At 41.4% G+C, this 126,259-nt stretch overlaps 2 protein-coding genes across 2 annotated transcripts in view; one reads left to right on the top strand and one right to left on the bottom strand.

Annotated features, from left to right (window-relative positions):
* The first annotated feature begins 14,911 nt into the window (after positions 1 to 14,911).
* On the top strand, positions 14,912 to 82,753 carry ELMOD1 (ELMO domain containing 1). Its single transcript, XM_054512324.2, has 11 exons — positions 14,912 to 14,975; positions 37,448 to 37,549; positions 50,204 to 50,349; positions 50,489 to 50,517; positions 51,352 to 51,449; positions 55,024 to 55,153; positions 62,323 to 62,456; positions 66,060 to 66,128; positions 69,514 to 69,564; positions 71,481 to 71,614; positions 81,363 to 82,753. The coding sequence occupies exons 2-11, from the start codon at positions 37,533 to 37,535 to the stop codon at positions 81,533 to 81,535; spliced, it is 981 nt and encodes a 326-aa protein (XP_054368299.1). The 5' UTR covers positions 14,912 to 14,975; positions 37,448 to 37,532; the 3' UTR covers positions 81,536 to 82,753.
* A 40,462-nt stretch (positions 82,754 to 123,215) lies between these two features.
* Positions 123,216 to 126,259, bottom strand: part of SLN (sarcolipin) — a 4,358-nt gene continuing 1,314 nt past the window's right edge. Inside the window, exon 2 of the mRNA XM_045895124.3 lies at positions 123,216 to 123,837. Coding sequence (XP_045751080.1) covers positions 123,669 to 123,764 — 96 coding nt within the window. The 5' untranslated portion in view covers positions 123,765 to 123,837 and the 3' untranslated portion in view covers positions 123,216 to 123,668. The remainder of the gene's footprint in view (positions 123,838 to 126,259) is intronic.

Below are 126,259 nucleotides of genomic sequence, written 5' to 3'. Positions count from 1 at the left end.
GGACTCGATCCCAGGACTCCGGGATCACGACCGGAGCCGAAGGCAGCCGCTTAACCAACTGAGCCACCCAGGCGCCCGGTCATTAGTTCTTCTAGCCAAGTCTATGACAGAGGTGATGGCTGGAGCCTTACACCGTAGAAACACTAACATTAGAGAAATGGGGTCAAACCACAAATTGAAGAAGAGCTGAAAACCTTTGTTTGGTGTTCTAAACAAAACACTTAGATTTCAGCAATCATTTCTATTTCCTGAGGGAAGATGTGCATCAGGAACACTCCTTCCTTTAGTCATAATTTTCGGTTCAAGCAGCATCATATCAGGTTGTCTGTCTGGCCCAGAGCCCAGGATGAAGCAAGACATCAGTCACCCATCCTTCTTTTAAGGAACAGGGCCTGTTGCTCAGCCTCAGATACATAGCACAGCTCCTGCTAAGTCCTAAACACTCTTCTCAACCCTCTCCCCTTTCACTTCAAGACCCAAGGTTATACTTTCCTGGTGAGTCAGGTTTGGAACAGGTGCTGCTTGGCAGAGCTAGCCCCCAGGTAAAGGATGGCAAGCAAGCAAAACCAGAGTACTCCACAGTCAGAGTACTCTTGCTTTGTTTCTTATACAAACAGGGCAGGGGAGCCTCCAAGGAAATATGATATGTAGAAATGCCTAAGGAATTTGAGATTCAGACTTTGATCACCATGATCCAGGCCCCTTGCACCATAAAACACAGGGAGAACCCCGCCTTGCTCCCAAAAATACTGTGGGGGAGACTGAGGATGCCATCCATTAGCTGAGGTCCTATATGACCTAGAGACTGAGGCTCCAGCCACTAGTCTCTCACTAAAGATGTAGCCACGGTTGACAAAGGTCCAGCCCTATTAGAAGGGGGTAAATGTAACCCCTACCCCTCCAAACAAGGCAGTTTTCATACCAACCATTGGCCAGGAAGCCAGAGTCCCAAGTCATACACAAATGCCAGAAGTGGACAACATAAAGCAGCCCACACAGAAGAGAGCTGTCAGGCCTTTAATACGGAGCTGAGTGGTCTCCACCCTCGCTCTACACGGGACATACAGCTGGAAAATGCTCAGACTCCCACGGCTGATGTAGGTCTCCTATCAACAGTTGGGGCTTGAGCTCTTCTCTGCCATGATGCACTTCAATTGGAGAAAGACTTTGAAGCTTTGAATTTAAAAGCTGGGTTACTGCTTCTCTCTCACACCAGCATTGTTTTTCTCCCCCCAGATTTGTGAGGGCTTTTCCATAAATGCTGTCCAGGGGGCTGTTACTCACACAGCAGGTTGCTTACCTCTTGAGGCTAATGATCTTCAGCCTGATTTTCATGTGATCAGGAGAAGAGTCCATGACTAGATTCTAGGACCTAGAAAAATAGAAAAAGGTAGGTCAACACCAAATAACTAGCCAGGACTTCTGTAACTCCTCCACTGGGTCAGACTGTCAGTGAGGTGGGCCGCACTATGATGAGATGTCCTGTGTGCTGGGTCTTTAAGAGGTGGTGCTCCTCACTGAGGAAGGAGATATAAGGCCTCTGAGCAGCATTCTCCCATAGTAACTGCTGGTCTAGACGCCACAGAGCCTGTGTTATGGGGGGAGGTGGGGGTGGGTGGGTCAGGGCCTAGAAGGGACAGGTAAGGCTGCTAGTTCACTCATGCTCTTATTTGCAGATTAGGTTATAAAAAACAACTCTCCATCCCTTAGTGACATAAAGGCCCAAAAGATACATATGCACTCAGGAGCACATTCAGTTAGACTGACTGCAGCTAAGACCAGGAAAAGCCATTAGCAAGAAGAGACAGGACTTCGTCGGGCACCACTGGCAAGGTCTGTTTCCCCAAAGGGAAGATGCAGAACTACCCATCCATCCTCCAGGGTGGCCAGAAGACGGTCCATCCAGAAAGCATGGCAGACTTATCAGGGACATGCAAGCAACCCAAGGTAGCAGAGTCATCCCAAAACAAGGACAAGGAAGAGATCCAGGAGCAGACAATCACTGAAACTCCCAGCAAACCATCTTCAAGGAAGTCTACCAGCCGGGAAAAGCCCTCTGTCACCAGAGTTTAAGTCGACTCAGAAGAAAAAGAAGCGACGGGCAGGAAACACTTCTGAAGAGCTCATAGATTAAACCAGACACTGAGCAGCAGGGGAAGCAGCTGGGGCAGGTTTGATCCGACAAGTGAGAGGTCAAAGACTCCAGGTGTTTTCAGAAGGCTCCCACTGTGGGGACAGCCCAAGCCCTCATCGAGCAGAGATGGATAGTGTCTGATTAAATCACTCCTGGTAGCTCTCGCCCCCTGGTCTCTTTCAACTATTCAACTTCTAGGTTATTAATTCAATTTTCCCCAATTAGGCTATGAACTTTTTGAAGGCCATAGCTTATACTTTTATATCTTACACTATTGCCTCCAGGATCAAGTACTGCACGTAAATAGTGCTAATATATATTTGTGGATCTATTCTGTTCAAGTACTGCACGTAAATAGTGCTAATATATATTTGTGGATCTATTCTGTTCACGGGTTGAAAGGCAGCAAGGTACATCCGAGAACATACTGCTGGGGGCACAAGTGAGGAGTATTTCATTCCTGCAAGTCTCATCACCTTTCCGCACCTCAAATGCTTCTCTGTGAAATGGGGCCTTCAGACCTAACTATTGATTTTTCAGTTGGGTTTCTGTGAGCCTCGGGGTTTCTCAGAGATGCGTCAGGTAGTCACCAAGCACAGCGGGAGGGGAGAGCGGGGAGGGACACTGGTTCAGGCCCACTTTATGGACAGCACATCTGCTTCTGTCGGTCTTACATCGTGGGGTTCACAGTAGAAGGCCATTTATCCGAGTTCCATGACTAAAATTTTTTAAAACGTTACCTGACTCGAATATTTCAAAGGTCCCTTTCACTCTAACATAGGGTTTTGCAATTTCATTGACATTTACACGGGACAAGAGGCTTACTAGTAACAGTCCATCCCTGTCCAAGGACTGGGTTTCCCTTTCCCGCCCCGGCCGCCAGCCTGCAGCCTCCACTGCAGCCCTCCATGTCTGCAGAGATGAAACAGACCCGGGCTGTGTTTGCATCAAACTGCATCCCTGATCTGCACTCCTCAGCTCACTCATTTCAGACGCGAACCCCCCTCCCTCTCCTCCAGCTTCTCAGGAACCTAATAGGTGTCCTGACAGGTGGGAAAGGCCCCTGGGCACCCCTCCCTCCACTCCGCATGGACACATCCCTGCTTCTCTCAGCTTTTGCCATCCGTGTAGGGTTCTCACCTCTGCCTCCTCTGCCTGGCATAACACTTGGCTTCCTTCTCCCACTCTATCTATACCCGAGGGTTCCCAAGAACACTAAGAATTTATGCAGGTAATGTCTCTAGACTGACAGCCTGAGCAGTGGAAAAGGAAAAGTGATGGCAGGAAGAAAGGGAAAGGACAAAGGGGAGGAGGAGAGGGAGAGCAGTAGAAGGAGGTGTGCGTGGCCTCAGCAAATGGCGCTACGCACTCTTCCTCGTCGTCCTCTAAAACTCACCCCAAGTTGCCACTAGGCGTGGGGCTGCTTCTGACTAACAATTAGTAAAGAGACAAACCCGAATAAAATATGCACTCCATTCCTTACACCAAATTAGAGTCAACGCCAGGACTTTGAGAGACAATATCACCTGGTCGTTCAAACGCACATAGACTGCCTAGAATCTTGCTAGCTTCGTGACCTTGACCTCTCCGTGTCTCAGGTTCCTCATTTATTGTGTTGGGTTTTTTTTAAGATTTTATTTATTTGACAGAGAGACATCGAGAGAGGGAACACAAGCAGTGGGAGGGGGAGAGGGAGAAGCAGGCTTCCCGCGGAGAAGGGAGCCCGATGTGGGGCGCAATCCCAGGACCCTGGGATCATGACCTGAGCCGAAGGCAGACGCGTAACGACTGAGCCACCCAGGCGCCCCTAAAGAAATGTTTTGCTTTAAGACTTTTCCCCCATCCCCGTCTGCTACACCATGTTCCTTTGTAAATGAATTGGCTCAGTCTCGGGTGGCCTTACCATGCCGACCAGAGCCTAATAAATGTTAATGGTAAGTGACGGCAAACGTTGCTTCTCTCTCTGGAGTGCCTATTAAATGCCCTTGCTGTCATTCTAGTTAAGGACTAGTTCCACTTAGGCAAAAAAAGGAAATAACCACATTACAGTCTATTCACAATAGGCCTGTTCAGAAGTTTCAGCCTGGGGAAGCACACAGATTTTATGATTTTATTGCAAGAATATAATAAAATGTGAAACAAATGAGCTCCTGTTCATGCTTTTACAGAACTTGGCTTATCTCCTAAGTGTGTGGTCCTTAATCAGCTGTGTGCATTAGAGTCACCTGGGAGAGTTTTCAAACACATACATGCCTGGGCCCCACACCCCAAGGATTCGGATTCCCTAGGCCTAGGTGATGTTCTGGCATGTTTATTTGGGAACTATTTACCCAAGCGATTCTGATGCAAAACTAGTGTTCCAAGTATCCCTGGCCCCTTTCCTCCCATTCAACAAAAGCCAATTTCAACGAGAATGAAAATATCACCCACAGTTTTGATGGCGCTCTCCACATAACTAGGTGTACTGGGCATTTCTTAGCAAATTCTCAGATCACAGAAGAAAATGTCTGTAGTTCAATTTCATCACAGAACCATGGAATCATGTTCCATGAGGACTGAGCTACTAGGAACTCTTCTAGAGGGTTGTTCTGCCATTTTAAAGAGAACAACAACAAAACAGAGCCTTTGTGGATAATTTTGCAGCTCACTCCTTCACCTGATGTTTTGAGCATGATGGCCTCACTGTTGCCCCTTTGATTCTTCCGTTGGGGGCTTCTCCCCCTACTTTCTTATTTTTGGGTGCTTGTTTACATTCGTATCTGAGGCACCCAGTCACACAGAACTTTGATCGAGAAACAACAGTGGAACAGGGAACAGGAAAAATACAATGAATTTTATTCTATGTAACTGTTTAACTTTGATCTAGACACAAGAGTGGAACAGGGATCAGGAAAAATGTAATGAATTCTCCTCTACTTAACTAATGCATGTGTTTTACTTTCATAAAAGGATAGATGTTATAAATAAAAAAGACATATTGGTTCACCTACTTGTAGCTCCTCAGCATTGAAAGTCCTCCGAATTACCATTGGCTGCTGCTCTGCCTTTAAGAAGTGTTGATAATCTGGCCATCTGTAGCTGCTCCTTCCATACCAGCTCTAAGGAAACACTGGCTCAAGTGATCTAGCAAACAAAACAGGGATTTTAAAAGAGGGCTCTATTTCCTCGCATAGTCAATCACAAATTTCTCATCTCCTTTATTCCCAAATGCACAGAAATCTATTAAATCAGAGACGTGAGAGCCCCCCGTCATTTTAGTTGAGTTAGTATGTCAAGTGCTTACAACAGTGCCTGGCACATCATGAGAGCAACGTGGAGATGTCAGTTATTTTTATTATTTTGTGTTACCTTCGGGTATTATTATTATCCTGGGGCTACAACTAATTTTTGGGACCCAACGATGTGGACTCTCCCTAGAAATGTGTCTCATTTATAGTAGGCACTCAAGAAATGGTTGTCAAATTTATAATGAATCTGTAAGTAACGTATTTGAACTTCAGAGACGCTTCACAGAGGAAATGCCCTTTCTACAATAACAAAAGAACAGGTACGCTAAGCCTGGCTGTCATGTGGGATTTCAAGAGCTGCAAAGTCAAACCTTCAGAGGCACATCACTGCAGACTGCTCTACATTGTGACTAATACACTTAAATACGAAATGTAAAGACAGCCTTTTCCACAAGCAGCACACCCACACGGCATGAGTCACAGGGCAATGTCGTGACATGCCACTGAGCTATGCGGAGACACGCTCGTGGACAGAAAAGTTTCCTTGTGTGTAGGAAACTGCTGGACGTCACCAAAGAGGGATATACTCAGACGCTCCTTCCGGCGGGCTCCCCTCAGGAATCGGTCCATATCGCCAGTCCACCACTTACTCTTTTGCATTAAATATGTCTAGGGGTGCTTGGGTGGCTCAGTCGGTTGAGCGTCTGCCTTTGGCTCGGGTCATGATCCCAGGGTCCTGGGATCGAGATCCCCACGTCCAGCTCCCTGCTCGGCGGGGAGCACGCTTCTCCCTCTCCCTCTGCCTGCCGCTCCCCCTGCTTGTGCTCGCTCTCTGCCTCTCTCTGTGTGTCAGATAAATAAATAAAATCTGAAAAAATATATAAAATAAATAAATAAGTCTGTTTCCATGACTCTTTTTTTGCTACTAGACTGCTACTATTTTTGAGGCTGGTCCCCACAGTATTTATCTTCACGTCCCCATTGCCCACCAGAACCTAGCACACAGCACTCAATAAATCCAGCATGAAGATAGGATGTCATGGTAATCTTTTTTTTTTTAGTGTGCGTATTAAATAAGTAGGAGAAATGTCTCCATGTATATGGTAACACGGCTTCTGAACCAAAAATTGAGATTCATCATCTGAAACACAATCTGACAGTGAGAGAAAATATTTGAAATCTGGAGTCTCAGAAAATTCTGGACAGGAGAATGGTATTCACTTACCCACCCTTCCCTCCTTCCCTCCTCTCCATTTATCCACCCATCTGTCCACTTATCCATCCATCCATCCCTTAATTACTCAAAGTACATTACTAACTCATACTTCCAAAATGGGTTGGGGAGAGGGGTATATGTTGCTTTTGACATTAAATAAATACATAGTCACAAAGATTGCTTTTTTTGTTTGTTAGTACATAATTTTTTGCTAATAGGTCACATAATATAGGATTTAAATTAGTGAACATGTTTTATTTTATTTTTTAAAGATTTTAGTTATTTGAGAGAGAGAGAGAGAGCACGAGCAGGGGGGCAGAGACAGAGACAGAGGGAGAAGCAGACTCCCCGCACTGAGCAGGGAGCCTGACTCAGGGCTCGATCCCAGGATCCCGAGATCATGACCTGAGCCGAAGGCAGATTCTTAACTTTCTGAGCCATCCAGGCACCTCTCTAGTGAACACATTTTAAAACCTTCACCAAAACTTAAAACTTAAACCAAATTCTTCTCCACCACATAGATAAATATCACGGAAAAAGCCACACTTTATTATATTATTCCCTCTTACAACAACAAGCTGGTAAATTCTGAAGAAAAAATAAATTTAAAACACCAATGTCTATAACAAATTTGATCTTCAGTATTGCCTCACTTGAAGATGAATGAATTACATCAATTTTCAGAAGAATCAGAATTATTCAGTTATGAAATAAAAACATTTCTGCTCCACAGACACAAAAAAAAGCCTTTAGGTTTGATGTTGATTGTGAGGTAAATAGTATATTCAAGGTTAAGGCAAATGGTACAATACATATGTGGGGTAAACATGTGGATACTTTATTGGAAAATAGTTTGGAATAAAACAACCCCATAAATTCCCAATATGGGTTGGAATGAAAAGCTTGCAATGATGTTATATTGTGTAATAGCTAATTGTTAGAATGTTTCAGTTGTAGCCTTTCAATAATTTAACATGACCAAGCCATCTATTTTAAATATAATTTTGCCAGAGATTTTTTATCTCTATGTTTTAATCATTATTTTAGGCTATACATCCAGCAGAATTCTTTTTTTTTTTTTGAAGAGAAAGAGAGAGAGCAAAGGGGGGAGGGGCAGAGGGAGAGAAACCCAAGCAGACTCCCCACTGAGCGCGAAGCCCCACTCCAGGCTGGATCTCACAGTCCTGAGATCACGACCCAAGCCGAAACCAAGAGTCCGTCCCTTAACGAACTGAACCAGTCAGGGGTCCCTAGAATTCTTTTAAATAAACTAGGTCCTAATTCAAAAATTTTCACTGTATTCACGAAGAGTGCTCCCAGAAGTCAGCGAAATGCTGCCCACTGGTAGTTTTACCATGTAAAGAACATAACATGAAAAATTATTTTGATGAAAACTATATGTGAAATTAATTGTTAAGAAAGTACAAATTTAAGATTTTCCATATGCCACCTGACCTTCACTCACTTCTTTTTTTTCCCGAGTGGAAAACTATGTTCTTTCTAGTGATGAGAACTTCCCTTTTCTTCTAGGAATGGAGACTTCTATCCCCAGTGAATGAGGAACAAGGAGCCACTTCTTGCCGTGTTGGCCACAGCCTTCTTGAATGTGCCCTCCTAGCCAAGGCCAGAAGTAGCAGGGAGCTGGACACAGCCGCACACGTGCTGAGACCCCTGCTGATTCCTTCAAGTCCGACCACCGGAGCCATGAGTTCTAGCTCTGAGCGGTCTTTGAAGAGGCCATAAGCAATATAGCCGATTTCACTATTCCACCTACAACCATCTTGAACATGGTTCCAACCCTGAGATCAGCAATGAGCAATTTAAAAATTTAATATGCCTGAGCCTCCCTTCCACCACTACTGAGATCCTAGAAGTTGGCTGGGTTTTGACCAGCAAAGGAAATGATGTCATCCAGAACCATGTCTAGCCCAGCACCATCCACAAAGCAAATGATATTCCCATTTATTTTTACATATTCTAGGTCATGTCGTTTTCAACAGATGCATTTTTTAATTTGTTGTCCATGGAAAATGTGTGTTTTTGTAGGTGTCTTGAATTGTCCTGGAAGTTTATTGTGGCATCCAAACAGATGACTTGTCTTTCCACAGTTTCATCAAAGGGCTTCCGTGCAACTAAGTAGCATAAATTTTCAGGAAGAAATTACACAGGCTCTTATTGTATCGCAGCCTGGTTTTCACAGACCCACAGAAGCAAATTTTCTCCCACCCACTAAACGTGACTGTCCTCCAAAAAAAAAAAACCTTCAAAAATGTTAATTTGCTCCTTACATATATATATTCTAGTATAGAAGCGGCCACCTATTAAACATCAATGCCCCAGGTCGAGGCTGACCATCAGTAAAGGCCACTGTAGGTTGGGCCTATTAAAGTTTCCAGGTAGGAGCATCATCCACAGTGTCAGTCACAAAATAGTCCAACTTTTACCTTGCTATCTGACATGAGTTTCTTGCTCTTGGATTCCTGCAGGATCTGCCACCTTTCAGAGATTAACTAAACTCCCCTGGACTTGGCTGACAAGAGTGGGGGCCTGAGCACCAGGACTCACAGATGTTTTCGGCCTGCGTGTCACGGGGCAATGACATCTTAAACAAAAACCAGGCCCAGAGGAGTCTGACGGGGTGACTGAAAGGGGAGGAGAAGGAGGTTTAGTAGAGATCTAATCCTATATTAGCAAAAACCTGGAGAAAAGGCCCACACTGTGCGTGTGTGCGCACACAGGTGTTTATGCCTCTGTGGATATGAGTTCCTCAAGATCACAGACAGGGTTTTATCCATCTTTGTCTCCCCAGTATCTAGCATAACATATTATATACACTAGGTGTTCAATAAATGATTATTAAGCGGACTGCATTTTGAAGCAGGGTTTAGGCCCTGGAAAGCCCTTTCTGTACCGCATCCTAAGACTCCTGCCATAGCAGCATGTCTCAGAGCCTTAGTGTATTTGGTTTCAAGCACTCTCCAGCATGAAGATTACCTCTCACACAATCCCGGGCACAATTTTATCCACATAGATAAGGCATATACTCCACATAAGTTGGAGGCACAGTGGGTCCAACGGCCACGTCGGTTTTGTACCCAGAACTCCATAGGCTTATAAAATCCATTCTATTAGGAAACAGAATAGCCTTATATTGATTTCTAAACTTTACCCAACAATTAAGCAAAATGAGACAAGGCCTAACACTTTTTAAGCCCAGAGGTTGCCTTTCCGGTCTCATGATGAAGCCAATATATACACCACGTACATCTCCTACTACCAGTTCTTCAAGTCACAACATGAAGACCAGAGCTAGATTAAAAATAAATAAATGGGCCATGACTTCCACTCCACCCACAAAATGGTCCAGGTGGGAGACTCCTACTGGCGCGTTGCTCAATCGAGCCTTGCTGAAGATAGAAACCTCTGGGTGGGGAGGTTTTTATTCAAATAAATACCTAAGGATGATGTTACATGAGAGATCTCCTGAGCAAGATAGCAAGATAGACACCCACCTGCCTGGGAAAGACAGGAAAGACTGTGTGTCACCTGTAATGAGCTGAGGTGGAACCCCACAGATGAGAGAGCGCAGCATCCGCTCCCTCCTCAACTCCACTGTGGTAACCAGGGCAGGCCTTAGTGGTACAAATCTCTCCTCTGTGGACCCTCCCCGCTCATTACACCCAAATGCTACCTCAGATGGTCTCAGTTCCTTCAGCTGCCACCCCCATTGATCCTATGGTAATCTGTTCAATACGATTTTTATCCAAAAGTAATGGAGCTACAGTCATGACTAACATTTATTGAGCACTATGGGCTAGCCACGATGCCAAGCACTTTACAGATCACCCATGTAATCCCACCAGCAACACTATGAGGTAGACGTTCTTACTGTCATCCTCACTTTACACAGGAGACTGAAAACAGCGAAGCCTAGACCCCTGAATTTCCAGGCTGGTGCTTTATCATCATGTAATATCGCTGCAGCAGGTATCACCAAATACTTTACTGCCTTTGTTGCAACAATTAATTGCTGCCAGACTACCTGAGCAAGGATGCCCATGGTTTGGAAGCCCGTAAGGACTTCCTGGATCAATCCAAACAAGGTTATTACCTGAAATTCTATACACTGCTCTCAGCATCCTACTATGCTATTAGTCAGAGTCCTCCGGTGTTGATTAACTGACGAGAAATGCTTCATGTGCCTGTGACAAAGCTGCATCTCAGAGCAGTTTTCCTTGAGCAGTGCCTAGCTGGTACTCTACTAAAAGATGACAGATGTCTGATGATGGAGATATTTAGAAGCAGAGCATGAGGTCACACATCTTGGTGTACTTACAAGCTTGGCAGTTGTAACTGTAACCATGATGAAGCACAAAGGAAATGCCTGGAGATGGGAGAGAGCCGATGAGGCTTCTTTAAAGAACCCCTGAGAGTGTCACATCAGACAGTCATTTTTAGACACCTTAAAGGGGCATGGGTGTCCAATCAGGCTTCCCAAAAAACTCTGGGTATGTTCATCAGAAGATGGAAGGTGGTTGAGAGAGAGAAGGGAAAGAGAGAAAAGTTGGGGATAGCTGGGAGAGAGTGAATAAAGATGGAAGAAAATAGTCTACTGATACAGATTAGCATCAAGAACAAAGATATTTACTCTGCCGAGATTGAAGAGGAAGAGCTGGGGGTGGTGGCGTGGAGGACATAGTCACGGTAATGAGCTAATTCCTAGGGTGATGACCCTTGATGGTCTCTCTTCTCTGGGGCAGTGGGGAGAGCCAGAGGTACATTGTTCAACACACGGCTGGTGGGGAAGATGGGAAAGGGAAAGAAGTTTAAAAAACAGTTGCGGTGGACCAGAGGAAACAAGAATGATACCGATTTACAGAGAATACGTTGTGGCTTTCGTTATAACACACAAATTATTTCATGAATTAAGGTTTTCTTCAGAATGCTCTGTGGACCCTGAAGGGAAGAGATCTGTGGATTTGTGGCAGGAGGGGAAATTAGTAGAATAGAAAAGGGTGAAACTGAGCCAAATTGTAGGGTTAGTAGAAAGAGTAATTAGAAAAGAACTATAGTCTGAGGAAGCAAGAAGAGTTGAGAATCTGTACACATTCATTCATTCATTTCACAATCTTTTATTGAGGATCTATTGGATAATGGTCATCTGCTAAGTGCTATCTACATAAGGATAAGTGAGATCCTGCCCCGGAGTTAAACCTTAAACAGTGGCAGGGCTGTCACTAACGACTATGGAATACATGTATACGCATATGCTTTGGAAAAGTTGGTTCTAAGTGGTGCCAAGTCTGTCTCACACTCAGACAATAAGAAGATCAGAGGAAAAAAGCTTGAGTCATTCAGAGAGCAGATAGATCCAAACAATCAAATGACGTCCAACAGAGAATAACTATTGACATAAACAGAGGCCAAAGATCAAGAGAAGGGAGGGACTGGGAGTGCTGCGTGATCCTGGAAGAGAGGCCTGGGACTCAGGAGAGCTGGGAATCCGGGTTGAATCCAGCCACTGGAAATGCCGTTCCTTGAATTTACAGTCTTTTTTTTTTTTTTTTAAGATTTTATTTATTTATTTGACAGAGAGAGACACAGCGAGAGAGGGAACACAAGCAGGGGGAGTGGGAGAGGGAGAAGCAGGCTTCCCACTGAGCAGGGAGCCCGATGTGGGGCTTGATCCCAGGACCCTGGGATCATGACCTGAGCCGAAGGCAGACGCTTAACAACTGAGCCACTCAGGCGCCCCCATTCCTTGAATTTAGAGAAAGGATATAATTTGGTGTGGGGGCTAAACTCTCTGGCTTTCCCCCATCCTCTTCCACTCTTCATACGGGATTGTAGGAACGTACCTAGAATTGTCTGGGATTAGGACTGTTTTAGCTGAGGGAGTCAAATGAAAGGAGTAAAAATCATTGCTTCCGCAACAACCAGTCAGGGATCCATGTCCATGTAGTCTGGTCGGCCCAGGGCCAATATTAATATTTTTATTGATGTTTTTGGAAAGATGAATCTAGACTGTATACATTAATCTGACGAATAACACAAAGACGAAAATATACATGGCCTGTGTCCTTGGTGATTATTTATCATTTAGGTGTTTATTGCCTATCTTCTTCAAGCGAGACTATAAGTTCCATGAGGGCAGGCACCCTGTCTGTCCTGTGCGTTGCTATCTTCCTGGTGCCTGGAACGGGGCCTGGACCTAACAGTCACCGGGGAGGTTGTTTTAGATGGCTTTGAAAATGCCACTAGACGGTGGCACATGCAGACAGCAGGATGACAGCCGAGGATTAACTCCGCCGTGGGGTTTGGGGAAGTCTTTGGAAAGAAGGTGGCATTTGAACTTGAAGAGTGGGTAGGACTCTGTGAAGTGGAATGGAAAGGGAAGAGTATTCCAGAAAGGGTGGGATACCATAAGTAAAGGCACAGTGTCATGAAGAAAATGATATGTTTTGGAGATAATGTTTACTTTTTTTTTTTGACAGAGAGACACAGCGAGAGAGGGAACACAAGCAGGGGGAGGGGGAGAGGGAGAAGCAGGCTTCCCACTGAGCAGGGAGCCCGATGCGGGGCTCGATCCCAGAGATGCAGAGGGAGAGGGAAAGAGAATCTTAAGGAGACTCCAGGCCCAGCACAGAGCCCAACTTGGGGCTTGATGCCACCATCCTGAGGTCACGACCTGAGCTGAAATCAAGAGTTAGATGCCTAACCGACTGAGCCACCCAGGCACCTCTGAAAAGCTTACTTTTTGAACATCAGTACTTTTAAGAGCGGACAGTATTATGCAGAGTAAACCTCCTTCCATACCTTACTTTGTGCAATAGTTGTGAAACAAGGACCACAGGGGAATGCAAGTCAATTAAACACTTTTAGAAGACTATGGAGTGAAATTCTTATGTGGATAATCCTGCCCCTAGTGAATCACCCCTATATATGGCCTTGGTCTAGCTTTTTTCTTAGAGGTTTATTCAAGGAAGTAGGAAGAAACTGGACAGTTGAGAGAAAAGGTAACAGTGGCTAATGTTTTTTAACAAAAAGTTGGAAAGATCCAAGTTTAAGGTTATTTAATGTGAAGAGGCAACACCACAAATGTTCACCATTTCAAGATTAGCACTAGCCCGCCCAACCTGTCATGAAAACAGACCAGCAGATGTGGAACCTTCAGAGACGCATTTGGTGAACACCTACTGCACAGCAAGAGCTCTGCCTACTTGCCTCACCCAATCCTCACAACAATCCAGAGAGGTCAGGATCACCACCCTTCAGGCTACAGAGGCCCGGAACGGTTAGGGAACCGGGGTGGTAGGTGACACTGAAATCGAGGCCGACCTCGGGGCTCACCCTCTTTCCTGACCCCAGGCTGCCTTTAACGTAGGCAGCGTTTTGCTTGCAGTATAGAGAAAACGTTCTTCACTCAACATGAAGCACCACACCACAGAAAGGCACAGGTTTCGGCGAGGGTCAGGTGGGTCATCCTGGGCCACTCCTGTTGCACTGTGAAGCAGTGCTCCCTAAATGGCCCCAGGCCACGGTGTGTGTCATCCACCCATTGCAGTTAACCCCGGGGTGAAGATATTGTTTCGAAGCCCTGGTTGAAACGCAGATATGGGACCTGGGAGGACTGACAGCATCTCTCAATTACACCTAATTAAAGAGCTGGCTCTTGGAGAACTTGACCCGACTGTCCAGGTGTCGGAAAAGGCGGGTGCTACCCGCGCACCCCGGAGGGCTGGTCCCCAGGCACAGGAAGGCAGGCAGGTGGGACGTGCGCGCCAGGATTGCGGGAATCACCCGGTGAGGCCGCAAGGGCCGGAGCTGAGCTAAAGCGAACTTTGCCTTCTGGACAATTTGGGGAGCAAGCGAGCAGCACACCTTGCCTCACTGCAGGGCTCTCTGCAGGACACGCCGACAGGTGTCCGGGTCCCGCGCCTCCCGCGGCTCAGCCCGGCACGACCCAACCGGGCCACCGCGGCCGCGTCCCCGCTCTGGGCGCCAGGGGCGGCCCCTCCCCGGGCCCGCGCCCCCGCGGCCCCGCGCCCCCGGCTGGGGACTGGGCATGCTCAGTCGCCGCCCGCGTCGCGCTCCCGGGGAAGCCTCCGCACGCCCTCCGCGGGCCGCTCTCGGTCGCCTCCCCGCCGCCGGCCGCCCGGGTGCCTCCCGGCTCGCTCCGCTCCCCGCGACCCAGATTCCTGGCCCGCCCCCGCCCCGCCCGCGCCCGCCGCCGGTGCGGCAGCCGCGGCCACCCCGTGCAGCCGCGGCGCGGGGGACGCACGGACCGCGTCCAGCGCCGCCTCCGAGCGCGCAGCCCGAGCGCCCGCGGAGGGCGGGGATGGAGACCCGGCCGCCGCGCGCCGGGACCTGCTGAGCTTCCCGCCGCCGCCGGGTCCGGGTGAGTGGCCGCGCCTGGGGCCGACCCCGAGGGGCGAGGGGCGAGGGGCGAGTGCCCCTGGAGAGCAGGGGGCTGGTGACGAGGACGCGGCACCGTGCGAGCTGCGTTGCGTCTGGGGCGCAGCCGAGAGGTCAGGGTTGTGGCTGGAGAGGGGCTGGGATGAGAGTGCGCCCTGTCTCGGTGCAGGGGCCTCGGGGGGCAACCAGGACCAGGTACCCAGGGTCATCCTTTCCCCCTCCGGCCCCCAGAACTAACACCCGCGGGGCCGCGGGGCCGCGGGGCCGCGCGGGGGGCCGTTTGCGTCTCGGCCCGGACGCGGGTCACCTCGCGACCGAACGGGGGCTCTGGAGGAGTCATCCCTGGCAGAGGCCAACACGGGAGGCGGGGGCACCGAGGGCGGCCTGGCCCCGGCGAGGGGCCGACCCGGGTCCCGCCCCCCCCCCCCCCCGCGCCGCGGCCTTGGGCCCCAGGGGCGGTGCGGGCCTGCGGGGCGGGGGGTCTTCCGCGCTGCGGCCCCCGAGGGGCCGTCTGAGGGGCTCCTGCAACTGCCGGGAAACTGCTCACTTCGAGAGCCTCTCTCCTTCCCGGGCAGGGAGAATGAACAGGCGACGGGGAGCGACGGGCGGCGGGGCGGCGGGCGGCGGGGCGGCGGACCGCGGGGCGCGGAGCGGGGCGGCGGGCTGCCGTCGCGAGCGCCTTCGGCCCCCGAGCGTGGCCGCGCGCCGCTCCTGCTCGGCGTGCTCCTGCCCCAGCTCTAAGCGGCGAGTCCGGGAACACGCCTTCTGAATATTTCAGGAGCGACCTCGCAGGCTCGCTTGCTCCAGCTCAAGTTTACCGAGGTGTCCGTCCGCCCTGCTGCACAGCCGGCTGGAAACCCCGTGCCTTAAGCTTTCCACATGCCCTCCCTTCCTCGCACCAACCAGGGAAATGCCGCTCCTGACCCCCGTGAGCGTCGGCATGGCCCCATAAATTGAGTGTGTCATTTGCAGAGCCCGGTTTGGGGCAGGCATCCAGGCATTGTTCTGCATCTCTGCAGTGTGTGCGTGTTGTGCCGGCAGCTCGCTTGACAACCGTCCTTAGCCCGAGCTGCCAAAATGGTGGAAAGCAGGTACCGCGCCGGTGTCGGGATAAACGTCTTAATTCATTATCCCCCGTGACACCGGCAGGTACGGCGGACTCAGTCATTCTCTCCCTAGAAGCTGGAGCCTAGATCAGTCCAGCTGAAAGTCTGAGGAAGGTGCACTCCGGTATCCCTCTCCTTAGGGAGGTATCGCTCTCTCCTTGTTGCTTTCGTGGGAATAAGCAACGAGCAGTCACTGTCACGAACACTGAAAGCGGAACGCATTAATGTGGGAAACTTTCAGGATTGGAACACGCCGTCCCCTTCACTCCCATCGCACCGTCACCGTCGGTAAACCCGCGCACCAGCAGTTAGTACTCTCCCAGGGTACTCCTTTGCAGAAGAAACCTGCTTTTCTTTCCTCTCTGAGACAGGTACGTCCTTCAACGACCTGGGAGGAATTCTTCTGCTGACCAAGGTTTCAAGCCTCCAAGATTTACAGGAGACTAAAAGAGGCAACTCTTTCCGCTTTCCAGCCCATTCACACTGACGCTGAAGCGCTTGGGTTTACAGACGTCTCCCATTTAGGGGCGCCTTCTCCAACAAAGACCCACTGCAGTTACATCACAGCCCCGGCTCCGCCTGCCGGGCTGCTTCTCCCCAGCCTCTGAGTGAGGACAGTATGTCTCACTGTGCTTGATTAATGAAGAAAAGAAAGCCCCAAAATGAAAGACTTACTTATTTCCAATATTGTGTTTTGCTGGCTTAATTGAAAATATTAAATTTTTAAAAATTATTAATTATTAACACATGTAGATAGGACTTGACTCAGGCCTAGTAATAACTGAATATCAGCTTTGTAAGAGATTTTGAGCAACGTACAGTGTTCTTTCTGCTAAAATTATTAACAGATATTGGAAAGGAGTTATATAAATTAGTAAAATAAATGGAAATTATATAAACAGCATTTCCTAAAGCGTGTTACTGAGATGTTCAGAAAGAAACCCAGCTGCAATAAAAGACAAAATCTGCCCAACTGAGAAGTTTGCAGAGCTGGGACACAAACCTCCAAGTGCTCTAAAGAAGCATCTTTAGAATTTTTAAGGAGTCACTGGTTGAACTGTCAGACTTAGCAAGTAAAAATACAGGCTGCCCCGTTAAATTTGAATTTCAGATAAACTATGAATAATTGATATTAGTTTAAGTATGCCCCATGCACTTCTTGCGACATACTTATACTTAAAAAAATATTTGTTGTTTATCTGAAACTCAGTTTTGATGGAGCAGCTCGTATTTTATCTAGCAACTCTAGTCACTGGAAATTTCTCACTCCTCGTTTCTGGGTCACTTATGGGTTGAAAATAAAGTGGAGCAGGAATCATATGCTGTTCTGCAGACAATCTGGGACAAGCTCATTTCTGGTTCAAGCTATTGAAAATAACTCATGCTTAAAAGTTCGTAGTTTCAGTTCAACACATATTTGTTGAGTACCTCTGCTTGCTAGGCTTAGTGAGAGGTGCCAAAGCTGTGAAGATGAGTAGGGACAGTGTGTGGTGGGGGGGGGGGGGGGGAGATCTACGTCATGAGACATGAAACTTGCTACGCCAAGTGGGTCTAGGAGCCGGGGAGCAACACTGAATTCTGCTGGGCAGCTCCAGTCGGGGAGTGAGATGACCAGCACTTTTGAGGGGCCTTGAATAAGAGAGTGAGATCTTATCCTTATTCTGGGAGGAAAACAATCCCTGGGTTTATAGCTAGTGGAGGAGAGCCAGAAGTTGAAGGGTTTTACTTGAAGGCTTCAGTTAGAGGACAGAATGGCCTGCTGAGGAGGGAAGTGAGAAAGAGATTCAGAAAGAGACTTTAAAGAGTTGCTGATGGGAGGGAGCAGAGATGGGACAAGTGCAGGGCTCGCTAATGGGTGAATGCATCTCATTGCATTTAAAAAAGCAGTTGGTCTGCCCTTTGCCTAATACCCTAAGTCCTGCTTCACTCTTCCGCTACCGTTCTGGTTTCCTCAGGTAAACAGTCATAAAGTAACACTGGAGTATAGCATTTTATAGTGTTTTGTATGAAAGTAGATGTTTAAGTATAATATTGAAATGTCTATCAATATTCAGTTGCTTCTGGCATGAACTTCTGAAAAAGGATTACCAGATGTTTTGGTTTTAGCAGATCTACTGCCTCAAGTAGGAAAAGATACTAACTTGCAATCATTTTCTGATGTTGTCCAGCTACCTTTAAGGAAGCATATTCTGATGGTGGAAAGAATGTAGATTTTACAGAAATAGCACTGTGTGAAAATGACCGACCATATGCTTGTAGTACCAGAGAGTACCTACTCAGAATATTCCAAATGCAACTAATTCCAAAAAATAGCACACCACTTACATTCGTGTCTGAAAACGCTGTGGGTGCCTTCACTATTAATCAGCACAGGAAGTTTCCAGAGAAGTTGAAGATCAAACCAGTACAGCCATGTAGAGAACTCAAAGATTCCGATTTGTCAATCTCAAGCAAAGGACACAGAGTGCCATTCTAGATAGCACTTCTGTCAACAAATCTAGTTATCTGAGGGACCATCTTCAGAAGAGGCTCATATGTTTGAGTATCCAGATGGTTAAATTTCCACTTCATATTTTATAGTAAGTCTTAAAAATCATAAAAATTACTCTATGCTAAAATGCATAATGAAGTAGTTAATTAGGGTCTTTCTTATCAAAGGATTATCCTTTAAAATAGAGCAAAAAAAAAAGTTCCATTTCAGGTATTTGTACCACTCCTCTTTGTAAGTGTCTGCCAAACGTGTCTTGCCTTATAATTCTGATAGATGAGAAAAAAAGTGATCTAGGACATACTGAACTTACTAAAATTTCCAGGCAATTAGACCACAGGTTTTATTTTCAGCAAGATTTCCCATGGATATGGCTTATTAAAGAAAGGCTTACTGCAATGGTCTCTAATGACCGCTTATGTGCACTATCACCCCGAGAGAGCTTTAACTGAAATTGTGTGCTCGGTTCACATTCTAAGTCCTCAGTAAATACTCTGAATTTAAAGAATCTGAAGACAGTGTGTTCTTGCATCCCAGGAGCTTTGAACACTCCAGCACACTTACGCTGACCACAAGCAAGTCTTATTTTACATCAGTTTCTGTGCTATAAAATGAAAGATAGGTGCATTTAAAAAAGAAAATTATGCCAACTCCAATCCTCTATGTCTATAAAATAAATGTTAGCTTTTACTACTGTTTTAAGGGATAAATAACTTCATTTTCAGACTTCATTGTCTAACTTCATTAGACAATTTGTATATTGTCTGTGTACCCTCTGCTGTTTTAGACACCATTGAAATAATTGACAATTTGCTCTGTTTCATTTTTTGCTTTTTCGGTACAAAGCAAGATGATTGTGGTAAATGCTTAAGAAGAGCTCATTAAACCCCTTTAAAAAATCAGTCTCAAACAAGCTAATAACTGCAGAACTCAAAGGTCTTTACATAGTTTTTAAATGTAGTTTCCATTTTAACTATTGATATTAGGACTTGGTTAATGAGAATGCTTCGTATAAGAGCTTATTTCAGCTGCTATAACTCTCCCTCCTATTTCCCTTGTACAACTAGATGGCAAAAAGCTGCTATGTGTTTTGAAGGTTTCATTCATGGTGAAACTAACAATTTATTTATCCCACAGCTGCTTTTTGGCTTAGCAAATATCAATGACATCATAAACTCTGTCCCCCCCCCCTTTTTTTTACATCACCAGTTGGCATTATAAATATTTTAGGTGTAAATCGATCCCTGCAATGAATTTACTATACAAGTACATTTCTTCCTTTTTCCTTCAGAAGAAGAATAAGAATGTTCCACGCTTCAGAATTTAGAAGCCAGATTTTCTAAAGATTCTACATTCCAGTAGAACACTTTAATTTTAATTAGATTTTCTTTGGTCTTAGAATCCATTTAAGTTAGCAAAAAAACTTAAAACAATTGTTTTAAAAAAAAGTTAAATCATACATTCTCTTAAAACGGTAAGCATTTATCAAAGTTGTTTTAATTAAAATGTGCATTATGCTCATCATTAATTTTTAAAGCCTATATTAAAATGCCTAATGTAGAATTTTGACTTTCATATTGACTCATATACAATGTCTACGTAGCCCAATAGTAAACCCAGCATATGAAAATCAAGACTTACAAAAGGACTGGGTTATAGTTTTTGCTTCACTGAAGAGTTCTGTGTTGAATCAGAAATTTCTCCTACTGCTCTTTTAAATTGTAGATAACCAAGAGTATTTAAAATAGAGCCAGACCATCAGATTTTTAAATCCTCACAGTCCTTTTGGGACATATCTGTAAACGAGGCTCTCAAGTAATCTTTGTGGATGAGATACAGAAATGAGGTCTAGGATGTGGTCTAATAGCTGGGTTGATCAGCTGTACCCAAAGAACGTTCATAGGTGTGGAAGCCAACATAGAGGGTGGTTTGTGTTGGCCTGCTTCAGAGCTCTTGCCTTGACCCTGACATTTCTACAATTTTATCAGTGACTCACGTATACTTAGACTTTATGTATATTAGGTTTGCTGATGATGCAAAGCTCAAAGCACTAGTGAATTTGAATGACAATCCCTATTAAACTTGATATCCCTGAGCCCAGAGCAAGGGCTGAAACTAAGACTGTTTAAAAAGAATAGATGTTGGCTTCATTTAGGTTCTAAAATCAGTTGCCCAAGGACATGGAATGGAATTCCTAGCTTAACAGCAGTTTGGGTTGTAAAAAATAGTTCTGGTCACTTGAGTATTAACCAACAAGACAAAAGAAATTAATGCTACCTTTGGTGAGATGCATAGATGAATAGAGTCCATATCAGAAACAAACAATGTAATACACTATACTCAAAATGATGCATTGTGGACCACCTGTCAGGGATGTAACAAGGGGGACTGCCTTTGTTGGTATGGACGCTGGCTCACATGACCTTAAAAGCACCTCTTAAATCTGATTATGCAGTTTAAATTGAGCTCCCAGTCACCTATATGTGAGTCTGCCAATGTCTAACTCAGCCTGATTCAGTAATATTTATGTAACATGTAACTATTATACATCCTTTTGTTGATTTATAGTGAATATCTATCCTTATTCTTTTCTACTTAATGATTATTCCCTAGGTAATTAATCAGTCATCACTTAAAGTAAGTGCATCTATTCTGTGACCACCACTGGGTTAAATTTAAAAGGCTATTTCCAAGTATTCTTTCATTATCTAAGATCATAATTAAAATTCCTAGTTCAAAATGATATGTATTTTGAATAGCCATAAAATAGGCATGTGTCCAGGTTTTAATATAAAATTGCACAGTACACCTAATCAACTTAGACAAAGATGGAAGGCAAACGTGTTCACTCCGTGTACTCGCTGTGCACTCCACTACTCTACATTGTGTTTTGGCTTTCAAAAGTATTTATAGGGTCAAGTGGACACTTGTTCCTTTTTTTTTTTTTAATGTTTATTTATTTATTCATAAGAGTCAGAGAGAGAGAGAGAGGCAGAGGGAGAAGCAGGCTCCCCGCCTAGCAGGGAGCCCAATGCGGGATTCGATCCCAGGACCCTGGGATCATGACCTGAGCCGAAGGCAGACGCTCAACCATCTGAGCCACCCAGGCGCCCCAACACTTGTTCCTTTTGAATGCTGTCATCTGAACGCCTTTCCCATGTTGGGGGCTCTCCCACATTATGAGGCAGAGCCCAATCCCCACCATAGGAGCTAAAATGCTAGATACATCAGGCTTGCATCCTGGACCCATGACCTAGACTCTGCCCCAGTGGCAGGTGCTCCAGACAGCAACACCCCTTGCCCCGTGCTGGGGGATCAGCGGGGCTTGCTCCAGAGTCTGGACCCGGTGGCAGCAGGAGAGGTGTCTTCACTGGACCCGCTCCATGCCATCATTTTAAGGGTTATTTTTGGCTACATAACCTCTAAACCTAGTTCTCTGGCCCTCCTGGAGAGTCTATAGTTTACCTTCAGAACATATTCCTTTTCAACTAAAATAGGCAGAGCTAGTTTCTGTTCCTTGTGATAAGAAATCCTGACTGTTAGAGGGTGGAAGTCTGTGCTGATGCGGGCATGTTAGTCGGTCACTAGGACCTACTGAACATGATGCACTCCGAAAAGCACAAAAGGAAATGTTTATTCATTTTCTGAGTATTTTCTTGCTTGGCATTGGACAGAAGAGGCACACGAAGCTGGTGTTTTCAAATTATTGCTGTGGGGACAAGTAGGAGGAGGTTGTCAAACAAGATGGAGACAGATATTATTTTGTGGGTTTACTGATTCTGAAGATTGATTTAGCGTGGGGATAAAGGGTCAGAATAAGAAAGGATGCTCTTTAGAAAAATACTGTGTTTCATCAATTCTAAGAGGCCATTTTTTTTTTCATCTCAACATTTATGAAATTAGGAAACATTGTTAGAGTGTGTCATATTTTAATTGCCACTTTTTTCTCCTAAACCCATCTACTATATTTCACCAAATAAAAGATGTTATTGAGGGCGCCTGGGTGGCTCAGTTGGTTAAGCGACTGCCTTCGGCTCAGGTCATGATCCTGGAGTCCCGGGATCGAGTCCCGCATGGGGCTCCCTGCTTGGCAGGGAGCCTGCTTCTGCCTCTGACCCTCCCCCCTCTCATGGGCTTGCTCTCATTCTCTCTCTCTCAAATAAATAAATAAAATCTTTAAAAAAATAAAAAATAAAAAATAAATAAAAGATGTTATTGATATACACTATTACATGTTTTAACCACTAAGAAACAAGCTCCATAAATATTTTAATTTTTTTTTTGAGAGAGAGAGAGAGAATGTGAGCAGGGGAGGGGCAGAGGGAGAGGGAGAGAATCTCAAGCAGGATCCATGCTTAGCGCGGAGCCCTACGTGGGGCTCCATCTCATGACCCTGAGATCATGACTTGAGCTGAAATCAAGAGTCAGACGCTTAACCAACTGAGCCACCCAGGCACCCCCTCAGTAAATATTTTTAAATGGCGACACCTAACACCAGATGGAGGCTCTAGAGCATTTATAGTTCTTAAGAGAACTAAGTCAGTCATGGAAGTGGTATGGGTTAGATACCAAATTCCTGTTCATTTTTGTTGTAGTCTCAAGCTGTTAAAGAGTAATAAATTTGCCTCTAACTTCTGTTATGAACAAAGTCAGGTGCTAATCATCTTTGCTTGGCTGTAAAAAAATGCGTCTTATGGTTACAGTGATTCTCAATTTTGTTGAAGGCACCTTTTTTTTTTTTTGGTAAGCTTTTATTTGGAAAATGTCAAATATATACAGAAGTAGACAGAATAGTATAATGGATCCCAATATTCAAAAATCATCAACTCATGACCAGTACTGTTTGATTTTTAACCTATTGTCTGCCCACCCCATTTTATTTTGAAGCATATCCTAGACACATATCATACCATTTGTAAATATTTGTGTGTGTTCTGTGAACTATGAATGACTTTTCAAAAATACATAATCACAATATCATTATTACATTCCTGAAAAATATATCTATAATTCGTGACATCTTTTTTTTAATAACAAATTTTGTATTCATTAATTAGGTTTTAAGGTGCTTTGATCTGGAGGTTTTTAAAAAGAAAACCAAATTAGGTCCACTTCCATTTCTACTGGTTTCTTTTTAAGAAATTAATATGATGCTGTAGGTTGTACTGCAGCTTTGGAGTAGTATTGATCTTGACTTTCCATTCTGTAGCTTTCTTATTATTGTGTTTTCCAGTTGAGAATTTGTATAAATATACTGCTATTCTTGCCATTTCCAAAGCAACCTTCAGAAAACTCATATCTATCCCCTTTTTATTTTCATTCCCAAAAGGAGGATTCATAATTACTGTATCAAATGACTTGGACATTCTATTAGATAGTGGGCACACCTACAACGTACCATGTCAGCATGTGTTAACACAAACTCTGCAACTCCCCTGTTGAAGATTTCCAGTGCATCTTCATCTGTGTCACATCCAGCACTCAACCTGCAGCTTATGGCCTAGTCAGATACTGTTCTAGAAGTAGGGTGGGCTTTTTTAATTCGCCCACTTGTTGCAGGCAGTGCTCTGGTTCCTTAAGCCTTAGTTTCTCTTTCATTCTTTCTCTCTTTTCTGTCTTTCTTTCTGTATGGATTCACAGAGTTTAGGGCACTGGACCTCGGGAGGCTGGAAGCACCATCCTCTGTATGTCTTCTTTAAATTTAAGTTTTTGTTTTTATCAGAGTAATATCCACCACTTAAAACATCATATAATTATCTGTCAAGTAATCTGTCAGTTCATTTTTTTCATGAAGACATCCTTTGTTAAGCCCCCATTCACCATCCTCCTGAGAATTCCTTTCCTTTCTCAAATATGGATCTTCTGATTCCTGGGTCCAATGTCTTCTCATTCTCTACCTTCATTTCAGTGGAATACTTCCTTCAGAAACTCCTAAAAAGGCATGCTTGGGAGGTACATGAAAGGCTTGTGTGTCCAAAATTGTCTTCATTCTCACCTCATACTTAATATTTTGGATGGGTATAGAAATCTACATGGGAAGGAATTTTTTCTCATAATTTTTATTCTTGCTTCCATTTTCCTATTGACAAACTGGATGCTCTGATTCTTAGCCCTTTGTATGTGAACTGTCTGTTTTTATTCCCCCACTGGAAACATTTATGTTGTGAAATTTCATCATGATATGCGTTGGTGAGGGTCTTTTGTTACTTAAGGAGCTGGGTATCCTGTGGGCCCTTTTGATCTGGAGGCTCGGATTCCTCAGTTCTTGGAATTTCTTGTATTATTTCTTCAATAATTTTTTCACATACTTTTTCACTTTTCTTTCTCTCTGGAGTATCTGTTGTTTGAATGTTGAATCTTTTCCTCCCATTTTTCATCTTTTTGTCAATTTCTTCTTAGCAGATTCCCTCAAATCTGGGACATTTCTTCAACTTTCATTTCTATCATTTAAAAAAAATTTTCTAAGAACATTTTCTTATTCTCTTAATGTGGATTTTTATTATTTCTCATGTCTCTTTCATGAGTGTAATATTTTTCTAATATCTATGAAAATTAATTATGATGTATTGTTTTCTTCCCTTTGCATTGCTTCTGTTTCTTCCAAATTCCCCCTTTTCTCACCTTTCATTGAGTCTCTGTAATTCAGTCAAGTTAGAAACTTTTCTTTCTTTTTTTTTTTTTTTAAAGATTTTATTTATTTATATGACAGAGAGAGACAGAACAGGAACACAAGCAGGGGGAGTGGGAGAGGGAGAAGCAGGCTTCCCGCTGAGCAGAGAGCCCAATGTGGGACTTGATCCCAGGACACTGGGATCATGACCTGAGCCGAAGGCAGACGCTTAACGACTGAGCCACCCAGGCGCCCTAGAAACTTTTCTTAATTCTCTGATAATCCCTGGCTGTCTATTCACATTTAAGACTGAGGCACTAAAACACTGATTGGAAGCTTTCTATGCATAATTGGGGCTCGTTGACCAGTAGGGGGCTGGTGCTTCACTGGGGGAGATCCACATGTGTGTTGGGTAATTTCCTGAGGGATAAATCCCCAGTAGCCTGAGGAGTAGCATTATGGCTGCCTCTGTTCTGAGAGCTGAATGGAAGAAGCAGCCTGAATAAATCTCACATTTACCATGTAGTCTTTCACTTAAGCTTCTTGTATTCAGTATGAACCAAAAATTCAGAACCTCTCTAGTTCAACCTCTTCAAGAGTAAATCTCACCTATTCTGATAGAATGGTGAATACTTGCTTTCAAAGAATGGGGAAAGAGATCTAACTATTCCTTATGGAAAATGTCAGCCAAGCCTCCTGTGTTGATTTCATCCTACACTACCACTTGTAGAGGAACTGGGCATCACTAACTCCTGAATATAACCAAGATTCTGTATTCTACATTGTATTGCCTTTGGGTCACTTCCTTCACTGCAGGCTTCATCAGTTAGGCTAAGTAAATTACCACTTGTCCATCCTTTTCAAGCTCTACAAATCTGCTGACACCTCATGTATGCCCCTGTTGCCCTCAACCTTATGGATTTATGCCTTTTTGATTTCTTTACTCTCATGTTGGTGGGATTTCATGTGTTTTATTTGCCATGTTTAAATGGAAGTTCATGACACAAGTTTTAAGGGCACACTTAAAAGGAATTAATGTAAAATACTGTTACATACACCAGCAATAATTACAGTGAGAGAATTATTATGCAGTACAGACCTCATATTGCCTATGTAAACTCGCACAACTGCCATACTTGTTTTGCTTACTCCTCTTATCTCCTAATGCACAGTAAAATTTAATACTCTCTTAACCTACTCATACCATCTTCTTAGCAAAATATTCCACCTAACACATACTACTATAAATAATATGTACTCCCCCCTAAAAAGAGAGAGGATTTCATATAATCACTGATCAAAATCTTGTCACACATCCATGAAGAGTCCATGATACTGACAGATTGCTTAGGAAGCCTTGCCTAAGAGGATAGTCTGGTTTAGTCTGACATGGCTGAAATGTATTTTTGTTTGAGACAGCTCAGAGCTTCTGTACTGACTTCAGAAAGGCCCTAGACTCCATGTGTGAGATCTACTAGATTTTCCACTCCTGGAGGGCAAAATCTGTGTCCTGTTTATTTTGTGTCTCTTAGTGCCTACAAAGAACTGAACATAATAAGTAAATATGTTTATTGACTAAAAATAGGAGCTGAGGTCTTTTCCTACCAACTGGTTGTCTGGTCTTGGACAAGTCATTTGTTGGATCTGATTAAGGCCAAAAGAGCAGGTCACTTAGAAGAGGTGAAGGGGAAGAAAAGGGTCAAGAGTGGAACGCTAGGGAACACTTAGGCTTAAAGGGCAGGCCGAAGAAGAATGTGAAATAGATGGAACCAGGAGAAGAAGGATCACGGAAGCCAAAAAAGGCCCTTAGAGACGCAGCATCACATGAAATCATATCAACTAAGAACAAGAAAATGGAGCTTGGATTAGACAGTGCTCTGTCTTCAACCAAGCATTTTCATACTCACTCATTCACTCTTTGTGTAGATAAGGCATGCTCATCACTCCTGAGATGTTTATGGTGAGAGCATAAGACGGTAGCATAAGGGAGTTGTGCTGAGCCCCATGTATGTGTGAGAACATTATGTGTGTGATTTGTGTTTGCTGTGTGTATACTGGAGGGACTGTGATATGGAAGAGAACCAGACCCTAGAGACTATGTAGTAAGGGGTTAGGAGGATCTCCAGTGAGTTAAGAAGGACATGAGTTGCTCATATGTAATCAACCTATAACATATCATGGAATTTACTCAGTTAGCCTGGTGTAACCTGAACAGAAATGTTTGAGTCGGGGAATAAGAATCCCCTAGTGTGATTTGCTGCAGGCCATTAGTGCTCTTTGTCATCAACCAATGGATTCTTCTGCAAAAACATCATAGCCTGGAATTTGGAAATAAGTAGTAGGCTTCAGTCTTACTCTATTTCATTGATTCTAAGATTTTTTTTCCCCACACCACTGAGATTAGGTTGTACCACAGTTTAATTAGCAGCATTTTATTCTTCCTTAAGGACACATGACATAATGGTGTATTTTACCCTTGATGGCCCTGATGAAATACCATTGGAGAGAATAAAATAATATTCACTCAGCAAACATTTATCAAGTCATGTATATCAAGTCATAGCTCTAACGTGAGCTTAAAACTGTTTTTTTTTTCCATTTGTTTTACAGTACAAATTGTTGCAGAAGCCTAACCTAAAAGATCTACTTGTCCTCAGTGAATGCTATTATCTCATCTGTGTGCTGTGGGTTTGCCGCCAGGTCCCTGGAAACACTCTGATTGGCTTCCCTGTCCAATGTTTCTAGCAGATGCCCTCACTCTATTTCATTATATGAAAGAGAAAATTTTACAAAAAGTATCAGTTTAGATTGGCAAAATCATAATCCATTTAATTTTTATGCAGACATAAGTTTACCATTCTTTATGATTTTATTTAGAAATTTAACTTTTAAAACTCATATAATTGAGAATGTATAAAATCTACATTGAGTATTTTTGTGTTAAAATGGATTAATACTTAGATTTTGAAATTTCCTTACTTTTTTTTTTTAAGATTTTATTTATTTGACAGAGAGAGAGAGAGAGAGAGGGACAGCGAGAGAGGGAACACAAGCAGGGGGGAGTAGGAGAGGGAGAAGCAGGTTTCCCGCGGAGCAGGGAACCCGATGCGGGGCTCCATCCCAGGACCCTGGGATCATGACCTGAGCCGAAGGCAGACGCTTAACAACTGAGCCACCCAGGTGCCCTGAAATTCCTTACTCTTTTAAAGATGAAAGACAAATCTGATCAATTCTGCTTTCCCCACCCTTCACTCCCTCCATGAAAACAGTACAGACATGTAGGCAACCACAGTGAGAGCCAGAAAATCACTGTACCTTTAAAGCAGATCATAAATACATTTGCAGGCAGCACTGAATTCTGTGGCTGGCATGGGCCCCCGTTGCTATAAATCACAAAAATAAACCCTGGGTGAGTGTTTTATTCCCAAAGAGGGGGAAAAAAACCTTCTTAATTGTCATATTAGTGAGTGTCAGCAGAGCATTTTTCAGGCTAATCGCCAGAGAAGGAAAGTTCTGGAATGTGGCCTCAGGGAGAATGTTATACATGAACATTATACTCTAATGTGGTATGCAGGCCAGCATGTTTTACATGTAAATGCAAAATCGGAAAGATTTTTCATTTCTCCAGGATGGTGAATTTTCATATTGCTTGCTCTCTCCCTCATCTGCATACCTGTAATAAAGTCAAAAGTGGCATTGTATACATGTTTCAAATGCTCAAAAATAGCCTTAGAAATGTTTCTTTCCCTTCTCTTTCCTCCTGTGCTCTGCCCACCCCTCCCTTCTTATCTCACGTGGTGAGTGACTGCGTTATATCCTTTCAAGACTGAGTTCCTCATCTGTCTAGGGCTCCCTGACACAGTGCTTCTTAGGACTTGACAAAATAGGAAGCATGATGCAAGCTTAGCTATTCCCTAAACTTCCTAATCTGGACCTATTTGTTCACCTAATTTGAGTCTGATGCTTGGCCCACCAGATTTAAAAGACTGACCTCCACCTTCTTGTGTTGCTTTGCGGGTCGGTCCAGCCAGAGCCCAGCCCCTCACATGGCAGGTGGCTTACCAGCCACTCCTCAGCCACATCCATCTGTACCCCTGCCTCTGTTCCCACAGACACGTGCTCGTTTGGGAGCGATTCTCTAAGTAATCACATCCTAAAACGATCTTCGCTTCAAACATCTGTAAGGTTTGGCCTTCATCAGAATAGCTGCCTTCTCTCTGTTTTAACTACCCCTCCCCACAGACATATAGCTATGGCTGAAGAAAGGGTGGAAAAGAGGAGCCTGTATCTGTTTCTGCAAAAGTCCCAAATCTCTCCTTGACTGATCGAGGATGTCACCACTGTGACTTCACTGGATGCTAGCAGGACACTAGGAACACCCCCTGAGACTATTCCAGAGGGAAACTGAAATTGCCCCACAGGTGAAGGTCATTGACTTGGGTTTATTATGTCTCAAATACTTTTAAGAAATATTTAAAGTGACAGAGTATAATAAAGACAGAATAAATGGAGAATTGAACCAAATTAGCCATAGGCTTTCTTCTGATACCCAAAGCAGCTTTTGATCAAATGTATTTTTAGGGGAGAAAGCTATAAAAGTTATTATTTCTGGACCTTATGGTTCAATGTGTCATTGTTTTCTTCTTTCAAGTGAAATGAGAAGAAAAGCTTAAAGTGAGGAAAGTAAATCAGTGGCAAATCATTTTGCTACTGCTGACCTTGACTTTATCACCTGCAGAGTTAAGTTGTAGGTGTGTCCCCCCTCAACTGCTAAGTGGACGTTTTTTTCACTACTGCTAAAAACTGTTGCCCAAACTTTGTCTTTTGAATCCAGACTCAGGGGAGGGGGAGTGGAATGTGTTTTCATCTCCAGATTATAATTACACATTTTGAGATTGACCCATTTGATTTTTTTCTCCTTAGTTGTGCTGTAGCGTGAAAAGAAAACAACAGAAGCAGTTAGGGAAATCTAAAGAATGGAACTTACTTTGCTTTTCAATGACTTCAAGAAAACTCATTCAAGTTAATATATATCTCCTAGGTAAATGTGGAATATTTTACCAGCCATTATATATATTTTATGTACAGTAAAAAAAAAAAGGTAAATATTTTCATTTGCAAAGGAAAAGGTGTAACGTATTATGAAAACAAAAACATACAGAGGTGGACTGAAAGCAAACCCAGAGAAAATGCTGATTTGAAGACCCTGTCACACTGATCAATGACTCAAAGAGTAATTTGGGGAGAATGAAATCACCACACAAACAGCACTATGAACCTAGAGCTTGAATTTCATGGGATTTCCCCTAAGGGAGCACTAGATTTACATTGAGGGGAGGGGAACTTTTACTATTAGTTATTTCAGAATTATACTACCAAGGATTCATATGTCCTTGGCAATGTGGTCTCAAGAGAGGATATAAAACCCACCCATTGGGGCTCTGTTGTGTAAGTCCCCATAAAATGTTCTTGTTTGGAAACTTTCATATCTGCAGTGCATTTGCTTCAGGAAAGGAAAGAGGTTAACAGTGGAATAGTAACCCTTATTATGCAAGAGTCCCCTAGCTAGCTAGCTCCCAGAGGAACACGAAGTTTTCAAGTGCAGATGTATATCCAGGCCTCGATTATCCCCAGCTCTGCAGTTTAGTTTGAATTGAATACACTGTTCATTTCTTTCACTCTTTTGTCAGTCCAGAATTTTATTCCAGTGGTTTCCAGAGGCAGCACAGGAGAGTGCAAAGCCTCAGGAGCCAGGCTGCACGGCTCTGAATCCCAGCTCTGCCAGCAGTAGCTGCATAACCATGGGAAGGTTGCTTCACCTCTCTGTGCCTCAATTTTCCCAGCTGTAAAATGGAGATAATAATTATTATTCACTTCATAGGATGACTGTTAAGTAAGTTACTATAAACAAAGCTCATAGAATATTGCCTGGCATATGGGAAGCACTTTGTGAATATCCGCTATTATTCACAAACCTTTAGGCTGAGGCTATATATGTAAATTAAATTTTATTTTTTAAATGTGTTCCATATAACTTTTTTTTAAAAAAACTAGGATAATCCCAAATTAGGCAAGTTGTGAGAGTAGAACACTGTTCACTTTGTAGATTGTGTTTTATTTACATATAAACATTATGAGTCCACAAGCATTTTGGTTGTTATAGGGGATTTAGTCAGAATTTGAAGGGCTACATACAACATCAATTTTTTAGTCTCACATAGGGATTATGATTTTATTGAAAGGATTTCTCTTTCCTCTAGCTGAGTGTCTAATTCATTCCCTGGGATGCTCAATAGATAGATTGGTTTCTAAGAGGCAGGGTCACCCTGAGGGACTCTACAAAGAGCCTTAGGGGGCTTCTCACTCAAAGGAGGCAGGGCAGGTTCCCTGATACCAGGTGAGAGGATGAGTTCTCAAAGGCGCAGACCACGCCTGCTGCCCCTTTCTTCCCAGCTGGAAAAAAAAAAAGTACAAAGGGGACATAACCCCACACACAGCACTGAAGTGTCAACTGATCTCGGAGGTGTTTGATGCATCCAACACAGTCATTTGATACTTCCCTTTGGAACAGGTCCAGGTAGTGGACTCATACATGTGGAGAGGAATCACTGCAGATAAACTGGAAGGATCAGGAAACCCACGATCATGATCATATTCTTTGTTTTGGTTTAAAAGAAATCTACAGGGTTTTCTTTTTCTTCCAGTGGGGAGATTTTTCATTTGTTTTATTGGTGCTCTTATGGAATAGCGCCATTAAAGAAGTGCATTGCTCTAGAAGGGTGCTGAGTTCATTCCAACAAACCCATTCTGAGCCCCCAATGTACCTGGCATTGTATCAGGCCCTGGGGCTTCCCTGGTGCCCTAAAAGAGCATGTAGTCTAGAGGAGAAAGAAACAGGAAGCACATCACTTCAGAACAACAGGAGAGATTTTAAACAACAGGGATTTCTGATGTCCACCTGGTTAAAAACCCCTCCAGAGAGGAAGTTACAGGGAAGAGGCAGCACAAGAGTGGTTCCCACATTGTCCTTGCATGCTGCGAAGCAGGGGCATTAGAGTTCCTGTCTGACCAAAAAAGGGCGAACTTGATATAAATAATACCTGAATAAATCTGAATTAAACAAGAAGTTCATATCAGTGTTTTTCAAGTAGTGAGACAGATACAAACAAGGCCAAGTGACTTAATTGAGTTAAGGTCAACAGGCTGGTGTGTAAAATACTTGAGAATCTACCCGGCCTACCCTTTTGTTAAAATGTTGTGCAGACCAGAAGCAGCTGCAAATTCTCCCTGAACTCTGGCCCTGCCCAGCACTTGAAAAATGCTGCTTTGGCCACAAAGGAATAGATTAACTCAGCACCACTCAAGGGAAAAGCAACTCAAAAGACATTTTTTTTAAATCATAGTGGCTTGGAGTATCATACTTTGCACACTATTTGTTGCATGTTCCTACCTTTACACAAATTGTCTAGTTAATAGCAACTAGGACATTGACAAATGTGCCTCCTTTAAAACAAAGCCAGATTTTAAAAACTTAGTAAGCAGTAACTTTTTTCTTATAGAAAACATTTAAAGAAGCTATTGAGTGAATACCCAGTGAGCACTGAGTTAAACAGCATTTACACAGGCTTTCCACCCAAAGCCATTTTTGGTGTCTCCTCTTTGGGGGACAGATAATTAGAACTAATTGCTATCTTTGTCTCCTGTTTGGGGGACAGATATTTGGAACTAATTGTTATTTTCCATCCCTCCACTTTTCCCACCCAACAGGAAGTCCAGCTGATGCTACCTTCTCGGTATTTTCCATGTCCGTTCACTTCTCTCCACCATCTCACTGTCAGTGTCCCAGCTCAGGTCACAACTTGCCAGGATTTATCTAAACTACCTCCTCAGTGATTCTTCACTTGACAAAATGGCCTTTCATTTTAGAAGAGTCTTTAGTAAGAATGATAAAGTGTTGACAAAGACGAGTGCCAACTCATTTAGTGCATACTGTACACCTGTCACTAGCACTTTACATGCTTTAGCTCATTCAGTCCTTAGTACAATCCTACAAGGCAGTTTTAATTTCTTTCCCCATCCACCAGGGAGAAAACTAAACCCTAGAGAGGTTAAACACCTTGTCTAAAGCTACTTGGCAAGTGGCAGATCCCAGATATGAACTCTCTGTCTCTAAAACTTATGCTCTTAACTACCATGCACTCACTGCCATGTTTGCTGAATTTTCCCTTAAATAGTAAAGCTCCCTTGCAGTATTAAACTATGTTATATTACCCAGCACGATGCTAGCATTAAGAATTCAAAAAGTGGGGCGCCTGGGTGGCTCAGTTGGTTAAGCGACTGCCTTCGGCTCAGGTCATGATCCTGGAGTCCCGGGATCGAGTCCCACATTGGGCTCCCTGCTCGGCGGGGAGCCTGCTTCTCCCTCTGACCCTCCCCCATCTCGTGCTCTCTCTCTCTGTCTCATTCTCTCTCTCAAGTAAATAAATAAAATCTTTAAAAAAAAAAAAAGAATTCAAAGTTTTTTTTTTTAATGGATAGATTCAGGAATACTTACGTAGATGACAAGAAGCTGAAGTATTATTTCACTTATCCCACATCATTATGAAAATTTTTTAGATAAACCAGTTTTCTAGATAACAAATTAAACCATTTAAGGATATAATTATGTTTATTTTGATAAAATCTCTCTGAAATGTATTTCATTCTTTATTGCCTTAGTAATACAACTCTAATTTATTACCCTAATCACAAAGAACTATTGTTATGAGCAACAAATGTTGTATACACTATTTAGTATTTCCTTCTGGATTGTGATTTTATTTTTTTTTAAGACTTTGTTTATTCATTTGACAGGGAGAGAGACAGCGAGAGAGGGAACACAAGCAGGGGGAGTGGGAGAGGGAGAAGCAGGCTTTCCGCTGAGCAGGGAGCCCGATGCGGGGCTCGATCCCAGGACCCTGGGATCATGACCTGAGCTGAAGGCAGACACTTAATGACTGAGCCACCCAGGCGCCCCTGGATTGTAATTTTAATTACCATCTATATGCTGAAGAAGCCCAGATCTTTGTCTCCAACCGGATTTCTCTCCTGACTTTCAGATCCATGTATATCCACACTACCACTTGACCCTGCAAGTTCAGAATGACCCAAAGACCTCCAAATACACCTAGACCCTTAGATCTGCATCTCCAGAATTCCATTTCTTAGTGTAAGTTTCTACTGTCTAGCCATAGGGATAGGCATAATGTTTGACGACTCCTTTTCCTCCACTAATGTTCCCTAATCAGTAAATTAACAAAAGTCCATTTGATTTTACCTTCTAAGTATCTCTCAAATCCATCACACTTCTTTCTCTGTCCATTGCCCTCTCTGGCCACTAGTATCTCTGCCTGGATTGTTGTAACAATCTAAATGGTGCCCCTACCTACAATTCTAACACAATCTAACTAATTCTTCATACCACAATCAGAGTATATTTTTAAAACTAGAAGTCTGGTCATGTCACATCTCAGTTTGAAAACTTTCAGTAGTTCCCCATTGCTCAGGGGATGAGGTTCAAATGTCTTCAATATTGCTTACAAAGCCTTCTGAGACTTCTTGCCTTTCCATATCTTGCCATCCCTTTTAACCTGTCCCTCTCACCGAGCACAACTAGGTCATAGAGAACATTTCCTCTCTACACGCTGTGTATTCTCTTCCTTCTAGGATTTTGCATGTGCTGTCTGGGGAGCCCCTGACCCCTACATCTAAAGTATGCGTCTCTCATGCTCACGATCACAGCAGCTGTTTCCACTTGTAATATTGTGGTTAAGTACCCATTTGTTTCTATCATCTTCTCTTCTCTCTCCCTCAAGGAGACGGATGGAACCCATGCCCACCTGTTCAACCTGTATCCCTAGCACCTAACTTTGTGTCTAGAGCAGAGTAGGCACTAACATTTCTTTTATATTTTAGTATAGTTTTAGATTTAGAGAAAAGTTACAAAGACAACACAAAGAGTTCCCTCACACTGGCACCCAGTTTTCCCTATTGTCAACATCTTACATTAATGTGATACATTTGTCACAACGAATGGACCAAAGTTAATACCTAATTATTAACTAAAGCCAGGCTATTCAGATTTCCTTAGTTTTGTTTTTTTTTTTTTTAAGTTTACTTATTTTTTAGTAAACTCTACACCCGGTGTGGGGCTTGAACTCATAATCTCTAAGATCAAGCATCACATGCTCCTCCAACTTAGCCAGCCAGGTGCCCCCAGATTTCCTTAGTTTTTAACCTAATGTCCTTTTTCTGTTTCAGGATCCCTTCCAGGATACCACATTCTATTTAGTATCCGTGTCTCCTTAGGTACCTCTTGGCCTTGACAGTTTCTCAGACTTCCCTTCTTTTTGATGATCTTGAGAGTTATAAGGAGTACTGATTGAGTATTTTGTGGAGTATTCCTCAATAAGAATTTGTCTGATGTTTTTCTCATGATTAGACCAGGTTATGAGTTTGGAGGAGGAAGACCGCAGAGGTTAAGTGCCATTTAGATCACCTCATATCAAGGGTACAGAGTGTCAACATGACTTACCACTGTGATGTTAACTTGATCACCTAGCTGAGGTAGTATTTGCCAGGTTTCTCTAGTGCAGGGGTACTAATTTCCCCCCTTTCCATTTTGTACTCAGGAAGTCACTACACTATGTCCAGTCCACATTCAAGGGGTTAGGAGTTAAGCTCCACCTCCTTGAGGGCAGAGTATCCACATAAATTATTTGGAATTCATTTGTACTAGAGACTTATATATTCTTTATTTATTTATATCAATATGCAATCATGGATATTTATTTTCTACTTTGGGCAATAATCCAATACTACTTTATTTTGTTACTTAAATAGTTCCAGCTTTGTCCATTGGGAACTTTTTCTGTTGGCTCATGTGTTTATTTGACATATCCTTGATTGTCTGTCTTTCAAGCACTCCCTTACCTTCTGGCACAAGACACTTCAGGCTCACCTTGTGTACTCCCTGCCCCTGCCCTAGAATCAGCCATTTCTCCAAGGAGCGCTGGTTCCCTTAATTGTAAACTGTATTCAAAACCACGATCTGGGCTCTGGGTAGGTACTAACACTTTTTAATACAAAACCAGATTCATTTTTAAAAGCCACAAAAGCACAAATACTAATGTATCTTCCCACCACCCAAAATAAGTAGATGTTTTTTCCCTTTGTTTTGCTTCAGATATATGTTAAGAAATAAAACACGAAATCAAAGGCCAGTTTTCCCCAGTGGCCTTTTCCCCAGTCCTAACCCCTTCCCTCGCCACCCAGAAGCAACCACAATCTTAAGTTGAGGTGTAGATCTCTTTTTCAAGCATTCATGGAACAGTTACAGAAGCATATGTATTAAAGGAAAAACCTGGCTTTTATTTGGGCTGAGCTGCCCACCTTCTTGGGCTGTTCTGGTTGGTAGTGGTGAGTGTGCGCCGAGTCACGTGTCCGCACTTACAGCCCTCGCCCCGCTCTTACATGCTGGGGCTGCGTTCATCTCTTCTCTCAGTCACCTCCAGCCACTCTCTCTTCTCTGGTCTGTATACCTTTCCATCTCGCCCCAACTTGCTGCTTTATAGGCAGCTTCTGGCAACCTCCCTGTCAGGAGGAAGAAGACCAATAGCCCGTAGACTTTGCGGAAGCAAACTATAAACCAGAAAGTGCTAGGCAAATGGAAAATTTTACTGTTTTGTTCAAAGTGCCAAAAGGGGAGGGGAGTGGGGGCATAACATTCATTTGTATGAAGTACTTGGCTCTTTAACATCTAATTTTTAGCTTAAAGACATTACCAGTTGCTTCTAGTTACTTTTGAGCTGTAATTCTGTAAAGTTGAGGCTGCCAGATCTAAGGCCACCAGATATCTAGAAATTAGGACAGTTAATTTCATGATTCTCCATTTCTATTTTTCTTACAAATACTGTTCTTCAAAATATAGGAATAATACCCAAAACAGAGAAAACCCTTACTATTGAAGAGGTTGCTTATGAAACGAATTCTTTCTCCAGCAAGGGACCTACAATGAAAGACTAATTATGTAACTATAAAGTGAAAGCCTTTGGCTCTAATCTCCATCCACCGAATTGCAGTGCTATGTGAGCAGTTTAGTTGATCATGTTCTGGGTGCATAGCACATTATCTGCTTATTAAGGTAAGCAGTAATCTTGGGTTTGGGATTTCTAGCCCCATTAATAGTAAATATATTAAATTTCTTCCCACAGCTTACACTTACTCTGACAAAGGCAAGTTTGGAAGCAATTACTTGGGGACAGTTTGGATAACACCTAGATAATCAAAACGGGCACAATGAAGCACTTCCTGAGGTAAGTATTTATGGCCTGCTTGAGCCCTCTAAAATGGAGACACTTCCTTCCAAATTAGGAAAATAGTTCTCTGTTCACCATTTGTAATCCTATAACCAGATCTCTTAGGATTGCATAAAATAGCATTTTACTTTAGCTAAGAATAATTTGGTCACAAGTTTCCTCTGCTGCCCTATCTGAATACTGATGCTAAGAGAGCACTTACCTGTAGGAGATTATAAGAGAGCACAGGCACAAAAGCAAGGAGCAGGTGTACTTTGGACAACCTGGATGCCATGTGTCTCTAAAGCCTTAAGGCTGAGGTTTGAGGAATCAGTAAGTAGTTAAGGAATCAGTATAACTGTGTGGAATCATTTTCCTGAAAAAAGTAATTTTAAATATTCCTTAATTTAGATTTTGGTTAGCTGGCTATTCATACAGGCATTTTCAAACATTCCTTCTTGCTAAAAAAATATATATATATATGCATATAAAACATACATATATACACATATATATATAATATACGCATTCTAAGCTTTTGCTCTTCCTGCCTCCTTGATGCGTCTGAACTCTGCATTGTTGGTTCCCTCAAGATTGTGCTGTATAGAGTAACATATATGCTGGTGTGTTCCGTAGTGATATTGTACTGTTCTGAAAGCCATTTGGCTAGACCTATAATTATAATTATTTTTAAGAGTATTTAACAGCCATTCACAATCCATTAATGAAATTCCCAGAGAAATTTTACATCATATTAAAATACGACAAAATAGAGTTATTCTGGTCCCGAAAGTTAGAAAATAATACGTACTTTCCAGAATATTAAGTTTCTTTTCCTCAAGATAGCCTACCTCTATTACACATTCCTGCCCCTTGCTCTGGCTGTTTTCTCTAAGCAAATAATTAGTGGGCTCACTTCTTTTAGGAAATGATTTCGTTCTTTTAGTGGCTTCCATTTAAGATTTTCTTTCCCTCACTGATTTTGATTGCATCACTGTGTCTGGAACACCTAGATCAGTTTGTGTGGGATTCACTGTGTTTTGGTGGGGCTACTGGTCTTAGAATTATGGAAACCTCTCAGGAGGTCACTGTTAAACCGTTTACAGGCATTAGCTTTGGTTTTATTGTACAGAATACTCCTCAGCCTGTTTATCTCAGCTGTGTAAAAGGGTAGTATTTGAAAAATCACTAGGACATATGCCAGCAAAGTACTGACCTGACATGACTGTGGTTGCCATGGTAATTAACCCATCTACTTACACATTCTATTTATGAATCCCTCCTGAACGTAAACATGGTGTCTTTTAGTTGCAGAAGGTTTTAGTGTTAGATGAAGCTTAGAGGTCAGGAGCTCCTTTTGAAAAGGGGGAGATGGTAGTGGTGAAGTCTGGAGCAAGATTCGTCTACTGGATTTCTTCTTCAGAGTCTTCATGTAGAAAAACTTGAGCAGCCTTACAACCAGCCATTTTAGGAGAAATAGTAGCATTTGTTTCTGTTAGTCTTCTGGTAAGCTGAATAGCTACAACACTGTGTCTAGTACAGATGAGAACATTTTTGGAATTAATTTGTATTTGGGACTGAGAACTAGTCTGGTAAAAACCTGCTGTGACTTCACACAGGCTAGCACCAAGAAGAACAGAACCAGCATATCCCAGTCAGTTCCATGTTCTGATACAAATCCTTCTCTTTCAACTCGAGACATATGTTTTATAAATATTACTTGACATTGATCATTTATATGAAATGGAAGCTAGGGTAACAGATTACATATCAAGAAAGAAACTTGAGGATTTTCATTGACCACTGGTTTTGAAATAATAAAAGGAAACTCAATCACTGCCCCAAGCTGATTATTGCTTTGGCTTTAGTTTGTGTTTTTAATGCTTTTTTATTGTTATAATGTGTGTGTATTCATTATATGTTGGTGTTTTAATGCTTTTTATTAAGTTATAATGTACGTATTCACTATATGTTGGGGTTTATGGAATCGGAAGGATAAGAGGGCAAGGAGAATTACCCTGAATTACAAGCTCTATCGGGTTATTTAAGATTACCTTTTTTCCCCTGTAGTCCCTTTGCACAGATGTGGGACAATTTCGGCAATCTTTTGATTGAATCAAATCTTTTGATTGATTTGAACCAAAGAGGAGGCTATGTAAACACAGCCTGAACAAATTAGGTGTTTATTCCTGAGCTCAGCAAATACATTATGCAGAAAAAGGAGTTGATTCTGAGAAGAATTCAGTATTATTTAAAAGCCCACAGAGTGGTTAAAATCGGTCAGCCTCTGAGTTGCTCTAGAATGAAGTGCTTCATGTATAGCTCCAGCAGAAATGAGGTTAATCTTAAACCAAGTTGGGGTAAAGAATGGATTTTTTTTTATAAAGATTTTATTTATTTATTTGAGACAGAGAGAATGAGAGAGACAGAGAGCACATGAGAGGGGGGAGGGTCAGAGGGAGAAGGAGGCTCCTTGCCGAGCAGGGAGCCCGATGCGGGACTCGATCCAGGGACTCCAGGATCATGACCTGAGCCGAAGGCAGTCGCTTAACCAACTGAGCCACCCAGGCGCCCCTAAAGAATGGATTTTAATCCACAGTTAAGTGACATGATACCCACACTCCACTCTTTCTAGCTCACTGCTGCCATCAGTGTGACTGTCACCAAGTGTATCAATGGTGTAACTGTTCAGAGCATAGCAGGGTAGAGAAAATATTTGATTAAAAAAACATTACATGAAATATTAGAAATAACTGCCACAGGATTAGTACACCTAGCTGATGGGTATATTTGAAATGGAGAGTAGATATAAGATACTGGATAAGTAACCTGTAGTCATTCAATGACTTTAGCCATGGTCTGCATTAAGGGAATACAAAGATAAAATGCAGAAGAAAGTGAATTTATGGGGGCGCCTGGGTGGCTCAGTTGGTTGAGCGACTGCCTTCGGCTCAGGTCATGATCCTGGAGTCCCAGGATCGAGTCCCGCATCGGGCTCCCTGCTCGGCAGGGAGTCTGCTTCTCCCTCTGACCCTCCTCCCTCTCATTCTCTCTGTCTCAAATAAATAAATAAAAATCTTTAAAAAAAGAAAGTGAATTTATGTAGATGATCAGAAAAAGAGGGGGAACTTTTTGAGCCCCAAATAGAACTGAGGCTTAGGGTTTAGTTTATATATTTTATTAATTTTAATTAAGTTGATGTATATAATAGGGATGGCTTAAAACTTGTACTAAGATCTTTTCCCATGCTAGGATTTTTTATTGAAATTGTATTTTTTACAGTTATCAGTACATTATGAAATTTTCTAATAAAGGGAATCTTTTAAGTCACTCCATGTAAATAATTGCTTCCAACTGTCCTAGTCTTGGGATCTCACTTTCTTGGCCATGGACTTCACTGCATACCTTTTTCCCTTAGGCAGAAGAGCAGGAAGGAAAGCATCTGTCACACTCACACCTCCTTGGGAGAAATTTTGAGAAATAGAACAAATTTATACCCAAGTGCTGGCTATAAAGCAGTGAAGGCGGGGGAGAAAGTATTTTACTGCTATCATTAGATAAATAAAGGCTTCCAACTAACAAAAATATCTGTAAATTGGTTTTTTAAAACATTCACACTTGATTAATATCTCGGTCCACTGATTCATTTAGTAGGCACTTACTGCTAATAATTCTAGTAGTATCCCACATTCTTAATTTTTATTTTCTCTTTATAACAATTGTAACAAAGTAGGGATTACTATCCCTTTGTACAGAGCAAAGCAAGAAGGCTTAGCAAAGTTAAATAACTCATCCAGGGGCACACAGATATTTGAAGGCAGGCCTGTCTGCCTTCAGAGATGTTTCTCATCATTTCTGCACCATGTTACCTCCTCACTCTGTGCCTGTTGTGAGGTGTTGTAGGTGACACAAAAGCGAGTATGTGGGGACCTCTGCTCCAAACCTACCACGTGCTACAGAGATGAGGCACACACATATAAAACTCTGATATAAGTAGGAATGTGCTCACTAATGTGCCACAGGCATTTTGTGGCAGGAATTTTCAGGGAAGGCTTCACTGAGGTGAGGCTGAGGGAAAGGAAGGACTAGAAGTTAGTATTTTTAATGAAGGACAGAGGGTGTGGGAGGTGGAGCAGACGCTGGGAAGGAAAAAGGGCTGAGAAAGTGTGACCAGCTGCCACAAGCAGCAGGTGGTCCAGGTTTATTGGCTGTAGACCCTTTTTAGGGTGAGTAGAAGAGAAGCGGCAAAGATAAACTTGGGGCAGTTCTCGGAGACCTTTGCAGGCCGGGCGTAACACAGCCCAGGAGCATGGTAACCTTTTCAGCCAGACCTACAGTGGGACTTGAAGAGAAGGGAGAGTCCGATGAAAACTCTTTTTGCCTTGCGACACATGTCTAGCCTTCTCTCAGAGCCAGAAAGCTAGCCCATTCCCTTCACCTGACGAATGAGAGGGCAGAGACCCAGAGAAGCAAAGTATCTTGTCCGAAGTCACATAGTTCAATAGTGGCAAATCGAGGCTAGAATGGAAGTCAGGCTTCCAGACACTTCCCTACTTAATCAAGCGGTATTTCCACTCAGCACCAACCCATTCCCACTACTTGTAAAGGGCAGAAGGTGTGTACAGTCATGCATGTAGTTGTTCCAGAATTTGGTTAACTTTGCTTGAAACAATGACTGAGCTTAGGAAATACAGAGGCGGAGTCCTGAAAAGGGGAAGGTTTATGGCCTGAGCATCCAAATACCTCTCTCACTGGAGACCGGTACTTTTAGCCATAGTTTTCTCTTTCTTAGGACACACACACACACGTGCATGTTGATCATATATGTATATACATACATGTGCACACACACGTACACATGTATGTATATCTACACATACATATATTTTAAATCATCTTGTTCCCTGCATTCAAATAAAACAACAACAAAAAACTGTTTCCGTATCCTTGTTGAAATATGTTAACCTAAAAAGTTTTCTAGGCAGTTTCCTGTGGGTGGCCTCACCATCTAGCTGTGTTAGAGCTCCACTGTCGGCAGCCCTGCTCTCCTGCCCCTTTGTTTTCCCTCAGCTTTTCAAGACTGACTCTTGGCCACTTCACTGTTCGGGAAGCTCTTCCTCCAGAGCATGAGCAAGATAAATGAAAGCCAGGGACACTCAATAAGTGTTGGTTTGCATTTCATTCATTGAACTATTGCATGTTTCACTTTTGTTCTGAAGGGAGGAAGGCATACTGATTTTCCATGTTGTTTCTGCCTCCTTGTCAGGAAAATCAGTCGCCAAGAGCTGGCTTTCCTGTCCAATCTCAGAGGAAGGTACTTTCTCTCCTCTGCCTCTCTAACACTCTGGACCATTTCTTTTATAGAATTATCACACTGTTTCTGTTTTTACTGTCATTTTCTTTACTAGACTAGAAGTTCTTTGTGGATAAGGGATGGGCATGGGATTTGCAGTGACATTAAGTTCTTAACTCCTATCCACCTCTTCCCTCTGCCATATCCCCACCCCCTGTTCTGTACTACACAACTTCTCATTTTGTATTTGTTCAGTTCCGAGAAGGAACTTTCAATGATCATTTTTAATTTTTCTCCCCAAGTCATCTCAAATCTCTTTCCTTCAGGTACTCCAGGTCTTTAACTCAACAGATATTAATATATTCATAATACTGAGAACATCCTCTATGTAGTGAATCTGTAAGAGTAACAAGCCAACTCCTTATGCCCTCTAGAAGATTTTGAGGCCTATTATGGACGATGACTTTTTAAAATTTTTATTTTATATTATTTTATTCTATATTTATTTATTTTTTATATATTTTTAAAAATATTTTTATTTATAATAAAACTTTATATTTGAGATTATGTTTAAATACTTTAGTTTCTTTTTTATTTTTATTTTTCACTTTTATTTTATTATGTTAGTCACCATACATCACCAGTTTTTGATGCAGTAATCCACGATTCATTGTTTTCGTACAACACCCAGTGCTCCATGCAGTACATGCCCTCCTTAATACCCATCACTGGGCTAACCCATCCCCCCACCCACCCCAGAACTCTCAGTTTGTTTCCTCAGAGTCCATAGTCTCTTATGTTCATCTCTCCTTCCAATTTCCCCCCTTCATTTTTCTCTTCCTTCTCCTAATGTCCTCCATGCTATTCCTTATGTTCCACAAATAAGTGAAACCATATGATAATTGACTTTCTCTGCTTGACTTATTTCACTTAGCATAATCTCCTCCAGTCCCATCCATGTTGATGTAAAAGTTGGGTATTTATCCTTTCTGATGGCTGAGTAACATTCCATTGTATATATGGACCACATCTTCTTTACCCCTTCATCCGTTGAAGGGCATCTCAGCTCTTTCCACTGTTTGGCTATTGCAGACATTGCTGCTATGAACATTGGGGTGCATGTGGCCCTTCTTTTCACTACATCTGTGTCTTTGGGGTAAATACCCAGTAGTGCAATTGCTGGGTCATAGGGTAGCTCTATTTTTAATTTTTGAGGAACCTCCACAATGTTTTCCAAAGTGGCTGTACCAACTTGCATTCCCAACAACAGTGTTAGAGGGTTCCCCTTTCTCCACAACCTCTCCAACATTTGTTGTTTCTTGCCTTGTCAATTTTTGCCATTCTAACTGGTGTAAGGTGGTATCTCAATGTGGTTTTGATTTGAATTTCCCTGATGGCTAATGATGTTGAACATTTGTCTGTTAGTCATTTGTATGTCTTCTTTGGAGAAGTGTCTGTTCATGTCTTCTGCCTATTTTTTGACTTGATTATTTGTTTTTTGGGTGTTGAGTTTGAGAAGTTCTTTATAGATTTTGGATACCAGCCCTTTATCTGTAGTGTCATTTGCAAATATCTTCTCCCATTCTGTGGGTTGCCTCTTTGTTTTGTTGACTGTTTCCTTTGCTGTGCAGAAGCTTTTTATCTTGATGAAGTCCCAAAAGTTCATTTTTGCTTTTGTTTCACTAGCCTTTGGAGATGTGTCTTGAAAGAAGTTGCTGTGGCTGATGTCGAAGAGGTTACTGCCTATGTTCTCCTCTAGGATTTTGATGGATTCCTGTCTCACATTGAGCTCTTTCATCCACTTTGAGTTTATCTTTGTGAATGGTGTTAGAGAATGGTCGAGTTTCATTCTTCTATATATAGCTGTCCAATTTTCCCAGCACCATTTATTGAAGAGACTGTCTTTTTTCCATTGCATATTTTTTCCTGCTTTGTCGAAGACTATTTGACCACAGAGTTGAGGGTCCATATCTAGACCATAGATATGACCATAGAGTTCTAGATCCATATGCTCTAGACCATAGAGTTGAGGGTCCATATCTAGTCTAGTCCATACTAGATAAACCATGAATTTATTTATTGTTTTAGTTATCCCTCTGTCAGCTATCGCTCTCTAAGCCCTCAGATAAAATTTCCCTGGAATGTAAAAACAGTGCCCTTTGCTCTAGCAATAGAATTTGGAATGGTGTCAATCCATGATAAATTTCTATCACTACTTTTCAAAGGCAGTGTGATCTTCATGCCCAGGGCACTGGGCTCGATGGGGGGAAACATTCTTGTTCTTCTAGAGGCCCACAAATGGTTGTGATTTCATAATATCAGTTCATGCATCAGGTCCTGTCCAGCCTCTCTTAGTAGTAGCAAGCTCATTATAGAGAGGGGCCCATTGACTAGGCCAAACCCCTACTGACAAGTTAATTTCCAGTTGATTGCCAGTGCCCCTAATTAGCAACTCCAACAGAAAAACTAGTTTTTTAAATATCATTTCAGAAAATGCATGAAATGCTGAAAACATTGAGCAGTTTGTTGTTCTTTATGGCCACTTAGATGGAAAGTGTTTCGTGTAGGAAACTGTGGCTTGGCCAAGAAATGTGATTATTTTGTATGTATCCTTCCTCACCAGTAGTGTACCTCTTATTTATTACAGGATTTCTTCAAGCAAGAATTCACTCTCATTAGCAAACTCATTGAAACTGTTCAAAATAAGCCACTTTTCTCTTACTATTCCAAACGAAGACGTCAGTCACAAATTTAAGATGCTAGAGTAGTGTGGCACTACAGGTGCCCACCCTCCCCCCCACAGGCAGGGGGCTGCATGGTTCTGGGTGATTCTCCCATCTCAGGGGCCCCATCCCTGCTGTGTGGATTCCTCTAACAAAGCACCACAAGACAGGAGTTCGCTTTTATTTGGTGTTAGAGATATGATCCATTTTGAATGATTTACATCGGATGGCTATTCTGGTTCAAGCCAGAGAATGGATGTTAAATAACAGAAGTGTTCATAACTGCCTTGTGGAAAAACACTGCTGTGAACTCCACCATAAACCTTACTCAGCAGCGTATTAACAAACAGTTGTAATGAAAATGTTGGAAATAAAACATGCATAAATAGTTCTTATTATTAAATCAGTTTCTCCCAGTGCTTGTGCAAGGCATTCGTTGTTAGGAAGCCACAATAAGTCCTTCTGGAACACCATCAAAATGCTGTGATTAAAAAAAAGAAACAGAAACGAACACAAAAACTGTTGTCTATGCATACAATTATTAAAAACAGGACAGTGATCAGTATTTTCTCCTAGTACTCTTGAGAATGTTATTGTTGTTCCTACCAAATGTAGATCTTTTCAGTAGTGAGTTGAGAATCTTCCATCAGAACTAAGAAAATAAGTCTAGTGTTTTAAAGAAAAAAAGCAAAAGATTCCTCTAATTAAAAGTAAGCCTCTTGTTTTGGTGAGTTAGGCCAGGAGGAAAGACCAAGCAGCATTATAAAACCTCTGAATAGTGTGCAGATGGTGGAGAGGGTGTGGCTATAATTCTTATTCTGAGAGTAGGAACTTCCTTCCTTCCTTCCATCCCTTTTCACCTAAACCAACCGTGGATCAACTTGAGAGCATTTGAAGATCCATTTCTTAAGTTCTTCCTTTTCAGGGTAAACATGCCAAAATATTGTCCCAAATTTCTCCCAAAATATTTAATCATGTTTATCCTCCTCTGGACCTTCAACAGTTTTTTCATAAACTTTACAATATGGGGACTTAAATAGGTCCAAAAATTTTAAAAGTAAGCCCCTGGCAACACCCAATGGTGAAGAACAGCCATCCTGAGATGCTCATAGGGAGGCTTTGCTGATCTGGTCCTATCCAAGCAAGTTGGATATTGTTTTTGTCATCAAAGCAAGGCTTCCAAAGTAAAGGGCAGCACTGGTGTTTCCATCTCTGACCATGCCTTAGATTTATGATCTAAATGCAAAATAAATTATATTTGTCAAAACACTGACCTGATGATCTAGCTTGAAAAAATACAAAGTACCTAGCAAAGCAAGAAAACACAGTGCCTAGCATAGTGAGCTGGCATTTTAATGAAATATTTGTGGGTGTTTTGGCCCATTAGGAAAAAAATTAACATAATATCCTTCATAATTAATATTATCAGGACAACTGGCCCAGAAATTACAAAAGAGTAAAGAAGCAGTGTATAAATGTCACTCTGCAAGTGAATGGGCATTTCTTGTGCACAGTTCGTGACAGTGTTTCTGTGACTTTTTTGAGAGGGATGCGGTATACCTCAGAGAGATGAGCCCAGAGGGATGATGCAGCATCTTGAACCCCTCACTGTACATTTCCACTGGGTTTTCCAGTCTTTGACAGTAGGAACCTCCTCAGGGGAGTTGAAAAAAAAGAAAAGAGAAAAGCAAACAGAACATGATGTCTTTTCTCTCCTTTTATGTAAGGCTGTCTTAATGCAAAACAGCTCCCCAGGCATTTTCTTCTCGCGTGCAAGGAGGCCAGTGGGAGAAACTACAGATGGGCTAGAAGCCACTGTACACCTGGACACGCCCTGGCCCTAGGAAGACACTTCTAGGCCTCAAGCCACATCTTTGTATGGATCTGATGGAGAAGTTGCATGGCGGAAACTTTCTAGTTTAATTTAAGCTACAAAATGGTCTGGTGGCTTGAACCCTAAGTAGAGTAAATACAAAGATACTCCCTAAACAATAATCAGAACCCTTTCGTCTATGAAGATTTGGTACTACAAGAACCTGATTGTCCTAGGAGTCCTGGCACATGAACTGAAGAGGCTTCGTTTGTGGCGTTGGCTCCTGTGCTAGGCAAATGACATGTGCACCATAAGGACAGATCATGGAAAGCTTTTATCCTCAACTTAGTAACAGGCATAAAGCCAACCTGTAATATCATTACCACTTGGCTGGTGACCAGTTAACAAAGATATTGCTCAGTCTTTTCTTCTGGCATGGCGGTCTACTAGGTGGAAAAACAGAAAATTTTTTCCAAGAGAGAAAGTTGAAGTTTCATAAAATTTCTCACTCATCGAATTAAAATGTTCCTCTAGCAGCCCCTGGGTGGTTCAGCTGGTTAAGCATCTGCCTTCAGCTTAGGTCATGATCCCAGGTCCTGGGATGGAGTCCTGCATCGGGCTCCTTGCTCAGCGGGGGAGCCTGCTTCTCCCTCTGCCCCTAACCCCAACTTGTGCGCGCTCATGCTCTCTCTCTCAAATAAATAAATAAAATCTTAAAAAAAAAAAAAAGATGTTCCTCTAAATTTATTTTTAGGTTACCTTTTTTGGGAGGAGGGAAGCTGATAACCTCAATCCTAATACCTTTTAGGATGTATTCGACTAAAATAGTTGAATTTCAGATTTTATGAGATAGTAAATCCATTTTTTATCTTGCAGCAGAATCTGACTTCACATAGATATTTTATATGCATTTCTGTAATGGCTTTTGGTGATCATTTTATACATTTTAATTGTTAAAACCTTTTTTTCTTAAATAAAATAAAATGTACAAAAGGAAAATATACTTAGCCAAAAATGAAAATTAAAAGTACTCATAATTCCTTTACCTAGAAATACCACTGTTAACATTTTTGTTGTATATCCTGCATCTTTTTCTTCTTGTTCATACATAACAATTTTTTTTTTTTTCAAGAGAGAGAGGGATGGGGAGGGACAGAGGGAGAGGGAGAGAGAATCTTGAGCAGGCTCCATGTGCAACGTGGAGCCTGGTGCAGGACTTGTTCTCAAGACCCTGAGATCATGACCACAGCTGAAATCAAGAGTCAGATACTAAACCAACTGAACCACCCAGGCGCCCCACCGTTAAATTTTTTTTAAAGAAAAAGTAGATCATTTCATATGTGTTTATTTCTAATTTTTTCTATTTGTTAAGCATATTATGACATTTTCTCGTGTTACTAGATCTTCTAGAACATAATTTTATTGCCTACAAAGGATTCCATTGTGGTATCTTAGCATAGCAGTTTCGTTACTTACTGTTTCCTTCGTTCCCTTTGCATTTACATGATATAGATCCCAGGCCCTTGTACAAATAAGCCTATTAGAATTTTTATTTTTAAAACAGGCAGTCCAATATTAGAGCCAGAGCAATTACGCAAAGGAACACAATCAAAATGTTGGTTCATATTCATAGATGGATCACATCACTAAGGCTATTAGTTAACTACTCTCATTAATCTGAGTGACCCTGGATCACCTTATGTTAGAGTTGGAGGGAATTAGTGAACATTTGTGAAAAAGAAACATCTTTTAGAAATGACACCAATAGGAAGTTATATAAATAATTCTGCCTCCAAGGAATGCATAGTAGGAAGAGAAGATGGGTTGAAAATAAGTTCCTGGATGAGAAGTTCTCTTTACTTATGTAGCTTGAGTCATTTTGAGACTCTAAACAGTACTGTGAAGTGGAAGACACTCACATATTAAAAATAAAAGTCAGCATAAAACACAAATCCCCATGTGCCAAAGACGTTGTAAGTACATGATTGGCGACTATACACTTCATAGTTTGTTGAGGAATTATTGGAGTGAGACAGAGGGTGCTATAAAGAAAACTTTGTTAGCAGGAGCCAAGAACAAACTTGTCAAGAGGTAGAGTGTGGGGAAGGTTTAAATCAGAGAATGTTGGAGAACTAAAGGTCAACCCACTTGTTCAATGAACTGATGAGGAGCCTTCTGGCAAGTCCAAGAAGTGGTGGGACTGGGCAGCAGAGAAGACAGATGCTACACAAGCAAGTCCTGTAGGGGGACAACAGTGCCTAAAGGAAAGCAGAGAGCAGGAGGGAAAGAATGAGAGCAAGAATCAAAGAGAGGAAGACTCAAAATAGTGGCCCCCTGGCCAAAAAAGGCACTAAGGAGGGGCTGGAAACTGACTAGGACTAGCTGAGAGGCTGTCTCCAGAGGCAGAAGAAGACAGCTGCCATAGCATGTTCTTCCCCAAGACTAAGGGAGAGAGACAACTTCTAAAACACAAGGATACTGTTTTCAAGGTACTGATGTACTGATTTATTTTCAAAATGTTTTTAGGCAAAGGTAGGAAAAGAAAGGATTCTTGGCTGAGCCTCACCCTCGGTTTTTGGAATATCAAATTTACTAGAATAGAGCATTCTGGAGTTGCTTGCAGTGATAGATAGTGCATCCTCACAGACCCTGGGCTTCCCTCCCAATAATGGGTTTTGTAGATATGTCAAATAAAAATAACATGGGATTAGAAAAATAAAATATGCTTGTAAACCCAGAAGTCTAATGGTTGATTTTCTTCTGGGCTTTTCCTGTTGGTGGTGGCTGCTTTCTGTTCTCTTCCAGAGTTCTAGTGGAAGGGTGCTGTCTTTTGTCTTTGACAGAATGTTGTTCCAGGTGTGCCTGTATTTTTACTGTAAATTTTTGTGGCGCTGCCTAAAATTTGTAATGAGGAAGCTGACTGGAAGATGTGAATTGCAACGGATCTGTTACAATACCAAGCCTGGGGCTTCTAGAACCATGAAAATCGGTAAGCATGAAACAAAGAAGTAAGCAAAATGTAAGCTTGGTGGGATTGTGGAATAGTGTGTTATATTTGTGTACAGTAATTTTAAACCACTTGTAAAGGAAAATTTTTGAATGGCTTTTTTTAATTGTCACTTTTACAGAAACATCACTGAGGGATTCAAAAAGTAAGGTAAGTAAAATTGTTTCTATATTTTCTGGCAACTTCTCACTTGGAGGCTTACCTCCATTATCAAAAACTAAACATTTTAAGAAACAAAAATATACCAATGGCTGTGCAAACTGAGAAGAAAGAGTTATTTGCCCATCACAAGCCACTCCACTTTTGACATGAGAGCAGCTACTATATATGAATTTCTAGGCAGATTTATCATGCACTTATGACTTCATTGTTGAAGTTGATTTTTTATACTTTCCAAATTATAGAATAAATACTCCTTGAAAATAAGAGCAATGTTAACTCTCTGGCACTTCTTAAATATCCAAATCATTTAACTTTATACTCAAGATTTCCCAAGAAAATCAGAGAAGCCACTATGCTAGTTTGTATAGCAGTTAAGTGTCCACATAAGAGAGAAAAGCTGGGGGGTGTTTTTTTTCAAGATTCCTGAATATTATTACTTAATTTTGGCATCCTCAAGACTATATCCTCCATGTACTTCACTTAGTCATTGGCATACTGCCCATTAACAATGGAAACCATGTATATTGGATAAGAAAAATAAAATTTCAATATAAATAGCTTGAAAAAGATGAAAATGGTAAAAAAAAAAAAAAAACCTTGTTTTATGTTAATTACCTTTATCAGGAAAACTGCACTACCCCCCTATTGTGAAAATGCCTAATTTACTAGAATTCAAACATGAAACCAATTTTTGCTTTTAGCTTAGTTTTAATTTAGTCTCATTTAAAAGCTCTAAGCAAATACTTGAAGTCCCATCTAAATAGATCCCGCTCAAGTCACTGATGCTCTTGACAAGGGAATTGCCTGAACCATGTCTTCCAGCTGCTGCAGACTTCAGTGAGTGTTCACCCTGACGCCATTGAGAAAACTATAGAGGACATCATGGAACTGAAGAAAATTAACCCCGACATAAATCCACAGTAAGCATGCATTTATGCTGTTGTAAACACAGAACACATGGCATGTACTTAGTATTTCTGTAGTGCTGAGCTCGCTAGCGTGCTCTCCCTCTCTCCCTGCCACAATCATCTGCAATATGCCTGGTTTTCAGATGAAGAATAAAGAAAAAAAGTGCCTTTTTCATATTTGTAAATAGCAGCAACTCTCTAGTTCTGTTATGATTTATGCTTATGCTTCTGAGCTGTAGTAAGAAATCTCATGGATGCCCTGATATCAGAAGATGAAATCAAGGGAGCCCATTTATCAACAGTGGCTCCGTGCAACACCTGTTTACACTAACAGTAAACGTTACTAACACTGTAAATGTGCCTAAGCTGATTCTGCTCCATCAAAAATATTCCTTCAGTTTATGACAGGCTGATAATCTTGGAGACAGTTCCTACTTGCTTGTCAAGAAGACTGGCATGTGTGGGAGGGAGAGATGGTTTTTATATGAAGACTTCAGAACTTTGTAATTTAGTCATCTCATCTTAGAAATATTAAAATGCATTTGGCAATGTACATGACGTTTAAAATTAGCTTTATATTTTCCCTTGGGTAGAGGAGTTTTTCAGTAAAATTTTGGGCTAAGGATGTTGGGTAGAATAAATTCCACAGGCAGCTATATTTAGAGACAGTTTAGGTAGGTAACAATCAAACTGTCTTTTAGATGTGCATAGGCGAGAACTTCACATTATTGCTGAGAAAGGCTTTTAATTGCCAAAGACAGGGAGCTGTAGTTGAAGAGACTTTCAGAGAGTGCTGCATATAGGTCTGTCTCTTGGAGGGAGGGATTCTGGGTACTAGCAATTGGGGCTCATCACAAAACTCCTCATTTCCACATGGTCTCCATAGCATTCTTCTGCAGACACTTCAGCTAATTAGCTGTCTTTTCCTTATTCAGTCATTGAGGGTGATTTAATTATACAGCAAATGTCTCTTTGAAACCTCTGACATATATTTTATTTCTTCGGGAAGATGATAAGAAGGCAATTCATTTTAAATTAAGTTGAACCAAAAATTTAAGACTGCAGTTGGGCATGAGGGATATATTAGACCCACAATCATATTTGGAGATTGGATTCAATTTAACAGTAAATCTTTTTTGTCTCTTCTATGAAAGTTATGTGTTTCATTCAGAAGCATTTCCTTGTCATCTATTCTTTTGATTTCCTTTAGGGCGGAAAAAAACCTTATAGGTAGTAGACTGTGTTTTTACATCTCAATGTGGATTTCAGTGCTTTTTTTCTAGACTGACATGACAAAATGTAATGTTTTAAAATGAAATAATTTTCTGTAAAAAAAATCAGGAAATAGAGAAGGCTAGGGGAAATGTTTTATAATTTATCAAGCTATTACTACCATTAACCACACTGGTTTTTTTTTAATTCCAGTGTAGTTAACATACAATGTTATATTAGTTTCAGACGCACAATATAGTGATGCAACACTTACATACATCACCTGGTGCTCATCATAACAAGGGCCCTCCTTCATATCCATCACCTCTTTCCCCCATTCCCCCAACGCACCTCCCCTCTGGTGACCATCAGTGTGTTCTCTGTAGTTCAGAGTCTGTTTCTTGGTTTGCCTCCTTTTTTCCCCCTTTGTTTTTGTTTTGTTTCTTAGATTCCACATGAGTGAAATCATATGGTATCTGTCTTTCTCTGACTGACTTATTTCACTTAGCATAATACTCTCTGGATCCATCCATGTTGTTGCAAAAAACAAGATTTCATTCTTTTTTATGACTAATATTCCATTGTGTATGTATGTGTATATATATATACACATACACACACATCTTCTTTATCCATTCACCTATTGATGGACACTTGGGCTGCTTCCATAATTTTTAACCACATTTTGTTTTAATTACATTTTTTTCAAAGTGCTGTTTATGCACTTGAAAAATTACTACAGTAAAAATGGGGGGGAAAATGGAATTGGCTCCTCTTATTCCCTCCTGTTTTATTTCTCTTGCTCTCTTCCTCAAAATCAACTCTCTTCTCAGTCCTACATTGATTCCCTGGGTGACCAGTGCCACTCTGCCCTTTTCCTAAATTTAAGTATTTCATTTAGTTTTTTGGTAACAGATAATTATAAGGGCCATTTAATTGAACATTCAAGTTTTATTTAAGTTTAGTATTTGGGTTATCTGACCCTGTGCTCGATGTGTGGAATAGGTATACAGTCTTAAAATGTATGATTCTCTATTACTCCCAGCGTTAGACTTAACCTCTAACTATCTCATTTTCTCCTTCAAAAAAAAAAAAAAAAAGATAGTCATGATTATAATAACCACCACAACAAAAATCCTCAAACGTTAGTGTGAATTGGGAGTAGGAGCCTATTGGACAGTAACTCTGAGTAGAATCCTATGAAATCGCCAATGTTCAACTATCTTGGAGCTACAAAAGTGAATGGCTATAAAGAAACAACAGGAATACATAAATGTGAAATGCTGCCTTTAGATTTAAAAATGCCATCAAACAAGTACAGGAGAATAATTTACATGACAGTAGCTTGATAAAGTTGTTATGTGACTACTTGAAAAGACCCTATTTTATCTGCTATGTTGTAGGAGAGAAAAACAACACTGAGGTCACACGAAGTAGTGATCCTCTGTATATCATGCTTGCTAAACTGTTTTCTGTTCTGGTGATCTGTTTTAAGGGGGCTGTTATTCAAACGATGCATTCAGAGAAGACTGAGTGAGAGAATAAAACATGTGAAACCCATGTCCCATGAGAGGGAATTGAAGAAATCCAGGATTTTTTTTTTTTTAAATCCTGGAGATAAGACTAGAAGAAAGAATCACTATCTTAAAATAAGTAGTCACGGCAGGGGGAAGTTGGAAATAAATTTGCTCAGAGAACAAAATTTGAACCACTTGGTAATAAGGAAAGCAAATTTTGTTTCAACATAAGAAAAAGCATTCAGACAAATAGAGCAGTCAGAATGGAATGAGAAACTTCATAAAGTAGTTCTTTCTTTCTCTTGGCATTGCGTGATCTGTCAGGGATGCTCCTGAGCACAGATGTTTTTGTATTTGTTTTGTTATTGTTGTTCTGAAATTTTCCTTCTACTGTGCCCCTGAGAGCTAGCTGTCTCTCTCACACACATTATCACCTATATTTTCTACATCTTACTTAAGTCACCGGCAAAAAGATCTTCCTTGTTTTTTAAGCCATATTGTTGCAACTTGGTTTAAGAAAAGGCCAGAACAAAAGGTAAATTTTAGCCAAGTTCTACAACTGTCCATATGGAGCTTGAGTAAAGAAACTGTGCTTCCTCCACTCAAGTAAGAAGTGGTTGTGAGACCAATGCAGGAAATGTTACATTCCTTTATTTTTCTCAGTAAACTAAATACGGTTCTTTGTCCACAAAAAGAAAAGAAAAACTGGGCTTCGATTAAATACATCCCATACGAGCAATTTCCTCAATATTATATAGATGTGGAAATCCTATTGTGCACATATCAAGTGAACAAATGCCAAAATATATGTTTTGTTTTTCCTCATGTTGTGTTTCTTCTGTTTTTGAACACCTTAGGTTGGGAATCTCTCTTCAGGCTTGCCTTCTGCAAATTGTTGGCTACAGAAACCTTATCGCAGATGTGGAAAAACTGCGCAGAGAACCCTATGATTCTGATAACCCCCAACATGAAGAAATGCTTTTGAAGGTTAGACCTCGAACACATTTCAGTGCTTTTCTTAGGTCAGCTAACCTCTGCCAAGCACCTGCTAAGTGCTAGACACTGCTTTGATGGGGAGGGTATAAAGATGAATAAGACACGGGCGTGTAACTGGTTGGTAAAGCCTACTTTGCTTGCTGGTTCAGATGTACGAGGTAAATTCTTCTTTAGAAAATTCATGTGGGAAGCTAAATGTAAAGTCTTTTTTTTTTTTTTTTTTAATCTGAGAGAGCATCAGAGGTGATTTCCATGAGTACTCATATTCTGGCTCAGGTTTAGGCTGTTTAACTGTATTGAAAGCCAGTAGGAGAAAGAGCATTTGTCAAAGAGTGACCTGGGATTTCCATTTATGACTTTTAATAGACATCAAAGATGATGAAGTTGGTTTCTGCTTCAGCAATAGTCCTCTTGGGAAATTACCTAAGATCTTATTGCTGATTATTTATTCATGTAACTTGGAGAGTATCAGAAGAGGAAGTTAAAGTTTATATCTGGTTTATTAAAACTGTTAGAAGAACAATATGCACTTGTAAATACTTCTTCTGGCTGTCAAAGCAAAACCTTAAAGATTTTATATGATCTGATGTGCATTATTAAACACCAATAAAACTTGACCTCAAAACACTGAATTTGGAGTTTAAGAAATTAAGACCCAACCTTTAGAACTATTCATCTGGAATATTTTCTAAAATCACTTCTGAAAATAGATGCTTTTTAGGATGGAGTGCTTCCCTGTCCTTTGCTAGAATACAAAAATACACTAACAAAATTGGAAGGAAACATTTGTTTAGCTGCCTTAACTTTATCTTATTGAAAACTGTCAATAGGAGCTGTAATTTTGTGTGAAGGAGTGCTGTATTTTTGTGTAAAGGAGTGCATGCTTTTGTGTATGTAAATACTTACGCAGATGACTTGTCTCTGCTAATTAGTGCTATATCTGATGTGAATCCCTAAAAATGAAAGAAGACTCATTCTTAGCAGTAGTTTTTCATCTTCCCTTTCTGCTCTGCTTAAATTTAGCTAACCTACTGGCTGAGCTTCATTTCCTATTATTGCCTTTTTTATCATATTTTCTGATAGCCTAATTAAAATCAAGCTTAATTAAAATGACTTCAAGGTGAGAACTGAGAGGTGGAAAAATTAACAGAGTGGCCACAGGCAGCTGAAGAATTCGTTAGAATGGCCATGACGCCTTCAGAATCAGGGACACCCGGGTCATGACGCCTTCAGCATAAATGACACCCGGGTGCCTGCTTTGCACCATCTTAGCTGATCTGTTGTATGGATGCTGCACATAGTGGGTTTTCAACAAATACGGGGAAAAGCATGAATTACTGTGGTTCATTAGCTACAAGAAGTCAAGAACTTCTATGATACACCTTTTATATGTGGTTGTGATTTGAGTTTGTGTTATTTTTACTGGCACAGCTGTAAGAGGTAAGCAAGGTGACAGTTGGTAGCTACAGCAAACTACAAGCATTTCAGTCCAGATTCTGATGCATACAGCTAATAAAGTATAAAGCCAGGACTGTCCACTACTGCCTTAAGCACTTTGAGGAAATGCATCTTGTCTACCCTCAAGTGTCTTGCAATCTAATTGGGGAGATACTATGCATCTACAAAAATCATTAAATCTTATCCATAGATCTCCCTCAAAATAGCTCTTGAATGTTTCCCATGCCCACCACCTTATTCTAGCATTATCTCCAGCTTGGGCCATTATAATAGCCTTTTAATTCTGCCACTAAGTATTAGCTTCCTCCCTTCCATCTTCTAAAATACTGCTGGAGGGATTATCTAGTCATGTTATTCCTTAGGTCAAAAACTTTAGGTTCCCTGTATCTGACAGAAGAAATCCCATGCTTGGCATTTTGGACCCTTTGCAGTCTATTTTTCCAAGCTGTATCTCCTGTATCCTCTATGCTCTGTCATTCACCTTGACCCAGAACAGGCCGTGCCATCCCTTATGCCCAGGTATTTGCTCATGTGGCTCCCTCTATTACCTATTATTCTCATAGCAGAAGCTAGCACTTTTTAAATCCTTAGTCATTTGATTTTGAAATCTTCTCTAGTCTCCCCAAGAATACTTAGGAATGGGGTCTTTATTCTCTTCTTTAGTTTATTCAAATCCCAAGTATGATAATGAAATCAATAATAATAAAACATTAAGTGAGTATTTAGCGCACGTTAAACATTACAGTAAATGTTTTACAGCATTATTTCATTTAACGGTCACAGCCTTGTGGCGAGATCTTCGGGTGAGGAAGACGAGGCTGAGCAGTTAAGTACTGCCCAAGCTCACACAGTTAGAAAGGGCTCCACGCTACTGCACTACGCCACCTCCCAAGGGAGGAACTGTGTCTTGTTCCCATTTGTATTTCGAGAGACTGGCCTGTGGTTTGTGTTTAACTGCCTGATCTTAGGCTGCTTCATCTTTAAAATGGGTAGTAATACCCTTGTTACCCACTTCATAAATTGTTTAGAGCAAGAGCCAGCAAACTAAGGCCTGCGGGCCAAATCTGGCCTGCCACCCATTTCTGTAAGTCAAGTTTTATTGGATGTATGTCAATACACGTGTATACCACTGTCTGCGGCTGCTTTTGTACTACAGTGACAAAATTAAGTAATTGCAGCAGTGACCATTTGGCCACCAAAGCCTAAAATATTTACTGTCTGGCCCTTTCCAGGCAGACTTGGCCAACCCTTGATTTAGAGACTTAGGTAATATATTACCATATTGTTTAAGTGCTTTGATTTATAAACACGGGAGACCATTATCAGTGCTTATAGTCTTAAAATATTAAAAAATCTGGATTTTATGATCATTCAAATATAGGGTGAGATGAAACTGAGTATCATTACTTTATGTTCATATAGCACTGTCCATATGTTATTCATCCATATGTTATTCTATTAAACATTTGCTAACCACATTAATAATAAGGCGAAAATTTTAGGTGAAGTCATGTACTTAATAGAAAAAAATAGGAGCTCCTGGGTGGCTCAGTCACTTGAGCATCCAACCCTTGATTTCGGCTTAGGTCATGGGATCGAGTGCCGCATTGGGCTCAGCACTGAGCGTGGAGCCTGCTTAAGATTCTCTCTCTCTCTCTCTGCCCCTACCTTCCCCCCCACCCCATCTAAAACAAAACCAAACCCAAAATTAAAAGATCCTCTCCTGATGGGAAGAGATAATTCCAAGGTGGCCTTGGTGTGAGACTGCTTTTCCTTGAATGAATGGATAGACAAATGGCCTTGCCCTTGCTCTCTTGCAGCAGACCTGAGACAAGGGGAAATGTTGAAATAAGTTTGTGGTAAAGGCTCAGTGCAAAGAGAACAGAGTTAAACAGAGCATAGGCCATGATGGATGACAGTCTGACCCAGGGTACAGCTTCCACATCTGAAGCTTGTCATTTTCCACAGGAATCGCCCTTGGTGATCTGGTCTCCTACCTGTAGCAGGTAACTCTGTAATAATTCCATTGCCACCAGCACAGTTTGGAGGGCTGAACTCCACAGAGCCCCCCATCAGAGGCCCGCCACCTTTGTTCAGGTTTCTGGTCAGCTCCATATATGCAACAAATGACCTCACCCTTCAGGGCCACCCTGCCTGCTCCCCTTACTTTTTCAGAGAAGAGCCTATCAGGAGAGAATCCAGTAGCTCATTCTTTTTTTTTTTTTAAACTTTCCCCCCTATTTTATTTTTTAGATTTTATTTATTTATTTGACAGAGAGATAGCACAAGTAAGCAGAGAGGCAGGCAGACGGAAAGGGAGAAGCAGACTCTCCACTGAGCAGGGAGCCCGATGCGGGACTCTATCCCAGGACCCCGGGATCATGACCTGAGCCAAAGGCAGCCGCTTAACCGACTGAGCCACCCAGGCGCCCCCAGTAGCTCATTCTTAAAGGAAATATACACATGGTAGCCCTTCACAGAAATACTTTAGCATAATCGACTTTCATTTTCTGAGAAAGTGGCCCTTATTAAAGCAGATAGGATTAAGATCTTAATTAAGAACACTTTTTAGCCATTGGTCTAGTCTGTCATGATACATGAAATTACTTAAATGGATTTCTTTTTTAAGCATTATTCAAACTTCTACTCCCCTAAAGTATTCCCCTAATGAATGAGGTTTATAAGCTACCTATAGAAATGAAGTGTTTGCTTTTGCCATTTCACTCCACTGTGTGAGGCCCTGAGATTCCTTCGAATTATTGACCAAATGAGTGTGATGAGCTTTACCAACTGTTTCCTTTCGTTCTTGTTTGTTTTTCATCGTGGCAGTAACCAAATCAGTTCCTAAAGAATTTTTATTTTTTATTTTTTAATTTTATTTTATTATGTTACGTTAATCACCATACATTACATCATTAGTTTTTGATGTAGTGTTCCATGATTCATTGTTTGCGTGTAACATCCAGTGTTCCATTCAATACGTGCCCTCTTTTTGTTTTTAACATTTTAAAAAAAAATTTTTATGTTAATCACCATACATTACATCATTAGTTTTTGATGTAGTGTTCCATGATTTATCATTTGTGTATAACACCCAGTTCTCCAATTACGTGCCCTCTTTTTTTTTTAAAGATTTTATTTATTCATTTATTTGAGAGAGTGAGAGCACATGAGAGGGGGGAAGGTCACAGGGAGAAGCAGACTCCCCGCCGAGCGGGGAGCCCGATGCGGGACTCGATCCAGGGACTCCAGGATCATGACCTGAGCCGAAGGCAGTCACTTAACCAACTGAGCCACCCAGGCGCCCATGTGCCCTCTTTAATACCCATCACCGGGCTAACCCAGAACCTCTAGAACCCTCAGTTTGTTTCTCAGAGTCCATAATCTCTCATGGTTCCTCTCCCCCTCCGATTTCCCCCCCTTCATTTTTCCCTTCCTACTTTTTTTTTTTTCTTTTTTAACATATAATGTATTATTTGTTTCAAAGGTACAGGTCTGTGATTCATCAGTCTTACACAATTCACAGCACTCACCAGAGCACATACCCTCCCCAATGTCTATCACCCAGCCACCCCATCCCTCCCACCCCCCACCACTCTAGCAACCCTCAGTTTGTTTCCTGAGATTAAGAATTCCTCATATCAGTGAGATCACATGATAATCGTCTTTCTCTGGTTGACTTATTTTGCTTAGCATAATACCCTCTCGTTCCATCCACGTCATGGCAAATGGCAAGATTTCATTCCTTTTGATGGCTGCATAATATTCCTGTGTGTATGTGTGTGTGTGTGTGTGTGTGTATCACATCTTCTTTATCCATTCATCTCTTGATGGACATCTTGCTCTTTCCCATAGTTTGGCTATTGTGGACATTGCTGCTATAAACGTTGGGGTGCATGTGCCCCTTCCAATCACTACATTTGTATCTTTGGGGTAAATACCCACTAGTGTAATTGCTGGGTCGTACAGTAGCTCTATTTTCAACTTTGTGAGGAACCTCCGTACTGTTTTCCAGGGCAGCTGCTCCAGCTTGCATTCCCACCAACAGTGCAGGAGTGTTCCTCTTTCTCCGCATCCTCGCCAACATCTGTCATTTCCTGGCTTGTTAATTTTAGACATTCTGACTGGTGCGAGGTGGTATCTCATTGAAGTTTTGATTTGGATTTCCCTGATGCCGAGTGATGTTGAGCACTTTTTCATGTGTCTGTTGGCCATTTGGATGTCTTCTCTAGAAAAATGTCTGTTCATGTCTTCTGCCCATTTCTTGATTGGGTTATTTGTTCTTTGGGTGTTGAGTTTGATAAATTCTTTATAGATTTCAGATACTAGCCCTTTATCTGATAAAAGAGGCCTTTTCTCTCATTTTTTTATTGCTCCTCTGTTGAACTCAAACATTTTCTGTCCCAATGTAGAGCACTGGCAAATTCTCATATGCATAATAGAAAAAGAAATTTCTTATACTCATGTTTGCTATTTTGCTTTCAAGCATGACAGATTTACTTTCTTCCCTCTGAATTTTTTCTCTCACCCTTCAGACTGCATTTACCTGTTGAGCCACTAACATATTGTATCCTTCGAATTGTATCTTTTTTTTTTTTTTTTGGTTAGTGTTTCCTGTCACTGAATGTTATGTTCTATATTGTGTCAGATATGACAATTCACTATAAAGCAAGCTGTTTCTGTATTACTATTCTCTGTAAGATTTAAAATCCATACATCATAGAATAAACAATTTAGAAGTTGAATTATGTCTGAAATAAGAAAATTTTACATTTGTATTTGTCCCTGTCTATAATAAAGATATATTATTAATAGTCTAAAAAGTAAATTTGCTTATATGCCCATCTCTATTTATTTGAAAGACTAGTTTGAGCATTATATATTTATGCAGCTCTGGGTCTCACTCTTTCTCAAGTAATAGTATGTGCTGAATCTGTCTTTCTATAGAAAACTCAGGAAAATAGAACCAGCTCCTTAGGCAGTGAAGAGCATAGTATTTGCAGTTTGTATTTGTCAATTAATATATACTGATTGGAATTAAAATTCTTTTAGGTAACTTTTAAAAATGATAATATATTTTGAGGTTTATTTATCCATGAACATCAGTGATCCTCCTTTATCCAGCTATATGATGCTTGTTTATTCTCACCTCTGCTACAGGTGAGAAATGAAACTCAAGTCAGCCCACTTTTCTTTTTGTTAATAATGCTGTAAAAATAATACATGGCCTCAAATTTTTCCTTGTTCACCCCTTACCTTCATTCTCTTACATATTTTTGAGGACCTTTTGTGGGAGATTATGCAGTTATATTTTTATTAGAAATTAAAACAGAAAGATGTAAAACACTAAAATATACAAGTACACATTCCATAGCCTCCAGAGTAATGACATTATCACATGTCACACAGCCTCTGGAAAATTCCACTATATACTCATGAGAAGATGAGAGGGAAAAGGCAAATAACCTCCTAGTTTTATTATGAAATAGTTTTTACCTCCCAGGCCCTCTGAGAAGGTCTTGGAGTCCCTCTAGGGAATCTTCAGACCATACTGTGAGAACGGCTGTCCAAATCGTTGAAATATGATCAAATCTATATTCAGCTTTGTAAAACTCCTCCTAATAATGTAGTTTACAAAATCTACCACAGGAAAGAGCGTTTGTGTTTACACCAACAGGCTAACTTTCTGTCTTATCTTCCAGTTATGGAAATTCTTGAAGCCCAATACTCCATTGGAATCTCGGATTTCTAAGCAGTGGTGTGAAATTGGTTTCCAAGGTGATGATCCTAAAACAGATTTTCGAGGAATGGGACTTCTGGGCCTATACAATTTGCAGTAAGTAAAATGGAGAAGGGTTGAGTATTAAAAAGTGATGTCCTAGTCACATGGAAATGACCGCTGAGTTACTAGTTCCAAAAGCCACTTGGCAGAAAGCTCCAAGAAAACAGTGAAGTCCTCTGAAAGTCCTCTGAGAGATAACTCAGGTTCCTAAATTTTAAAAAGGTACTACCTCTCCCTTTTCTTTGGCAAACTTTATTGTTTTATAAGCAGATCTCAAATGTTTTAATTTTTAATTTCGTATTACGAAAAAATTTAAGTAGATACAAAAACAAATAGAAGACTGTAAAGAACCCCCTTATACTGTCCAAGTTCAATAATTATCAAGATTTTGAAACATCTGCAACGCTTATTTTTTTTGGCAGAAGTGTGTTAATGAAGTCCTTTACTGTTTGTCATTTCGTCCTCACATTTCAATATGTAGCTCTAAAAAAATCAATATTACCTTGTATTAACCACAGTGCCACTATCACATCTAACAAAATTACAGTGATTCCTTGGTGTCATCTGTATCCAGTCCATATTAAAATTTCCCAGCTCTCTCAAAAATGTCTTCTTATGGCTGGTTTCTTCCAATCCAGTTCCATTCAAATATCTACATATTGCACTTAGTTATTATGTCTCTCCCTGTCTGCCTTCTCCTTTTGCCCCCTCCCCAATGTCATAAACTTGTGCAAGACCCCAGGTCAGCTATCCTCTAAAATGTCCCATGCTCTGGATTTTCTGAAAATTGGAGGTATTCAGAAAGGCATGAGTAGGTTCAGGTTGACACTGAGGGTGGCCTGCCGTGTCCCCTTCTCAGTCCTGTGCTGAGAGGGATGGGAGGTATCACAGCCTGATGGCTCCATTGCAAAGTCCCCCATCAGCCTTTTATCTAACCATTTCATCCTTCAGTGATCTTTGCTGGACCAGTTAATTAATTGCACAAAAAGTGCTTTTCCAATTCTGTGATTCCTCCCACAATTGTTGGCTGGAATTCTGTAAAGACTTGGTTTCCTTCATCAACTATGGTTATTTACTTTCTCTAACATACAGGCAGGACAGATGCTTGATTTTTCCATGTAGTTGCCAATTATCAAAGTGAGGAGTTAGTGCCCTAAGGTCCCTCGTTAGTGACCAAAAAAAAATTTTTTTTTACTTTATTTTTTAAATACCATTTTTTTAAACAATTAGGCCCTTACCTCTTTATTTTATTTATTTGTTTGACAGAGAGAGAGAGAGAGCACACAAGCAGGGGGAGGGGCAAAGGGAGAGGGAGAAGCAGGTTCCCCAGCTGAGCAGGGAGCCCGATGAGGGACTCGATCCCAGGACCCTGGGATCATGACCTGAGCCAAAGGCAGACGCTTAACCAACTGAGCCACCCAGGCGCCCCTTAAATACCATTTTTAATTCATGGTTCTTATATGTTCATCATGATTCAAATAACTGTGCGCTCATTCTTTCCTTCATGTTTAAATTAATTCATATGGAGTCACTATTTTTCAAGCCAAAGGGAGTCCTTTTCAGTGGTTCTCTGCGATTTGACACCATCCTATTAGTTAGGATAGCTATGTATTTTTTTTTTTAAAGATTTTATTTATTTTTATTTGACACAGAGAGAGAGATAGTGAAAGAGAGAGCACAAGCAGGGGGAGCGGCAGGCAGAGGCAGAGGGAGAAGCAGGCTGCCTGCTGAGCAAGGAGCCCAATGCGGGGCTTGATCCCAGGACCCTGGGATCATGACCTGAGCCGAAGGCAGCCGCTTAACTGACTGAGCCACCCAGGCGCCCCAAGATAGCTATGTATTTTAAAAAGAAACGAAGCCTGGGATGCCTGGGCAGCTGAGCCAGTTACATGTCTGCCTTCAGCTCAGGTCATGATCAGGGTCCTGGGATCGAGCCCCACATAGGGCTCCTTGCTCAGCAGGGAGCCAGCTTCTCCCTTGGCCTGCTGCTCCCCCTGCTTGTGCGCTCTTTCTCTCTCTCTCTCTGACAAATAAATAAATAAAATCTTTAAAAAAATAAAAATAAAAGAAACTAAGCCTTAGTCATTTTGGATGCACCCCATTTTTCCTCTAGATGTTTGCCTTTATTTTAAATTTGGGACACTTAATAATCACCTATTCTTTTATGAAATGTTGTAAATACCACATTACATAACATGAATGAATAAAAAGTAAATTTTGAGGACAAAGATACTGTGACAAATAAGTGGATAAAGGATGAGCTTTTGAATAAGTAGAGCTGAGAAAAAAAAATCTCTACCTCTGTCTCAATCTCAGTTTCACAAATGGAATGTCAAAAACAAGTCTTTACAACTTTTGGGAGAAAATCTTTTCAGATATGTAGGGAGGGATCCCTTAAAGACACAAAGAAAAAAAAGCACAAGTTATAAGACAAAAATCAATACATTTCACACATTAAAAATTTCTGTAAGATAAGCCATCATAAATAAAGTGAAAAGACAAGCCAAGTCTGACACTCACATAAATGATAAAGGATCCCCATCCAGTATATTATTCTCTATAGGGTTATTTGTCTTATTTGTTTGAAGACATTTTTAGATATGCTAGACCAAAAAATATGAACAGATAAGACACAAAAGACATCCAGGTTTTCTAGATGGCCAATAAAAGTATGAAAAGAGACTCAGTTTCATTAATAATCATGGACATGTATATTCAAACTGTTGACTATGGTTTGAAATTTTCTGAGAAAATTCAAGAGCTTGTTTCATGCTTCAGATTTATGTGGGAAATATATACACGTCAAATTAAATAACATATGCTAATGTTTTATTTTGTTACTGTCTTTATGAAATACTTTTTGTGATGTATTTTATAAGGTATGTAACTGTATTTTTTAAGAAATTTTATTGCCCTTTTTCCCCAGGGTAGAATTTTGCTTTTAGCACCGTATTTTCCATTCATCCAGAATTCAAATACCCATGAATACTCTCCAAGAAAAATGCACTTGAAGTGCATCATCTCTCACCTCCTCTACTCTCTTCCTCTCTCTGTCCCTTGACTGTCACAGCCCCTCGGTATGTCCCTTCATCCAGGCTGCTTCTGCCTTCTGAGGGGCCTCATCCTGCCCCCTCATCTATAACCCTTCTAACTACAAATATCCTTAGCTCCCTGGGGAATGGCAAAGTTCATAATTAAAATTTCAAACCTGTGGCACCTGGGTGGCTCAGTTGGTTAAGCATCTGCCTTCAGCTCAGGTCATGATCCTGGGGTCCTGGGATCGAGTCCCACATCAGGCTCCCTGCTCAGCGGGGAGTCTCCCTCTCCCTCTGCCTCTGCTGCTCCCCCCCCACTTGTGCTCGCCTGCTCTTTCTCTCTCTGTCAAATAAATAAATAAAAATCTTTAAAATAAAAAGATAAAATTTCAAACCCACTCGATACATTCCTAAATCTGTGTGGGTTTTACAACTTCCCTATTATACTGTCATTATATTTGGAAAATCCTATTATGAAAAGCCGTCTGTTCTCTGGAAGAGCTGAAACAAGTGGGAGTCTTCTGCTGGTGTCTACCTCTGAATGCAAAATGGCCTGAAACTGGATTAAAATGAATGCATCCAACAGGTATGGAGCTGTGGTTTTCTTTTCCCCCAACTGCAGGTATTTTGCAGAAAGGGACGCTGTAGCAGCTCAGCAGGTCCTCTCTGACTCTCTTCATCCAAAATGCAGGTAATTACTAAAAATAAAAGATGGATTAGGCTTATGGCTTAGCTCAGAGGAACTTCTCCTCCACAGATATGTGAGTGAGATTCTCAGGAGCATCAACCCACCAGAAGTGAGGCTTAAAACTCTTTCAAATGAGCACTTTGGACAAATACTGAATAAGAGGGTTAAAACTTCCAGGTACTTATGACAGGATTCAGGATGTAAAGTGGCACCGTTCAAGTGAGATGAGTATTTAAAGGGACTGATAACATCGCTGGTGTCCAGAGGATTAAGGAGGTGGGCACAGAAGGAGAAAGGCAGAGCCTGAAAGAAAGATTTCAGAGACAGAAGAGCACGATGGGGGGACAGAGGGGAGAACGGGAGCTATGAAGTCAGGGGCCAACTGAGAAAATCCAGAATGCTGAGGCTTTTTTATTTTCCTTGATAAAAATCTAGATTCTAAATATTTTGCATTTTCATTTAACTTCCTAAATTTTTTTTTCTTTAACTGATTACATGAAGGGATATCACTAAAGAGGAAATAAGGTATTTCTTATTTGCTTTTGTGTTTTGTTGCTTTTATTTCATTTTAGAATCAGTATGGGTAAGAATTTTTACAGAAATATAAATTCTTGAAAATTTTTCAAAAAACATTTCCCAACTTTTTATCTATTATACTTCATTATATTTAGGTTGTGTTTTAGTGAAGGAAAACCAGATTAGACCAACCTAACAGAAAATATCAAAGAGCTTTTCTACAGTCACGGCTGTACCTGATCAGAGAACCATGTTGAGCACTTCACCTAATGGCTGAACACGTCACCACACATGCTCTGACCTCATCTACTCCCCAGAGCGGGACATTTCATTTGGAAGTTTTGTTGCATAGAGCAATTTTTCTCTTCTACTATATATTTCTAATTTCATTATTAAAAATCGTAGTTATTGTATATAAGGAGTTCTGCCATTTTGCAGTCATGCTTTTGTATCACTTTTTTCTCCTCAGCATGCCAAGTTCCTTGTTAGTGTTCATATTTAATAAATCAACCCCAAATTTTATCATACCATTCTCAAAATTCAGAAACAGGTTAACTTTGCTCCCGCCACCTTACTATTATTCAAGCTTCATTTGGCTAAGGTTCATTAAATTACACTATACTTTCTAAATTTGTATTTATAATCTTTTATTTATAAGATTATATTTTCATTTTTTTACCTTTTTATTTGAGAAAAACAGTAAAATCATTTAGCTCTTTCTTGAGATAGATACAGATATATATACATATATATATGTATATATATATAAAACCTGGTTAAAATCAAGCTATTTTAATTTAATTTTTAACTGCATTTTCTGAATTGCATATTTCTGTGATGTAGAGACTCTGAACTTCCTCCAATTAAAATTGTCTGGGGAGTCAGTGTCTATACTCAGGTATTCCTGGAAGAACATCAGAAAAACACATGAATCCTCCATGGTCATTGGGAAGTGAATATTTTTTTGATTAATCATTATAGGATGATAAATTTTAGCTGTGAGCCATTCTCAAAGCTAGGCTTTGTAGTTTTATTTCTTGTGTCAACCATCAGAGAGGATATATTTGATAGTTTATGTGTGAATACTCTTATTTAAGAAGAGACTACCATGTGTGTGTGTGCGGGGCTTTATCTGTAGATAAAGCCACCATGCTGTGTTCCTCAAGCCACCATAAAATTGAGTAGTATTTGAACGTCAAATATTAATCACTTCATATTGATGGTAAATGTTAGTAAACACAAATCGGAATGTTTTGAAAATGCTACTATCCTTCACCAATGCCTAAAATAAGTACATACTGACCACTTGCGCTAGCAGCGTAGGTTGTCAGGCCCCGAATACTTCAGGTGTTGAGCAGCAGTGTATGCTAAGGAAACTCTCCTGTCTACCCAACAGCAAGCATTATACATTGCTGTATTGCTCTTGTAAACCTCCATCTGTTACGTCCTAGAGTAGCCTGAGGGACCTAAGTACATTCAAGTCTAAGAGAATTTTGCAACAAGTTTGTTGTTGTTACTGTTGTGTGTTTCTTGAAGAAAGGGATTCATTCTATTTGGTCCAGGATATCCTGTAAGTGGTTAAATGAGTGGAGGTCATTTGGCCTTTTCTTTTATTTCCAATGCAGAAAAAGACTTCACTTAAATACGGAGACACTATGTATTTTTAAAGCTTTGTTAAGAGAAAATAGATGCTTATAAATCTGTTTATTTAAAGTTTCTTAAATTTCATCCCTAACTCAGTTTAGTTCAGATATGAGTCTTCTAAGTAAAAATCTAATGCCTTTTTGGCTGGTTGGTTGGCTGGTTTGTAGGCAGTTACACCTTAAAAAGAGGTGGCATATTTTAACATGAATGAAAGGCAGTTACTTTGAATTACAACTAGTCATTTACAGAGTGGAAAGTACATATAGTTAAATACCAATTTTGTATCATGTTTTTGTGGTCGTGTGCTGTGTGTATCACATGGGTGTCTTTTAATGTAGCGTGTGCAACATATTATAGAGAACCCTAGTTAGATGGAAGCTAAATGTTCGTAACAGTAATTTTAAAATGTTATTTAGTTCAAATGCTAACCACATTTTTTAGTGTAAAATGAAGATTACATTAGCCACAGAGAGGAGTGGAACATGGTTTCTGTTTACAAAACATTGACAGTATGGAGCGGGGGAGAATGGGAAGGACTTGCAAGTCCACAAAGTAAAAGAATGCAAGGCAGTATTTTCAGAATACTTCTATGATAGACCCCTTTCTACAACTCTTATTCAGAAGCTCAAATTATAAAATGGATCAAAATGGAACTGCTGTGGTTTAGCTGTCTTAGCTTAGACAGAGGAAATGCCATAGGACTTGTGAAAACAGAGTTTTTAAAACCTATATATCCTTCCTTCCTCCCTCCCTGCCTTCATTCCTTTCACTAGTTCACTACTTTATTCAATTTGGCACCTACGGTGAGCCAGACATCACAAATAAGAATGAATAGGATAAATGCCAGGAAATAAAACCAAAGGAGATGCAGTGGGGAATTATGAGAGAGCAAGGGAGCATCTGGTTAGAAGAGACATACCCCATGGAGAAAGTATTGTTTGATAATCAATGATTTCATAAAAAAGTACTTTAGTGTTTCACCTTAAGGACTGTCTCTCACTGCTGCACTAAAGGGAATAAGGGATAAGTAGCAGGGCTTTAAATAATCCCATTTCTGAGCTCCACATAAATTTTACTATGGATTTTTAATTGATAAAATTTAAATTGATTAGTGTTTGAGAACTGAGTTACAGACATCTCTGCATCTAGTCAATAGTTTTAATATAAACATTAAAAGAGAAAAGTACCAATTAGAGATTAAATCTTATTTCTTTATTCATTCATTCAGCAAATTCAGCAAAGCAGAATGGGAGAAGAAAAGGATGGATAAAGCAATTGGGTGAGTGTGGGATTTCATATATAAAGGCTGTCAATCAGAACCAGAACCAGGAAAAAAAAATGTCCTAAGAACACTGTAAAAGATGACAAAGATGAAAAATGTCCTAATGGAAATATATAATCCAGTTGAACTTTTTTTTCTTTTAAGATTTTATTTATTCATTTGAGAGACAATGAGATAGAAAGAGAGCATGAGAGGGGGGAAGGTCAGAGGGAGAAGCAGACTCCCTGCCGAGCAGGGAGCCCAATGCAGGACTTGATCCCGGGACTCGAGGATCATGACCTGAGCTGAAGGCAGTCGCTTAACCAACTGAGCCACCCAGGCGCCCAATCCAGTTGAACTTTTAAAAGAACCATAAGTTTTTGGATTTATTTGGGTGATTCTATGGTACTACTTTGCCTTTGACCAACTGACAATCTTTACAAAGTTATAACTATATGAAAATGATTTTCAGAAATCATCTAAATGAATTATATTTGGCAGGGTAGGGTGGCTTAGTTGGTTAGGCATCCGACTCTTGATCTCAGCTCTGGTCTCGATCTCAGGGTTATGAGTTCAGGCCCTGCATTGTGCTCCATGCTGGGTGTGGAGCCTACTTAAAAAAAAATATAAGTGTAGGGGCGCCTGGGTGGCTGAGCCGTTAAGTGCCTGCCTTCCGCTCAGGTCATGATCCCAGGGTCCTGGGATCGAGTCCCGCATCAGGCTCCCTGCTCCATGGGAAGCCGGCTTCTCCTTCTCCCACTCTCCCTGCTTGTGTTCCCTCTCTCACTGTGTCTCTCTCTGTCAAATAAATAAATAAAATATTTTAAAAATAATAATAATATAAATAAATAAATAATAAGCGTATCTGGTAGGGTTTTTTTTAAGGATTTTTATCAAGTATCAGGCTATTAGATTATACATTTACTTTATTAGTTTTTTTTTAATGCCCCATTTCATTCAAAAATATTTCTGAATGGAGACTCCTTTTTTTTATGTGCTGGATTTATATTACCCACAGACTTAAGACCTCAATTCCATTTAATTTTTGTTTTTTTGTTTTTTGTTTTTTAAATATTTTTATTTATTTATTTGACAGAGAGAGAGAGAAATAGCAAGAGCAGGAGCACAAGCAGGGGGAGTGGGGGAGGGAGAAGCAGGCTTCCCTCCGAACAGGGAGCCCGACGTGGGGCTCGATCCCAGGACCCTGGGATCATGACCTGAGCCGAAGGCAGACGCTTAACAACTGAGCCACCCAGGCGCCCCTCCATTTAATTTTTGGTAGCCATGTAGAAAAGGAACTAGGAAATATACCCTGAGTGTCAAGATACTTAAATTTTGCCTCATTTTAAAAGTAATATATGACTTATTATGGAAAATATAGAAAATACAGGAAAGGAAACAAAAAAAATCACCCCTATATTATTCCTCTAACATAGCATAGTAATATTTGATGGCACTTCATTCTTGCCCTCTTTTTGTGCACATGTGTGAGCATGTAATAAAACGTAGCTTGTTTCATACATAATGTTTCCAACTTAAATAGTCTTTAGGAATACAGTATTTGTTGGCTGTAATATGAGATTGCCATAATTTATTTCACCAGTCATCTTTTTTTAGAATATCTGAATAGTTCCCATGTCTTTGCCATTATAAATAATGCTATAATGAGTATCCTTGAATATAAAGCTCTTTGTTTCTGATTTTTTTTTCTCTCATATATTTGGAAATAGAATTACCAAATCAAAGCATATGGACTCTTAATTCCCTTGGTTACATTACTGGCATTTTCTAGTAAGTTACAACATTCAGGGTAAAGACTGGGTAGAAAGGGAATGGCAACCTGCCACTCTGATAATTTAGCAGCAATTTAAAAATCAGATTATTTTTAAATGCTTATGTGACATGCAGTTGGTTTTGTGGTTTGCACTTTGCAGGTACTCATTTGCAATTGTGGGCATCAATATAACTGATCTGGCATATAATCTACTGGTGAGCGGAGCTCTAAAAACTCACTTCTACAACATCGCCCCAGAAGCTCCAACACTGTCTCATTTCCAGCAAACATTCTGTAAGTATCCTGTTGCTGAATTATCAATACAGTTACTATGGAACATTCTATGCAAGGGGCAAAGCTGAGAGATCTTTGCAATTTGGCTGCTTTGGGATCTTTGAACTTCCCCTTTGGTTTTGATTTTGTTGTTGTTTTCTCATTCAGAAACCTCGAGTAATATTTTCAGGCATTGTGGATTTTTCTCTTTCCCAGCTCTTGCATAATATCCACTCTATCAACTTCTGGTCTGGGTATCTCTCTCCCTCTGATGCAGCATGGCATAGCACTTGAGAGTGCAGGTTCAGAAGACAGCCCGAGTTGATTCCCAGATCTATGTTTACCAACCTTTCTAAGCCTTGGTTATGTCAGGTATAAGATGAGTCCTTTCCTCATAGAGTTGCTATGAAGATAAAGTGAGATCATGGGTAAAAAGTTCTAACTAGCTCGCTCCCTAGTTAGTGCTCAGTGAACATTAGAAAGAGGAGATGTTGGTGTAGCGGGTGGTGCTGATGGTGGTGGAGCTCAATGGCATTATCTCCCTGCCACCACTAGTACCTCTACAGAAGGAAGTACTAATGAGGGGCATCCGTGGGGTTTGCAGTTACACTGAGGCTTCAGAAGATAAAAACCGAGACTATATGACAGAGTCCTGGGACAGTGTTTTCTGTTCTTAGAGACAGAATCCTAAAATCTGAATGCCATTGTGACCCTTGTGGGCCAGACACACACTGGTTTGGAGGACCGTGGAAAGATGTTCCAAGTCACTAAGCAATCCAGGCAATTTAAAGGAGAAATGTCATTTAAACCATTTAAACCATGCTTACTGCTCTGAGGGCCTTGTACCCAGGCTTTCTTAGAAATTTTCTGAGAAAATTTCCAAGTTTCTCTTCTCTTTTAAACTTTTTCAGCTCTTCTCTTCTGTTAATTTGCTGAGCAGGTCTGCCACTCTATGGTTAAGACACAGCTGTTCATCCCAAATCCACTCTGGGGAATACTGTTCCCCACTTCATTTTTACAATGTGACAGAGTTAACAGCAATTTCTTTTATCTAAACTCCTAAATTAATAGTGATTATGTTATCTAGGGTTTTGTCTTTTTTAGTGTCTGCTTAATCAGGACTTGTGGTTAGAGATGGCATAATTAATGCATGCATTATGCTCCTTTTGAAACTTCACTAAAGTTAACGTAAAAGGATTTTTCCAAGAAAGCATAAACCCACAAGGACAGGAAAAATCAGGAACAAGGCAGGAAAAACCTCATTTTGGAAGCTGAAAAACAGGTGATGTGATAACTGATTTAGTAGTCCTGAGGAAGCAAATCCCAAATAGGTAGTGTGGAAAAGTAAGAAGCATCCTGATTTATTCCATGGGACCTCCCAGAAGGTTCAGGAATTGGCAGCATTAGGTGTCTCTGGAAATAGGGGTGAAGGCAGGATCAAAAACAGCAAGACTGCTTGAAAATATGTTAAGAAACTCTTAGAGGCCCAAATCCCCTTCCCTAGGACACAGCTTCTGTCCTTCCCTGCCCCCCAGGAGAGGCTGGTGGATTATTCTCTAGAGAGTTAAAAATAAAGTGTCTCTGGTCTGATGAGAATCAGGTACAGCTGCTGGCAAACCACACTGAAAGTGATGATGGGCACTGAGTCATGCAGGCGGCTTCTCCTTCCCCATTCCTCTAACTTTGGCAGCCAGTCACGAGGCTGACAGGGCCTTCTCTGGGTTATCGGAGCAACCCGACAGAAAACAGCTGAAGATGCTGGCCTCTGGGTTTCCCCAGTGAAACAACCCAGCCATAGCACTCTACAGTCATGCTCACTCTCAAAAAGCCCTACTTACATGCCCAGAGCTTCCAATAAGCTTTTAGTCCCTGGCTTTTTATTTAGTAAAAAATATTAAGACAGCCAAGGATTATCAGATGTCTTAGTTAAAAACATGTCCTCAAATTCTTTGACACTCCTTCCATTAAGAGCTAGGGTTTATTTGTTCCTCTTACCCCTTGAATCTGGGCTGACCAGTTGGCTGACCAGTAGAATATAGCAGAATTGACACTATGTGCCTTCCAAAACTATGCTAGAAGAGGTTTTTGCCTGGTTCTCAGGGACCGAGCTGCTTTTGAAGGCATGAGCCCCATGTAACGGATCTGATCTCTACATGCTGTGAGGAAGTCTAGGACATATGGCATAGCCATATGTAGGTGATTTCACTGACAGTTCCAGATGAGGTCTCAGCTGATAGCTAGTGTCCCCACAAACATGTGAGTGAAGATACCTCCAAGTGATTCGTGCCACCAGCTATCAAGTCACCACACCCTTCAGGTCTTCAGACATTGAGTGGAGACTCCAGTTGAGACTCCAGACATTGTGGAATGATCCCTCCTATGCCCTTTCTGAATTCCTAATCCACTGAATTCATGAGTGTATTAAAATGGTTGTGTTTTTTTTTGTTTTTTGTTTTTAAAGATTTTATTTATTTATTTGAGAGAGAGAGAATGAGAGAGAAAGCACATGAGAGGGGGGAGGGTCAGAGGGAGAAGCAGGCTCCCCGCTGAGCAGGGAGCCCGATGCGGCACTCGATCCAGGGACTCCAGGATCATGACCTGAGCTGAAGGCAGTCGCTTAACCAACTGAGCCACCCAGGCGCCCTCTTAAAATGGTTGTTTTAAGCCACTGGATTTTGGAATAATTTCATAAGCAGTACTAGATAACAAGAACAGTAATGAAAGCCTCAAGCATGAAACAGAGTCCAAACAAGCAGAAATAAAGCCACTAGAAGGAAATAGAAACTATGCAGGGAGAGAAAAACTTCAAAACTATGTATCATTAGTATCCCCAAGGAATTAAGAAAAGAAATTGTAATTATGAAACAAGAACAAGGTGCTACAGAAAGAACATTCAGAAGACAAAAGAGTGCTCTTAGAAATTAAAAATCAAATAGCAAAAATTAAACACCAAAAAGGATTAGAAGATAAAGCTGAAAATACTCCCATAAAGTAGAACAAAAAGTATAGATGAAAAATAGAAAATAAAGGTCAAGATATTAAAGGACCATTTTAGAAGTCATATATAAAAATGGGATTTCCAGAAAAAGAACAATGACACTAAAGGGAGGGACTCAAAGACGTAAATCAAGAAAAATTTCCAGAACTAAAGGATGAGTTTTCATATTTAAACTAGTAAGCACCAGCATAATAGATTAAAATAGATTCATACCCAAGGTCCGTATCACTATGAAATTTTATGACATCAGAAAGAGATGATTCTAAAAGTTTCCAAAGCTGCCACATGAAGAATTGGGAATCAAGAGGACACTGGAATTCTCAACAGCAACATTGTATTCTAGAAGACAGTGGAATAATGTATTCAAAAATTTAAGAGAATATTTTTTAAAATCTAAGGGCATATGATTTCAATTTAGATTTCTATACCCAGGCTAACTTCCCAATTAAGTGTGAGAGAACAATAAAGATATTTTTTAAATGCAAGGTCTTAAACATTTTACCTCCTTGTACCATTATTAGGAAGATCCTGAAGGGTATGTTTTCATAAAGAGAGTAATCCTGAAAGGAATAAGTGGGGTCCAGAGAGCAGGAAATCTATCACAGGAACCAAGTGAAGAGAATCTTCAAGGATGAAGGTGAAGGGAAAGCCCAAGGTGCTATCTGTGCAGCAGGATGAGAATAATAAATCTAGATTTTAGCAGGTCGGAAGGCTCTGGTAGAGGCTCTTGGAAGAATATGAAATTGATGGAATATCTACTGTTTGAATACACTGCAAAGATGCTGGCATAGCTTAGAGTCCAGTGGGTGAAAACTAAGCAAATAAACAGAGAGGGCAGTTGGTAATACAGCACAAAGAAAATTGTTAGAAAATATGTGATAATATGGTTGGAATGGGTGAAAGGGAGCTAAATCTTCATCTTCTATTATAAAGGAAGTCCAAAAAATCAAGCAATGGCAATCATGTTATATAGAGCTATGGAGGTCGATAATCAAAAGAATCAGCACAAGAATTGATATGTTCCTTTAAGGAAGCAATAATTAAGGCAGGAGGTGCTGCTGGTTTTGTGTTTTTTTGTAACAAGACTTGTTAAACTATGAGACTCTAAACTATGTGCATATATAACTTAAGATAAAAATGAAGAGCAAATTTAAGAATACATATACCTTATAACTTGTTAAAAATGGAAAATTAAAGTCCCTTACATATGTGATTATAGCTCCTACTTTGACAACTAGATGATTATATTCACTTTGACCACTTCTGACAGATATTGAAGTTTTACTACAGATCAGGTTCTGTGCATCTAAAAAAATAATTAAAACATAGTGAAAGAATTTTGTAATTGGGAAGTAAATGTACTGTTTTTAAAAACTGAAAAGTCTTATGATTGCCACAACTCACTCAATCTGGGAGTCGAGGAAAACTTCCCAAAGCAAGTGCCACTTTCCATGAGACCTGAGGGATGAGTGGCAGGAAATCAAGAAATGGTGGCTGAGTGGTCCAGCCACAAGGGGTGGCACAGGCAAAGGCCACAAGACAAAGAACATGGTGGACTCAAGAAACAGAGCATAGGGTTTGAGGAGGCAGGTGATAGAGCTGACAATAATAAGAGCAGGGAAGGGGTGGGTGAGGGGCACTTATCTTGAAGAGCTTTGTAAACCATTTGAAAGAACATCAACAGTACGCGCACCCCGATGTTTATAGCAGCAATGTCCACAATAGCCAAACTGTGGAAAGAGCCAAGATGTCCATCGACGGATGAATGGATTAAGAAGATGTGGTATATATATACAATGGAATATTATGCAGCCATTAAAAGGAATGAAATCTTGCCATTTCCAACGATGTGGATGGAACTGGAGGGTATTATGCTGAGCGAAATAAGTCAATCAGAGAAAGACATGTATCATATGACCTCACTGATATGAGGAATTCTTAATCTCAGGAAACAAACTGAGGGTTGCTGGAGTGGGGGGTGGGGTGGGAGGGATGGGGTTGGCTGGGTGATAGACACTGGGGAGGGTATGTGCTATGGTGAGCGCTGTGAATTGTATAAGACTGTTGAATCACAGACCTGTACCTCTGAAACAAATAATATATTACATGTTAGAAAAAAAAAGAAGAAGAAGAAGAAGATAGCAGGAAGGGAAAAATGAAGGAGGGGAAATCGGAGGGAGAGAGGAACCATGAGAGACTATGGACTCTGAGAAACAAACGGAGGGTTCTAGAGGGCAGGTGGGTGGGGGATAGGTTAGCCTGGTGATGGGTATTAAAGAGGGCACATACTGCATGGAGCACCAGGTGTTATACACAAACAATGAATCATGGAACACTACATCAAGAACTAATGATGTAATGTATGGTGATAAACATAACATAATAAAAAAAAAAAGAACATCAACAGTAGATAAATAAGTCCCCTTGCTTTGCTTCCCTACCCCTTGTATGTACCCTATTCTATATTTACCATGCTTTTTAGGGAAGCCAGGGAAGCAGTTTTGAGGGAAAATAGAATGAGTTTTAGTTTCAGGCATACTGGGGGTGAGTTCCTTTTGGGAAATCCACATGTAGCTAAATAGTAGACATTCCAATGGAAGGCCCTGGAGCTCTGAGGAATTCCAAGGGCAGATTTGGGATTCATGAGCATTGAGGAGAAAATCAGAGCCACACAGTGTGGGAGCTTTGGCAGGAGAAAATCAAAATTAGAATCATAGGAATTGACATTTAAAGACAGGCATTTTGTTGTTTGTATTCACTACCTCAGCACAGAGCCTGATACAGAGTAAGTACTCACTAAATATTTGTTGGATGACTGGATGGATGGATGGACGGATGGGAAGCTAAAATATTGGATAATGTCTTTTGTGGAAGAAAGGAAGTATAGTTCCTCATGGAGAATTTAATTTAGCCTTGCCCCTGAATGGATATGCTTTCAAGACAACCCTAGCCCAGGTGAGTAGCATGCAACAGGGTTACTTATTTCCCAAGGCCCTCACCAGGTTTTAGAAAGAGCAGCAATCCCCCAATAATTGGGGTATAAGCAGAGGGACTCATGCCTCTCCAGAGGAAGCAAACCATGCCCCGAATTCACTGTTCCTCTATCAGACATGATCAGTTCTGCACGTTTCCTCTGTAATATTCTTGCAATTACCTGTGTCCTTGCTTATGTCTCTGCTGTCTATTAACTGAATGCAGTGAAGCAAAACCAAGATACATTCAAGCAACAACAAATACACTGCAGGCTTGGGATGGAAAGCCAAATTAGTATTCTAAACAGGTATTTCATCTAGGTGAAAAAATATAAGAAACTAATGGCTCTATCATTCTGACTTTATAGTATTACTCAGTGAATACTGCACTGCCAAGGCAGTATGCTACAAAAATTACATTCCATCTAAAGCCCCACGGAACATACAGTTCCACTGAAATGAAGTAAGGTAAGGTGTAGTGAGCACAAGGTAAGTATAATGATCAGAAGAGGAAAAAGAATGATCTTTCCTTTGATCTTCAGAAGAAGGGACTATTCAGTAAGATTGAGAACCAGGGAAAGAGAATACACTAAGAAAGGCAGCAGGTACAGTGGTGAAAAGTCAGCTGATTTCGAGTTCTCGCTTTCAGCTTCCAGCTATATGGTGTAACTGTACGCTCTTCAAGTATCTTTTCTAAGCCCCATGTTCTCATCTGTTAAATGAAGATACATCTACACCACCCACTCCACAAAGAATTAAGAGACTATAAGCAATAGCCTGGCCTCTGTTTCCTCCCTCTACTTTCCACGCCATCTTGTTAGCTTCCTTAGCTACTAAATCATTGGCTGAAATTGTCTCCTTGGGTGTCTCTCCCCAAGAGACAAGAGAATTGGGGAGCACAGGAACTCTACCTTTTTCTTGTATCTGCTGCATATTTGTTAACTGGCAGATGAGCCAACTGGTTAACTGACCAAGTGGATAAATGAACACTCTGTAATGTTATAAAAATGAGTGGAGTATTATAATTATAAATGTACCCTGGAAGCCAAGCCACCATTTCTGCATTTTGATTAAAATCATGTTATACAATCTGTATCTTCCTGGTAGGATAGAGAGAATCTGCAAGCTTTACAGCTTCACTTTTGTACCCTTGAGAGGAGGGATCCTGAGAATAGTGTCAGATTGTTAACCACCCCACCCCTAGTCTTAATCCTTGCCTTTTTTTTTCTTGCCTACCTTTTAAACCTTTCAAAATGTTTTTCTGTAATTGCATGTAAGGTAGAAAAATGAGGAAACCAAATGGATCTGCATTCTTTTAACACTCTGCACCACACTAGATCACCATTCGAGTGAGTTGCTAGCATACAAGCACACTGTAGAAGAGTATTTTTATACATATGATGCAAAAGTCAATTCTTCATTAAAAGATAATTTTCACAGCACCTGTTCATTATTGTGAATAAGAGTAAAGACCTTATCACTCATGAGATAATAATGAGATTCTTTTAACTCATCATGTATGATTTTAATTCATAGTATTATGAATTAGTATTAGAAGCCTGACTCTACATACAAAACAGCTCAGATGTGTTTATTTGAGCTGAGAGGCCAAGTCAGGAAAATTATGTATTTTATATAGCACAAGAAGAAATTATAAGTAGTCATAGATTTCACTTAAAACCATAAAAATATAATATTTAGGAAAAAGCCAAGGGAACTTAAAAAGAGGGCATCTTTTAGAGCAATGGTTCTCAAATTTTAGTGACCTGAGATTCATCTTACTGCACTGCAGCTGAATCTGGGATGGGAGGTCTGCATTTTTAAAAACGTACCCCATAGCATTCGTGGGATACTTTAGGAGTTTGCCCAGTCACTGAAATGGACAGATGATTGAATTCTTTTGGTTGAATAAGGTACTGAGATTAAAGGGAACCACTTCCTCTTGGTGTGCACTAAATCCAGCAGAATAGTAAACAGACTCCCAGTCATGGCACGTGAAAAATGGTGAGGAGCAAAAGGGATGCTTAACCTGGAAAACGGAGAAGCTCAGGGCATAAGAGACACTTCAGTTACCTGAGTTGGAGAAGGACTGAATTTGTTCCAAGAAATACAGGGTAACAGATTTTGGCCCAGTGTGAGGAAAAATCCTTAAGAATCAGGTTCTTCATCCATGGGACAGGTTAATGTCAGTGTTGTCACAAGAAGAGCTCAAGGCTGGAAGCTGCCTCTGGGACTCCCAGCACCAGATAGAGCAGAGATGGACTGGACAGCTCCTGGGATTGCTGATACCTGTGATCTGGGGCTTCCCTGACGTTATCAGGTGCCCATAACAGTGGCAGTGGGCCCTGGAGTGTGGCCCAGAGGCATGTGAGTGAGGGTTGGTGTGTGTCCCCATCAAGAGATATTAAAAACAGTCACATCAGTTAATATGTGTGGAGGGCCCAAAGATAATTCAATCCTAAAAAAATGCAATGGTCAAACCCCCAAAAAAAGTAAAATAAGTTTCTCTCTCCTTACTACCTTTCTTCCTGTAGTTGTAGAGAGACCATATACTTAAAAATGTATAAGCATATTTAACAGTGTAATGAATGAGAAACCCAGGTGTGTTTGTGGAAGTGGACCAGTATCTGGAAGTGTGTTGGGGGTGGGAAGGAAGGTCACTTCTAATTTTGTATTACAGTGAGATATGGTAAAGATTTTAAATATGTATGTTTACAGACCTATGTTAAAGGTTTTCTCATAAGTAGCTAGTTACTAGAAAAACAAATGGTATTCTTTTTTTTTTTTACTATTAGCATTGAGAATGTTTGTTCTCAAATTCTCTCCCCATGCCCCTTATCATTTCTGCTGCTCACTCCTTCCTGTGGAGGTGGGAGAGCTAGGATTCAAACCAGGTTTCTAGCTTCAGAATCCTTGTTCCTATATTCTGCTCCTTCTAATGCTAAAACCAAGAAAAGCTTCTGTAATGTTCGATTTTTTAAACTAGAATTATTTCCTTAAATGCTTTGCTTCTAATATATGAGACACTTGAGCTTGTAATAGGTTCACTACATACAAATATCTATTATTGTCTTTTTAAAAAACTATTCACATTTCAATTCTGAATGTGGTTGGGGGAGGGTGCACAGTGGGGAGACAGAACACAGTGAATAGATTCAAATACTTAACATTTATTCCAAAAATGTTTCCAATCCAGATCATTCATAGATAACACTTTTGAGACAGAGAAGTATTTGAATACAACATTATGCTTCAGAGCAAGAAGGTCTTATTAACGATTTCATGTAGTTTAATGACCAGTCTGTGTTTTTCAGAGTTGATTTACAATTTTTATTGTCTCACTGTCAGAAGCCATTTTTTTGATTTGTCAGAGTAATTTAAAACTTTACTCAAATCAAATATCAAGAGAAAAAAAGCTGAGTGGAGTAATTTTGAAAAATCAGACCATTATTTTAATTTAATCAGGAGGGGAAGGATGAAGTAGTCACTGTCGGCCTTTCGGATTATGTTCTAGATGTGATTCATATTCAAGAGATGGCAGAACTGATTTGTCTTCCTCCTTGGGAAGAGTAAGAATAATTCCAGGACCAATTGCAAAAGTCTTGCAGATTGGTAGCTTCTACTGCACTAGTTTTAAAGAATAATCTTTAACAGTAATATTTGCTGCATTTTGTTCTCTTCTTTGAGCTCCGTGGTTGCTGTCATTTGGTCTGACATCTCTTTCAGCATTCAGTGATTTTGAATGTAATTAAGGACTTTTTTTTCTCCTGCATTCTTATCACTGTCTTATTTCTAACAGGCTATTTGATGCATGAGTTTCATAAGTTTTGGATTGAAGAGGACCCCATGGACATAATGGAATTCAATCGTGTGCGGGAGAAATTCCGCAAGAGGATCATAAGACAGCTGCAGAACCCAGACATGGCGTTGTGCCCACACTTTGCTGCCTCAGAAGGTTTAATCAACATGTAGTCACCCACGCTGGTTTTAACGGATACCCTAGAACACTGCCTCATTGTCGTGTTAGATCCTGCTTAGGTCCCAGCTCACACACTGAATGCACAGTGATTGTATGCATGCCTTCTGGTACAGTATTTTCACCTCTTGGTCATAATTACCAGATCCCCAGATACCACTGTTTCTGGAGTATCTGTCATCCAGTGACCGTTCATATTGTGGCATTATGCAATGTTACATTTGCCTTGACACCCAGGTATGGAGAGAGTTTTCTATTTTTTTAGACTGTTCTCCTCCCCCTCATAATTCAGCACTGAAGAACTGTATTTCTCTAGCTGTATTTTGTATGCAAGAGATTTAGCTGAATCTTGTTCTGTGAAAGCCTTTTAATTTACTGATATGTTTCATGACTACTGCTGCTAGCTCTTCAGGCCAGGTTCATGCTTGGATCTCACTCCACTAAAGTGTATGACTTTCAAACAATACAGACAGACACATGATAAGCCAAACCATTCCTGCAAACACAGCCGTGCCTCGTGAAAATGTAACAAGGCTTACAAGAAGCAGATTTAGGTAGGTGCTGTTTTTGTTTGAAGAACCGCAGAATTATACTGTAACTTCCCCCAGCTGTAACTGTGTCATAGTCATATGGATACCAAATAATTTTATTCCCATAATTTCACTGGCTTGGATACCTAAATATGTTTATGATGCTTGGAGCCTCAGAAAAGAAGTATGCATACTTCAAAAACTGCAAAAGGTTTTTCACTGCCTGCCTCTTGCTGAACTCAGAGTTACACGCTGGCACTGTTCTGATCCAAGCATCTTTGCTTGGGGAACTGAGTGCTGACTGGTTTGTTTTCAATGTCAAGAGGTTATATCAAAAAACAATTTGCAAGAAAATGTGTTGCAAGAGAGGGACCTAAGCTGTGTCCTTCTATAATATTTCTTGAAAATAATGACCTTGTCCTGTATCAGTGAAAAAAGTAAATTGCTTGGAAGGGAAAAAACATCAATTCATTCCAAAACTGCTAAAAATCATTTTAAAAACCATGATTTAGTTTGGAATTATGATTGTAGTCTGTTGAATAGTATTTACCATGGCATTTCATACCCATGGTATTTTATACCTTCTGACTATCAATTTTAGTATTATTAGACATTTGTGTGATCACTTGCTTATTTAAATGAAGTCTGGGTACTGCCTAACTGTCAGTTATATGAATAAATTACATGTCATTCTACTGTAACGTATAGTGGATTTCATTTTAATATTTTTGTGCTTGTACAGCTTCTGAATATGCAAATATGTGAGTGGGTAGAATGTCAAAGACAGACGACCTAGAGCTGAATATAAATCATGCCATCATTCAGAGTAACCAGGTGTAAATTAAAGTGTGTCATGTCTGACAGACTTCTTTTATTTAATGTTGAGGCCTGATGGTGCTTTAATTGAAAGAGTAAGATCCAGCTTCTTCTTTGTAACTTCCTATAAAGCCTGGTTTATCTACAGCTAGACAATGATAAAGGCAACATTAAGCTGCCTTTTGTTTCCTTGTCCCTTCTAGCTCCTCGGGGACTGTGCTATACTTTCTCTCTCAGCTGCGTACCAGGTGGCAGCATTTTGCATTGCAACTATTACGGCCCTGTGCCCTTCGACAGAATGGAGAAGGGAAGGAGTTGATGAACGCGTGATGTGTATCGTGAGGAATGACCAGAATACAGATTCCTCTCCAGGGTGAGGATGTGTGAACCTGCTAAGTGGCCCGTCCCGGGAGCCGTGAGCGTGCGCCGCAGCTGCAGCTGCTGAGCGTGCAGACAGCTCTCCACTTCAGGACAGCCTTTGTCAGCCACGTGTGCGTCCCGTCTCCTGCTCCCCACCAGGGCCCCGTGTCACTGCCGCAGCTTGATAGTATGTGGCATTTACACCAGGCTCATGTCTCTTCTGCTCAGGTAGACACAGCTGATGGTAACAAAGCTGGGAGCTTTCCCTCCCAGCTCCTTGCATCTCTCTCTGTTGTACCCTAACATGGCTGCACAATTTTAGGAGGAGCAAACTGCCAGCTCCTTCCAGTTCTGGGTATTATTAGACTTCTCATTCACACCTCTTTGTGAAAGATGCGTTCCACCCAGTAACCGGAAGTGAGGTGAGAAAAAGAAGAGAAGAAGGTTTCAAAAGCATAAAAAAATGTGTGATGTGTAATGCGTTTTCCCCTTGAGCATTCTTAGCTTGCTCATCCTTATTCCACCGAACAAGGGTTGACCACTTAAAATGTAAATTATGTAGCAAGCCTCTCACAAGTTTTCCAAAACACTGCTTGCTGTGATAAACACATTCCGGTTTGTACCACAGAAAGAAAACTCTCTGAAGCACCATTTTTGAAAATTATGACTTCTCTTTGACTTTCCTTATCACAGTTCTTATTATTGTAACTGAAAAAATAGTTTTTGCCTGATAACCCACCATCTTTTCCACTTGAAACAAAACTTAAATACATACCTATCCCAAAATGTAGGATGACCTTACAATATATCTTCCAAAGCTCACGACACTTTTGAGAGAAAAAGAGGATGCTGTTAATAATTTCTTCAGGACAACGGCGTGAACTGGGACAGCATAAGAAAACCGAGATGTCAGCTATTAAGTAGGGACTGTCTACCCACAACTCAGACAAATGCAACCTGATTTTTTCACATTCAAGCCTCTGGCAGAAGTGTATCGCAGGGATACAGACATTTTGATATCTAGGATATTACCCAACATCTTAAAGACCCATCAAGAGGCACAAGCTTCATCTGAGAAGCTCACATGAACAGGCTAGGCTTACTTATAGAAAGCAGTAGGGAAACAAAACCCAGCAATCAAACTCCATGGCCCTAAATTAGCTTGATCTGTAAACAGATGGGGCCAGATCCAAACCTGAAGAAATATCAGGAGCAGACCAAAGTTGGTAAAGTGTGGGGATCAGGCATGAGAAATAGAAGGAAAAGGGGACAGGAAAAAAAAAGTGTCAGCTAGGTCCATAGCCATACCTAGGAAACTTTGAGCCACGGTGACATACTCTATCAAAGCAATGCTTCTAACTCTTCAGGGAGCTTGAAGTAACTGCTCTAATCTGGAAACAAAATGGCAGAAAAGCAGAATCAAGTATAACATCAAGTCCTAGAATGACAGAGATTCTAGTATGGTTTCCATTTCAAGAGTGAACATTTAGTGAGTGCTGATGCTATGTGTCAGGACCATGCTAGCCTTTATTTGCATTAGTTCATCTCCTCAACAACATACAAAGTGAAATTGCTTCCTTCTTTTTCTAGACAAACAGGCTTAGAGAATCAAATATATTGCCACAGGTCTCAAGAAAACAAAATATCACCTCACACAGCAAAATGTTGGTGAAGATGTGGAGAAAAGGGAACCCAGGTGCACCGTGGGTGGGAATGCAAACTGGGGCAGCCACTCTGGAAAACGGTGTGGAGGATCCTCAAAAAATTAAAAATAGAACTACTCTATGATCCAGCAATTCCATTTCTGGGTATTTATTCAAAGGAAATGAAAGCACTAACTCAAAAAGATATCCGCAAACCCAGGTTCACTAGAGCATTACTTAAAATAGCCAAGACATAGAAAAAATAAAAATAAAAATAAATAAAATAGCCAAGACATGAAAACAAGTATCCATCGAATGATGAAAATATATATATATATGCCATGTTTTCTTTATTCATATATTTTACACACACACACACACAATGGAATATTATTCAGCCAAAAAAAGAAGGAAATTCTGACATTTGTGACAACATGGATGGAACCTGAGGGCATTATGCTAAGTGAAATAAGTCAGACAGAAAGGCAAATACCTTATGATCTCACTTATATGTGGAATCTAAAAAAAAGCCTGAACTCACAGATACATATTGTGGTTGCCAGAGCAGGTGGTAGGGTAAAGGTGGTCAAGAGGTACAAAAAAGAAGTAGTAGTAAGTGGCACAGCTAGATCTTGAACCCAGGGCCTTAAGCCCTGACTTGTAATCATGCTGTCTCCCTAATGAATTATTCTCTATTGTCCAGGGTAGATTATAAACTTAAGTACAAAACCTACCCCCCAAGTGATAATATATATGTAAAAACAGTTCTTGCTCAGGTGTCTTTAGGATGAATTCATACACTGCAGATCACAAATGCTGCCATACTGTCCCTCAGGACTTCCCCCATTTTTTGTTAGAATTTCTTTCTTGATACACAAAGAACAATTTTTACAGGACTGTGAGCTCTCTCTCCTGATCTCTGTCTCCCCCAAGAGTCATGGAAGCCTGCACACCACCTCCAGGCTCCCCTGTGGGAAACTTCAGTGAGGTTCCTCTATGGGCCTGCAGAGCCTGGGCTGCAATATGCTCACACAGATGCTTAGGAGAGAGGTCAGGGCAGGATTACAAAAAATAAAATGTTGACTTAGTACCTTCCTATTATTTTATCTATTGTGTACCTGGCACTGTGGTCTGCTTTGCAAAAGAGGCCATAGATGAAAAGTTTATGGTGGGGCAACTGGCTGGCTCAGTTGGGTAAGCGTCCAACTCTTGGTTTCTGCTCAGGTCATGATGTCAGGGTCATGATATCAAGCCCCGCATGAGGCTCTGCACTCAGCACAGAGTCCGCTTGAGATTCTCTCTTTTCCTTTGCTATTCCCCCTACTCATGTAAGTGGGCTCTCTCTCTCAAATATAAATAAATAAATAAATAAATAAATAAATAAATAAATAAATAAATAAATAAATGTATGTGGCAAAGAGAAGAGAAAGCTGAGCTTCAGCTTGTAAAGCAACAGTTGAACCTCCTCCATCATGCAAGGTGGGTTAAGGGAGGTCCCTTTAAGACTGCCACCTACCGGGGCGCCTGGGTAGCTCAGTTGGTTAAGCGACTGCCTTCGGCTCAGGTCATGATCCTGCAGTCCTGGGATCGAGTCCCGCATCGGGCTCCCTGCTCGGCAGGGAGCCTGCTTCTCCCTCTGACCCTCCCCCCTCTCATGTGCTCTCTGTCTCTTTCATTCTCTCTGTCTCAAATAAATAAATAAATAAATCTTTAAAAAAAAAAAAAAAGACTGCCACCTACCATAACAATAGCTCAGATGCATTCTACAGCATTGAAAGGCATGGGTCTTGGAATAGACTTTATTAGGAACATTTCTAAATCAAGGATTAGCAAGAGGAAACAAGATATGAGTGCATCCCATGTCCTAAGGCATACCAGGGCCTGTGTGCTATGCTAGACACACTGAAGGTCTGAGTGTGGGTGAAGAATCCCGATCCCCCTGTTGTCCTCCCTTCTTTTAGGGCAAGCCTGAAAGCAACCATGGGGGAAGTGGTGATCTGACAGGATCACTTTGTACCCAGGCAGTCTGGATCTGGCTGCCAGCTGCCCTGCCCCTGCAGACCATGGGATGTGCAGGACATTGCCCTGGGGAAGGAAATCTCTGGTCCTAATGAAAGGTAAGCAGATGCAACCCCTTCTGAAGGGAGAGAAAAGAGCCTTCAGGCACAGATAGTTTGGTCAAGCAGCCCAAAGACAGTTTGTGAGTTCTTTCTTGACAAATCTCATCATATCACACCCACATACACTTACATTTTAGATATATTAGCTTTTCTATACCAAGTGTGTAGCAATTAACAAGGAATAGGGACATCAGCAGCCTCTCAGTATATGATACTAAAAGTTAAATAATCTGCTTTTGGTCAAGTTTTTACTATTTCTGCAAAGTACAGCAGGGAAAACTGGCAGTCAGAAGACCCATATTGCAGCGTACCTGCTTCTAGCCTTCTTTAGGCCAGTGACTTGCCCTCTGTGACTTCATTTTTATCATCCATAACAGAAAAATAATAATGACAGCTCCTCTTCAGACGATTATTGTTAAGAGTAAAATCAAATAAGCTCTCATTAATTAAAGTGCTTGGGAAACTCCAAAGTACTGGTTAAACACATGTTTAATTACTGTTGGTATTTTATCCATTTGGTTTTTGGCTATGAGCTTAGTCTAACAGAAAAGCTATAATATTTGTCCTTGTAGCCAGTGTCCCCCATTAATTCAATTCAGCAAATATTTATTGAGCACTCACTTTGTGCCAGGCATCATGCCAAGACTGGGGATAAAATGGGAAACAAGACAGTGTCCTTGGTCTCACAGACCTCATCGTCTAAACAGCACCTTCTTGTCAGGTGTGGTCCTTGGGCCAGCGGCAGGAGCACTGCTAGAAATGAATCGTCACAGAGCGCCTGGGTGGCTCAGTCGGTGAAGCGTCGGCCTTCGGCTCAGGTCATGATCCCAGGGTCCTGGGATTGAGTCCCACATCGGGCTCCCTGCTCAGCAGGGAGCCTGCTTCTCCCTCTGTCTCTCTCTCCCCCTCTGCCTTTCTCCTGCTCGTTCTCTAATTAATAAAATCTTAAAAAAAAATAAAAGAAAAGAAATGAATCACTGCAACCCCTCCCCAGACCTACTGAACAAGAATCATGTAACACTCTCCTCAGCCGGTTCATGTGCACTTTTAAGTTTGACAAACACTGCTCTAGAGGGTATTGATCCTGTCACTCTCCACTGAAACCTGACAAAGACTATACCTCAACTGTTAATGGTTTAGAAATCAATCAAACATCCCCTTTGTTTTCCCACAGCTTTCTCTGAAGCAAAGAAGGACTACATGTTCTGTTGTCATCCTCTTCCAAGTGCAGACAGGAGTCAACGTGGAAGAGGAGGAGGGCTGTGAGGGACTGGATATCTGTGTCCCTCAGTACACTGTGTCCCCTTCATATGCTGAAATCCTAACCCCACTGTGATGGTCGTAGGAGGTGGGGCCTTTGGGCGTGATTAGGTCATGAGGCTTCGTGGATAGGAAGAGACATGAGAATCTCTCTTCTCTTTCTCTCTCTCTCTTCCTCTCTCTCCCTGACGGTACAATAGGAGGGTGGCCATCCAGCAGACCAAGAAGAGTGCCCTCACCAGACACTGGATCTGCTGGTACCTCAGTCATGGACTTCCCAGCTTCCAGAACTATGAGAAATAAATTGTTGTTTAAGCCACCCAGCCTATGGGATTTTTGTTACAGCAGCCCAAACCGACTAAGACATCAGCTTGGCCACAGGAGGATGGCCTGCCCTTCCAACCAATGCTTCTTGAGAAGGCAAAGCTGGTGCTGCCCCAGATGCATACTCTCACTGAAGGCCATTCTCAGAGTTTTGTTCTCAAAGTTATCTGTCAGAGTGGCCAGCCTCTTACATGCTGGAGAAAGCAAACAGAGTCTTCACATACTAGCCAAAGTCTTCCCCTCACTGAACAGAAATCATCCAGTTGCAACTTAGCAACTATCCAGAGAAGTCATTTGAAGTCTGAGGCATGTGCTTCCAAGAGCAAACCCAGAAGCTTGGAAGCAGCAAGAGGATAACAATCAGAATAATGCAACTCTGCCACCCCAGTGTTCTGACCCTATTCTAAGAGAGAACCAAGGAGTGCACTTGTGATGAGCACCAGGTGATGTATGAAAAGTGGTGAATCACTATATTGTACACCTGAAACTAATATTACCCTGTATGTTAACTGAAATTTAAATAAAAATTATTTAAAATAAATATAAAAATAAATTTAAAAAAAATTTTTAAAAAGGGATGTGGGGTAGCTCAGTCAGTTAAGAGTCCAACTCTTGATTTCGGCTTAGGTCATGATCTCACGGTCATGAGACAGAGCCCTGCCTCGGGCTTTGCACTGGGCGTGCAGCTGGCTTAAGATTCTCTCTCTCTCTCTCTCCCTCTGCCCGTTTCCACTCCTCTCTGTCTCTCTAAACAAACAAAAACTTAAAGAAATTTTTTTAAAAAGAGAACCAAACATTTGCAGAACAAGATGGAGCCAGTCTTAAATAAACTATAAAGAATCTCACCTGACTTATAACAATCTGATCTTTTCTCATGATCTAGAATAAAAATGGCAATTTTAAACCAATTTAAAATACTAGTCAATTATAAGAAAGCTATTTAAATGTCCTTATGAAACTGCTACTTTTGGGGTTACGCTCATCCTTATCATAAGCCACAAAGCCGGGGCGCCTGGGTGGCTCAGTCATTAAGCGTCTGCCTTCGGCTCGGGTCATGGTCCCAGGGTCCTGGGATCGAGCCCTGCATCGGGCTCCCTGCTCGGCGGGAAGCCTGCTTCTCCCTCTCCCATTCCCCTTGCTTATATTCCCTCTCTCGCTGTGTCTCTCTCTGTCAAATAAATAAATAAAATCTTAAAAAAAAAAAAAGCCACAAAGCCAATTTCCTGGCTTTAGGTCTTTTCCTTGCTTATACTTGTGTTCCTGACTCTATTTAAATATAAAATGAATTAACATGTATGAATATCCTACACAAATGTGACGGTTTCTCTTTTGTAAAAATTATTACTATTTGCAGCAAGATACATGGATCATCTAAACAGGATTCATCTAAAATGCCATTAACTTGCTATGGGTTTCTTTTTTTACGGATTAATATGTTTTAATTACATTAATTTTGTTTACTTTCCCAGCTTCTGAAAGCATTTTTTAATCAAACTTTTTAAGATAACTGTACGTCTGACCACATGCAGTTGTAAGGAATGATATGGGAAGATCCCATACACCCTTCATCCATTTCCCCCCAATGGTAGCATCTTGCATAACTATAGCACAATATCACAACCAGGAAACCAACACTGATACAATCCACCTCAGATTTCATCAGTGTCATATGTACTAATTTGTGAGAGTTCTGTTCTATGCACTTTGATCCTGTGTGTACACTTCTGTAATTGACACCACAATCAATGTTCAGAACATTTCAATCACCATAAGGATGCCTTAGGCAGCCCTTCTATAAGCACACCCACCTTCCTCCCCACCCCAGTCTGTAAGCACTGACAACCACTAATCTGTTTTCCATCTCTATCATCTGGTCATTTCAATAATGTTTTATAAATGGAATCATATGGTATGTAACCTTTTCTGATTAGCTTTTTCACTCAGCATAATTCCTTAAGATCCATCCACGTTTTTTCCCTTAGCAATAGTTTATTCCTTTTTATTACTGAGTAGTATTCCATCGACTAACCATACCAGTTTCTTTAACCATTCATCTGTTGAAGCATATTTGAAATGTTTCAAGTTTTGGCTATTACAAATAAAAGTTGCTCTGAATACTAGTGTGCCTATTTTTATGTGAAAATAATCTCCATCACTTATTTCACCCATTCTCCCACCAACCTCCCCTCTGGTAACCATCAGTTAGTTCTCTGTAGTTAAGAGTCTGTTTCTTGCTTTGTGTATGTGTCTCTCTCTTTTCCTTTGTTCATTTGTTTTGTTTCTCAAATTCCACATATAAGTGAAATTATATAGTATTTGTCTTTGTCTGACTAACTTACCTCATTTAGCATTATACTCTCCACCCATGTCATTGCAAATGTTAAGATTTCGTTCCTTTTTATGGCTAACATTCCATTATATATATATGTACACCATACCTTCCTTATCCATTCATCTATCAATGGACACATGGGCTGCAATGCACATTTAATTTCATAAGAAACAGCCAAATTATTTTCCAGAGGAGCTGAACCATTGTACACAAAAGATGAGTAGGAATTTCTAGATACAGCAGAGACTGCCAGTAATTCCCCAATATCTGAGTGACCCATCTCTCAGAGTGATTGAAATCCCTAATTTTGGCTACCCCAAAGTAAAGACTTACATTCTCTGTCTTCCCTCGCAGCTAGGTATGATCACTTGATTAATTCAGGCTAATATCTTCTAAGTAGGAGTTTTGCGGGAAGCTTCTAAGAATATTCCATTAAAGAAATGCAGATTGTACCTTCTGCCCCTTTACTTATTTCTTGGTTCGTCCTGCTGCTATAAACTAGATGTGATATTTGCCATCCTGGATCATAAATACAAGTGCTGCATCCTAGGGATGTCAGAGTGGTAAGCTGGAAGTAGCCTAAGTCCCTGAGGACCCCGGCAGACCAATTAGCCCTACACTGTCTTGCCCAGACTTTTATGTGAAAGTAAAATAAACTATGTGATTTAGGCTGTTCTTTAATTCCCTGTTATTCACAGCTGGGACTGAATCCTGACCAGGTACCAAAGCACGGAGACATAAATGATCCACCCAGGAAACACCATTAGCTCCGAACAGTGTGAGCATGGAGTACTCCCTGGTACCTAACTAGAAAGGAAGCAGAAGCCAAAGACAAAAGCAAGGCCCAGTCATGAAGGGTGTGGCATACCAGGGCTGCTCGTCTACAGGAACAAAGAGCTCTCTTTCAAAAGCTTGCCTTAAAGGTCTAGGAATACCCATGCATCCAGATGGGTTTTCCCACAAACCACGGACAGGGAGGCTTGGCCTTGGCAGGAGGCTGGAGCCCTCCCTGAGGCCGCTGCCTCCCACGGATCTGCTGGGCAGCTCAGCCTCCTGGCTCCACTGCTGCTTTGGCAGCTGACACTGCAGCTCTGGTGCACATATAATGACAAATAATTCAGAGCCCCCTGGTCACCAGATCTCTCTAGCAACACTGCTTGTAGCTATAGTATCACCAAAAATGCTTAAGAAGACAGTGCCTCAGACTCTGGCCCCAACTCCCCTCCCCCATCAGAGGGGTCTCAAGAGCACAGGGGATTTCAGACACCTTTCCACCCTCTCCACACTTCTTCTGGAGCTAAAGCACAAAACTCCTTCCCTCACCCTCAGAATCCACACACACACACACACACACACACACACACACTTTCTCACTCTCCATGAACCACACACACACACACACACACTTTCTCACTCTCCATGAACCACACACACACACACACACACACACAGAGGTAAACATGGCAACCCTGTGACCATGGCAGGGCTGTGATATGGTCAGATTTACACTTAAGACTGCTCTCTGCTTGCTGCATGGAAAATGGTTTCGAAGGCAGCAGGAAAAGAAGCAAATAAAACTGTGATGCCCAAGCAAGAAATTCTGAGGGCCTGAACCAAAGCAGAGACGGGGGGGGGGGGGGGGTATATTTGAGGATCTCCTCCCCACAGAGAGGAGGGGACATATTTGAGTAGCACAAAACAAGTAAAATCAACAGCATTTGGTGACTGGTAGATGTAAGGATGAGGACAGGGAGGAACATGGGGAGACTTCTGGGACAGGATAACTTAAGTTATTAATACTAAAGCTACTAGAAACAGCCGCCAATCACTGGCCACCAACTCCATGCTACTCCCTGAGTCTGGTGCTTCATATTCAACACCTCTTAATTCTTAGACTCACTCTGTGGAATACAGTTTTAATCCACACTTTACAAATAAGGAAAATGAGGCAAGGAAAAGTTGAGTGACCTACTCAGAACTTCCCAGGTAGAAACCAACAAGGATATGCCTCCAACCCTGTTCTCTGGCTCAGTGCAGGTCTCCATGACACCACCCTATGCTATGTCCCCCAGGTCAGCATTCAGATGCTGTTTTTCAGAAAAGGAACTGAAAGAAAATATACCAAAATGGTTACCTTTGGATGGCAGAAGCTGTTTTTATTTATACACATCTATGTTTTCCAGATTTTCTTCCATGCATTCACACGGTATCTATAAAGGAAGCAATAAATGTTTCTTTTTTTTTTTTTTTTTTTTTAAGATTTTATTTGACAGAGAGAGAGAGACAGTGAGAGAGGGAACACAAGCAGGGGGAGTGGGAGAGTGAGAAGCAGGCTTCCTGCAGAGTAGGGAGCCTGATGTGGGGCTCGATCCCAGGACCCTGGGATCATGACCTGAGCTGAAGGCAGATGCTCAATGACTGAGCCACCCAGGTGTCCCGCAATAAATGTTTCTATTTAAATAATAATATAACACTCTGAGAAAGAAAAGCTTCAGAAATCTAAACATATGTACATATTCTTTGGCAGGAAAGAGGGGAGAGTCTTAAGTCACAGGCCCAGGTTGCCATAGAAGTGAGAGCCAAGCCTAATAAATACTCCCAGCAAAAGCCTTGTCAGATGGCAGGCCCCTGGGCTGGTACTGGCCAGGAAGGCCCCTCCTTTCACAAAGACATTACCTTGAGAAATTCTCATTATCTCACTGGCTCTGAGACCACTAGTTTGTTGGTTTTTCCTCTTTAAAAAAATTCTTGTCAGTAATAATTTCAAGCACTGAAACAAAAATTCCAGACAGCACATCCTCTGCCAACACTTCATAAGTGTCTGAATAATGGCACCATGAATATTTATGTCTTGTTATTATCACGGCTACAAGGAATGACAGTTTCAGCACAAGTGACCATATTCATTTTCATCTCACTGTTTGACCCTGAATATTCTTTATTTCTCCCACTCAGCAGCACCACATACCCCACTGCAGATTTGCGTATGGTCCTGTTACATAGGGGGAATACTCCTCTAAGAAATGTTCGGTTTTCCTTTCCTGTGCAACCAGAGAGCTAGGGAATCCTGCATTCGTCCACCCATCCATCAGCAAATACTCACTGAGGACCCTGTGCTGGGCTCCAGGACACAAAGCTGACATGTTCCCTGCCTGCAAGTCGGGTCAGGAGACAGACACATCAACAGCCCGTTACACTACACTGAGGTGAGTGCAATGAATGGCTGGCACTAGGTCGCAGGTGCTGTGGCAGATACCACTAATGGGGACAACATGAACAAAGGCACCAACCTGAAAAGAGCATAGTCTAGGCAGAGCATGACGAGCAGTTCAATGTTGTCAGAGAGCAGCGAGACAGAATAAGAATGGCCTCAAAGGCTTCAAGAAAGAGCTGGGACTTGAGGGTGAATTTAAGGGACCAAAATTAAGGCAGCAAGATTGACGGGAGATTGGTAGTACAGGCCAGGAAACAAAATTATGGGGGCCCAAACTGGAACTGTGGGGGTGGGTATATGGAAAAGGAAACAGATTCAGAAACTACTGGAAAGATTAAATCAGGAAACATTGGTACCTAGTTAAAGGAGGAGGATGGTGTGCATTTGGACGAGTTGGGAGAGGAGTATTAGGGTGTAGGAGTGGGAGGAACCAATACATAGAAAAATCTGCAGATTATTTTATGGAAATGTCATCTATTTAAAACATGGTATCTTCCAATCCAGGTTCTTATTGTCTCTTCCATTTAAATCTTCCTCTAGTCCCTCAATAACATTTCATCATTTTCTTCACTTAGGTCTCAGTTATTTCTTTCTAGATGAATACATACGGATTTTTTATTTCCCTGTTGCTATTGTAAATGGACTCTCTTTTTCATCATATTTTCTCATTAGTTGCATCAGTTAAGATTCACTTGGTTACAAATGACAGAAAATCCAACTCAAACTGATATAAACAAATAATAGTAACACATATTGAACGCTCATTATTGCTAGATATTGATCCAAGCACTTTACATGTATTAATCTTCTGATTCAGTTAAATATAAGGAGAAGATTTAAATGAAAAAAATGAGTCATGTCGGTCTTCAAATATAGATGGATCCAGCAGCTCAAAAACCCTCACCAGGACTGAGTATGTCTCCATCTCTTGGCTCCACAGTGGCAGTGACTGAAGCAGCTTCCACACTGTCTACTTTTAGGTGCAGGCCTGGCAAGGATTTAGGTAGAAGAACCTGCTCCAGATAAAGACCTCACATTGAGTCTCTCACTAGCCCAACTTGAGATGTGTGCCCATCACTGCTACTAGAGGGAAGTGGCACTTTGACTGGCTAGATGTGGTCATGTGCTACTCTCCCAAAACTGTATACGCTGAGAGTAGGGGAGGAGTCACTCAGTCTTAAACAAATCCTTTGTAAGAAGTAGGGACATGGGGGGAGATGGCAAAAAAATAACCAATGTCCACTCTACTGGTTACTACTCCATCAATTACTATTATTACTTTGGATTAAAACTACACACACACACACACACACACACCTAAACATTACATGTGTAATATACATATAACAAGCAACCAGCCTGGATAATTTCAAGGTTACTTTAATTGAGTGTTGTACAAGATTGATTGTACTAGTAGCCCCAATCTTCACACTTCCCTGAATCTGATCTCTCTGCTCTCCACACTGACTCTGGGCTCAGCCTGGTGCCTCGCTTTTACCAATGGGACAATCTCAAACCTGATACAAACAGGCCTGAAAAAGAAACTTCAGGTTTCCTCCTCCTCTCTTTGAACTTGGCCACCACCAGGAAGACAAGCTTGGATTAGCCTGCTAGAGGATCAAAAACCATGTGGAAGAATGTCAAGATATCCTAGCTAAAGCTACCCTAGACCCAACCAGCCCCAGCCGACCTGCCAGCTGACTGCAGATGCATGAGCAAGCCCAGCCAAGATTAGCCAAGCTCAGCCTGGATCAGCAGAACTATCCCACCACAGACTCATGAGAAATAAAAAATGGTTGTTGTTTTAAGCCCCTAAGTTGTGTAGTGACTTATAATACAGCAATAGGTATCTGAAATAGACATTCTCCATTTATGCCTAATAACATGATTATCAAAATTAACAAAGGTAACAAAGCCCAATATACTAATGGGCTAGTGCTGGTGCTCAGGAAGATAGCAGGGAAGAGATGGACACAGGGCTGCAACCTGAGTAGGTTGCTACATTAGGCACACTAGCAGCCTGTGATCATGGAGAGCAGGGCCAAGAGTACTGAAAGGCAGAAGTAAGTTGTTAACAAAGGTAATTTGCAAATCAAACCAATCAACATACAAGTTTCAATTCACACATTTTTGTGAATGCAGAGGTCTAGGCCTTGAGGCAAAGATAAAGGAGCTGGGGAGAGGAGATGCCAGCTCATGAAATGAGAGCATAATGATCCCTGTGATATGACTAAGTACACATAGGCGAGACGCAGGAGCAGAGCAACATAAAACTGGAGAAGGGAGACGGCTAGCCCTGGGGTGCAGGAAACTTAAAGGAAAGAAACCAAGCCAGATTTTCCATGAAATGGGAAGAATATAATCCCAGGAAATTTGGAAACTTGAAGAGTATACTAAAGGATGTGAATCATGTTGAAAACCACAAAAAAATCTGGAAAAATTTATTTCATTGTTTTTGTGCTAGAATAGAAAAAGCAGAGTTGACGTCAGGAGATGCAAGTTTTGTTTTTCTGCTTGACCTTGGGTAAGCCACAGAATGTCTTTGTGTTTTGGGGTTTTTTTTTAAGATTGACTGATTTATTTATGTTTAAGTATCTCTACACCTAACCCAGAGCTCAAGCCCACAACCCCAAGATCAAGAGTTGCACCCTCCACCAACTGAGCCAGCCAGGCACCCCAGAACATCTTTGGATCTTAGTTTTCTCATCTATAAAATAAAGAAATTCAATAATCTCTAACCTTTCCTCCATGTCTAAAAATTCTCCATTTCTTTCTTTCTCTCTCTCTCTCCCCCCTCCACTCCTCCCTCTCTTTCTTCTCTCTCCTCCCCCTCTATATATAGCGAAAAATATAATTTCTGGAATATTTCATCCACCTTACCTTTGGTCCAAGAATCAGCTCTTCTCCAGAGAGCTGGAAGAGGAGCAAAAAAACGAGCCAACTGTCAAAGCTGAGGATGAGGGAGATAAATATATTTGTCTCCAAACATATGATGAAAAAGAATAATCTCTTGGCTATTACCATTTTCCAGAAATGTTTCAAATCTTCCAACAGTAATAAGGACTCTTTTTTGACACTGTGAAAATAATCAAATGTCTTTCTCTGCTTGGAACACTAACCTGTTTGATGACACAGGGAGTGGTAGCTCAGTATCTACTGTCATTGCTCTTTTTCTTCTACAATTTTTTATTAACATATAATGTATTATTTGTTTCAGGGGTACAGGTCTGTGATTCATCAGTCTTACACAATTCACAGCACTCACCATAGTACATACCCTCCCCAATGTCCATCACCCAGCCACCCCATCCCTCTCACCCCCCTCCATTCCAGCAACCCTCAGTTTGTTTCCTGAGATTAAGAGTCTCTTATGGTTTGTCTCCCTCTCTGGTTTCATTTTGTTTCATTTTTCCCTCCCTTCCCCTATGATCCTCTGTTTTGTTTCTCAAATTCCTCATATCAGTGAGATCATGATACTTATCTTTCTCTGATTAATTTATTTCGCTTAGCATAATACCCTCTAGTTCCATCCACGTCATAGCAAATGACAAGATTTCTTTTTTTGATGGCTGCATAATATTCCATTGTGTGTGTGTGTGTGTGTGTGTATGTATATATACCACATCTTCTTTATCCATTCATCTGTTGATGGACATCTTGCTCTTTCCATAGTTTGGCCATTGTGGACATTGTTGCTATAAACATTGGGGTGCATGTGCCCCTTTGAATCACTACATTTGTATCTTTGGGGTAAATACCCACTAGTGCAATTGCTGGGTCGTACAGTAGCTCTATTTTCAACTTTTTGAGGAATCTCCATACTGTTTTCCAGAGCGGCTGCACCAGCTTGCATTCCCACCAACAGTGTAGGAGGGTTCCCCTTTCTCTGCATCCTCGCCAACATCTGTCGTTTCCTGACTTGTCAATTTTAGCCATTCTGACTGGTGTGAGGTGGTATCTCATTGAAGTTTTGATTTGGATTTCCCTGATGCCGAGTGATGTTGAGCACTTTTTCATGTGTCTGTTGGCCATTTGGATGTCTTCTGTGGAAAAATGTCTGTTCATGTCTTCTGTCCATTTCTTGATTGGATTCTTTGTTCTTTAGGTGTTGAGTTTGATAAGTTCTTTATAGATTTTGGATACTAGCCCTTTATCTGATATGTCATTTGCAAATATCTTCTCCCATTCTGTCAGCTGTCTTTTGGTTTTGTCGACTGTTTCCTTTGCTGTGCAAAAGCTTTTTATCTTGATGAAGTCCCAATAGTTCATTTTTGCCCTTGCTTCCCTTGCCTTTGGCGATGTTTCTAGGAAGAAGTTGCTTCGGCTGAGGTCAAAGAGGTTGCTGCCTGTGTTCTCCTCAAGGATTTTGATGGATTCCTGTCTCACATATAGGTCTTTCATCCATTTTGAGTCTATTTTTGTGTGTGGTGTAAGGAAATGGTCCAGTTTCATTCTTCTGCATGTGGCTGTCCAATTTTCCCAACACCATTTATTGAAGAGACTGTCTTTTTTCCTTCGGACATTCTTTCCTGCTTTGTTGAAGATTAGTTGACCATAGAGTTGAGGGTCCATTTCTGGGCTCTCTATTCTGTTCCATTGATTTACATGTCTGTTTTTGTGCCAGTACCACACTGTCTTGATGATTACAGCTTCGTAATAGAGCTTGAAGTCCGGAATTGTGATGCCACCAGCTTTGCTTTTCTTTTTCAACATTCCTCTGGCTATGCGGGGTCTTTTCTGGTTCCATACAAATTTTAGGATTATTTGTTCCATTCCTTTGAAAAAAGTGGATGGTATTTTGATAGGGATTGCATTAAATGTGTAGATTGCTCTAGGTAGCATTGACATCTTCACAATATTTATTCTTCCAATCCATGAGCATGGAACATTTTTCCATTTCTTTGTGTCTTCCTCAATTTCTTTCATGAGTATTCTATAGTTTTCTGAGTACAGATTCTTTGCCTCTTTGGTTAGATTTATTCCTAGGTATTTTATGGTTTTGGGTGCAATTGTAAATGGGATCGACTCCTTAATTTCTCTTTCTTCTGTCTTGTTGGTGTTTAGAAATGCGACTGATTTCTGTGCATTGATTTTGTATCCTGCCACTTTATTGAATTCCTGTATGAGTTTTAGCAGTTTTGGGGTGGAGTCTTTTGGGATTTCCACATAAAGTATCATATCATCTGCAAAAAAGGGAGAGTTTCACTTCTTTGCTGATTCGGATGCCTTTTATTTCTTTCTGTTGTCTGATTGCTGAGGCTAGGACTTCTAGTACTATGTTGAATAGCAGTGATGATAGTGGATATCCCTGCCATGTTCCTGACCTTAGGTGAAAAGCTCTCAGTTTTTTCCATTGAGTATGATATTCGCTGTGGGTTTTTGATAGATGGCTTTTACGATATTGAGGTATGTACCCTCTATCCCTACACTGTGAAAAGTTAAGAAAGGACGCTGTACTTTGTCAAATGCTTTTTCTGCATCTATTGAAAGGATCATATGGTTCTTGTTCTTTCTTTTGTTAATGCACTGTACCACACTGATTGATTTGCTTGAACCAACCTTGCAGCAGGAATAAATCCCACTTGGTCGTGGTGAATAATCCTTTTAATGTACCATTGGATCCTACTGGCTAGTATTTTGGTGAGAATTTTTGCATCCATGTTCATCAGGGATATTGATCTGTAGTTCTCCTTTTTGATGGGGTCTTTGTCTGGTTTGGGGATCAAGGTAATGCTGGCCTCAAAAGATGAGTTTGGAAGTTTTCCTTCCATTTCTATTTTTTGGAACATTTTCAAAAGAATATGCATTCTTTAGTTCTTCCTTAAATGTTTGGTAGAATTCCCCTTGGGAAGCCATCTGGCCCTGGGCTCTTGTTTGTTGGGAGATTTTTGATTATTGCTTTGATTTCCTTACTGGTTATGGGTCTGTTCAGGTTTTCTATTTAACTGCCATTGCTCTCTTAATACACGTAGTAGACTAGGTCATTATTTAACTTCCAACATGTACCCCCATTCTAACAGTACCTCAATTTTCTTGAGGGGAAATAATTCTCCTCCACTGTGTAATCTTAGAAGAAAATTCTTGGAAACCACTTCCCATAATAGAAGATGAAGGGCTCAGATCCTCCTCCTCCTGGCCCTGGGAGTGGGAGCAGGAGTGATGCAAGTAACTAAGATTGACCAATAAGACATGTTCTGAGGACTTAGAATTTGAGCCAGCTTCAGCTGACTTAGGGTTGGGTGTTATTCTTTCCAAATGTTGCTCACCACACTGTTCCTTCCCCACAATGCCTACTGAGATTTCCATGGGTTTTTATGGGTTCTACATTTCCAAGCCTGCTTGTTCAGCCTCCTATCTGTTGTATGAGCCCCCTGACATCCTACCAAAAATTCCCTTTAGCTTAAGCTATTCTGAGGCAGTTTCTAGTTTAGGAGACTGAGAAGTTGACTGATACAATAACATTCCACCAGAACCAGTCTTAGGCATAAGTCAATGTTAGGCTATGTCTTACTTCCTGCCCTTTTACACACTGTTTCCTGTGCATCAGGTGCTTTTCCTCCTTTAATAATAATTAACTTTTATTTATTTATTTACTTATTTATTTTTACTTTTTATAGAGATGATAAGGTAGCAATTAAAAGCACAGGGTAAAATTCCAGATTAGGTCCTAAATGTGAGCCCTGAAACCATAAAAATCCTAGAAGAGAGCACAGGCAGTAATTTCTCTGACACTGTCCATAGCAACACTTTTCTAGATATATCTCCTAAAGCAAGGGAAACAAAAGCAAAAAAAAAAACCAAAAAAAAAAACCTATTAGGACTACATCAAAATAAAAAGCTTTTGCACAGTGAAGGAACCATCAAGAAAGCAAAAAGGCAACTTACTAAATAGGAGAAGATATTTGCAAATGATATATCCAATAAGGGGTTAATATCCCAACTATATAAAGAACCTATACAACTCAACACCAAAAAACAAATAATTTAAAAATGGGCAGAGGACTTGAATAGACATTTTTCCTAAGAGGACATACAGATAGCCAACAGACACATAAAAAGATGTTCAACATCACTCATCATCAGGGAAATGCAAATCAAAACCACAATAAGGTATCACCTCACACCTGTCAGAATGGCTAAAATCAAAAAGACAAGAAATAGTTAGTGTTGGCAAGGATGTGGAGAAAAAGGAGCCCTCGTATACAGCTGATGGGAGTATCAATTGGTACAGCCACCATGGAAAACAGTATGGAGGTTCCTCAAAAAATTAAAAATATAAATACCATATGATCCAACAATTCCTCTACTGAGTACTTATCCGAAGAAAACAAAAACACTAACTCAAAAAGACATATACAACTATGCCCAAATAAAAATTTTTTGAAGATTTAATTTAAAAAAATAAATTTCAGTTTATTCACTTATGTACTATTCAACAAACTAGCCATTTAACACCTATGGCTTCGATTTCTTCGTATGTAAAAGGAGTATAATAGAAATATCCACATCACAGAATTGTTATAAGGATTCAGTGAGTTATATTACCTGAGAAATTAAGTAATAAAGTAAATGAGAATAATGTCTGGCACCTGGTAAATGCTATATAATTGTTTGCTATTGTCATTATGTACTGAGTACTGTACAAACAATTCCCTATGCCTTTCACAATGTATCAAGTAGGCACAATAATCTTTATATATATAAGAAAACAGACTCAGAGAAGGTAAAAACTTGCCTTGGTCCCACACTTAGTAAGTATCAATGGCAGAGTCAGTTTCATGTCTGTATCTAACTTCTACTGTCTGCCTCAACTCAAGTTTATCTCCTCCAGAAAGCCCTGAAAACCCCATGCATTTTCCATGATGACTAGCTATTACTTTCATAAGCAATACAATTTAATTTTTATAAAATGGTGACCTTGGAAATATAATGGGGACTGAAGACTGACATTAATCAATGAACTTACCTCCATCTCTTCCTCTCCCTGGTCAAACCCCTACAACAAACCAGGTTCCAAGTTCCCTCCAATCTTTCTGTGACTGTATGAAAAATGAATTTAATCCTTTTCTAAGCTTAATAGTGCAATTGTCTAGCACAAGAGTAACCTCTGTTTGGGCCATTTAGTATTTAGTTATTCCATTGTGGAAAAATTTGCCATAAACTTTCCAAAACAAGGTGGTGCTTTGGTCATTAGCATCTGGCCTCTAGGATGATTTACACTTTTTTCTAGTATAAGTTTCAATTAAGTATAATACAGTAATGTATAAAACATGTGTTTTTACATATGTATAGCCAGTGTAATCACCATTCATATCAAGAAAGGAAGTATCCCCAGCTCTCCAGAGGGTTCCTTCATGTTCTGTCCAGTCAATAACCCCCCCAGTCAAGAACCATTATTCTGCAGACTTATATCAACACGGATTATTAGTTTACCTGTTTTCGAACTTAACATAAATGGAATTATAGGAAATGGACTCCACTGTATTTGGTCTCTTTAATTCAAGGTTATGTTTATGAGATTTATACCCGTTGTTTCATACTCCAATACTTTGTTCTGTTTCAGTGCCAAATAATAATCCATTGTTTGAATTTTCTAATTTACCTATGCTACAATTCATGAACATTTTGATTGTTTTCTATTTTGGTCTATTAGGAAGAGTACTGTAATAAACATTCCTGTGCAAGTCTTTTGTTGTACATATACATTCACTGATATCGGGTATAAATCTAGGAGTGAAACCGCTGGCTCATAAGACTAACATACAGCTTTCTGAATTTTCCAAAGTGATTCTATTAATTTCAAAGTAGTTATATTAGTTTTAAATCATAACAGCAGTATATGATAATTTGTATTTCTCTATATCCTCACAAACACTTGGTATTATTACATTTGTTTGTTTTATTTTAAACTATTTTGGCAGGTGCACATCATATTATTCTTGCTTTAATTTAGATTTCCCTGATAACTAATGAAATTAACTACTTTTATATTTGTTCATTGGCCATCTGAATATTTTTTGTGAAATTCCTGTTCCATATGTCTACTCATTTAAAAAAAATACCCTGCCCCATTTCTCTTATTGATTGGCATAATATCTTTATATATTCCGTGAATCTTATATCTGATATACATATTGAAAAAATCTTTTACTCAGTGGTTTATCTTCTTACTCTCCTAATGGTAACTTTGGAGAAAATATGTTTTACATTGTAATGAGGTCCAATTTACCAACCTTTTTTATTTACACTTGATACTATTTTTTTTTTATATTGAAGCATAGTTAACAATGCTACATTAGTTTCAGGTGTATTACATAGTGATTCAACATCTCTATACCTTATGCTATGCTCACCACAAGTGTAGCTACCATCTGTCATCCTACTATGCTATTACAATACCATTGACTAGGGGCGCCGGGGTGGCTCGGTCGCTTAAGTGTCTGCCTTCAGCTCGGGTCATCATCCCAGGGTCCTGGGATCGAGTCCCGCATCAGGCTCCCTCCTCAGTTGGGAGTCTGCTTCTCCCTTTGCCTGCTGCTCCCCCTGCTTGTGCTCTCTCTCTCTCTTTCTCTGTCAAATAAATAAATAAAACTCTTTGAAAAAGAAATACCATTGACTATATTCCCTACGCTGTGCCTTTCATCCCCATGACTTACTATTCATTCCATAATTGGAAGCCTGTATCTCCCACTGCCCTTCACCCATTCTGCCCATCCTCCCACTCCCTTCCCACTGGCAACCATCAGTTTGTTCTCTATTTGTGGGAAGTTCTCCCTATCTGAATAGAAGCACCCTCCAGATCATCCCTCCCTTCCCACTCCCAGTTCCCATCCCCCACACTCCACCCCCTGTCTAAATCAGGCCTTATGAATTCCTACATGAACTATCTCTATGGGTTCCAAATGGTTCCCTTACTACAACATTCCTCTATCAATCTATTCTGCTATTCCTTGTGAAACTCACCTTCCAAATGGTATCTATGATCACATTTTCTCTTCCTCAAAAACCTTCCTTGATCCCTCACAACATATTTCTTTACGTAGGGAAATAACTTTTAGACAGTATTTCATCCTCAAGGCATCTGGAATAACCACAGAGAAGACTCTTTTTAAAATGATGGAAATTTTATATAGACAAGAAATTCAGAGGCCACCTGAGTTAATTCATAGGCCTACCTATTTAAACTCAAACCCTTAAATCTCTATGAAAAATGAACTGGTGGGTACAGAGAAGAGAAGAGATGGTCTTGATCACTAGATGGAGTGAATTAAGGTTGTGGGTTCTGTTTAAACCCATAGTCTTGAACTGTTGAATTAGCCACCTCAAAGGCATCTTGCCTTCAATCTCTCCTCCCTCCAAACTTTGTATCATACCAGTACCAGAGATAGCTTTCTAAAACCCAAATCTATGTCATGCCTTTAACAGCTTCCCATTTTTACAAAATAATGTCCATAGCTGGTATTCAGATGGTGATAATCTCTGGTATCTGATTTTACTGCAAGAGCAAACATGTCCACAAGTCTTCACCCCTCTCTGTATCCCCACCCTATGCAATTTGACTTTGCAGCTCCTCCCATCAAGGGGTGGAGTCAATTTCCCCACCCTATGAATTTAGGCTGGCCTGTGACTAACTTTGCCCAATAGAAAACAGCAGAAATGGCAGAGTACCAATTCCAGGCGGAGGTCTCAAGAGGCCTTGACCACTTCCACTCACCTCAGAACCCTGCCACTGCCCAGTGAACAAACCCAGGCTAGCCTACTAAATGACGACAGGCCCAATCACCTTGATCCACCAGTCAACATCCAGCCAACCACCACAAATGTGGATGAGGCCATGATGGGCAAGGCAGCCCCTAGTCTACCCATTAGGTCACCAAAGACTTGTGACCAAGCCCACTTGAAATCAGCCAAGTCTGGCCAGATCAGCAAAACCCCCCAGCCGCCCTATACCCTCATAAACAATAATAAATACTGATGGCTTAAATACTACATTTATCATAATTTGTTTCGCAGCAAGAGCTTATGTGACTTACTACCCAGCATAGTTGAGACACCAACCTACTTTCCACCTTCTCCTCCCACTCCCTGCCTTGTATTCTGATAGTCCTTCATCCCAGAGTACTTGAAATTCCCTATCTCACAGTCATACCTCATTGCCTTTGTTATGACCCACTGCCTAGAAGGCCCTTTTCTCTCTCCTATATTGTGAAAATCTCATCATTCAAGATCAAGCTCAAACATTATTCTTGGATCATGAGATAGTTACTGAGGCTAGGCACTAAGGTTTCAAAACTGAACGAAACACAGTCTGCCCACTAAACCAGTTCACAGCTGAGGAAAGGCTAATGTCACTGTCTTACTTCCTTCTCCTCCCTCACTCTCTTCAGTAGACTTATGTCTTTCTTATTTCTTCCCAAGCACCCTTCAGTTACAGCACAGCTCACAGTGTGGTGCCAGCCATAGTCACAGCATCTGACTTATAGAAATCTTACGAATAATAGATGAGAATATGAAGGCAAAACCCTTAACACGGTGTGTGAAACATAGTAAGTGGAAAATAAACGTTAGCTGTTGTTATTTTTAGTTAACACATACTCTCATCTCCCCTACTTGACTGCATGTAAGCTTCTTGAGAGCAGGAATGAAGCCAAATTCATCTTTGTGTCTGGCACATAATAAACATTCACCAGATGTTTGTTGAACAGCTATCACCACATCTGTAAGAACTGAGCACAAACCCAGTAACTGCAGAGCTCTTCAGTGGGCCTGGGGCTTTAGTGTTATACTGGGGCGCCCTCTGCTGTGTATGGACCTGTTCACTATCTGGCTATGAAGCAAAACTCCTGAGGGAATTCAGTAAAGCTACAAGTTTCCAGAAAGGCTCATTCCAGGCAAAGCATTCGTCTCCTTAACCAGGGGGTACTGCTTTCCCTCCCCGGTGCTATACCTGGGGTCATCCATTTTACAGCTGCAATCACCCATGTCATTTGTTTTTTGAAAAAAACAAAACGTTTTGGCTCAGTTTTTTTCTTTAAAAGATTTATTTATTGTAGAGAGAGTGAAAGAGAGAGAGAGAGCACGAATAGGAGGGGCAGAGAGAGAGGGATAGAGATTCCCAAGCAAACTCTGCGCCGAGCATGCAGCTGGACATGGGGCTCAGTCTCACAACCCTGAGATCACAACCTGAGCTGAAACCCAGAGTCAGATACTTAGCTGACTGTGCCACCCCGGCGTCCCTGGCTCAGGTTTTATATCTTGTTTAGGTCATAAATAAGCCCTTCATAAGTAATAATGGAATAATAAAATAAAGTGAGGTGGTGGGACAGATGGTAGGACAGCTCACAAGACTCCACACCCCACCATGTTTGAAAACCCTCTGAAAAGACCGCCAGAAAGCAACTATGTACGTGGGACGCGTCCCTCACTTGAGATTTTAGCTAAAGACACCTGGATGTAGAAGAACCTCAACTGAGAGAATAGACAAAATCTGAGGAATGCCCACGTAAAGCACACTTTTAGTGAATCATGTCATATGCTATGATTAACCAAGTAACTGCAAAGAAAATGTTTAAACAGAAGGGATTAAAAAATGACAATTAATCTTGCAGCAGATTATTTAAAATACTGTACTTCCCTGAAAAAGAGTATATCATTTATATGGGAGCAGACACTGGACACTGTGGTGAGAAAGGAAATGTGCGTGGGGAGATGCATTTCCAATCATGTACCTGTTTTTTTGTTTTGTTTTTTTAAAGATTTTATTTATTTATTTGAGAGAGAGAGAATGAGAGAGAGCACATGAGGGGGGGAGGGTCAGAGGGAGAAGCAGGCTTCTTGCCGAGCAGGGAGCCCGACGCGGGACTCGATCCCGGGACTCCAGGATCACGACCTGAGCCGAAGGCAGTCGCCCAACCGACTGAGCCACCCAGGCGCCCCCATGTACCTGTTTTTACTTAAGAGAAACCATATTCAAAGATAGCTGCTCTGAGTATCTCAACGCACAGTGCCCCAGACAGTGGCCTCTTCGTCACCTCTACACACGCGATCAGGGATCCACGCCGAGGCAAGGCTGTTTCCTACACCAACGCTTCACGCCCTTGGGCTCAAAGCCGGAGCGAGACAGCCAAGCAGAGTACCGCGCTTTTTACAAATACAAAACGCCTTTATCCCCTAATTCTGCTACTGCTGGAGATCAGTGCCCTTGAACTAATTTTAACTGAAATCGACGGTTGACACCCACCAGGACACATGACAGATTTGTAACTGCAGCAACAAATGTGGGCAAATTTAAAAGGCCTTTTCCCTTTTTTAGTGTTAACCGAGGCAAGTAAGAGGGCCACCTCTAGGGGAATCCTAAGCCTTTTCAAGGGACAGGAGAAGATTTACAAAATTAAGGTGAGGCGGGGCGGAAAGGAAGATTAAGACAAAGCAAATTACCAAAGAAAAGGTAACATTCCCTGAAGAAAATGTACTGTCAAAAAAAGAGGGCACTTGAGGGCGCCTGGGTGGCTCAGTCGGTTAAGCGACTGCCTTCGGCTCAGGTCATGATCCCGGAGTCCCGGGATCGAGCCCCGCATCGGGCTCCCTGCTCAGCGAGGAGCCTGCTTCTCCCTCTGACCCTCTCCCTCTCATGCTGTCTCTCATTCTGTCTCAAATAAATAAATAAAATATTTTAAAATAATATCTTTTAAAATAAGTAAAGCTTGGGCGTCTGGGGGGCTCAGTCGGTTGGGCGACTGCCTTCGGCTCAGGTCGTGATCCTGGGGTCCCGGGATCGAGTCCCGCATCGGGCTCCCTGCTCGGCGGGGAGTCTGCTTCTCCCTCGGACCCTCTTCCCTCTCGTGCTCTCTGTCTCAAGTAAATAAATAAAATCTTTAAAAAATAAAAAAATTAAAATTAAAATTAAAAAAAAGAGGGCACTTGAGTAACCCGGAGACTACAGTCCAAACGGGTAAAAAAACATACTGCTGGAGGTACTTGTGCGTATTAATGGGGGCTCCTGACGGACTCGGCGCGCAGAGCGTGCGCGTTCGAGCCCCACCCTGGCTGTAGAGATTATTTAAAAGTACAATCTCAAAATACCTAAGTAAATAACATTTTAATAAAAACACGGGCTACGTACAGGTGACGCTAACCAGTCCCCTCACCCGCACAGCAGCACCAGCACTGGTCGCCCGGGAAGGTCGCTGACCTTGTGACACGCTTTTCGTCCACAGGGACGCCCTCACCCCCCCACGCAGGGAAGTCGGCCCACTGAGGAGAAGAACGGGCAGCGCGCGCGACGCTGAGGCCCGCCGGCCTCCGGCTTCCGCAGCCGGGGACGCCGCAGACCGCGACGCCCGTCCCCCGGCCTCCCGCCGCCCTCCGCCCTCCTCCCCAGCCGCGACCGTGAGGAGCGTGTCCCCAGGCAGCCTCCGCGCCGGCCGCGCCCTCCCTCGAGCCTCGTCAGGACCGGCGCGCCCGCCGGAGGCCGCGTGCCCCGCTCGCCGACGCGCAGCGGCCGGCCCGCCCCCTACCTCTGTCCGGGCTCCGGGGTCCACCGCCTCCACGTGGCCGTGCGCCGCGCGGGCCCTTCTCCGGAGCGCCCGAGAGGAGCGCGAGGGCGCCAGGCGGCGCGGGGCTGCGCCCGCTTGCACGACCGGCACAGGGCCTCCGCGGACGCGTGGGCAGGGCCCTGGCCGCCGTGGGGCCGCCGTGGGGCCGCCGTGGCTCTGGAAGAAGAGCGTGAGGCGCGCAGGCCCAGAGCCCGAGCCGTCGGCTGTGCCCGCGCAGGCGCCCTCCGCCACCCCCGTGTCTGGGACCTGCCGGAGAACCACTTCCTGGGTGAGGCGGCGACCCCGTCGGCAAGATGGCGACGCCCTGACGCAGCTCAGCCGGCCGGCGGGCTGCGCCGGTAGCTCTCGGAAGGGCTCGCTCTGAGGCACAGCGAGGAGCCTCTGGAGCCCCGTAAAGTGCCCCTCGTGTCCCCCTCGTGTCCCTCTGGTGACAGGGGCCTCTGCCTGAGCCTCTCCAGGCAGCCGCGAGACAGCTTTCTCCCACCCCAGGGACCAAATGGAGACAATAAATGTTTTGGGGGGGGCGGGAGGCAGCAGCGCCGGCCGGCCTTCTAAAGGACCAAACTGCAGATACAGAGAGTATTAAAAGCTGTAAGACAATACAAGGGACAACTTTATAACTATGTATTTTTTCCTTGACCATTTTTGCAGTTATTTTTCTTTTTTTTTTTTTTTTAAGATTTTATTTATTTGAGAGAGAGAGAATGAGAGACAGAGAGCATGAGAGGGGGGAGGGTCAGAGGGAGAAGCAGACTCCCTGCCGAGCAGGGAGCCCGACGCGGGACTCGATCCAGGGACTCCAGGATCATGACCTGAGCCGAAGGCAGTCGCTTAACCGACTGAGCCACCCAGGCGCCCATTAACATCATTTTTTTTACAGTCCATAATATTTTCTTCCTAGCTTTTGATTTAACTTTTTTTTTTTTAAGATTTTATTTATTTGCGAGAGAGAATGAGAGACAGCATGAGAGGGGGGAGGATCAGAGGGAGAAGCAGACTCCCTGAGTCCGACGCGGGACTCGATCCCGGGACTCCGGGATCATGACCTGAGCCGAAGGCAGTCGCCCAACCAACTGAGCCACCCAGGCGCCCTTTTGCAGTTATTTCAAAGTCCATGTCTGTTCTTCGGGTCTTCTTTATTGTCTGTTGTTTCTCGTTTTTGATTACTTTCTCTTGTCTCTTCATGTGCCTATTTTTTTATTGAGTGCCAGATATTGCCTATCAAGAATTATAAAAATAAATGGAGCTCTAGGACTATGAGAGCGTCTCTCCCAAGAGAGTTTTCATTTGCTCCGCCTGACCATTGTCGCTCTAACAATCTTACATCATCTTAATCCAGTCAAGAGGGTAGATGATTCAAATCTAGACTCCAGGAACTTATGCTTTTGCCTAAAATAAATAAACCTCACTCTGTATCTTTCTCTAAAATCATCTAACGGGGCCCCTGGGTGGCTCAGTCGTTAAGCATCTGCCTTCGGCTCAGGGCTCAGGTCGTGACCCCAGGGTCCTGGGATGGAGCCCCGCATCTCGAGCCCCGCATCGGGCTCCCTGCTCAGCAGGAAGCCTGCTTCTCCCTCTCCCACTCCCCCTGCTTGTGTTCCCTCTCTCGCTGTCAAATAAATAAATAAAATCTTTAAAAAATAATAAATAATAAAAATAAATAAAATAAAATCATCTAACAACTATTAAAATGGTGAGTTTTCTGGTTTTTATTTTTCTACTCAGGTCTTCTAATTTAGACTCTAGGGCAAGCCCAAATCCTGGAACTACACAGCATGTGTCAACAGAATAGCTCCAAAAGAAACCTGTATTTTCTAGTCAGAGGACCAGGTAGGCGATTGTGAATTTGAAGGAAATCTGCCACTTTTTTCTTTTATTAATCTCCTGACCCTGCCCCGTATAAAGTCATAAAGCTGCAACTCTTGCAACAAAGCAGCAGTGGTGAGCCTGCAGGCACCTAAAACCCAGAGAAAAATCCTTCTTTATTACCCAAGAACTGAGAAAAGGAGTCCCTTTAATCTGAACAGTGTTGAAGGAATCCTTATTGTTTTCTCTCTCTTTTGTTTCTACCCTTTGTTCCTAAGCCAGACCCAGCTACGGAAAGTATGCAACTGCATGGAAAACAAAACAAAACAAGAACAGTACTCCAGCTTTCTAAGGACCGTGAAAAGGTGCTCTTGAGAGCTATTGGAAAAATCACAGAAGAGAGACAGCTGGAGAAAGGGATGCCCTAAATTTGTGCATGAAGCCACTTCGGAGCTCTTCATGAATGCCTATGACTCTGACTCTGGTAGTGAAAGCGTTCTATTCAAAGCCCCCTCCCCAGTCAAGCTTACAGATAAAACTCACAGGTGTCTGTTTTGTTTTTCCAGGTCATGGTGCCCCTCATTCTCAGAAAATAGACCACAACTACAAAACATATTCCTCTCTAGCCGGCCCATAGCCCACATTCCAGAGGAGCCCAGGACAGAGCCCTGTCCCCACTTCTGAAACTTGTTAGGCCTGCTCTACCTGGCCAAGAGTCAAGCCCCTCCTCACAAGGCCCAGCCTAAAGGAACTCAGGGCCTACCTCTCTTTCCATGTCTAGCCCCTCTCCTCCCTTGGAGAGTGAATAAATTCTGTCCTGCTTACTGCTGTATTCTTTGTGCAAATCTTTGCCGCCAGCATCACTGGCCACCCTAACGGGTAGTATAGTGAAAAAATAATACATTGTGGTCAGGTAGGATCTATCTCAGGAATGTAAGTAGATTAATTAATTACCAGATCAAATAAGAAAAAAAAACTATATGATAATCTCAAAGGAATAGCATGTGGTAAAGCTAAAACCATACCTGATTCTTTTAATTAACAAATTCAAAAGAAATTTTCCTTACCAGGTAAAAGTTATCTACCAGAAGTTTACATTAAATATAATATCTAATGGGGAAACTATAGAAGCATTCTCAGTAAAGGAAGAAAAAAATTAAAGGATGCCCTCTATTATCACTGTTAATTGACATATTATTGGAGAACCTAGCCAATGCAACATGAATACAAAGGACATACTAACACCTTAGTAAAAAAGATGAAAATTGGGTCTTATTTGTTTTTTTAAAAAAGATTTATTTATTTATTTGAGAGAGAGAGTCTGTGTGTGAGTGGGGTGGGGCACAGCGAGAGAGGGAGTAAAGCAGACCCTTCCCTCCAGCTCAGTGCAGAGCCCATGTGCTCAGTCACCACCCTGAGATCATGACCTGAGCCAAAATCAAGAGTCGGATGCTTAACTGACTGAACCACCCAGGCGCCCCAGATCTTATTTCTTATTCTTGCCTTCTCTCATACAAACTCCCACCCCCAAAACATACATGCACTGATCCATGTGTGGGACTTGGTGGGGCATTAAATTCTCAAAGCTTACCTTAAATAGAGATGGTGCTCCGTTCTAGTAATCACACTCAACCTATGCGTCATAGTTACAAGTTATAATTTATCTAGAATCTACTATATTAGAGTACTTTATATGTACTATTTCTACTTTATCACTAGCTTCTGAGGTACATAACATTATCTCCATTTTGAGATTAGACACCGTGGCTCTGGGAAATTATTTTACTTATCATAGGTCAAACAGCCCATAAATGGCTGAGTCAGGATGAATACTTCAACTGTAGCAAAAGCCACAGCTTTTTTCACTATGCCCTATTGCCTCTCTTCTGAGGAAGAAGCTGTGGAAAGAATTCCTCTGGCATCTCTCAGGGAATAGGATACTGTGTCACTAGGAAGATTTTCTAGCCAAGGTCTTGGTGCCTGTGATGATTCATATTTAGATCATGTTCCTTGAGAGTAGGGCAAGATATCTGAAAGCAGCTGGTTTTAGCATCTGAGTTGTAAAGAAAGTTCTAGGGAAACCATCCAATGATATTGTAGGAAATCTCAGAGGTCATAGGAGCTGTTTGTTCTTCCCTGTGGCTAAAATTTTAATCCTTGCTGAAAATTTCCTCCTTCCAGCCATAATAATGAAGGCTAATCATAAGAAAAATTCTGAGAGATTCTGCAGATTTCTGATTCCAGCACACCTAAGCCCACACTTTTTGAGTAACAGCACTGTTAGCTGAATTCTAAGTTGAGGGGCCTGGACATCTAGGCAGGATGAAGTGCCAGTGTATTTTCTGGTCTACAGCAAGACAAACTTGGCCATGGGGAGCCACACAATCACATTCTTTCAGTTGTATACATACAGAATGAGATCTACTCTTTGGGCCACAGCCTAAAGGAGCCAGATTTTGCCCTTCCTCCCACCCCCCCATCTGAGAGCTATGAAGAGAGATTCCACTAAAGAAATCCAATTATTCATAGTTGCCAGTTGAAAAATGGTGGCCTAAACATCAGGATATCTGGCTCCTCGCCCCAAAATTGCAATTAACAAATAGGGAGTAGTTGCTTAACTTTTCTAAGCTTGGCTCCTCACCATAAAATTTCACTGTTGAACCATATATCTTTGAAATTCTCTCTAGCTGAAACATTCCAGAAGTTTTTTTGGAGGTCTGGTAGTGAAGAGAAAATTTGAAATTAGCCCCAAATTATTGTGGGGGCATATCTCCTGCCTCTCCATCAAAGCTTGTGCCTAAATCATATGGTCTAGTTTAAGTATCATCACTGGATGCTGCCCAGCATGAAGCCTTCACTTGAAAGGTTTCTAATTTCCTTCTTTCTTTCTTTTTTAGAAACCATTTATTTTGTCAACACTATTTCCATTTTGTTTGCCTTAGTGCAAAAGTAGCTTAAGACCACTCACTTTACCAGAGTTCCAACAGCCTCAGGGAAACTCCAGCCAAACAAAATTTGAATAAATTTCTCTCTTTCCAGAAAATATAAGACATTATAATGAAGTGTTATAACCAGTTGTTATTAAAATAGCATAATAAGATAATAATTCATATTTCAGGACTGAGTTCTTCACTTGTTATGATGAGCACTGGGTGTTGTATATAAGTGATGAATCACTGAATTCTACCCCTGAAACCAATACTGCACTGTCTGTTAACTAACTATAATTTAAATTTTTTTTTTAAAAAGGACCAAGTTCTTTTTTGATTGGCACCCAGATAGAAAAAGACTTCTGAAACTTCTTTTTAAGTCATCATATCTAGTATTCAGAAGAACATTTTTGAATTGCAAATAAAAAATAGTACTTATCAAAATATATGCCTTGTTACTGGGTACTACTGCATCCTTTTCTTCCATAAGAGATATTCCTTCATTCTCATCTCCATAGATGAGTGGTCATGACGAAAGATGGGGCTTGCTTTGCCTTTTCACTGTAAATAGAAAAAATTTTCTTTTATTTGGGGGATTGATTTGCAGATTAAATACAGCCTTAGCCAATAGTCATATTAATCATTATGATTAAGCTCCTGAAAATACCAGAAGGTGGAAAAGATGGGACCAAGTACAGACATCTTCAAGGAAAATATATTTCAAGATACCTATCTTTCTCAGGAAGAGAACGCTTTATGGCTCAGAGGCTAATCATCAATAATATTAAATGTCAATGATACGATCTTTCATAAGTGATATTCAAAATGAACTGGTCCAGAACCATCGTTAAAGTCAGTGACATATGGTATAATGCAAAATGTATCTCAGGTTGGCAGTCTCCCCAACTGCATATGACTGTCTCTCACTTCCAAAATCAAGGTTTGATGGTATAATCACATGTGACAAAATCAAATCTTACAAGTGTGGTTTCCTGCTTATTCTATGAGTCTGCAATCTGAATGTGATCGTGCTCATTCCAACAGGGTCGGGATGGCAGTGGTGACTCACACAAATGGCCTTCTAGTACCACTTGATTCCAAGCGTTGCTCTTCCAAGACGCTCTGAGTGTCTTGTCATTCTGGGTGAAGTGGAAAGTTCATCGGGGCATGCAGCAAAAGACAGGGGCAGTTTTCATGTTGGATTATCAGAGAATCACATGAAATCTCTGAATACCTGAAAAGGTTGCAGTGCGAAGACAAACTGTCTTAGGACTTGGCAGGACTTGGCAGGACTTGGCAGGACTTGGCAGGATGTGTGTTGGGGGGGGGCCCGGGGGGTTGCTGGATATCACTTTGCATGTCACTGTAGACCCAGCATGTGTTGAAAATAGGCTTTTTTTCTCCCATGGCCTTTTTGAGGCTGTGTCAGAGGGATCTAAAGTGGGTAAGTGGTTGGAAGAAAAGCAATTCACAGGTGGATATAGGTCAGACAGTGTTGGCTGAAGCCTGCGAACACTGCCACCAGAATGCTGTTTCAGGCAGACCCTGAAACAGCTGCTGCTGAGAAAAGTCATTTTCACTTTACCCACCCAGGGAGAAAGTAACAAATTTCTGCATTTTTAAAATCCGAGATCTAATGGGAAGACTGCTTTCTGCTGATGTTCTAGCCTTGGGTGCAGTCTCATTGCCAGGAAGAAGGCGAGGATCAAGTGGGAACATAATTTGGAAAGATCTATTGATGTTTATGTTTTAAAGCTATCAAAATTTGAGCGACAGTTCCAACATTTTCTTTGAAAATGTATCAAAATAGAACCCTTGCATACAAGCTAACACACTACATAACCTCAGGTTTAGAAATAATTTTATTAATATTAGTATTAGTTGTATTAGTGGAGGTGTAGAGAGCATCTGAATCTTCAGGTAAAGAAGCAAATACTTTTGAGAGAGAATCTATAGATCTGGCATGGGAACTACTAAGAATAGGGGCTAGAGGGTGCAAGGAGAGCTTTCCCTGGAAAGATGGGGAGGAACAAGAACATAAATTTGGGGTGCCCTTCTTTTCACTACATCTGTGTCTTTGGGGTAAATACCCAGTAGTGCAATTGCTGGGTCATAGGATAGCTCTATGGTGATGGGTATTAAGGAGGGCACGTACTGAATGGAGCACTGGGTGTTATATGCAAACAATGAATCATGGAACACCACATCAAAAACCAGTGATGTAATGTATGGTGATTAACATAACATAATAAAATTTAAAAAAAGAAAGAAAGACCATAAATTTGTAGCTCAAGGGGATGGGGTGAGAACTCTGTGATCCCTCTGAGAAAGTGAACCTGGGAGAACTTGTGAGTCCAGCGAGAACCCAAATCCTTAATAGTATTAGAGATGCAAATCCTATGGGTTGGCATGTGTGGGTGTTGCAGATTCGTGGTTCTCAAGCTTTAGGGAAATAAGAATCATCTAGGGAGCAGGTTTAAAATGTAGCAAGCCAGACCCCACTCCTAGAGATTCTGTCAGATCCAGGGTTGGTGCAGGAATCCAGATATCATTCAAATGGTCCTTGCATTTTGAGAAAAATACTGTACTCTTTTGGAGTAAAAGAATCGGCTATTCCCCTATCCCTTTCCTCTGCTTTAAAAAAAATCCCAACTTTTACAAAGTGTTTCATTTTCCCTCTTAAAAGAAATAGCATTGGAATCTCAGCAGCATTACTCACCACAAATCTTTAACACTCTTTTAGGGCCACATTGTTCCAAACATTGTACACACTTTACTTATGTTACAATATTAACTATTGTTTATTGAGTATTTACTAATTTCCAGGCACTCTCATTAAACACAGGATATCTAAATAATGTCTAATCTTTCTACAAAGAAAATATTATTCTCTATTATTATAGCTAAGAAAATTGTGGCTCACAAAAATTCAGTAACTTGTCTGGGGTCACATGTTAGTACACAAAATATAGTCTGTGAATCCAAAGACTGTACTTCTTCCAGTACTTACTTTAAAATGATCTAATGAGCAGGAGATGAAAACATCTCCATGTGACAAATTCCTGCAAGTGTATGTAAGTGGCTAATGCTGTAGACAGAGCTGTCATTTCTACTTAATCCCCATAGATAACACTGACACATTGAAAATAGCTTTAATCAGCCATCAGTATTCTTGTCCTTTCTCGTCTACAGCCATCAGTATTCTTGTCCTTTCTCGTCTACTGCTCAGTTGACTGACGAAGATGATTCCAGGACTTTGTATCAAACTCTTGGGAAACAGAACTGTGTACATGACACACCCGGTACGACTGAGCTACAGAGCAGTTAAATTATTTGCCTGGAGGCCTCTAATATGTACTATACTTTGGCACTTTCAGCCCAGATTAAGGGAATGTACCTTCTGCCCTGGAGTCACTCATCTGATAATGCAGAGGGGCAGCCCTGCGACTGGAAAGAGCTCTACGTGAGCTGAGCTGGAAAGAACTAGATTTGCCTCTCAGCTCTGCCTCTCATTAGCTCTGTTTTAGGACTGGTCATCTGTCCTTTATGTCCAGTCATCTCACTGGCTGAATAAAAGTATGAATAAAAATGAATACTTAACGAGATAAAAGAGAAATACGTTTCTCTTATTTACATACAGTAGGTGTGCCGTAAGTTTTGTTGAACTATGCTGTTTATAAATGAAGTTTAACCCTAACTTTATGTAGCTTGAAAAATGGAAATTTTTCCAGTATCACCCTGTTTGTAGATGAACTCAAATGTGTGCTCAACACATTGGGCTTTGCTGAGTCATTCATAAACACTGTCAAACTGTTCAGGGTGGCGATAGAGATAGATCAAAAGAAGCAAGTACCATGAATATTTCATAAAGATGCAAACTGCCTTTGGAAAAGCTTTTTCAACTGCCTAAAGTTTAAAAGAAGTTTGCTTTGCTTATTACTGTGATAGAATTTTTAGAGCACAGATTTCATGCCCCCTCTTTTCTTACACTGTCGTGAGCACAGATCATGCACCTAATCATAGAAATGGGCACAGGTCTATTCCCAAGACTGTTATACCCAGCCAAGCATTTCTTGATGGATTCAATGGATACTTATCTAGTGATGATGGTCCACCAGCTAGGAACTAAAATTTAGCTTTGAAATAAGACCCCCCCCCCCCCCGCCATGGACTAAAAAGAAATGAGAGAGACATGCAACAAACTATGCAGTGGGATAAGGGCTAAGAGCATGTGAAGCATGAGGCTCATGGAAGGGAATCCTCTGCGGATAACCTCCAAGAGGTAATAACACCTAATGGCAACCTTAAATGCATTAGCCAGGAAAGGAAAGGGAAGAAAGTCCAGACAAAGGGATGTACAAGGTCACAGCAGCATAAGAGAGCGTGGCATACTTGAAAACTATACATAGTAAGAAATGACAGGAAATGAGGGGTGGAGTGGGGCACATGGGACAGGCAAACAGAAGAGCAGTTACAGGTAGGCATAGGTCAGCTAAGAAATGTCTTCTGTGCCAAAAATTTTTAAAAGACATTCTAAAAACAAGAAAATGATAAAACCTATCTAGGAGAATGATGGGTAATGTATTTGGAGGAAAGAGGTACAGAACCAGCTTAGTTTATTTGATCCGTATCTACTGGGGGCACTCTAGGCATTCAGGACAGGATTCTGGGTAGTGAGGTCTCAAGGAGGTAACACACATACCCACCTGCTGAGGAAGGCTCTGGGATCCCATACAGGAATGACAGGGAGCACTTGCCCAAATGGCTGTGGGAAGGCAGAATGGCACAATGAATTGTGTCCCAGGGAGGGGCACCTGGGGGGCTCAGTCTGTTAAGCATCGGCCTTCTGCTCAGGACATGATCCCAGGGTCCTGGGATGGAGCCCTGCATCGGGCTCCCTGCTCAGCAGGGATTCTGCTTCTCCCTCTCCCACTCCCCCTGCTTGTGTTCCCTCTCTCTCTCTCTCTTTCAAATAAATTAATAAAATCTTTAAAAAAAAAATTGTGTCCCAGGGATATAAAAGGGACAGCTAAGCAAAAAGAAAATCTTTTTTTTTTAAAGATTTTATTTATTTATTTGAGACAGAGAGAATGAGAGAGACAGAGAGCATATGAGAGGGCGGAGGGTCAGAGGGAGAAGCAGGCTCCCTGCCGAGCAGGGAGCCCGATGCAGGACTCGATCCCGGGACTCCAGGATCATGACCTGAGCCGGAGGCAGTCGCTTAACCAACTGAGCCACCCAGGCGCCCAAAAAGAAAATCTTAAAGGTGATTAGTCCCCTTAACCATGAGCTAAAAGGAAAGTGAGAGCAAGACCCTGCCATGAGACCAAGCCATTCCAATATAGTTTGACAATTATTCCTCCAGTACACCTGATAGTCAATCAGAAATGAATGGATAGGGGGCGTGGAAGAGACCAAAATATACATACTTTGTTTGAAAATATCTATTGATGTGGCAGGATACTATCCAAGGGACAGGCTTGTGCAGCAAGAGATGACTTTTTTCTGTGAACCTTGCTCTTTTGACTCTAAACAAATAGGAATAGGAAGAAGGTGGAGGAAAATAAAATTGCAAATCTGACCTTTACCTTTTCATGTGAGACTGCCTTCTAAAGGATTCCCCAATTTGTTATTCAGTGAGAGAATGAAGTTCATCGTTAGTGCAAAAAAGAAAAAAAAAAAGTAAACATTCAATGGGTGCTGTCCCCTTGAAATGCCTTCTAGAATGTTTGAGAGCCCACATTAAAAGACAACAGTGGCAGGGCGCCTGGGTGGTTCAGTCGGTTGAGCGGCCAACTCTTGATTTCAGCTCAGGTCATGATCTCAGGGTCATGAGATTAAGCCCTGCATTGGGCTCCCAGCTCAACGGGGAGTCTGCTTGAGGATTCTCCCTCTCTCTCTCTGCCCTTCCCCCTGCTCATGTGAGAGCTCTCGCTCTAAAATTAATAAATAAATCTTAAAAAAAAAAAAAGACAACAGTGGCAGCACCATCATTTTATGATGATTTTCACACTTCCCTGTCTGGGTCAATGGAGCAAAGATGGAAATGTGATTGGAAAAGCTGATCAGGTTGGAGTACGTTGGGGCTCTTTTCTAAGAGCCATGGCTGGGACACGAATTATATGGAAAATTTCTTATGCCTATAAAGCCAACACTCCTGGCAGTCCTAAGGAGAGGAGTTGGCAACCATATATGGTGGTGGGACTGTCAACAACTGATAAAAGCATGTGTATCTCCTCAGTGTAAGAAAATTGTTAGATAAAAAGAGGATGTCCCGGGCGCCTGGGTGACTCAGTTGGTTAAGCGACTGCCTTCGGCTCAGGTCATGATCCTGGAGTCCCGGGATCGAGTCCCGCATCGGGCTCCCTGCTCGGCAGGGAGTCTGCTTTGCCCTCTGAACCTATCCCCTCTCATGTGTTCTCTCTCATTCTCTCTCTCTCAAAATAAATAAATAAAATCTTTAAAAAAAAAAAAAAAAGAGGATGTCCCAGGGGCGCCTGGCTGGCTCAGTACAGCATGCAACTCTTGCTCTCGGCCATGAGTTTGAGCCCCACATTGGGTGTAGAGATTTTGTAAAAATAAAATCTTTTAAAAAAGGAGGGGAGATGGATGTTCCAAAAGATGCCTAATTTAGTAGTGAGTTTAAGGAAGACTGGAAGAAAAGCCTAGCCAGCACTTCAAACTACCTTCCTTTTAAAATTCATATGGTTGGTTGCCACTGTAATATGAGCAGCTCAACTTTAAGACGCACTTGAATGCACAGTCTGGGGTTTATGGCAAAAAGAGACCATCATCCAACAGAGAGCTACCCCAAGGGTGAGATGGTAAGTGGCGAGAACTCTCCTCACTGCTGGGGGTACAGGTGACCAGGGGTTCCCAGACCCAGTGTCTAATTCCTGTATAAGCACAGACACGGTTCAGATGATTGTTGGTGGCAGGAGGTCCCTTCCAGTGAGTGAGAAGGCATGACAGTGAGGAAAGCCAGAGATGGTCCAACTTGGAAGTCAGATGCAGTCAGAACCTTGAGACCTGCCCTCATGTGGCTGGAGTGGTACTTTATGCTTCAGCTGTGCTGATACTTTCAATTTCCTGGAATTGCCATGCTGTCTGACCTTTGGATTTCTATTCTTGCTGTTCCGTCTGCCTGGAATCTCTTCCAACAACACCCAGCCTGTCCTTCTCTCATTGAAGAATTTATACCATTATAACCACCCAGTCATGTATCTGTCTCCCCCACTAAATGATGTGCTCCTTGAGAAGGGGGCTTGCCTGTCTTATTTGCCATTTTATCCCCAGTGGCTAGTATAATGCCCAACACATCATAGTTCCACATAGGTACTTGTCAGATGAATGAACTAAAGAGAAAGAAGCTAGCACGATAGATCAAGCCCATGAGCTGGAACTTTAGCTAACAAGTAGGATTCAGCATTCTGGTTGCAAAGAACTAGCATTTTGTTTGAGTGGGTGGGGCCAACACTGAGGGTACTGTGATGATTCAGATACCTGAGGACTCAGAGAAGGTTATACGTGAAGGGAGACTTACAGGGCGCATGGGTGGCTCAGTCAGTTAAACGTCTGCCTTCGGCTCAGGTCATGATCCCAGGGTCCTGAGATCGAGCCTGGCATTGGGCTCCCTGCTCAGCAGAGAGTCTGACTCTCCCTCTCCCTCTGCCTTCCCCCCCACTTGTGCTCTCTTGCTTACTCTCTCTCAAATAAATAAAATCTTTAAAAAAAAGGGGGGGGGGGATACTTACAAGTCAAACAAGAATTTAGCCATACTGACTAGGACTCCTGAACGTAGAGGAAATTAGACACATTTGCTAATGGATGTCCTACCCCTGCAAAGGTGATCCCTAATGTGGTCTGCAAGTGGGTCCTATCAGTAGATCCAATCACAGCAAGTTAGGAAGAGAAAGGCAGGAAAAAAGCAGGTGAGGAGTGACAAGCAGAGAAATTACATAGAGAATTACACCTGTTACCTTTATCTCATTAGCCTGATGTTTTAGAATGCTAAAGAATATGAGGGTACAAACTTATAATCAAAGGGTTTGGAGAGCTATAATAAAGCATGACTTGTTTGCAGTCCCGACAGAGGGGAACACGCTATTTTCGTCACCCTAGCTTCACCACTTACATCTGGTCAGTGAGGTCTGTGATCCTCAGCTCCCACATCTACTCCACATCTACTAAATGGCATAATATGTGGAAAGTGCCTGGTGTGGGGCTTCACGTACAGCAGACTCAGTAAACGGCTGCTGCTGTAAACGTTGGCACCACTAGTGACTTGGGTGAAGGGACTATGTCACTCATTGTGTCCACTTCCCTCTCTACCACCTTCTCAAACACAGACACAAACAGCCGTAGATTCTCTGAGGTCTTCTTAGGGTAAGGGAGAAACTAAAACCCTCTACCAAGGGCCCCAGAGCCACGTGTCTAGGAGGAGGTGCACTGCACACTAAATCATTAAAGACTGCAAATCCGCAGGTGTAGTCTGACTCTAAAATAGGAACAGGAGGGGCGCCTGGCTGGCTCAGTCTTGAGCATCCAACTCTTGATTTCGGCTCTCGTCATGATCTCAGGGTCCTAAGTTAGAGCCCCGAGTCAGGCTCGTCAGGCTCCAAGCACGGATGTGGTGGGGGGAGTCTGCTTCTTTCCCTCTCCCTTTCCCTCTGCCCCTGCCCCCCCGAAATAAATAAATAAATCTTTAAAAAATAAAATGAAATTAGGAACAGGACACTGCAATTTCCTAACTTTTGCTGGGAACACCTTAAAGAAAAAAAAAAATTTTTTTCCCCTTAATCACATCCGGGTTCTTAATTGGTTGCACAGAAGAATCAACTGGAATCCTTCTGAAAAAGAATAATGCCTGGGTTCACCCCAGACCAATTAGATTAGAAACTCCTGGGAAGGGGCGCCTGGGTGGCTCAGTTGTTAAGCGTCTGCCTTCGGCTCAGGTCATGATCCCAGAATCCTCTTCAGACCAATTAAGTAAAAGCCTCAGTGGGTAGAGCCCAAGCATCTGCATTTTCCCAAGTTCCTCTAGATGATTCTACTGTGCAGCCAGAGTTGGCAATCCCTGATCCCCACTAGTATTTCTCAAACTTTGATGTGATTATGGATCACTGGAAGTGAGGATTCTGATTTGTTCTGATTCTAATTCAGTCTGGAGTGGGGCCTGAGATCCTACATTTTATTTTTATTATTATTATTTTTAAATATTTTATTTGACAGAGAGAGCACAAGCAGGGGGAGCAGGAGAGGGAGAAGCAGGATCCCCGCTGAGCAAGGAGCCCGACACGGGACTCAATCCCAGGACCCTGGGATCATGACCTGAGCCAAAGGCAGATGCTTAACTGACTGAGCCATCCAGGCATCCCACATTTCTTGTGAATTTTAAAGATAAAACGCAAGACCTGTACCCCTGAAACAAATAATACATTATATGTTAATAAAAAATAAAAAGGATATACAGCAATTTAAAAAAAAGATAAAACACAAGATTTCAAAGAAATTTTGTGCTTTAAGGGGACACTTCAGGCTCTGCCCCAGACCTCCTAGTGGAATTTATTTTCCCTCGGCCCTCGGAACCAGTTTAGAGGGTAAGTTTGAGGAACACTGAATCAACAGAATTATTTGAAATGTGGCAAATCTTAATTGATTTGGTTTCAAATCCTCAGCCTCTTGGCTTATCTCAAATGCTAGAAATACTGTAACATGTCACTTCAATCCCAGCCAAGGGTCAAATGTAGCATCGCAAATAGAAGGCGAAATAAATCCCAGAAGTCATTTTGTGGTTGACTTCACTTTATTCACATGAGAGCTATAGGGGTTGACAATGACTTCCTCTAACATTTCTTTCTTCTGGTGAGTTGATGGAGAGTTTGGTTGCAGACGGTGTAAGGAGATGGGATGTGTGGGAAGACAGACCAGGGGCTTGTTACAATTCTACATCATCATGAATCATTTAATTTTAACCTTGTGGCTTGTCTAACACATTTGCCGTAAGAGTTGAGGAATAAATCTAATGCTCACTGGCAAATACTTGGCAGCCCGTGTGAGCAGCATCTTTAGAGGACACACGATCGATCCTAACGCTGGAGGCACCTCAGATAGTGTGCATTTGGGTCAGAATGCCTTGGGGTGCTGAGAAAGGCATCCCATGACAGCAGTGGGCGCTCAGGACATACAGCAGGGAGCTCCAGAGGGTTGCAGTCAGTCCCAGGAGTGTAACATGGCTTCTCAGTACTGATAGGACCTCACAAGGAGCCACATAAGAATCACGGTGATCAGGACAATAGTGAAGTTGAGAAACAGCTCCCGGGTGGATATCCCCATCCTCCGAGTTGGCTCGGTGAGAACTGACAGCGGACTTCGGAGGGTACACCAACGACCTCCTGCTTGTCCTCACCTAACGGAAAGTAGCAAAGAAAACATGGGGAGATTCGTGAGCATGCTGTCCTCAATGTGGAAGAGGAGAGTGTTATGGGCTGAACCGTGGCCCCAACAAAATTTATATGTTGAAATCCTAACCCCCAGTGTCTCAGTATATGACTGTATTTGGAGATAGGGTCTTTCAAGAGGTAATTAAGTTTAAATGAGGCCATTATAGGATGCACCCTAATCCACTATGACTGGTGTTTTTATAAGAAAAGCAGACGAGGACACAGACATGTACGGAAGGAAGTCCGTGTGAAGGCAGGTGAAGGCAGTCATCTACCAGCCAAGGAGAGAAGCCGCAGAAGGAATCAACCCTGTCAACTCCTTCATCTTAAATTTCTAGCCTCCAGACTATCTTTGGACTAGAGCCGCAGCTCTTCCTGGGTCTCCAGCCAGCTGACCTCCCCTGTAGATTTTGGACTTGTCAGCCTCCAAAATCACCTAAGCCAACTCTATCCATGTATCTACCTACATCTGTCTTGATATTAACTACAGATGTAGGTCACACACACACATAAACCCTATTGGTTCTGTTTCTCTGAAGAACCCTAACTAATAAGAAGAACCTGGGTTTTCTGCCTAATGTCAAAAAGACCAACAAAGTCCTGATTGTTTTTCTGTGATGAATATATAGATGCATTGGATAAAACACAAAATATTGTATTTTCTCTCTCCAAGGATGTGTGTGCTTGCCTTGCTAACATAGGGGACCAACAAGCAAGGTCACCGAAACAAAGTAAGACCAAAAAGTGGTATGGTTTAGTATTCGTTCTTGCCTGGAATTGCGTGTAGAAGTAGGACCCCGTAATTTCTCAGGTGTCGGGCTGCCATAGGTCTCTATCTAAACCTGTGAAGGCATGAAGTTCTTGCAGCAGCTGCTCGGCCTCTTATAAGCCCTGCATTGGGCACAGAGCCCACTGGGGTCAACCGAAAGTCCCTCGCATAACAGGCACTCGGTCAACAGCGCAAGTGTTAACCTCATGGGTACTTCTATTTCAAAAGGGCTTCTGCAAGCTATTTTTAGTCAAGTGCAGGATGTGCCTATGCTGTAAACACTTCAAAGAGCAGGGATGGTATCTTTAGAGTGTGTACAGACAGTACATGCAGGAAATCGTACTTTGAGAACATATGCAATGCAATTAATGAGATTACTACCTTCAGTGATGTGGCATAATTGGTACTTTGTGTATGCAAACTGAATGAAATTAAAGATTAAAGATAACATTTTAGATATTTATTTAGATACTAAAATTTTAGATACTATAAAGTGAAAAAGTTTAGGGGGAAGGAGTGTTTTGTTTATTTGTTAAGGGTGGGAGTTCAGGGGGTAGGAAGGGTTGTTAGCATGCTTTTGGCCTGAAGGGCATTTTTAAGCATCTAATCGGACTGAATTATTAATTGTAATTACCATGTTTATTATATTATTAATGGATGAAATCATTAGTTGTACACACCAACTAAATAATCATTCTTCATATTATGGAACGGTTGGTGTAACTAACACATAGGTTCAAATGAGATGGCGTCAAGCAGTAGCTTATTGAATCTTGCTTTAAAAAATGGCTGATAATGACTGATTTTTGTATCATTTCCCTTTTAATTGTTATCCATCGTTTGGCCCTCCACATTCAGGATACAGTGAATTCCAATGGAACGCTTTACAAAGATTTGCTTTTGAAGGATAAAGTAAACAGAAGATAATAAATGGATAAAGGAGGTAGAGAGAATGTGTTAGAAGGTATACAAGAGCAGAGAGGAACGGGAAGGTGACGAATCCAGGCCAGGAGCCTGGAGGCAAAGGAATGAGAATCATAGGCAGATTCTTCTCTCTCAATAAAATCTAGTCCTCGTCCAAACACTAATTTATTTGGGTGCATTTTGAAGAAATACAGAGATATGCAAAAAGAGAGAGACTCTATAATGATCAAAACAACCCAATTCAGGGAGGGCAAAATCACTATCCCACCAAATCTGCTTATTAGATTAAGCTCTTAAATAAAGGGATCCATGGAGAGTGGCCAACGAGAACATACTCAGAAAATGTTATTGAAAGCTGTCCACAGCTCTGTGTGACCTTCACAACTCTGTGACCTTCACAACTCCGGCAAATATTACCACGATTTTTCTCTTTCCCATGACTGTAGCTGAGAAACTGAGAGAGAAGGTACGTTGTTTGCATAATGGCACGTAACAAGTTAGAGGCAGAACTAGAATTGGCAGACTGGAACTGAACTGGTTGTTAGAATTGTGGTTACTACATAGGAGTGATTACAAGGATGAGTTATTACTGCAATTAACTGCCCTGACAAAACAAAGTGTGTGTAAAATTTCAACACTTTGGGAAAACCATTTGACATTTTTTACTGAGGCTGATAATGCTAACTCTCTATTAC

Source organism: Mirounga angustirostris, unplaced genomic scaffold, assembly GCF_029215605.1.
Source record: "Mirounga angustirostris isolate CCGP_5_RB_7025 unplaced genomic scaffold, mMirAng1.0.hap1 SCAF_13, whole genome shotgun sequence".
NCBI classification, from domain to species: domain Eukaryota; kingdom Metazoa; phylum Chordata; class Mammalia; order Carnivora; family Phocidae; genus Mirounga; species Mirounga angustirostris.
Note: the sequence above shows the minus strand (reverse complement) of the source record. Positions and strands in the feature narration are given on the sequence as shown.

Coding starts and splice junctions, on each gene's coding strand:
- ELMOD1 (XM_054512324.2), top strand. Junction 50,518..51,351: donor TGAGGGATTCAAAAAGTAAG/GTAAGTAAAATT, acceptor CATGTCTTCCAG/CTGCTGCAGACTTCAGTGAG. Junction 69,565..71,480: donor AGGATGGATAAAGCAATTGG/GTGAGTGTGGGA, acceptor TGCACTTTGCAG/GTACTCATTTGCAATTGTGG.